Source organism: Argopecten irradians, chromosome 14, assembly GCF_041381155.1.
Source record: "Argopecten irradians isolate NY chromosome 14, Ai_NY, whole genome shotgun sequence".
NCBI classification, from domain to species: Eukaryota; Metazoa; Mollusca; class Bivalvia; order Pectinida; family Pectinidae; genus Argopecten; species Argopecten irradians.
The window spans coordinates 38,995,371-39,139,549 of NC_091147.1; the positions used below are offsets into that span (position 1 = coordinate 38,995,371).

A 144,179-nucleotide genomic window follows, 5' to 3' on the forward strand; every position below is an offset into this window, starting at 1 on the left:
GATCAGAGTGAGTGTAGTACATTTAGTCACAACAGACAGCTAGTGGGACAAGATCAGAGTGAGTGTAGTACATTTAGTCACAACAGACAGTGGGACAAGATCAGAGTGAGTGTAGTACATTTAGTCACAACAGACAGTGGGACAAGATCAGAGTGAGTGTAGTACATTTAGTCACAACAGACAGTGGGACAAGATCAGAGTGAGTGTAGTACATTTAGTCACAACAGACACTAGTGGGACAAGATCAGAGTGAGTGTAGTAAATTTAGTCACAACAGACAGCTAGTGGGACAAGATCAGAGTGAGTGTAGTAGTATCAGAGTAGTGTAGACATTTAGTCACAACAGACAACTAGTGGGACAAGATCAGAGTAAGTGTAGTACATTTAGTCACAGTAGACAGCTAGTGGGACAAGATCAGAGTGAGTGTAGTACATTTAGTCACAGTAGACAGCTAGTGGGACAAGATCAGAGTGAGTGTAGTACATTTAGTCACAGTAGACAGTAGGACAAGATCAGAGTAAGTGTAGTACATTTAGTCACAGTAGACAACTAGTGGGACAAGATCAGAGTGAGTGTAGTACATTTAGTCACAGTAGACAGCTAGTGGGACAAGATCAGAGTGAGTGTAGTACATTTAGTCACAGTAGACAGTAGGACAAGATCAGAGTAAGTGTAGTACATTTAGTCACAGTAGACAGCTAGTGGGACAAGATCAGAGTAAGTGTAGTACATTTAGTCACAGTAGACAGTGGGACAAGATCAGAGTAAGTGTAGTACATTTAGTCACAGTAGACAGTAGGACAAGATCAGAGTAAGTGTAGTACATTTAGTCACAGTAGACAGTGGGACAAGATCAGAGTAAGTGTAGTACATTTAGTCACAGTAGACAGTGGGACAAGATCAGAGTAAGTGTAGTACATTTAGTCACAGTAGACAGTAGTGGGACAAGATCAGAGTAAGTGTAGTACATTTAGTCACAGTAGACAACTAGTGGGACAAGATCAGAGTAAGTGTAGTACATTTAGTCACAGTAGACAGTAGTGGGACAAGATCAGAGTGAGTGTAGTACATTTAGTCACAGTAGACACTAGTGGGACAAGATCAGAGTAAGTGTAGTACATTTAGTCACAGTAGACAGTGGGACAAGATCAGAGTAAGTGTAGTACATTTAGTCACAGTAGACAGTGGGACAAGATCAGAGTAAGTGTAGTACATTTAGTCACAGTAGACAGTGGGACAAGATCAGAGTAAGTGTAGTACATTTAGTCACAGTAGACAGTGGGACAAGATCAGAGTAAGTGTAGTACATTTAGTCACAGTAGACAGTAGTGGGACAAGATCAGAGTAAGTGTAGTACATTTAGTCACAGTAGACAGTGGGACAAGATCAGAGTAAGTGTAGTACATTTAGTCACAGTAGACAGCTAGTGGGACAAGATCAGAGTAAGTGTAGTACATTTAGTCACAGTAGACACTAGTGGGACAAGATCAGAGTAAGTGTAGTACATTTAGTCACAGTAGACATGGACTCAAAGTGTAGACTTTAGTCACAAGAGTGGGACAAGATCAGAGTAAGTGTAGTACATTTAGTCACAGTAGACAGTGGGACAAGATCAGAGTAAGTGTAGTACATTTAGTCACAGTAGACAATTAGTGGGACAAGATCAGAGTAAGTGTAGTACATTTAGTCACAGTAGACAATTAGTGGGACAAGATCAGAGTAAGTGTAGTACATTTAGTCACAGTAGACAGCTAGTGGGACAAGATCAGAGTAAGTGTAGTACATTTAGTCACAGTAGACAGTGGGACAAGATCAGAGTAAGTGTAGTACATTTAGTCACAGTAGACAGCTAGTGGGACAAGATCAGAGTAAGTGTAGTACATTTAGTCACAGTAGACAGTAGGACAAGATCAGAGTAAGTGTAGTACATTTAGTCACAGTAGACAGTAGGACAAGATCAGAGTGAGTGTAATACATTTAGTCACAGTAGACAGTAGGACAAGATCAGAGTAAGTGTAGTACATTTAGTCACAGTAGACAGTAGGACAAGATCAGAGTAAGTGTAGTACATTTAGTCACAGTAGACAGTAGGACAAGATCAGAGTAAGTGTAGTACATTTAGTCACAGTAGACAGTAGGACAAGATCAGAGTAAGTGTAGTACATTTAGTCACAGTAGACAGCTAGTGGGACAAGATCAGAGTAAGTGTAGTACATTTAGTCACAGTAGACAGTAGTGGGACAAGATCAGAGTTAGTGTAGTACATTTAGTCACAGTAGACAGCTAGTGGGACAAGATCAGAGTAAGTGTAGTACATTTAGTCACAGTAGACAGCAGTGGGACAAGATCAGAGTAAGTGTAGTACATTTAGTCACAGTAGACAGCTAGTGGGACAAGATCAGAGTAAGTGTAGTACATTTAGTCACAGTAGACAGTGGGACAAGATCAGAGTGAGTGTAGTACATTTAGTCACAGTAGACAGCTAGTGGGACAAGATCAGAGTAAGTGTAGTACATTTAGTCACAGTAGACATAGTGGGACAAGATCAGAGTAAGTGTAGTACATTTAGTCACAGTAGACAGCTAGTGGGACAAGATCAGAGTGAGTGTAGTACATTTAGTCACAGTAGACAGTGGGACAAGATCAGAGTAAGTGTAGTACATTTAGTCACAGTAGACAGTAGGACAAGATCAGAGTAAGTGTAGTACATTTAGTCACAGTAGACAGTAGGACAAGATCTAGAGTAAGTGTAGTACATTTAGTCACAGTAGACAGTGGGACAAGATCAGAGTAAGTGTAGTACATTTAGTCACAGTAGACAGTAGGACAAGATCAGAGTAAGTGTAGTACATTTAGTCACAGTAGACAGTAGGACAAGATCAGAGTAAGTGTAGTACATTTAGTCACAGTAGACAATTAGTGGGACAAGATCAGAGTGAGTGTAGTACATTTAGTCACAGTAGACAGTGGGACAAGATCAGAGTAAGTGTAGTACATTTAGTCACAGTAGACAGCTAGTGGGACAAGATCAGAGTAAGTGTAGTACATTTAGTCACAGTAGACAGCTAGTGGGACAAGATCAGAGTAAGTGTAGTACATTTAGTCACAGTAGACAGTAGTGGGACAAGATCAGAGTAAGTGTAGTACATTTAGTCACAGTAGACAGTAGTGGGACAAGATCAGAGTAAGTGTAGTACATTTAGTCACAGTAGACAGTAGTGGGACAAGATCAGAGTGAGTGTAGTACATTTAGTCACAGTAGACAGTAGTGGGACAAGATCAGAGTAAGTGTAGTACATTTAGTCACAGTAGACAGCAGTGGGACAAGATCAGAGTAAGTGTAGTACATTTAGTCACAGTAGACAGTAGTGGACAAGATCAGAGTAAGTGTAGTACATTTAGTCACAGTAGACAGTAGTGGGACAAGATCAGAGTAAGTGTAGTACATTTAGTCACAGTTTGGACAAGATCAGAGTAAGTGTAGTACATTTAGTCACAGTAGACAGTGGGACAAGATCAGAGTAAGTGTAGTACATTTAGTCACAGTAGACAGTGGGACAAGATCAGAGTAAGTGTAGTACATTTAGTCACAGTAGACAGCAGTGGACAAGATCAGAGTAGTGTAGTACAAGTCACAGTAGAGTGGACAAGATCAGAGTAAGTGTAGTACATTTAGTCACAGTAGACAGCTAGTGGGACAAGATCAGAGTAAGTGTAGTACATTTAGTCACAGTAGACAGCTAGTGGGACAAGATCAGAGTGAGTGTAGTACATTTAGTCACAGTAGACAGTGGGACAAGATCAGAGTAAGTGTAGTACATTTAGTCACAGTAGACAGCTAGTGGGACAAGATCAGAGTGAGTGTAGTACATTTAGTCACAGTAGACAGTGGGACAAGATCAGAGTGAGTGTAGTACATTTAGTCACAGTAGACAGTGGGACAAGATCAGAGTAAGTGTAGTACATTTAGTCACAGTAGACAGCTAGTGGGACAAGATCAGAGTGAGTGTAGTACATTTAGTCACAGTAGACAGTGGGACAAGATCAGAGTAAGTGTAGTACATTTAGTCACAGTAGACAGCTAGTGGGACAAGATCAGAGTAAGTGTAGTACATTTAGTCACAGTAGACAGCTAGTGGGACAAGATCAGAGTAAGTGTAGTACATTTAGTCACAGTAGACAGTGGGACAAGATCAGAGTAAGTGTAGTACATTTAGTCACAGTAGACAGCTAGTGGGACAAGATCAGAGTAAGTGTAGTACATTTAGTCACAGTAGACAGCTAGTGGGACAAGATCAGAGTAAGTGTAGTACATTTAGTCACAGTAGACAGTAGTGGGACAAGATCAGAGTGAGTGTAGTACATTTAGTCACAGTAGACAGTAGGGACAAGATCAGAGTAAGATGTAGTACATTTAGTCACAGTAGACAGCTAGTGGGACAAGATCAGAGTAAGTGTAGTACATTTAGTCACAGTAGACAGTAGTGGGACAAGATCAGAGTAAGTGTAGTACATTTAGTCACAGTAGACAGTAGTGGGACAAGATCAGAGTAAGTGTAGTACATTTAGTCACAGTAGACAGTGGGACAAGATCAGAGTAAGTGTAGTACATTTAGTCACAGTAGACAGTAGGACAAGATCAGAGTAAGTGTAGTACATTTAGTCACAGTAGACAGTGGGACAAGATCAGAGTAAGTGTAGTACATTTAGTCACAGTAGACAGTGGGACAAGATCAGAGTAAGTGTAGTACATTTAGTCACAGTAGACAGCTAGTGGGACAAGATCAGAGTAAGTGTAGTACATTTAGTCACAGTAGACAGTGGGACAAGATCAGAGTAAGTGTAGTACATTTAGTCACAGTAGACAGCTAGTGGGACAAGATCAGAGTAAGTGTAGTACATTTAGTCACAGTAGACAGTGGGACAAGATCAGAGTAAGTGTAGTACATTTAGTCACAGTAGACAGCTAGTGGGACAAGATCAGAGTAAGTGTAGTACATTTAGTCACAGTAGACAGTGGGACAAGATCAGAGTGAGTGTAGTACATTTAGTCACAGTAGACAGTAGGACAAGATCAGAGTAAGTGTAGTACATTTAGTCACAGTAGACAGCTAGTGGGACAAGATCAGAGTAAGTGTAGTACATTTAGTCACAGTAGACAATTAGTGGGACAAGATCAGAGTGAGTGTAGTACATTTAGTCACAGTAGACAGCTAGTGGGACAAGATCAGAGTAAGTGTAGTACATTTAGTCACAGTAGACAATTAGTGGGACAAGATCAGAGTAAGTGTAGTACATTTAGTCACAGTAGACAGTGGGACAAGATCAGAGTAAGTGTAGTACATTTAGTCACAGTAGACAATTAGTGGGACAAGATCAGAGTAAGTGTAGTACATTTAGTCACAGTAGACAGCTAGTGGGACAAGATCAGAGTAAGTGTAGTACATTTAGTCACAGTAGACAGTGGGACAAGATCAGAGTAAGTGTAGTACATTTAGTCACAGTAGACAGTGGGACAAGATCAGAGTAAGTGTAGTACATTTAGTCACAGTAGACAGTGGGACAAGATCAGAGTGAGTGTAGTACATTTAGTCACAGTAGACAGTGGGACAAGATCAGAGTGAGTGTAGTACATTTAGTCACAGTAGACAGCTAGTGGGACAAGATCAGAGTAAGTGTAGTACATTTAGTCACAGTAGACAGCTAGTGGGACAAGATCAGAGTAAGTGTAGTACATTTAGTCACAGCAGACAGCTAGTGGGACAAGATCAGAGTGAGTGTAGTACATTTAGTCACAGTAGACAGCTAGTGGGACAAGATCAGAGTAAGTGTAGTACATTTAGTCACAGTAGACAGTAGGACAAGATCAGAGTAAGTGTAGTACATTTAGTCACAGTAGACAGTAGGACAAGATCAGAGTAAGTGTAGTACATTTAGTCACAGTAGACAGCTAGTGGGACAAGATCAGAGTAAGTGTAGTACATTTAGTCACAGTAGACAGCTAGTGGGACAAGATCAGAGTAGTGTAGTACATTTAGTCACAGTAGACAGCTAGTGGGACAAGATCAGAGTAAGTGTAGTACATTTAGTCACAGTAGACAGTAGTGGGACAAGATCAGAGTAAGTGTAGTACATTTAGTCACAGTAGAACAACTAGTGGGACAAGATCAGAGTAAGTGTAGTACATTTAGTCACAGTAGACAGACTAGTGGGACAAGATCAGAGTAAGTGTAGTACATTTAGTCACAGTAGACAGCTAGTGGGACAAGATCAGAGTAAGTGTAGTACATTTAGTCACAGTAGACAGTGGGACAAGATCAGAGTAAGTGTAGTACATTTAGTCACAGTAGACAGTAGTGGGACAAGATCAGAGTGAGTGTAGTACATTTAGTCACAGTAGACATTAGTGGGACAAGATCAGAGTAAGTGTAGTACATTTAGTCACAGTAGACAGTGGGACAAGATCAGAGTAAGTGTAGTACATTTAGTCACAGTAGACAGTAGGACAAGATCAGAGTAAGTGTAGTACATTTAGTCACAGTAGACAGTAGGACAAGATCAGAGTAAGTGTAGTACATTTAGTCACAGTAGACAGTAGGACAAGATCAGAGTAAGTGTAGTACATTTAGTCACAGTAGACAGTAGGACAAGATCAGAGTAAGTGTAGTACATTTAGTCACAGTAGACAGATGGACAAGATCAGAGTAAGTGTAGTACATTTAGTCACAGTAGCAGCAGTGGGACAAGATCAGAGTAAGTGTAGTACATTTAGTCACAGTAGACAGTGGGACAAGATCAGAGTAAGTGTAGTACATTTAGTCACAGTAGACAGTGGGACAAGATCAGAGTAAGTGTAGTACATTTAGTCACAGTAGACAGTAGTGGGACAAGATCAGAGTAAGTGTAGTACATTTAGTCACAGTAGACAGTAGTGGGACAAGATCAGAGTAAGTGTAGTACATTTAGTCACAGTAGACAATTAGTGGGACAAGATCAGAGTTAGTGTAGTACATTTAGTCACAGTAGACAGTGGGACAAGATCAGAGTAAGTGTAGTACATTTAGTCACAGTAGACAGCTAGTGGGACAAGATCAGAGTAAGTGTAGTACATTTAGTCACAGTAGACAATTAGTGGGACAAGATCAGAGTAAGTGTAGTACATTTAGTCACAGTAGACAGTGGGACAAGATCAGAGTGAGTGTAGTACATTTAGTCACAGTAGACAATTAGTGGGACAAGATCAGAGTGAGTGTAGTACATTTAGTCACAGTAGACAGCTAGTGGGACAAGATCAGAGTAAGTGTAGTACATTTAGTCACAGCAGACAGCTAGTGGGACAAGATCAGAGTAAGTGTAGTACATTTAGTCACAGTAGACACTAGTGGGACAAGATCAGAGTAAGTGTAGTACATTTAGTCACAGTAGACAGTAGTGGGACAAGATCAGAGTAAGTGTAGTACATTTAGTCACAGTAGACAGTAGGGACAAGATCAGAGTAAGTGTAGTACATTTAGTCACAGTAGACACTAGTGGGACAAGATCAGAGTAAGTGTAGTACATTTAGTCACAGTAGACAGTAGTAGGGGACAAGATCAGAGTGAGTGTGTAGTACATTTAGTCACAGTAGACAGCTAGTGGGACAAGATCAGAGTGAGTGTAGTACATTTAGTCACAGTAGACAATTAGTGGGACAAGATCAGAGTGAGTGTAGTACATTTAGTCACAGTAGACAGCTAGTGGGACAAGATCAGAGTAAGTGTAGTACATTTAGTCACAGTAGACAGCTAGTGGGACAAGATCAGAGTGAGTGTAGTACATTTAGTCACAGTAGACAGTAGGACAGTGTAGACAGTGGGACAAGATCAGAGTGAGTGTAGTACATTTAGTCACAGTAGACAGTAGTGGGACAAGATCAGAGTGAGTGTAGTACATTTAGTCACAGTAGACAGTAGGACAAGATCAGAGTGAGTGTAGTACATTTAGTCACAGTAGACAATTAGTGGGACAAGATCAGAGTAAGTGTAGTACATTTAGTCACAGTAGACAGCTAGTGGGACAAGATCAGAGTAAGTGTAGTACATTTAGTCACAGTAGACAGCTAGTGGGACAAGATCAGAGTAAGTGTAGTACATTTAGTCACAGTAGACAGTGGGACAAGATCAGAGTAAGTGTAGTACATTTAGTCACAGTAGACAGTGTGGGACAAGATCAGAGTAAGTGTAGTACATTTAGTCACAGTAGACAGTGGGACAAGATCAGAGTAAGTGTAGTACATTTAGTCACAGTAGACAGCTAGTGGGACAAGATCAGAGTGAGTGTAGTACATTTAGTCACAGTAGACAGTAGGACAAGATCAGAGTAAGTGTAGTACATTTAGTCACAGTAGACAGCTAGTGGGACAAGATCAGAGTGAGTGTAGTACATTTAGTCACAGTAGACAGCTAGTGGGACAAGATCAGAGTAAGTGTAGTACATTTAGTCACAGTAGACAGCTAGTGGGACAAGATCAGAGTTAGTGTAGTACATTTAGTCACAGTAGACAGCTAGTGGGACAAGATCAGAGTTAGTGTAGTACATTTAGTCACAGTAGACAGTAGTGGGACAAGATCAGAGTAAGTGTAGTACATTTAGTCACAGTAGACAGTAGTGGGACAAGATCAGAGTAAGTGTAGTACATTTAGTCACAGTAGACAGCTAGTTGGACAAGATCAGAGTAAGTGTAGTACATTTAGTCACAGTAGACAGCTAGTGGGACAAGATCAGAGTAAGTGTAGTACATTTAGTCACAGTAGACAGTAGGACAAGATCAGAGTAAGTGTAGTACATTTAGTCACAGTAGACAGCTAGTGGGACAAGATCAGAGTAAGTGTAGTACATTTAGTCACAGTAGACAGCTAGTGGGACAAGATCAGAGTAAGTGTAGTACATTTAGTCACAGTAGACAGTAGTGGGACAAGATCAGAGTAAGTGTAGTACATTTAGTCACAGTAGACAGCTAGTGGGACAAGATCAGAGTGAGTGTAGTACATTTAGTCACAGTAGACACAGTAGTGGGACAAGATCAGAGTGAGTGTAGTACATTTAGTCACAGTAGACAGCTAGTGGGACAAGATCAGAGTAAGTGTAGTACATTTAGTCACAGTAGACAGCTAGTGGGACAAGATCAGAGTAAGTGTAGTACATTTAGTCACAGTAGACAGTAGTGGGACAAGATCAGAGTAAGTGTAGTACATTTAGTCACAGTAAGTAGTGGGACAAGATCAGAGTAAGTGTAGTACATTTAGTCACAGTAGACAGTAGTGGACAAGATCAGAGTAAGTGTAGTACATTTAGTCACAGTAGACAGTGGGACAAGATCAGAGTAGTGTAGTACATTTAGTCACAGTAGACAGTGGGACAAGATCAGAGTAAGTGTAGTACATTTAGTCACAGTAGACAGTGGGACAAGATCAGAGTAAGTGTAGTACATTTAGTCACAGTAGACAGTGGGACAAGATCAGAGTAAGTGTAGTACATTTAGTCACAGTAGACAGTAGGGACAAGATCAGAGTAAGTGTAGTACATTTAGTCACAGTAGACAGTAGTGGGACAAGATCAGAGTAAGTGTAGTACATTTAGTCACAGTAGACACTAGTGGGACAAGATCAGAGTAAGTGTAGTACATTTAGTCACAGTAGACAGCTAGTGGGACAAGATCAGAGTGAGTGTAGTACATTTAGTCACAGTAGACAGCTAGTGGGACAAGATCAGAGTAAGTGTAGTACATTTAGTCACAGTAGACAATTAGTGGGACAAGATCAGAGTGAGTGTAGTACATTTAGTCACAGTAGACAATAGTGGGACAAGATCAGAGTAAGTGTAGTACATTTAGTCACAGTAGACATAGTGGGACAAGATCAGAGTAAGTGTAGTACATTTAGTCACAGTAGACATAGTGGGACAAGATCAGAGTAAGTGTAGTACATTTAGTCACAGTAGACAGCTAGTGGGACAAGATCAGAGTAAGTGTAGTACATTTAGTCACAGTAGACAGCTAGTGGGACAAGATCAGAGTGAGTGTAGTACATTTAGTCACAGTAGACAGCTAGTGGGACAAGATCAGAGTAAGTGTAGTACATTTAGTCACAGTAGACAGTGGGACAAGATCAGAGTAAGTGTAGTACATTTAGTCACAGTAGACAGCTAGTGGGACAAGATCAGAGTAAGTGTAGTACATTTAGTCACAGTAGACAGCTAGTGGGACAAGATCAGAGTGAGTGTAGTACATTTAGTCACAGTAGACAACTAGTGGGACAAGATCAGAGTAAGTGTAGTACATTTAGTCACAGTAGACAGCTAGTGGGACAAGATCAGAGTAAGTGTAGTACATTTAGTCACAGTAGACAGTGGGACAAGATCAGAGTAAGTGTAGTACATTTAGTCACAGTAGACAGTAGACAGATAGTGGACAAGATCAGAGTAAGTGTAGTACATTTAGTCACAGTAGACAGCTAGTGGGACAAGATCAGAGTAAGTGTAGTACATTTAGTCACAGCAGACAGCTAGTGGGACAAGATCAGAGTAAGTGTAGTACATTTAGTCACAGTAGACAGCTAGTGGGACAAGATCAGAGTGAGTGTAGTACATTTAGTCACAGTAGACAGTGGGACAAGATCAGAGTAAGTGTAGTACATTTAGTCACAGTAGACAGCTAGTGGGACAAGATCAGAGTAAGTGTAGTACATTTAGTCACAGTAGAGACAGTGGGACAAGATCAGAGTAAGTGTAGTACATTTAGTCACAGTAGACAGTGGGGACAAGATCAGAGTAAGTGTAGTACATTTAGTCACAGTAGACAGTAGTGGGACAAGATCAGAGTAAGTGTAGTACATTTAGTCACAGTAGACAGTAGTGGGACAAGATCAGAGTAAGTGTAGTACATTTAGTCACAGTAGACATAGTGGGACAAGATCAGAGTAAGTGTAGTACATTTAGTCACAGTAGACAGTAGTGGGACAAGATCAGAGTAAGTGTAGTACATTTAGTCACAGTAGACAGCTAGTGGGACAAGATCAGAGTAAGTGTAGTACATTTAGTCACAGTAGACAGTAGGACAAGATCAGAGTAAGTGTAGTACATTTAGTCACAGTAGACAGCTAGTGGGACAAGATCAGAGTAAGTGTAGTACATTTAGTCACAGTAGACAGTAGGACAAGATCAGAGTAAGTGTAGTACATTTAGTCACAGTAGACAGCTAGTGGGACAAGATCAGAGTAAGTGTAGTACATTTAGTCACAGTAGACAGCTAGTGGGACAAGATCAGAGTAAGTGTAGTACATTTAGTCACAGTAGACAGCTAGTGGGACAAGATCAGAGTAAGTGTAGTACATTTAGTCACAGTAGACAGTAGGACAAGATCAGAGTAAGTGTAGTACATTTAGTCACAGTAGACAGCTAGTGGGACAAGATCAGAGTAAGTGTAGTACATTTAGTCACAGTAGACAGTGGGACAAGATCAGAGTAAGTGTAGTACATTTAGTCACAGTAGACAGTAGGACAAGATCAGAGTAAGTGTAGTACATTTAGTCACAGTAGACAGTGGGACAAGATCAGAGTAAGTGTAGTACATTTAGTCACAGTAGACAGCTAGTGGGACAAGATCAGAGTAAGTGTAGTACATTTAGTCACAGTAGACAGCTAGTGGGACAAGATCAGAGTAAGTGTAGTACATTTAGTCACAGTAGACAGTAGTGGGACAAGATCAGAGTAAGTGTAGTACATTTAGTCACAGTAGACAGTGGGACAAGATCAGAGTAAGTGTAGTACATTTAGTCACAGTAGACAGTGGGACAAGATCAGAGTGAGTGTAGTACATTTAGTCACAGTAGACAAGTAGTGGGACAAAGATCAGAGTAAGTGTAGTACATTTAGTCACAGTAGACAGTAGTGGGACAAGATCAGAGTAAGTGTAGTACATTTAGTCACAGTAGACAGTGGACAAGATCAGAGTAAGTGTAGTACATTTAGTCACAGTAGACAGTAGGACAAGATCAGAGTGAGTGTAGTACATTTAGTCACAGTAGACACAGTGGGACAAGATCAGAGTAAGTGTAGTACATTTAGTCACAGTAGACAGTGGGACAAGATCAGAGTAAGTGTAGTACATTTAGTCACAGTAGACAGTGGGACAAGATCAGAGTAAGTGTAGTACATTTAGTCACAGTAGACACTAGTGGGACAAGATCAGAGTAAGTGTAGTACATTTAGTCACAGTAGACAGTGGGACAAGATCAGAGTAAGTGTAGTACATTTAGTCACAGTAGACAGTAGTGGGACAAGATCAGAGTAAGTGTAGTACATTTAGTCACAGTAGACAACTAGTGGGACAAGATCAGAGTGAGTGTAGTACATTTAGTCACAGTAGACAACTAGTGGGACAAGATCAGAGTAAGTGTAGTACATTTAGTCACAGTAGACAACTAGTGGGACAAGATCAGAGTGAGTGTAGTACATTTAGTCACAGTAGACAGTGGGACAAGATCAGAGTAAGTGTAGTACATTTAGTCACAGTAGACAGTGGGACAAGATCAGAGTAAGTGTAGTACATTTAGTCACAGTAGACAGCTAGTGGGACAAGATCAGAGTGAGTGTAGTACATTTAGTCACAGTAGACAGTAGGACAAGATCAGAGTAAGTGTAGTACATTTAGTCACAGTAGACAGCTAGTGGGACAAGATCAGAGTAAGTGTAGTACATTTAGTCACAGTAGACAGTAGTGGGACAAGATCAGAGTAAGTGTAGTACATTTAGTCACAGTAGACAGTAGTGGGACAAGATCAGAGTAAGTGTAGTACATTTAGTCACAGTAGACAGCTAGTGGGACAAGATCAGAGTAAGTGTAGTACATTTAGTCACAGTAGACAGCTAGTGGGACAAGATCAGAGTAAGTGTAGTACATTTAGTCACAGTAGACAGCTAGTGGGACAAGATCAGAGTAAGTGTAGTACATTTAGTCACAGTAGACAGCTAGTGGGACAAGATCAGAGTAAGTGTAGTACATTTAGTCACAGTAGACAGCTAGTGGGACAAGATCAGAGTGAGTGTAGTACATTTAGTCACAGTAGACAGTAGGGACAAGATCAGAGTAGTGTAGTACATTTAGTCACAGTAGACAGCTAGTGGGACAAGATCAGAGTAAGTGTAGTACATTTAGTCACAGTAGACAGCTAGTGGGACAAGATCAGAGTGAGTGTAGTACATTTAGTCACAGTAGACAGTAGGACAAGATCAGAGTAAGTGTAGTACATTTAGTCACAGTAGACAGCTAGTGGGACAAGATCAGAGTGAGTGTAGTACATTTAGTCACAGTAGACAGTGGGACAAGATCAGAGTAAGTGTAGTACATTTAGTCACAGTAGACAGCTAGTGGGACAAGATCAGAGTAAGTGTAGTACATTTAGTCACAGTAGACAGTAGGACAAGATCAGAGAAAGTGTAGTACATTTAGTCACAGTAGACAATTAGTGGGACAAGATCAGAGTAAGTGTAGTACATTTAGTCACAGTAGACAGCTAGTGGGACAAGATCAGAGTTAGTGTAGTACATTTAGTCACAGTAGACAATTAGTGGGACAAGATCAGAGTGAGTGTAGTACATTTAGTCACAGTAGACAGCTAGTGGGACAAGATCAGAGTAAGTGTAGTACATTTAGTCACAGTAGACAGTAGGACAAGATCAGAGTAAGTGTAGTACATTTAGTCACAGTAGACAGCTAGTGGGACAAGATCAGAGTAAGTGTAGTACATTTAGTCACAGTAGACAGTAGGACAAGATCAGAGTAAGTGTAGTACATTTAGTCACAGTAGACAGTAGTGGGACAAGATCAGAGTAAGTGTAGTACATTTAGTCACAGTAGACAGCTAGTGGGACAAGATCAGAGTAAGTGTAGTACATTTAGTCACAGTAGACAGTAGTGGGACAAGATCAGAGTAAGTGTAGTACATTTAGTCACAGTAGACAGTAGTGGGACAAGATCAGAGTAAGTGTAGTACATTTAGTCACAGTAGACAATTAGTGGGACAAGATCAGAGTAAGTGTAGTACATTTAGTCACAGTAGACAGCTAGTGGGACAAGATCAGAGTAAGTGTAGTACATTTAGTCACAGTAGACACTAGTGGGACAAGATCAGAGTGAGTGTAGTACATTTAGTCACAGTAGACAGTAGTGGGACAAGATCAGAGTAAGTGTAGTACATTTAGTCACAGTAGACAGACAGTGGGACAAGATCAGAGTAAGTGTAGTACATTTAGTCACAGTAGACAGTAGGGACAAGATCAGAGTGTAGTGTAGTACATTTAGTCACAGTAGACAGACTAGTGGGACAAGATCAGAGTAAGTGTAGTACATTTAGTCACAGTAGACAGTGGGACAAGATCAGAGTAAGTGTAGTACATTTAGTCACAGTAGACAGCTAGTGGGACAAGATCAGAGTAAGTGTAGTACATTTAGTCACAGTAGACAGTGGGACAAGATCAGAGTAAGTGTAGTACATTTAGTCACAGTAGACAGCTAGTGGGACAAGATCAGAGTAAGTGTAGTACATTTAGTCACAGTAGACAGTAGGACAAGATCAGAGTGAGTGTAGTACATTTAGTCACAGTAGACAGTGGGACAAGATCAGAGTAAGTGTAGTACATTTAGTCACAGTAGACAGTAGGACAAGATCAGAGTGAGTGTAGTACATTTAGTCACAGTAGACAGTAGGACAAGATCAGAGTGAGTGTAGTACATTTAGTCACAGTAGACAGCTAGTGGGACAAGATCAGAGTAAGTGTAGTACATTTAGTCACAGTAGACAGTAGGACAAGATCAGAGTAAGTGTAGTACATTTAGTCACAGTAGACAGCTAGTGGGACAAGATCAGAGTAAGTGTAGTACATTTAGTCACACGTAGGACAGTATCAGAGTAGTTAGTACATTTAGTCACAGTCAGTGGACAAGATCAGAGTAAGTGTAGTACATTTAGTCACAGTAGACAGTAGGACAAGATCAGAGTAAGTGTAGTACATTTAGTCACAGTAGACAGTAGTGGGACAAGATCAGAGTAAGTGTAGTACATTTAGTCACAGTAGACAGCTAGTGGGACAAGATCAGAGTGAGTGTAGTACATTTAGTCACAGTAGACAGCTAGTGGGACAAGATCAGAGTAAGTGTAGTACATTTAGTCACAGTAGACAGTAGTGGGACAAGATCAGAGTAAGTGTAGTACATTTAGTCACAGTAGACAATTAGTGGGACAAGATCAGAGTAAGTGTAGTACATTTAGTCACAGTAGACAGTAGTGGGACAAGATCAGAGTAAGTGTAGTACATTTAGTCACAGTAGACAACTAGTGGGACAAGATCAGAGTGAGTGTAGTACATTTAGTCACAGTAGACAGCTAGTGGGACAAGATCAGAGTAAGTGTAGTACATTTAGTCACAGTAGACAGTAGGACAAGATCAGAGTAAGTGTAGTACATTTAGTCACAGTAGACAGTGGGACAAGATCAGAGAATAGTGTAGTACATTTAGTCACAGTAGACAGTAGTGGGACAAGATCAGAGTGAGTGTAGTACATTTAGTCACAGTAGACAGTGGGACAAGATCAGAGTAAGTGTAGTACATTTAGTCACAGTAGACAACAGTGGGACAAGATCAGAGTAAGTGTAGTACATTTAGTCACAGTAGACAGTAGTGGGACAAGATCAGAGTGAGTGTAGTACATTTAGTCACAGTCAGAGACAATGCTTGAACAATGTTTTGTTTTGATGTCAAATACATATTTAATTGGATCAATATTCAGAGTAAACTCTTAATTAGTTATTTTAAATCCGTCAATATGAACAAAATATTCCTACAATCGAAGACAGTGAACATTAAAGTAGTAATTTAGTCATGAACCTGACAACTGCGTTTGTATTCATACGTCATTGCGTTCACGCTAATTTAACGCAACAAGATCAGAGTGGAGTATTTAGTTGAGCATCTGGTAAATATAGTATATACAATTTGTCACATTATACTGGACATAGTAAATTCTATTAAATTTCATGGTTATTACATTTACAAATTTTGCATTTTATTTCAATCCTTAGTACCCTATACATTTAGGTCAAAACCAAACAAGTGGACCACGTTGTGAAATGTTTTGTCTTGTATAACCTGTTACATATATATTTCAACAGGTATATTAGTAAATGACCATTATTATATTATAAAATATAGTTTGTAAAGAATATTTTTTTGCCTGATTATTTCTAGTTATATATTAAATAAAATATTCTTTCATAATGACATGTGGCCGTAAAGCACACAGGCTTCCAGCTATAGAGGTGGTATCTATTTCCAGTGTGCCTATTTTCCATGTAACGTGTGGACACGACTTTCATCCAAACTCAGGCGTGGGCGTAAAAGGTGTCACAAGACAGGGTTTGCAGGGTCAATTTGACACACACTCAAGATAATCCATTCACTCACCTCTCATATGTCATACATCATGACAACTGACAATTTTACACAGTTGGGGTCAATTTACATGTACAGGACATTACATGTGACACAGGGACATGTAAATTCAGACAGGAAACACAGCGCATGTTGTTTTAAGTAATAATATAATATATTTTATGTGCACAGTGAAGTTTCAAACACAACAATTGTTTGTAATAAGTTCACTGTCCTGAAAATTGAAAATGGTGGGGATGTTAACATGTAGAGGCTGTGGTACAGGGGACTTACTTTCATATGTGGATAGGAGGGATAAAGAAATTCTATCCAGGGGTCATAAATGATATCTATTTAATGTCATTCAATTGCCTACAGTATTACTCCAGGCTTGCCAAGTTTACAATTTTACAAACTTTGTGATTAACAAAGAAAATCTCTATTGAATATCTTACCTATACATATGGTTTTTAATAAATTTTTCATTTTATCTTATAATTTTACAGATAATATCCACTATCATGTTTATGGGTTTTAGTGGGTAATGTCCAGCAACAAATTTGAATAAAATTGTAGCAAAATATTCACTATCTATAAAAAAGTTGTCTGATATTTTTCAATGTAACCAATATTGCATTTTTACACAATATTTCAAATGGTTGCAGGTGAATTGTGATTGCTGCCATAAAAACCAGTTAGCGCATTTTCAAATTTTAACGATGAAACCTGGCATATTCAAATTTTAAAAGGAAAACCCAATTAGGTTCACAGACAGTGACGTCAAAGTTGCATTGCATTTGGGTAACATGATTTTTACAGTCTCAGACAACAAGATAACAAGTGTATTGTACAAGATACTAAACTAGTACTGAACCAATAGGTATGAGATAAATATATTGTGTGCAATCATATGCTGTCTCGTCTCATAATCCAGTTGTCTCGTCTCATCACCAGTTCATCACCTTCAGCATGTTCTCATGTATCATCCAGTTTTCGTCTGCTCACATTTATACATATAATATGTTGTTTATACATGAATTTCATATGCATCTAGAAGCGATACCTTTAAGAAATTTGGGCGGTTAGTTTATCGATTATATACATGTTATACATATACATATTATAAAGGTTTATTAATTATATTGCATAATGAAAGAATAAGTTAATTACTTTATTTCTAGTTATATATTAAATAAACATACCTTTCAGCACTGTGGCCGTAAAGCACACAGGCTTCCAGCTATAGGTGGTATCTGTCCGGTGCCTATTTTCCATGTAACGTGTGGACACGCTTCCACCAGGGTGGGCGTACACGTGCAAGGACAGGGTCATGCAGGGTCAATGTGACACACTCAACCAATCCATTCACTCACCTCTCATATGTCATCATAACAACTCACATACACAGATTTACATGTACAGGACATTACATGACACAGGGACATGTAAATTCAGACAATACACAGCGCATGTAGTTTTAAGACCTAATATAATATATTTTATGTGCACAGTGAATTCAAACACCGCAACAATTGTTTGTAGAGTTCACTGTCCTGCCTTGAAATGGTGGGGATGGGGGTAGAGGCTGTGGTACAGGGGACTTTCTTTCATATGTGGATAGGAGGGATAAAGAAATTCTATCCAGGGGTCACAAAATGTAGTAATACTCCAGGCTTGCCAAGTGTTTTACAACACTTTGTGATAACAAGGGTTAGAATATCTCTATCTTACCTATCTACATATGACATAGTATTTTTCTCTCATATCATTACAGATAATATCCAGTCAATTTGGGGTTTTCAGCAACAAATTTGAATAAAATTGCGACTGCAAATATATTCATCTAATAAAAAAGTTGTCTGATATTTTTGACATAAATCTACCAGTTTGCATCTTTTACAATAATTTCAATCTGGTTTCTGAAATTGGCATTCAAATTTTAACGAGAAAACTGGCATAAGGTTCACACAGTGACGTCAAAGTTGCATTGCATGTTGGGTAACCATTTACAGTCTCAGACGGCACAAGTGTATTGTACAAGATAAACTAGTACTGAACCAATAGGTATGAGAGAAATATATTGTTGCATATCATATGCTGTCTCGTCTCATCATCCAGTTGTCTCGTCTCATCATCCAGTTGTCTCGTCTCATCATCCAGTTTTCGTCTGCTCACATTTATACATATATATGTTGTTTGTAGCATGAATTTCATATGCATCTAGAAGCGATACCTTTAAGAAATTTGGGCGGTTTTCGATTATACAGTTTGACTGGTTGTACCAAGTCGTTTGTTTATGAATTAAAGATGGTAGTTATATATTGAAAAAGTCCTCACAGGCCTGTATCAAACCTTCAGTATTTATTCATGAAATAATGACTTTAACAAATAGTCGAACCAGTTGTTCCGATTAAACAAAAAAGGCCTTGGTTTCCTAAATAGTATTGTTGGGGTGTCAGTAGTAAGAGGTATCAATTCAATCACTTTAGCTGCATTTTATAAGTCCATAACTGACAAAACAAAGAACATATGAATCCGAAGTAAAATTAAAGAAATGCCCTTAATCAGTTTTTGGATATTACACAGTTATCTGCCCTTGTTGGAGCGTATCCATATTGTTATGTTGTGTTTGTAATTATAACATGATTATACTGAAGCAAACATAATTTTCTTTCCTATACTAAGGACAGTAGGGGTGACTATTGCCTACAATTTTAACTATTGCAATACTATTGCTATCGAGGGAAAGTTTAACTATTGCAATACTATTGCTACCGAGGGAAACACTATTGCAATAGTTTAACTATTGCAGGATGCAATTGCAATGGTATTGTGATAGTATTGCACTCTGAATTCGATTACAATCCGGTCGATGAATTGGCCGCCATGATGTACATCTAGTGAAGCATTGGTTTAGAGTAACTTCGCTTTACCTGCTAGTGTCACTGCCAACTCAAACGCAATGAAGATCGTGATTGAGAACATTGTCGGTTTTTGCGTTTTGGATAGAAAAGCATGGAAAAGTGACATTTTATCGTGACTGTTAGTCTGTTACTGTATGAAAACTCTGTGAGTACATGATTTTAGTCTAAGTTACAGAAAAATATCTGACTATTGAAACTATCGATAGTTTTACATACTATCAGCGATTGTTATCGACTTTTTGAAATTGCCATCGATTGATCGAGTTGAGAGGCATACAATCGCAATAAATCGATAGTCCGATGTATTTTTACATCCCTAAAGGACAGATAACTCTGTAGCCGTTTATTTATGCTACGCTGATGTTTTTGCAGTATTGCCATGGTCGCGAAAAAATGATCTGCAAAATATTAAGAAGTGGTTAAATTATATATACACCCTTAAAGCCATATCGAGAAAATTAAAAATCATTTAAGAAATTGTTTTCTGATTTTGAGTTATATACTGTGAATTTTCATAAAATGACCTACCGGGGTTATGTACTTTATTAAACAACTATGATTGTAGGCAGCTCTAAGGAGAACAATGGAAAAAGAAACCAAGACCACAAGATTTTGTCTGATTTGTAACTACGTCAGTCGCATCATCGAGCCTATTGCTTCAAGATGTGCAAAGTTCCGTTTTAAACCACTGTCTGAAGAAACACTTACTAAGAGACTGAAGGGGATCTGTGACAAAGAAAGCATCAGCTGTGATGACCAGGTTTGTAGGATTTGTAGAATCAAAGTATTACATGAGTTTGAACAGAAATAAAGGTTTCTCCCATACTCGACAGAGTTATCCCATGGTTGCTAGGGAAAAGATAACTCTGTCTTTTACCGGGGTAGGGAAAAAACAGCTTACACGTGCTAGACATATTTTGCATATATATGTGTATTTGAAAATTGATTTCTGATTGATACAATACAATTAAATGGTAATCATTAAATGTAATGAGAATAATTCATGTATCGCGTGATATCCTATAACGTTTGTGTGGGAATATTGTTACTATTGGTGATGGAATGATGTCAAATGATGATATCCCGCACAAACGTTATCAGGTATCACGTGGTACATTAATTATATCCATTGTTAATTATCCCCCGCCCAACAAAGTTGGTAGGGATATACAAATGGGTTCCGTCCGACCGTCCGTCTGTACGAATAGTTTCCGACGCATAACTCTAAAACCAGTAGAGATATTTCCACGAAACTTCATACACACATTGGTCTTATGGTCTAGTAGTACCTTTTGCTATTTTTAGGTTTTCATTTTGTGCATTTTTAGGTCATCTGACCCGAAGGGTCAGGATGACCTATAGTCATCATGTTTCGTCCGTCGTCGTGCGCCGTCCGCCGTGCGCCGTCCGCCATCCGCCGTGCGTTAACTTTTCACATTTTGAAACTTCTTCTCAAGTTTGACCAGTGGGATTGAGCTGAAACTTACCTGAAATGATCCTGAGATGGTCCCGACAAAGTGTTGTTATTTTCGGGTCGATCCGAAATCCAAGATGGCCGCCACAGCCGCCATCTTGAAAACACATTTTGAACTTCTTCTCAAGTTCTACCGGTGCGATTTGGCTGAAACTTACATGAAATGATCCTGACATGGTCCCGACAAAGTGTTGTTATTTTTCGGGTCGATCCGAAATCCAAGATGGCCGCCACAGCCGCCATCTTGAAAACACATTTTGAACTTCTTCTCAAGTTCTACCGGTGCGATTTGGCTGAAACTTGCATGAAATGATCCTGACATGGTCCCGACAAAGTGTTGTTATTTTTGGGGTCGATCCGAAATCCAAGATGGCCGCCACAGCCGCCATCTTAAAAACACATTTTAAACTTCTTCTCAAGTTCTACCGGTGCGATTTGGCTGAAACTTGCATGAAATGATCCTGACATGGTCCCGACAAAGTGTTGTTATTTTTCGGGTCGATCCGAAATCCAAGATGGCCGCCACAGCCGCCATCTTGAAAACACATTTTGAACTTCTTCTCAAGTTCTACCGGTGCGATTTGGCTGAAACTTGCATGAAATGATCCTGACATGGTCCCAACAAAGTGTTGTTATTTTTCGGGTCGATCCGAAATCCAAGATGGCCGCCACAGCCGCCATCTTGAAAACACATTTTAAACTTCTTCTCAAGTTCTACCGGTGCGATTTGGCTGAAACTTGCATGAAATGATCCTGACATGGTCCCGACAAAGTGTTGTTATTTTTCGGGTCGATCCGAAATCAAAGATTGGCGCCACAGGCGCCATCTTGAAAACATATTTTGAACTTCTTCTCAAGTTCTACCAGTGCGATTTGGCTGAAACTTGCATGAGATGATCCTGACATGGTCCCGACAAAGTGTTGTTATTTTTCGGGTCGAACAGAAATCCAAGATGGCCACCACAGCTGCCATCTTGAAAACACATTTTGAACTTCTTCTCAAGTTCTACCAGTCGGATTTGGCTGAAACTTGCATGAAATGATCCTGACATGGTCCCGACAAAGTGTTGTTATTTTTCGGGTCGATCCGAAATCAAAGATGGCCGCCACAGCCGCCATCTTGAAAACACATTTTGAACTTCTTCTCAAGTTCTTCCAGTGGGATTTGGCTGAAACTTGCATGAAATGATCCTGACATGGTCCCGACAAAGTGTTGTTATTTTTCGGGTCGATCTGAAATCCAAGATGGCAGCCACAGTCTCCATCTTGAAAACACATTTTGAACTTCTTCTCAAGTTCTACCGGTGCAATTTCGCTGAAACTTGCATGAAATGATCCTGACATGGTCCCGACAAAGTGTTGTTATTTTTCGGGTCAATCCAAAATCCAAGATGGCCGTCACAGCCGCCATCTTGAAAACACATTTTGAACTTATTCTCAAGTTCTCCCGAAGGGATTTGGCTGAAACTTGCATGAAATGATCCTGACATGGTCCAGACAAAGTATTGTTACATCTCTGGTTGATCCCAAATCGAAGATGACTACCATGACACTATGTCTAATTAATTTCCTATATTTAAAGGCCCTTGGGCCTCTTGTTTGAAATAAAATTTGTTGAAAGAAATTGAAAATGATCCTGACATGATCCTGACAAAGTGACACCATATATAATTAATTTTACTATTGTCAAGGTAGTCAGATGACCGTTAAGGCCCTTTGGGCCTCTTGTTTCAGTAACTATGGAAACATTGCTGAAAATATCATATTTTTGAACCAGGTTCGTTTCCGGAGCATAACTCTTAAACCAGCAGAGATATTTCCACGAAACTTCATAGACACATTCTTTTTATGGTCTAGTAGTACCTTTTGCTATTTTTAGGTTTTCAATTTTTGCACTTTTTCCGTTACAATGAAAACATTGCTGAAAATATCATGGTAAATGGTAAATGTTACTTTGCAAAACTCCACCCATCTTTGTGTATAAAGTCTAATATAAATGTCAAGGTTGTATACCTGATTCAACAATTGCAGCCCCGCATTACTTGAATTATACTCCATCTTTCTTTAGCTCAACTTCCTTTCTCCTGTTTTAGTCTTCACAATCAAACTTACTTCAGCTTTGATATCTCCATTGGCGGGGGATCTGAATGAATATGTCCTTGTTTGTATTACTTGATGCATACTGTAGAATTTATTTTCAGGAATTGTGCGATCTAAATTAATTTGCGAAAATTTATATCTGCAATTTAACACCTACATCATTGATTGTAAATTCCATTAAAATTTTAAATCCATGAATGTTAATTTTCGTGAACTTGTTTTGAAATGGAAATTGTGAAATTTAGCAGCCGCAAAGGAAGTTGGTTTACAGTGATCACTTACATGATAATGTGTGAATTTTTAGCTCAAATTTCATTTACAGATATAAATTGTTGCAAACGTACTTGTTTTAGCACACAAAATGTTAGCACAAAATTTATTTTCAACATGTGTTAGCCCAGTGATGAATTCAGTTGATTATTACAGTGAAGTATTTGTAATCCTAATGATGTACAGAATAGCAAAATGTGTTTAAGCGCTTTTGTCTGGCACAAAAAATTAAAAAAAAAAAAAAAAAAAAAAAAAGAACCACTAGAAATGTACGTTTACTGTATATTTTCATTATAATTTTTTAAAATCTGACAGGGTATCAAGGCTCTTTTACGAACATCAGAAGGAGACCTGAGAAAGGCAATCACTTATTTACAAAGTGCTTCTCGACTAAAAGCAGAGGAAACTATTACAGAAGAAGATATTGATGAAATAGCAGGGGTAAGTCAGAAATAGCAGGAGTGAATTAGAAATATCCAGATGATAATACCAAGAGTCAGAGTGAGACGGAAACAGAAATGACAATTCAGAAATAGAAAGAATGATTCAGAAATGGTGACAGATCAGAAAGAAAAGGAAGGTTTCAAAAATCACAGTAGTGAATCAGAAATAGCTGGAATGAATCTTATATAGCATATAAAATAGCAGGACTGAATCTAAAATAGCATATAAAATAGCAGGACTGAATCTAAAATAGCATCTAAAAATAGCAGGACTGAATCAGAAATTTCAAGAGGGACCTTTGTAGTAAGGCAGAAAAACAGGAGTGAGTTAAAATTAGAAAAAAAAACAATTTACTATTAGTAGGTAGCAGTAAAGGGTATTGAAATAGTAGGTTTACAATAGCAATCAAAAGTAGAAAATATCGCTAATGTCGGAAACAGGGAAAGAAAATCGGAAATGGTGAGTCCTGGAAATGACAAATGTTAGTAGAATAGGGAAGTAGCGGGTCATTATTGGTCCCCCAAGAGAGTCAGAAAAATTCTCTTTAAGGCTCAAACAAATGGCTTCCTGACGTGATAGTTTCATTATTAGGTATTTGTATTTTTCACAGGTTGTACCTGATCAAGTTTTAGATGACCTGATTGCTGTTTGCAGCACAGACTCCTATGAGAAGCTGGATGCAGGCGTTCAAGTGAGTAAATCGGTAAACTAAGGGAAACTATTGGATATGATCACTTTAGATTGGTGAAGTATTTTACTGACAAATTAATTCTCCCTTTCATCGTGGTTATCAATAATAATAACAGTATCACTCAAAGCTCCATCATCAACACTACTTTTAAAGTGAATAGTCAGACAAACAAAACAAGAGGCCCAGAGGGCCTGTATCGCTCACCTGGTTTGTAATGTCAAGTCATGTTCTGAATACAGGTTCATTGTTTCTTTTCTGCAGGAATTTGAATATTTACCTCTTATGTCCCTATCCCCCCCCCCCTCCTGCCCCCGGGGGGTCAGAGCCAAAATTTATACAAGTTCTGTTCCCCTTCCCCCAAGGATATTTGTGGCCAAATTTTGTTACAATCCATGCAGAACTCTAGGACAAGTAGCGATTTATAGAATTTACCTCTATTTCCCCTATATTGGGCCCCGCCACTCCTGCCCCTGAGGGGTCAGAGCCAAAATTTATACAAGTTATGTTCCCCTTCACCCAAGGATGTTTGTGGCAAAATTTGGTCACAATCCATGCGGAACTCTATGACTAGTAGCGATTTAAATTAAATGTCGACGGGCGACGGACGCCGCGCCATGACATAAGCTCACCGGCCCTTCGGGCCAGGTGAACTAAAAACCAGTTTTGACCATTGAAATTATGGTAAAGCCCCATGTAAATTTAGCACAGTTCTAAAATGAATTCGCCTTACTATTTGAAAGCGAGGCTGTGTGGAAATATCAACACACACATAGCCAGACGGGAAGACATTTTAGGATTCCTATAATTTAAATTAACTTTTTTGCATGCACAACGGGACAGGAAACTTCATTTTTCTATTTCATAAAAAAACATTACCACCTCTGGGTTATGAGTTAAGAATCCACATGGAATTGTTGTTAGGTATTGAGTGAAGATCAGTAGTTTTCTCCGGGTACTGAGTGAAGGTCAGTAGTTTTCTCCGGGTACTGAGTGAAGGTCAGTAGTTTTCTCCGGGTACTGAGTGAAGGTCAGTAGTTTTCTCCGGGTACTGAGTGAAGGTCAGTAGTTTTCTCCGGGTACTGAGTGAAGGTCAGTAGTTTTCTCCGGGTACTGAGTGAAGGTCAGTAGTTTTCTCCGGGTACTGAGTGAAGGTCAGTTTTTTTCTCCGGGTACTGAGTGAAGGTCAGTAGTTTTCTCCGGTACGAGTGGGTCAAGTTTCTCCGGGTACTGAGTGAAGGTCAGTAGTTTTCTCCGGGTACTGAGTGAAGGTCAGTAGTTTTCTCCGGGTACTGAGTGAAGATCAGTAGTTTTCTCCGGGTACTGAGTGAAGGTCAGTAGTTTTTCTCCGGGTACTGAGTGAAGGTCAGTAGTTTTCTCCGGGTACTGAGTGAAGGTCAGTAGTTTTCTCCGGGTACTGAGTGAAGGTCAGTAGAGTGAAGGTCAGTAGTTTTCTCCGGGTACTGAGTGAAGGTCAGTAGTTTTCTCCGGGTACTGAGTGAAGGTCAGTAGTTTTCTCCGGGTACTGAGTGAAGATCAGTAGTTTTCTCCGGGTACTCTAACTTTCTTCTACCTCCTAAACCTGGCTAACTGCACTATGGTAGCTCAAAGGACTTTTAGACAGAAAATGATGTCGTCTTTAGAGCTACAGTTGGCGCCTATTACTGCTAATGGAGCAAAGTAATGATTATGCAAACCATTATAAAACGTCGGTTTGCATTATATCGTACTTGGTTGATGTCGCTTACCTACTCGGCAATAAAACTGAACCACATAAAATATCAAATTCTCATCGAGGCATTATTTTTTTTTTACATAATACATATGAAGGTCTTTCTGAAGGAAATTTATACGGCAAGTCCACTAATTGTGAATTTGACGTCTTGTGAACGGTACGGTAGATATTAAGAATGGTAGTTGTGTTTGTTTTGGACAAAAATAATATGTAAATGCATGTATACGCATAAAATAATCGGAAACCTACAAAAAGGTATAGAAAACTGTGCCCGAGTGATTTTCGGAGGCAGTGCTCCACTACGACACATAGGGACCAATTCGTACCTGGCCGAAAGGTATAGTAGGCCGGGTACGTATATTCGTTCTAAAACCTGGCATGTCCTTAAATCACCGTGGTAACCTGGCTGTTGCCACTTAATATGACATACACCAAATAATTTAATACATGTACTATATTTGGTGTCAAATGAGTAAGTTTGTTGCTAAAACTGACTATCGAAGAATATTGCAGGTAATCAGTTCAGTAATCCAACCAACATATTTTCTGTATCAAAAGGTCACTGAGACTTAATTGATAATCATATAACAATTTAACCTAGGTAAGGCTATGTAGAATACCGAAATATAAATATATATATATATACTTTTACAAATCATTCACAATGACTTGGAAGTAAGTACAGAAGAGGTCTTAGTGTGGGAAGAAACCGGAGTACCCAGAGAAAACCAATGTAATCGGGCAGGTGACCCCTAATCTTTTCATTGGGGATCGAACCCCAGCCGGCTAGGTGAAAGGTGAGTGCCGAGCGGCTCAACCACTCCACCATCCAATCACCCTTAGTAGTTTCACTAAGACTCCCAATCTATTTACTGAATTATTGTTTATTTGTTTCACTGTATTGTTAATTTGTTTATTTGCTGTAATTCCAGGGCCTCATTAACGATGGTCACTCAGCGTCACAAGTCATCACACAAATGCATGAAAAACTGATAGAAAAGGAAGATCTCACAGACAAACAAAAAGCAGCCATCTTTGAAAAGCTTGCAGTAAGTGTACACATATCAGAAGGGACACAATATTTCACTAAATCTGAATGTTAGTTGGATGTAGGCTCTTCACATAAGGAAGAGTTACTTCCCTTCCCTGTCATTTCCTACTCGGAGTAAATACAATTTATTGTGAGAGGTTCAATCATTTATTGTACTTGTTTTTCAGCTCGTTAACATGTTTTTCACGTCGTCGTCAAATGCCTGATTGATGTTGAATTGTTTATTTTTCAAGTTGCTGACAAATGTGTAACCGATGTTGAATTGCTTAGGAGCTCACCTGCCCAAAGTCCTGATATTTGGTTTATAGTATGCAGGTATTTCATTCAAGGTCACAGGAGCCAAATAAGCTAAATTCTTTAAACAATTTCTTAATTACCATGTCTAGAGACCCGATATGAGGCCTGTAACGTGCTAGGATGCAGGGCTACCAGGTTTGTTCAAATAAATGACTTTGACCACAGGGGTCAAATAGGCTAAAATATCTTTCAAACAACTTATTCTTAATAAGCAATTATGCCTAGAGAACTGATATTGGGCATTTGACATGCTGGGATGAAGGCCTAGCAATTTGTTTAAATGAATGACTTTGACCTTCATTCAAGGTCACAGGGGTCAAATTAAAAGAGACTAAAATGTTACGCAACTTCTTATCAAGAACTAATAAGCCTAGACACCTGAAATTATAGGGGTCATACATAGAAATTCTTATTGACTCTTATATGTCTTGAGTATGCACCATGATTACCAGATATAGCAGGTGAGCGATTTGGGCCCCTTGTTTTTCAGGTTGACATGAGGTTGTTGACAAATGCCTGATGGATGTTGAATTATTTGTTTTTCAGATTGTTGACAAATGCTTGATGGATGTTGAATTATTTGTTTTTTCAGATTGTTGACAAATGCTTGATCAATGTTGAATTATTTGTTTTTCAGATTGTTGACAAATGCTTGATCAATGTTGAATTATTTGTTTTTCAGATTGTTGACAAATGCTTGATCAATGTTGAATTATTTGTTTTTCAGATTGTTGACAAATGCCTGATCAATGTTGAATTATTTATTTTTCAGATTGTTGACAAATGCCTGATGGATGGAGCTGACGAGTACTTACAATTGATGTCTCTCTTCACCATTATAATGCACCAAGTTTGTCACGGATGATATAGTGAAACAAAAGGTTCAATGGACTAAAAACTTTGTTTGTCTCTAACGTGTCATGGCATCTCTAATTGGCCCTAAAAAGTGCTTAAAGGGACAATTCGGTCTAAGAGTACATTAAAACTTGCACATATTTTGGAAACAAACCAGTTCTAATGGAAATTAGATCAGTTGGTTTTACTGTGATATGCCAGAAAAGCCTACTGTAGTTAATTGTATGTGAAATGTTCAATCGCCATTACACATAGCCTTGTATGCCGAACCCTGACCCTTGCCTGTGTAATAAAGAATTTTTTGTCTAAAACTACTCAAAACGCTCTTACAGTTGTGTTAACATTATCAGATGCATGTTCTTGTCTAAAAATAATTTCATCAACTCCTCAGTGGCTATGTATTGCATTTGTTTAACGTGTGTGACTTTGACTCGGGTAAGGGTACAGCGTACATGTTGTACCTGCTTAATCCTATTGATCAACGATTTGGAATTTCAATGGTATCAATCAAAATACTTAACAATGTTGTGAAATTTGTCACTATTTCTTGTCATATGTTTCATAAGGAATGTAGAACAATACATTTATGTCATATTTTGCTTCGTGGTTATGTAACGAATTAGCTTCACTGAATTGTCCCTTTACATCAAACTGAAGAAAGGACACACTGGGGATCCATTTGATGGATCTCTGTTCAAAACCATTTGATAAACTATATTAATTTGAGAAAAAGGATGAACTATATGTGAAGAAGAATATTGACAGATGTAAAAGAATCAAATGTACCAGTGGATCTGACCCTGTCTTTTGAGAAACAGAATGCTGATATTAACAAAAGAATATGGTTCATTTGAATGACTGTTAATAATTCACTTGTTTCAAATATGATTATATTTATAATAAAACAATCTTTTATTCAAGCAAAGGCTGTATTTATGTATTACAATTTCCAAATCACATCAAATCTTAAATGCTGGTGTTATGTACAATAGCAAGGTAATATTTTTAAGTGAATAGTCTGGCGAAGAAAATATGTAAATGCGTTCATTGGCCTTTCAAAAGTCCTTACATATCAAAACGACTGTCAAATTCTGCTTACATTGTCCAGGTTTGACCATTGGAATTATTGAAAGCCCTGTGTAAATTTAACACAGTTATGAAAATAACTCTATAAAATCGAGACTGCGTGGAATTGTCAACACGGACATAGCTAGTTAGGAGGACATTTCAGGGTTCCTATAATATCAATTAATTTCTTAGCATGCAAAGCCTTTTTGACAGGAAATTATATTTTTCTATTTCATCAGAAATTATACTGGATATATTAACACCATTTTTACGGACTTTAGCCTTCCTTTACCCGACTATTCACTTTAAAATTACGTTCTACTAATTGTGTACTGGTTCTGTAGACAATTAAGAGACACAGGGACACAGCATGTTACCCATAACTGGTTCTGCAGATACTAAAGGGACACAGGGACATGGTATGTTAATCATTACTGGTTCTGTAGACAATAAAGAGACACAGGGATTTGGCATATTACCCATTACTGGTTCTGTAGATATGGCCATTGAATCTTATCTTGACAATAAATTGTTTCATGAATCAAATTTTGTTTGCAAGAATCTTAAAATTTTTTAGTTAATTATATACCATATTCGACCCAACAAGCGCCCAGGGCGCTTAAAAAATTGAAGCAAATCTGGGGAGGGGGGTTAATAGAAACAAATTTGGATTAGCTTTTCATAAAATTGTTCTACAAAGTAAGCCATAAATCAATTTTCAAAAGAAAGCAGTAAGGAAATCAACACTTGTTTTCATTTTTAGCCCACCATCATCAGATGGTGGGCTATTCAAATCGTCCGTCTGTAAACAATGCTTGTTATCCTATTTCGTAAAAACTGCTGCAGGTCCATTTTGTTCAAACTTCACATGGAGGGTCCCCTTGGTCCATATTTGTGCCATACAGATTTTGAGGCTGATCGGAAAAACAAGATGGCCGCCAGGCAGCCATCTTTGATTTTGGCAGTTGAAGTTTGTTATCGATATTTCTTGAAAACTACTGAAGGGATTTTGTTCAAACTTCACATGGAGGTTACCCTTGGTCCCTATTTGTGCCATACAGATTTTGAGGCTGATCGGAAAAATAAGATGGCCGCTAGGCAGCCATCTTTGATTTTGGCAGTTGAAGTTTGTTATTCAATATTTCTTGAGAACTACTGAAGGGATTTTGTTCAAACTTCACATGGAGGTTACCCTTGGTCCCTAGTTGTGCCATACAGATTTTTGATGCTGATCGGAAAAACAAGATGGCCGCCAGGCAGCCATATTTGATTTTGGCAGTTGAAGTTTGTTATCGATATTTCTTGAGAACTACTGAAGGGATTTTGTTCAAACTTCACATGGAGGTTACCCTTGGTCCTATTTGTGCCATACAGATTTTGAGGCTGATAGGAAAAACAAGATGGCCGCCAGGCGGCCATCTTGGATTTTGATAGTTAAGGTTTGATATCCCCATTTCTCAAAAAGTGCTGAAGGGATCTTTGTCAAATTTAATATGTAGGTTCCCCTAGGGCCCTTGTTGTGCATATTGCATTTTTGGACCAATCGGTGAACAAGATGGCCGCCATGCCGCCATCTTGGATTTCGATAGTTAAAGTTTGTTATGGCTATTTCTCAGATAGTACAGAAGGGATCTGTATCAAATTTCATATGTAGGTTCCCCTAGGGACCTAGTTGTGCATATTGCATTTTGGGACTGATTGGTTAACAAAATGGCCGTCAGGCAGCCATCTTGGATTTTGTTATTCAAAGTTTGTTATCGCTATTTCTCAGAAAGTACTGAAGGGATCTGTCTCAAAATTCATATGTAGGTTCCCCTAGGGCCCTAGTTGTGCATATTGTGATTTGGGACTGATCGGTCAACAAAATTGCTGCCAGGCAGCCATCTTGGATTTTTATATTCAAAGTTTGTTATCGCTATTTCTCAGAAAGTATTGAATGGATCTTTCTCAAATTTCACATGTAGGTTACCCTAGGGCCCTAGTTGTGCATATTGTGACCGGGACCGATTGATCAACAAGATGGCCGCCAAGGAGTCATCTTGGAATTTGATAGTTGAAGTTTGTTACCGCTATTTCTCAAAAGGTACTGAGGCAATCTGTCTCAAATTTTATATGTAGTATGTTTGAAAAAGTTTAAAAAGTAGAGAAAAGATCCATCTTTCCTTTGTCAGATATAGATCATTCTTTGGTGGGCGCCAAGATCCCTCTGGGATCTCTTGTTTTCAGACTGCATTAATTTGAAGTACCGTATTCGACCCAATAAGCGCCCAGGGCGGCACTTAGAAAATTGATAAAAATGAGAAGGTGCTAATAAGTCAAAATTATTCCAAATCTCTACCGTTTTATGTAGTTTTGGTCCTTATTTATGCCTGGGCAATTGAAATTTAGGCCTCAAAAAGGGGGAGGGGCGCTTATAGGGACATAGGCGCTTATTGGGTCGATTACGGTAAGTGGAATTTAAGCCTAAAAAAGGGGAAGGGGTGATTATAGGGACGGGGGCGCTTATTAGGTCGAATATGGTATGTGCAATTTCACCATACCTGTACTACTAAAATGGAATTATTTGCAGTGTACAAATTTGACATATTTGACAATACCTTTGGTGGAAGGGAATGCAAGTTGTACCAAGCTTGCCAGATGCCCATTAATCTTTGAACTTTGAACCCTTAATATTAACAAATTAACATAATTGCCTTTTAACACAACTGATCAGTCCAGCGATTAATGAATAAAACCTTTGGTGGTTCTTTGTGACATCATTTTAAGTATTAATTATGATGTCATAATCAATATGTGACATCATGTGATTGTCTTAGTAGACAAAAGGGGACTGTGATGTTTGTATTGTTAAGATGTCCCGACAAATCACCTCTGGGTTCCAAGTTTGAATCCCAGGTACGCTGCGCTTTCCTCCACCAACAAACCTGGAACATCCTTAAATGACTTTGCTGTTAACAGTATTTTCATTTAACTATTAAAATCACACTATGGTGGCTAGAAACATTGCATATGAGGTATATTCCATTTGAATTAAAAGCAAACAATATTGACACTTTTGCCCATTGATTATTATTATCATTATTATTTTTATTGGCCTTCAAATTGAAGAATACACAATGATAAAACACAACACATTAAAGTAGCAAAATATAATGACAAATTACGTAACATTTCACTCATGGCTGTGAAATATGAAATGTTTATATATAAACCTTGTTAAATAAGTTGGTATGCAACATGTGTTAAAAATTGTACGTGGCATATCAAATTATACCACTTGTAAAATAAATTCCTCACTACATAACCACATGTGTAAGATCTATATCTTACGTGAAGTGGTGGATATTACCAAAGGCTTCTTACATATCAAATTATAGAACATCTGTATTTCATTGTACATAGCAACATCGTGAACATAGTGATTCTTCTGGATTCTGAGATGAAATTTTAGAAAGTGAAAGATAAACAGACAAGGGTTAGTTATGATCTTCTTATTTCAATCATCACACAAGTTGTTTGTTTCTATTGTAATTCATTGTATTGTATTATTCCTTGCTACATACTCACGAGTGTAAAATCTATATCTAACGTGAGGTGGTGAAAAATAACAAAGGCTTGTTATAACTCAAATTATAGAACATCTTTATTTCATTTTACATAGTGACACCATTTTAACATAGGTTGTTCTAGATTTTGAGACGTAGCTTTCTCATTTGAATAATCACAGTTATTTTGGGGATGTGATCTTTAATAGATTCTTATTTTTAGTAATACATCATTGTCATTTATTGTTATGTTTCACGGTTTCCATTAATTCAGCAGAGTTGAAAGATACGAATGTAGCTACGATCATTCACAGTATCATTCAGGTTGGAAACCACAAACTTTTCACCATTAACAGCTATTGTCCTTGGTTTCTGTATTCCATCTGTAGATGTCAGTAGTTCCCGGACACGTGTCCCATCCCCAGATATCTGTACGACGTTGTGTGAATTCCAACCACACACGTAGATGTTTCCCTCCCTGTCTACGTTTATTCCAGCAGAACCTCTAACGACACCAACCTTCATCACGTCCGTGCGGCGTTTGTCTGGCGACAGTCTGGACACAGCGACTTGTCCGTCTGTGTTGTTATTAGTACTGACGAGTATGTCACCTCTCTCTGTATCATGTCCAAGGTTCCAGCATATGTTGTCATATGTGTGTAACATGTCAGTGGCTCCGTCCTGTGTCAGACTGTACACTCCTCCACACTCAACACTCACTACAAACCTCCCGTCTCTATGTGTGATACCAATTATTTTTTTCTTTGTGTTGATGACAGATGACAGAGATAGTTTTTTGTCCCCCACTTTTACCACATGTACACCTTTACCTCGGACAGCGACTGCCACAGTAGTGTTGTTCACCAAACACATATCAATGGGATTTCCAGGAACCGTCAGCTGATCCAGGTACTGTCCTTCGTCTGTAAACAGTTTCAGTCTCTTGTTACCACAGTCACTAACTACTATGTTGTTATCTGGAAGGTACACAATACCACCTATACCAATAGTGGATTTATCAGCTGGGATATTTACGTTGAACTTCCTTATCTCCTTCGCTTGGCGCTCTGACAGTGGCAGTCGACGGAACACAGGATCAACAGGAAAACGTCGCCTCCGTTTCTCAATCACAATCTTCCCCAACATGTGATCACGTTGAGTGCCAGGTTTAGGAACCTGATGCTGAATACTGACGGATGTATAGGGTTCACTCATATCTTTTATCAGGTCCTGACATGACTCGATCTCGGCCTGTCCCCTCTGATAAATCATTATAGCCTCCATGGGGTTGTTTTCCTCTACAGCTTTGACGGAAGACTTCATGGTATTTAGCATACCCTTCATCAGACGATCACATTGCCGTAACGACACCTCGATGTTCTCTTTCTCATGTTTATACTTTGTGACCAATTCATCCGTGACGGCTTTCTGACATTCATCTAGTTCTTTCTCGATCCTCTGGCGTAGGTCTGTGATGCTCTTCAGAGCAACTTCTTGATTTTGAACCAAGGTTTGGATCTGTCCATCAAAGTCCTTAATCAACGACTTCATGGCTTCAGCACCTTTCTTCAGCATCTCTTCCATGTCTCTTAGTCGTGTCCCACATTTTAACCTCTCTAAATATTCCTTGGCTGTCATCACCACTTCCTGTTCACACTGCCTGTGGTATTTGATCATGCATACATGACACCCAAGACGTTGGTGTTTTTCACAATACCAACAGATTTTTTCTCCGTGTTGATCACATTTCGAAACAGATTCCTCCGGTTTTGACCTGCTGATATCATACTCACTGATATCTAAGATATCACAGTCACTGTGTATGATGTCATGATAGTGTTCCTTACAGTTCTCACAAAAATGTGTGTTCATCATTTTGCACCAGAACTTGGCTGGATTAGTCAGGGTACCTTTGGTCTGGCATGGTTTGCAGTATGGTAATTCAGATGAACGTTCCTTTAGCTGGACAAGGTCCTGGATCACGACATTAGTCGGGAACTGCTCCGCCCATTTCTCCTTTGGTTCAGCTTGATTGACAGGAGAGATCATCCTCCGACAGATTGGACAGGGAAATGATGTATCTGACACCCTCTTATCAGATATTTCCTTGTCGATGTAAGTCCCAAGACATTCCTGACAGAAGCTGTGTAGACAAGGTAGGGACTTGGGTTGTTGGAGTCTTTCAAGACAGATTGGACATTCAAGTAAGTGTAGGTCGAGTTCTGGAGGACGTCCGCCTTCAGCCATTGTAATTATTGGTAGTGATCAACGTGGATCTAAAAGTAATAATAATCATCAATTAAATTATTTAAATTTTATGCTTGATTAAATCGCTAAGTCTTAACAGTTTTAAGATTTGAATTACACAGACTTGTCATTTTAGCTTTGTTATATTTTGTTTGCTAGTGGGGAGTCGGGGGGTCCCTTACCACACACACAAGTTCTACACCTACAGTCCCAGGGAGTAAAATGCACTTTTCCTTCATTCTTATATACCCATTTAGTTCATGCTATTTTGATTTTTCCTTTCACTGTCCTGTTACCATTAGATACATTGACAGACCGTCATAACTAAAGTAGAACTCAAACATAACACACTCGGCCAAGACAAATTATCATATACCTATTGGACTGAATTGCTCAGTGCTATCTGTTGATTATGGTGTATGTATATGTACTATACAAGGCCTTATAATATAGATAGTCTTGTTAGTGAATTTAAAGATATTTCCATGTTTTACACAGGTTAATTAAAAATGATGATCAATCTCAATTAACACTGTATATGAACAAACCTGGTAACCTTCATTTAAGTATTCTGACATGATTTAAGGTTTTTGGACCCTTGTTACCTCAGTCAAAGTCATTTTATTTGAGGACTTTTGGTATCTAGTCTCTATGACTGTTAGATATTGACAAGAAATTGGTTTAAGATTTTACCTGTTTGATCCATGTGTCCATGATTGAAGTTCAAGGTCAGTCATTTGAAAGCATAAATATGGTAAAACCTAGCTTACCCCAGAATTCCCTAGATCCAATCTGAGGTATCTAAGATATTTAAGTTATTGAGAAGTTCTGTTAATATTTTGGCCTATACGACACCTGTGATCATGAATGAAGTTCAAGATCATTTGTTACAAACACACTTGCTAACCTTTTTTTTCTAATTCATCGTAGCATGCAATACCAGTACCAGGTCTGGCTATTAAAAAACATCCCTTTTGAATGAAGTCAATGTCATTAATTTGAATAAACTTAAATAGAAGCAAGCCTAGATGCAGTATTAGGTCTATGGGCAACCTTATTGATTTAAAATAGTTTGAATAGATATTTAGATACACCTACAGTGATAGTATATATCTAAATTTTAGCTCGGATTCACAGAGGGCCAGTTCAATGAAAATGCATGTTGTCATACATGTTTTTGTATTTTGGTGGATGGACTGATGAACAAACCTAATAGTCATGTGATTTTCTTCAGTAAATATTCCAATTTTTTAATAACTTATGAAATCTCGTATTTTCCTGAAAAAATCACTTGACTATTAGGTATATTCAACAGTCCATCCACCAATTACAAAAATGTAGGACAACATCCGTTTTCATTGAACTGGCCCCCTGTGCGTGGATATGACATATAGGCTCATGATGTGACTAGCAAAAAAAAAAAAAAAAATACTCAGCATTTAATTTTCTCACATGTCGGATCACAATACATCAGCGTTAATAACAAGAAGATAATAGGACTTGGAAATACTATAATTTCATAATGATTCTCTCTACTTTCGTTTTCTACTTCGTTCTGATGACCTTTGTACTTTATAGACATTCAATTGAAAACATGTCGTCCCAGTATACATATACGTTAAGCTTTGTTATGATGTTTGGGCGACATGACTACGTACACGAACAAATTATTACAGCTCTTTCTCGTCCCCAGAAATTCACTTCCAAGATTCTGGAAGCTAACGTACAATTCCATTGGTTCCTAATTATGGGATGTTGAAAGTTCCTAAAACTTTATCAAACTGAGTGATAATAGGGTCTGTATTTCAATTAGAGGATTTTTTGTCATTGCGTTTCTCTCTACTTTCGGTTTCTACTTCGTTACCGTTACTAACATAAAGATTACGTTGTCATTTTGTGATATTAATACAGTATATTTCATAATGTCATACACAGATAGCCTAGTTATTGAACTGCAATGTCTAGTTGTTTGAATGGAAACTGAAATATTGGAATGAACTGTACATGAACTTACTCACCGTGCCCAGTTACCACAGATCTGGGTGTAGATACGGAATGAAACGAAGGGAAGTAACTCTAAATCTAAAATGCGTCCAACCCATTCGGCAAACCTCGGTTGATTCCGGTAATAAGGCACTGGAATGATGAATATTACCTTGTCATATATATTCGTATGATTTCATAATGAGTCAATATTAGATAAATTCTACAGATATTGTACATTAAGTAGAGATGAAATCATATGGAAAAAACCCAAGCTTTCTTTTTTTAATATTTTAAAACGGTAAGAAAGTACAATGTATTGATATCATAGATGCTTTATGAGGTGCACCCCAGAAACCCATTGTATAAACTATCAGACCGTAGGTTGATTAACGTGGGTAACCGACGATGCATGGGGTGGGTGGGTTCTTTTTGTATAGATCTTTGATATAATAGATGAGTTATGAACGCATCTACAAGTATATGTGAACAAGTCAGTAAATTTTAAATGATTAATTAATGTGAAGAAGTCTTTTTTTCGTTTGAACTCATTCTGATTGATGCAAAGTAATTACGGCATTATGATTGAAATTGTGTAGATACTCTAGTGGATACGTGTCAGTACTGTGTAGCTTCTGTCAGGAGGTTATTAAGTGATGTTTACTCTATTTTCTTTTCAACAGTGATTGGTAAATATATTTTTTTCATTGCATGATTTCAATGCATTGTATATCTTCTGTTATTCCAAACTATTGTTCTATTATGGTTTTAATTGTAGAAAACATTTGAATTTTTATTTTCATTTAAATTTTCTTAAATCTCAATTTACAGAATCCTTAATTGTATCAACTTTGTTGTCTACAGCTTTGAATGTATGTATGTTGTAAATTGCATTCCACACACATTGCAAGAGGTGAAGAATCTTTCAATTACTGAAATTATTTGCTACTAGAATTGATACTTTTATAATTCAATTTTACTTGCAATGAGTATTTTCATTGGCTTAAAAATGTACTTTATCTACTCATAAAGGACAAAAATGACATCGCCGTTTGTAATGTAGCGGGATTGGACTGCGTCGATCATCGGTGACCAGGTAGCTTAGCGACAGAGCATTCTGCTAGTGTTCGGAGGTCCCGGGTTCGAATCCCGGTCTGGCCGCTACATTTTCTCCTCTCAGTAAGGATTAGCTTAGATAACGGCGTGATGATTTCATACACAAAAGAGTCCCAAAATGAATTCTGAATATTGAAGAGATTATCTTTAGTAAATTGAATTATAAGGATTAATTTGAATACATCTTTTTTATGTCATCGAGATATAACACAACATTACTCTCATAACAAACCGTGGTTTAGTTAGAGTACACTCCGGTTTTTGTGTTATATCTCCATATCATAAAAATATATTCGAGTTAGTCCTTAAATATTGTAAAGTATGGTTTGCATTGTGTTAGCAATAAAATACTTCTAACGGCACATTTCTATACCAAGGACCTGTCAGTACCCAAGCGTATAGTCTTTTATGTTTTATATCTTCTTCATTTTTATCGTGAAATCAATACAGGTAGATTTAGCTAGAACGAGCGAGAGAGCGAGCTTATGCTAGACTACAAAACACTATAAGTCTCTAAATCTCTGTATATCGGAAAAATAAAGCAAACAAACACACACACAAAAAGAAAACAAGAGATCCAAGAGGGATCTTGGCGCCCACCAAAGAATGATCTATGTCTGACAGTCGAAAGAGGGATCTTTTCCCTGCTTTTCAAACTTTTTCAAACACACTTCATATAAAATTTGAGACAGATCGCTATAGTACTTTCTAAGAAATAGTGGTAACAAATTTCAACAATGAAATCTAAGATGGCGGCCGGTTGACCATCTTGTTTACCAATCAGTCCCGAAAGGCATTATGCATCAGTCCTAAAAGGTACTATGCACAACTAGGGTACAAGGGGAACCTATGCATGGAAATTGAGAAAGATCCCTTCAGTACTTTCTGAGAAATAGAGATAACAAACTTTAACTATCAAAATCCAAGATAGCCGTCGGTCGGTCATCTTGTTTACCGATCGGTCCCAAAATACAATATGCACAAATAGGGTCCTAGGGGAACCTGTATATGAAATTTGAGAAAGATCCCTTCAGTACTTTCTGAGAAATAGTGGTAACAAGAATTGTTAACAGACGGAAGGACGGACGGACGGACGGACCACGGACCACGGACGGAAGGCGATTTGAATAGCCCACCATCTGATGATGGTAGGCTAAAAAGAAAACCGGCATTTCTCGCTCCAGTTTTAGGGTAGCACGATCCCGGAGATATCATATTTGGCGCCTACAAGATTTCGAGGGATCTTGGCGCCCATGAGTCACGTGAGAGATGGACCTTTTCCTTTGAAATATTGATACCAGCACTTTCACTATACGAATTAAATATAGCCTTATGTTGAGGTATTTCTAGCCAATCGCATATGTATTTTATTATCCTTATATTCCAGGGTTTACTATCACTGTCGTGTCGTGGATATAATGGCAGTGATAGTAACCCATGGAACATCGAGGATATAACGGCAATGATAGTAACCCATGGAGTATCGAGGATATAACGGCAGTGATAGTAACCCATGAAGTATCAAGAATGATGCACAGTAGTGAACCATTCTCAATTCAAAAAGCAGTATTTTCTTATTATAGATTATAGAACTTCATTAATCAAAGACAGTCTGATTATAGCCGTTTTGTTTTCCCGTCAGTTCAAAAATGAAACTGTGCACAACGTTATAGACTAGAGGAAATCAAGGTTTGAATTACACAAAATCATCCTTTTTATAACGTATTTCAACTGTCAAAATACATGATCAGCTCCTTGTTCACGTGTGTCGCCCACATTCTGCTCCTACTCAGCCAACATATCCTAGTTTAACAATGGGAACAATAGAGAATAATAGGGACTACATGTATTTACAATATGTTTGTCTGTTTGTAGTCCACCACACCATAGTATTACGTCACTGTGGTAAATACAAAGTAACAGTCAATGAAACATATTATCAAGATCCTAATAACGATGTCAATCTCAACCCGGCAAAAGCAATTGGGCAAGATTTAATCAGTCTTAAAAGAGATATTAGATGTCCTAGATAGTCCTCCTATGATTTTCTTTAAGAAAACAAATCCTGTCAACATGGAAAAAAGGCTAATATTGTACCGTATAAGTTCATTAAGAGGGAAATACGATGATGCATCACACACCGTCAGAGAAGTAGTGGTAATATGTTGAGACATTGTGAGAGAAGTAGTGGTAATATGTTGAGACATTGTGAGAGAAGTAGTGATAATATGTTGAGACATTGTGAGAGAAGTAGTGGTAATATGTTGAGACACTGTTAGGGAAGTAGTAGTAATATGTTGAGACATTGTGAGAGAAGTAGTGGTAATATGTTGAGACATTGTCAGAGAAGTAGTGGTAATATGTTGAGACATTATGAGAGAAGTAGTGGTAATATGTTGAGACATTGTGAGAGAAGTAGTGATAATATGTTGAGACACTGTTAGGGAAGTAGTGGTAATATGTTGAGACATTGTGAGAGAAGTAGTGGTAATATGTTGAGACATTGTGAGAGAAGTAGTGGTAATATTGTAAGACACTGTTAGAGAAGTAGTGGTAATATGTTGAGACACTGTTTGAGAAGTAGTGATAATATGTTGAGACACTGTTAGGGAAGTAGTGGTAATATGTTGAGACATTGTGAGAGAAGTAGTGGTAATATGTTGAGACATTGTGAGAGAAGTAGTGGTAATATGTTGAGACATTGTGAGTGAAGTAGTGGTAATATTGTGAAACACTGTTAGAGAAGTAGTGGTAATATGTTGAGACACTGTTAGATTAGTAGTGGTGATATGTTGAGACACTGTTTGAGAAGTAGTGATAATATGTTGAGACACTGTTAGGGAAGTAGTGGTAATATGTTGAGACATTGTGAGAGAAGTAGTGGTAATATGTTGAGACATTGTGAGAGAAGTAGTGGTAATATGTTGAGACATTGTGAGAGAAGTAGTGGTAATATGTTGAGACATTATGAGAGAAGTAGTGGTAATATGTTGAGACACTGTTAGAGAAGTAGTGGTAATATGTTGAGACACTGTTAGAGAAGTAGTGGTAATATGTTGAGACACTGTTAGAGAAGTAGTGGTAATATGTTGAGACATTGTGAGAGAAGTAGTGGTAATATGTTGAGACATTGTGAGAGAAGTAGCGATAATATGTTGAGACACTGTTAGGGAAGTAGTGGTAATATGTTGAGACATTGTGAGAGAAGTAGTGGTAATATGTTGAGACATTGTGAGAGAAGAAGTGGTAATATTGTAAGACACTGTTAGAGAAGTAGTGGTAATATGTTGAGACACTGTTTGAGAAGTAGTGATAATATGTTGAGACACTGTTAGTGAAGTAGTGGTAATATGTTGAGACATTGTGAGAGAAGTAGTGGTAATATGTTGAGACATTGTGAGAGAAGTAGTGATAATATGTTGAGACACTGTTAGGGAAGTAGTGGTAATATGTTGAGACATTGTGAGAGAAGTAGTGGTAATATGTTGAGACATTGTGAGAGAAGTAGTGGTAATATTGTAAGACACTGTTAGAGAAGTAGTGGTAATATGTTGAGACACTGTTTGAGAAGTAGTGATAATATGTTGAGACACTGTTAGAGAAGTAGTGGTAATATGTTGAGACATTGTGAGAGAAGTAGTGGTAATATGTTGAGACATTGTGAGAGAAGTAGTGATAATATGTTGAGACACTGTTAGGGAAGTAGTGGTAATATGTTGAGATATTGTGAGAGAAGTAGTGGTAATATGTTGAGACATTGTGAGAGAAGTAGTGGTAATATTGTAAGACCCTGTTAGAGAAGTAGTGGTAATATGTTGAGACACTGTTTGAGAAGTAGTGATAATATGTTGAGACACTGTTAGGGAAGTAGTGGTAATATGTTGAGACATTGTGAGAGAAGTAGTGGTAATATGTTGAGACACTGTTAGGGAAGTAGTGGTAATATGTTGAGACATTGTGAGAGAAGTAGTGATAATATGTTGAGACACTGTTAGGGAAGTAGTGGTAATATGTTGAGACATTGTGAGAGAAGTAGTGGTAATATGTTGAGACATTGTGAGTGAAGTAGTGGTAATATTGTGAAACAATGTTAGAGAAGTAGTGGTAATATGTTGAGACACTGTTAGATTAGTAGTGGTGATATGTTGAGACACTGTTTGAGAAGTAGTGATAATATGTTGAGACACTGTTAGGGAAGTAGTGGTAATATGTTGAGACATTGTGAGAGAAGTAGTGGTAATATGTTGAGACATTGTGAGAGAAGTAGTGGTAATATGTTGAGACATTGTGAGAGAAGTAGTGGTAATATGTTGAGACATTATGAGAGAAGTAGTGGTAATATGTTGAGACACTGTTAGAGAAGTAGTGGTAATATGTTGAGACACTGTTAGAGAAGTAGTGGTAATATGTTGAGACACTGTTTGAGAAGTAGTGGTATTATGTTGAGACACTGTTAGAGAAGTAGTGGTAATATGTTGAGACATTGTGAGAGAAGTAGTGGTAATATTGTAAGACACTGTTAGAGAAGTAGTGGTAATATGTTGAGACACTGTTTGAGAAGTAGTGATAATATGTTGAGACACTATTAGGGAAGTAGTGGTAATATGTTGAGACATTGTGAGAGAAGTAGTGGTAATATGTTGAGACATTGTGAGAGAAGTAGTGATAATATGTTTAGACACAGTTAGGGAAGTAGTGGTTATATGTTGAGACATTGTGAGAGAAGTAGTGGTAATATGTTGAGACATTGTGAGAGAAGTAGTGGTAATATTGTAAGACACTGTTAGAGAAGTAGTGGTATTATGTTGAGACACTGTTTGAGAAGTAGTGATAATATGTTGAGACACTGTTAGAGAAGTAGTGGTAATATGTTGAGACATTGTGAGAGAAGTAGTATGGTAATATGTTGAGACATTGTGAGAGAAGTAGTGATAATATGTTGAGACACTGTTAGGGAAGTAGTGATAATATGTTGAGACATTGTGAGAGAAGTAGTGGTAATATGTTGAGACATTGTGAGAGAAGTAGTGGTAATATTGTAAGACACTGTTAGAGAAGTAGTGGTAATATGTTGAGACACTGTTTGAGAAGTAGTGATAATATGTTGAGACACTGTTAGGGAAGTAGTGGTAATATGTTGAGACATTGTGAGAGAAGTAGTGGTAATATGTTGAGACATTGTGAGAGAGAGTAGTAGTGGTAATATGTTGAGACATTGTGAGTGAAGTAGTGGTAATATTGTGAAACACTGTTAGAGAAGTAGTGGTAATATGTTGAGACACTGTTAGATTAGTAGTGGTGATATGTTGAGACACTGTTTGAGAAGTAGTGATAATATGTTGAGACACTGTTAGGGAAGTAGTGGTAATATGTTGAGACATTGTGAGAGAAGTAGTGGTAATATGTTGAGACATTGTGAGAGAAGTAGTGGTAATATGTTGAGACATTGTGAGAGAAGTAGTGGTAATATGTTGAGACATTATGAGAGAAGTAGTGGTAATATGTTGAGACACTGTTAGAGAAGTAGTGGTAATATGTTGAGACACTGTTAGAGAAGTAGTGGTAATATGTTGAGACACTGTTAGAGAAGTAGTGGTAATATGTTGAGACACTGTTTGAGAAGTAGTGGTATTATGTTGAGACACTGTTAGAGAAGTAGTGGTAATATGTTGAGACACTGTAAGAGAAGTAGTGGTAATATGTTGAGACACTGTTTGAGAAGTAGTGATAATATGTTGAGACACTGTGAGAGAAGTAGTGGTGATATGTTGAGACACTGTCAGAGAAGTAGTGGTAATATGTGGAGACACTGTCAGAGAAGTAGTAGTGATATGTTGAGACACTGTCAGAGAAGTAGTGGTAATATGTGGAGACACTGTTAGAGAAGTAGTGGTAATATGTTGAGACACTGTTAGAGAAGTAGTGGTAATATGTTGAGACACTGTTAGAGAAGTAGTTGTAATATGTTGAGACATTGTGAGAGAAGTAGTGGTAATATGGTAAGACACTGTTAGAGAAGTAGTGGTAATATGTTGAGAAATCACCTTAACAGTTGACATTGCTTTCTACATTCATTAAAGATTAGAAATGTTGTTGGGTATGAATAATCATTTAAGGAAGAAAATGCTGGATTTTGAGAATTTCAAGAGGCTTAATGGACCGAAATGGCCAGGTTAAATTTTTGGTGCAGGTGTTGAAATAATGTTATCCGTAACCACTGACATTTCTATCAATTAGTTTTATTGCGATATCAAGTATCTATAAGGGACCCATTTCAAACTTATTCATTACAGATTTCGTCTCAATTATGCCTAGGCTGATCCTTGACTAACTGTATGTATTGCTTTCTCCGCTAACATTTCTTTCGAATCACTACTAGTCATAAAGTTCTACATGGATTGTAAGCAAATTTTGCCAGAAACGTTCTTTGGGGAAGGAGAACAGAGTGTGTATAAATCTTGGATCTAACACCCCTGGTGTAGGAGGAGCAGGGCCGAATAGTGTGAAATTGAGTTAATTCTATTAATTTGGTATTAGCTCTGTATGGATTGTCACCAAATGTGACAAGAAATATCCTTGGTGGAAGAAAATTCAAGTTGTACCAAACTTGCCAGATGTCCATTTACACCTTACTCCCAGATACTTTCGAACTTTATCCCTTATCATCATACAGTCCAGCCATGGCATACGGTCATTCATTAATAAGACATATGGAAACTCTTGGTGATATCACATGTAGTATTAATTATGATGTCATAATCAATATGTGACATCACATGTGACATCACATGAAGTATTAATTAGGATGTCTTAATCAATATGTGACATCACATGTGACATCACGTGTAGTATTAATTAGGATGTCATAATCAATATGTGACATCACATGTAGTATAAATTAGGATGTCATAATCAATATGTGACATCACATGTGACATCACATGAAGTATTAATTAGGATGTCATAATCAATATGTGACATCACGTGTAGTATTGATTAGGATGTCATAATGTGACATCACATGTAGTATTAATTAGGATGTCATAATCAATATGTGACATCACATGTAGTATTAATTAGGATGTCATAATGTGACATCACATCTAGTATTAATTAGGATGTCATAATCAATATGTGACATCACATGTAGTATTAATTAGGATGTCATAATCAATATGTGACATCACGTGTAGTATTAATTAGGATGTCATAATGTGACATCACATCTAGTATTAATTAGGATGTCATAATCAATATGTGACATCACATGTAGTATTAATTAGGATGTCATAATCAATATGTGACATCACATGTAGTATTAATTAGGATGTCATAATCAATATGTGACATCACATCTAGTATTAATTAGGATGTCATAATCAATATGTGACATCACGTGTAGTATTAATTAGGATGTCATAATGTGACATCACATGTAGTATTAATTAGGATGTCATAATCAATATGTGACATCACATGTAGTATTAATTAGGATGTCATAATCAATAGGTGACATCACATGTAGTATTAATTAGTATGTCATTATCAATATGTCTCATCACGTGTAGTATTAATTAGGATATCATAATGTGACATCACATGTAGTATTAATTAGGATGTCGTAATCAATATGTGACATCACATGTAGTATTAATTAGGATGTCATAATCAATATGTGACATCACATGTAGTATTAATTAGGATGTCATAATCAATATGTGACATCACATGTAGTATTAATTAGGATGTCATAATCAATATGTGACATCACATGTAGTATTAATTAGGATGTCATAATCAATATGTGACATCACATGTAGTATAAATTAGGATGCCATAATGTGACATCACATGTGGTATTAATTGTGATGTTATAATCAATATGTGACATCACATGTAGTATTAATTAGGATATCATAATCAATATGTGACATCACATGTAGTATTAATTAGGATGTCATAATGTGACATCACATGTAGTATTAATTAGGATGTCATAATCAATATGTGACATCACATGTAGTATAAATTAGGATGTCATAATCAATATGTGACATCACATGTAGTATTAATTAGGATGTTATAATCAATATGTGACATCACATGTAGTATTAATTAGGATGTCATAATCAATATGTGACATCACATGTAGTATTAATTAGGATGTCATAATCAATATGTGACATCACATGTAGTATTAATTAGGATGCCATAATGTGACATCACATGTGGTATTAATTGTGATGTTATAATCAATATGTGACATCACATGTAGTATTAATTAGGATGTCATAATCAATATGTGACATCACATGTAGTATAAATTAGGATGTCATAATCAATATGTGACATCACATGTAGTATAAATTAGGATGTCATAATCAATATGTGACATCAAATGTAGTATTAATTATGATGTCATAATGAATATGTGACATCATATGTAGTATTAATTAGGATGTCATAATCAATGTTTGACATCAAATGTAGTATTAATCAGAATGTCATAATCAATATGTGACATCACATGTAATATCAATTAGGATGTCATAATCAATATCTGACATCGCATGTAGTATTAATTAGGATGTCATAATCAATATTTGACATCACGTGATTGTCTTGGTATTCAGAAATGATATATACGAGTTACATTTCATTTATCAAATAGAAACAGTATTGACACGTTTGTCCAATAATGTTAGCTATGTGATAAATAGAATATTACACTCGTGGCTGTGTAATATAAAATATATAAAATATATGACATATCAAATTATCCCACTTTAGAAATAAATTCCTTACTACATAGGAGTGTATTATAGAACATCTTTATTTCATTTTACATAGTAACAACGTTACAATAGTGATTCTTTTGGATTTTAAGTTGAACAAGAAAGTGACATCAATTACTGTTTTATTCCAATCATCATACTTATTCTGTGGGGATATGATGTTTAATACTTTTCCTTGTTTGTTCTTGTTACATTATTGTAATGTTTCACACAGTTTCCATTTTTTCAGCAAAGTTGAAAGATACGAATGTAGTTACTATCATCCGCAGTATCACTGTCGTTGGAAACCACAAACTTTTCACCATTAACAGCTATTGTCCTTGGTTTTTGTATTCCATATGCAGATGTCAACAGTTCCCGGACACGTGTCCCATCCCCAGACATCTGTACGACGTTGTGTGATAAACAACCACACACGTAGATGTTTCCCTCCCTGTCTACATCTATTCCAGCAGAAACTCTCACGACAACAACCTTCATCACGTCCGTGAGGCGTTTGGTCGGCGACAGTCTGAACACTGCGACTTGTCCGTTTCTGTTGTTAGGAGTACTGACGAGTATATCACCTGTCTCTGTATCATGTGCCAGGTTCCAGCATGTCCTGTCATATTTGTGTAACATGTCAGTGACCCCGTCCTGTCTCAGACTGTACACTCCTCCATCAGAGCCACCCACTACAAACCTCCCGTCTGTATGTGTGATACCACGTAATGTTTTGTCTATGTTGATGACAGATGACAGAGATAGTTTTTTGTTCTCCACTTTTACCACATGTACACCTTTACCAGAGACAGCGACTGCCACCGTAGTGTTGTCCACCAAACACATATCACAAGGATCTCCAGGAACGGTCAACTGATCCAGGTACTGTCCTTCGTCTGTAAACAGTTTCAGTCTCTTGTTTTCATAGTCACTAACTACTATGTTGTTATCTGGAAGGTACACAATCCCACTTATAACAATAGTGGATTTATCAGCTGGGATACTTATGTTGAACTTCCTTATCTCCTTCGCTTGGCGCTCTGACAGTGGCAGTTGAAGGAAACCAGGATCAACAGGGAAACGTCGCCCATGTTTCTCGATCACAATCTTCCCCAACATGTGATCACGTTGAGTACCAGGTTGGGGAACCTGATGCTGAATACTGACGGATGTATAGGGCTCCCTCATGTCTTTGATCAGGTCCTAACATGACTCGATCTCGGCCTGTCCCCTCTGATACATCATTATAGCCTCCATGGGGTTATTTTCCTCTACAGCTTTGACGGAGGATTTCATGGTATTTAGCATACCCTTCATCAGACAATCACATTGCCGTAACGACACCTCGATGTTCTCTTTCTCCTTTTTATACTTTGTGACCAATTCATCCGTGACGGCTTTCTGACATTCATCTAATTCTTCCTCGATCTTCTGGCGTAGATCCGTGATGCTTTTCAGAGCATCTTCTTGATTTTGAACTAAGATTTGGATCTGTTCATCAAAGTCCTTCATTAACGACTTCATGGCCTCAGCCCCTTTCTTCAGCATCTCTTTCGTGTCTCTAAGTTGTGTCCCACTTTTTAACCTTTCTAAATATTCCTTGGCTGTCGTCACAGCTTCCTGTCCACACAGTCCATGGTATCTGATCATGCATACATGACACCCAAGACGTTGGTGCTTTTCACAATACCAAAGGGTTTTTTCTTCATGTTGATCACATTTGGGTACTGATTCCTCCGGTTTTGACCTGCTGATATCATACTCACTGATATCTAAGATATCACAGTCATTGTGTAGGATGTCATGATGTTGTTCTTTACAGTTCTCACAAAAATGGATGTTCATCATTTTGCACCAGAACTTGGCTGGGTTAGTCAGGGTACCTTTGGTCTGGCAGGGTTTACAGTATGGTAATTCAGATGAACGTTCCTTTAGCTGGATAAGATCCTGGATCACGACATTAGTTGGGAACTGCTCCGCCCATTTCTCCTTTGGTTCAGCTTGATTGACAGGGGAGGTCGTCCTCCGACAGATCGGACAGGGAAATATTGTATCTGACACCCTCTTCTCAGATATTTCCTTGGCGATGTAAGTCCTAAGACATTTCTGACAGAAACTGTGGAGGCAAGGTAGGGATTTGGGTTGTTGAAGTCTTTCAAGGCAGATTGGACATTCAAGTAAGTGTAGGTCGAGTTCTGGAGGACGTCCGCCTTCAGCCATTGTAGTTATTGGTGATGACCAAGATGGATCTAAAAATAAATAATCATAAAAGCAATTAAATTGTATGCTGGATTAAAATGCTTAGACTCAACAATTTTTAAATATGAATTACTTGTCATTTTAGCTTTGTTACATTTTGTTAGCTAGAAAAAGGAAAAGTGCATTTTACTTTATTCTTATATACCCATTTAATTCACGCTATTTGATTTTTCCTTTCATTTTCCTGTTACTATTAGATATATTGACAGACCGTCATAACTAAAGTAAAACTCAAACATAACAAACTCAGCTAAGACAAATTATCATATACCAATGGGACTGAATTGCTCAGTGCTATCTGTTGATTATGGTGTATATATGTACTATACTAGGCCTTATAATATAGATAGTCATTTTAGTCAATTTAAAGATATTTCCATGTATTAACCCAGGTTGATTAAAAATGATGATCAATCTCAATTAACGCGGTACTTGAATAGACCTGGTAACTTTCATTAAAGTATTCTGACATGATTTAAGGTGTTTGAACCCTTGTTACCTCAGTCAAAGTCATTTTATTTGAGGACTTTTGGTATCCGGTCATTAGGACTGTTAGATATTGACAAGAAATTGGTTTAAGATTTTACCTGTTTGATCCATGTGACCTTGAGTGAAGTTCAAGGTAATACATTTGAACACATAAATATGGTAAAACCTAGCTTACCCCAGAATTCCCTAGATCCAATCTGAGGTATCTAAGATATATAAGTTATTGAGAAGTTTTGTTAATATTTTGGCCTATACGACACCCGTGATCATGTATGAAGTTCAAGATCATTTGTTACAAACACACTTGCTAACCTTTTTTTCTAATTCATCGTAGCATGCCATACCAGTACCAGGTCTGGCAATTGAAAAACATCCCTTTTGAATGAAGTCAACGCCATTAATTTGAATATACTTAAATAGAAGCAAGCCTAGATGCAGTATTAGGTCTATGGGTTAGTTTCTTGATTTGAAATCGTTTGAACAGATATATAGATACACCTACAGTGATAGTATATATCTAAATTTTAGCTTGGATTCACAGGGGGCCAGTTCAATGAAAATGCATGTTGTCATACATGTTTTTTGTATTATGGTGGATGGACTGATGAACAAACCTAATAGTCATGTGATTTTCTTCAGTAAATATTCCAATTTTTTAATAATTTATGAAATCTCGTATTTTCCTGAAAAAAATCACATGACTATTAGGTATATTCAACAGTACATCCATCAAATACAAAAAAATGCACTACACCACCCTGTGCGTGAATTCGATGACGGACACCGCACTATGACATATAGGTTCATGTAACTAGCAAAAAACTCAGCATTTAATTTTCTCACATGTCGGATCACAATACATCAGCGTTAATAACAAGAAGATAATAGGACTTGGAAATACTATACTTTCATAATGATTCTCTCTACTTTCGTTTTCTACTTCGTTCTGATGACCTTTGCACTTTATAGACATTCAATTGAAAACGATATGTCGTCCCAATATACATACACGTTAAGCTTTGTGATGATGTTTGGGCGACATGACTACGTGCGCAAACAAATTATTACAGCTCTTTCTCGTCCCCAGAAATTCTCTTCCAAGATTCTGGAAGCTAACGTACAATTCCATTGGTTCCTAATTATGGGATGTTGAAAGTTCCTAAAACTTTATCAAACTGAGTGATAATAGGGTTTGTATTTCAATCAGAGGATTTTTTTGTCATTGCGTTTCTCTCTACTTTCGGTTTCTACTTCGTTACCGTTACTAACATAAAGATTACTTTGTTATTTTGTGATATTAATACAGTATATTTCATAATGTCATACACAGATAGCCTAGTTATTGAACTGCAATGTCTAGTTGTTTGAATGGAAACTGAAATATTGGAATGAACTGTACATGAACTTACTCACCGTGCCCAGTTACCACAGATCTGGGTGTAGATACGGAATGAAACGAAGGGAAGTAACTCTAAATCTAAAATGCGTCCAACCCATTCGGCAAACCTCGGTTGATTCCGGTAATAAGGCACTGGAATGATGAATATTACCTGGTCATATATATTCGTATGATTTCATAATGAGTCAATATTAGATAAATTCTACAGATATTGTACATTAAGTAGAGATGAAATCATATGGAAAAAACCCAAGCTTTCTTTTTTTAATATTTTAAAACGGTAAGAAAGTACAATGTATTGATATCATAGATGCTTTATGAGGTGCACCCCAGAAACCCATTGTATAAACTATCAGACCGTAGGTTGATTAACGTGGGTAACCGACGATGCATGGGGTGGGTGGGTTCTTTTTGTATAGATCTTTGATATAATAGATGAGTTATGAACGCATCTACAAGTATATGTGAACAAGTCAGTAACTTTTAAATGATTAATTAATGTGAAGAAGTCTTTTTTCGTTTGAACTCATTCTGATTGATGCAAAGTAATTACGGCATTATGATTGAAATTGTGTAGATACTCTAGTGGATACGTGTCAGTACTGTGTAGCTTCTGTCAGGAGGTTATTAAGTGATGTTTTCTCTATTTTCTTTTCAACAGTGATTGATAATCCTATTTTCTTTTCATTGTATGATTTCAATGCAGTGTATATCTTCTGTTATTGCAAATCATTGTTCTATTATGGTTTTTAATTGTAGAAAACATTCGAATATTTATTTTCATTTAAATTTTCTTAAATCTCAATTTACAGAATCCTTAATTGTATCAACTTTGTTGTCTACAGCTTTGAATGTATGTATGTTGTAAATTGCATTTCACACACATTGCAAGAGGTGAAGAAACTTTCAATTACTGAAAATATTTGCTACTAGAATTGATACTTTTATAATTCAATTTTACTTGCAATGAGTATGTTCATTGGCTTAAAAATGTACTTTATCTACTCATAAAGGACAAAAATGACGTCGCCGTTTGTAATGTAGCGTGATTGGACTGCGTCGATCATCAGTGACCAGGTAGCTTAGCGACAGAGCATTCTGCTAGTGTTCGGAGGTCCCGGGTTCGAATCCCGGTCTGGCCGCTACATTTTCTCCTCTCAGTAAGGATTAGCTTAGATAACGGCGTGATGATTTCATACACAAAAGAGTCCCAAAATGAATTCTGAATATTGAAGAGATTATCTTTAGTAAATTGAATTATAAGGATTAATTTGAATACATTTTTTTTATGTCATCGAGATATAACACAACATTACTCTCATAACAAACCGTGGTTTAGTTAGAGTACACTCCGGTTTTTTTGTTATATCTCCATATCATAAAAATATATTCGAGTTAGTCCTTAAATATTGTAAAGTATGGTTTACATTGTGTTAGCAATAATATACTTCTAACGACACACTTCTATACCAAGGACGTGTCAGTACCCAAGCGTATAAGATTTCATGTGTTATATCTTCTACAGTTTATCGTGAAATCAATAAATGTAGATTTAGCTAGAACGAGAGAGAGAGCGAGCTTATGCTAGACTACAAAACACTATAAGTCTCTAAATCTGTGCATATCGAAAAACCCACAAAAAAACCAAAAAAAACGGGGCCCAGTTCAATAAAAATGGATCTTGTCATAGATTTTTTGTATTTGGTGGATGGACTGATGAATATATGTAACAGTTATGTGGTTCTTTTTTTTAGAAAATACGAGATTTGAAAAATAATTAAAAATCAGTAATTTTATTCCGATTTTTAAAATAATTTTTCAAATCTCTTATTTTCTGGAAAAAAAATCACATGACTATTTAAATGAATATTCATCTGTCCATCCACCAAATACAAAAAATCTATGACAACATCCATTTTTATTGAACTGGCGGCCCCCTGTGCGTGGTTTGATGACGGACACCGAACTATGACATATAGGCTCATGATGTGACTAGCAAAAAAAACCTCAGCATTAAATTTTCTCACATGTCGGATCACAATAAATCAGCGTTAATGACAAGAAGATAATAGGACTTGGAAATAGTATTATTAGCTCACCTGGTCCAAAGGACCGAGGTGAGCTTATGGGATACCGCAGCGTCCGGCGTCCGTCGTCCGTCGTCCGTCGTCCGGCGTCCGTCAACAATCGACTTCTTCTCCATAACCACTGGTCGGATTTCAACAAAATTTGACTGGTAGCATCCTTATGGGCTACTAACTGAAAATTGTACAAATGATGGGGCTGACCCCCCGGGGGCCTGAGGGGCGGGGCCAAAAGGGGTCAATTTGGCTATTTTCATATAAACGACTTCTTCTCTGAAACCAAGCATGGGATAGCACCCATAATGCAATGGTAGCATCCTTATAGGGTGGGGATTCAAAATTGTACAAATGATGGGGCTGACCCCCCGGGGGCCTGAGGGGCGGGGTCAAATGGGGTCAATTTGGCTATTTCCATATAAACGACTTCTTCTCTGAAACTAAGCATGAGATAGCACTCATAATACAATTGTAGTATCGTTATAGGGTGGGGATTCAAAATTGTACAAATGATGGGGCTGACCCCCGGGGGGCCTGAGGGGCGGGATCAAATGGGGTCAATTTGGCTATTTCCATATAAACGACTTCTTCTCTGAAACCAAGCATGGGATAGCACCCATAATGCAATTGTAGCATCCTTATAGGGTGGGGACTCAAAATTGTACAAATAATAGGGCTGACCCCCCGGGGGCCTGAGGGGCGGGGTCAAAAGGGGCCAATTTGGCTATTTCCATATAAAGGACTTCTTCTCTGAAACTAAGCATGGTATAGCACCCATAATGCAATGGTAGCATCCTTTTAGGGTGGGAATTCAAAATTGCGCAAATGATAGGACTGACCCCCCGGGGGTCTGAGGGGCGGGGTCAAAAGGGGTCAAAAGGGGTCAATTTGGCTATTTCCATATAAATGACTTCTTCTCTGCAACTAAGCATGGCATAGCACCCATTATGCAATGGTAGCATCCTTATAGTGTTGGGATTCAAAATTGTGCAAATGATGGGGCTGACCCCCCGGGGGCCTGAAGGGTGGGGTCAAAAGGGTGGGGTCAAAAGGGGTCAATTTAGCTATTTCCATATAAACGACTTCTTCTCTGCAACTAAGAATGGAAGAGCACTTATAATGCAATGGTAGCATCCTTATAGGGTTGGGATTTGAAATTGTACAAATGATAGGGCTTACCCCCTGGCCTTAAACGGCAATATATGCAAGGTCAAAAAGGTCAATTAGGCTACTATTTTCATATAAATTACTTTGTCTCAGAACCTATGTAGTGGATAGCATAATTGTATGGTATCAATAGCATCATTGTTTGGTTGTGATTCAAAATTAAACTTTGTGAGTCAATTTTGCTTATTTTTCTAATTGTCAGAGTCTTGTGATAATTATTAACAAAAAACCAGGTGAGCGATACAGGCCTCTGGGCCTCTTGTTTCATAATGATTCTCTCTACTTTCGGTTTCTACTTCGTTCTGAGGACCTTTGCACTTTATAGATATTCACTTTAGCCCATTGATTATTATTATCATTATTATTTTTTTATTGGCCTCCAAATTGAAGAATACATAATGATAAAATACAACACATTAAAGTAGCAAAATATAATTACAAATTACGTAACATTCCACTCATGACTGTGCAATATGAAATGGTTATATAAACCTTGTTGAATAAGTTGGTATGCAACCTGTATTAATTGCACGTGGCATATCAAATTATACCACTTGTACAATATATTTTTACTACATACCCACGAGTGTAAGATCTATATCTAACGTGAACTGATGGATATTACCAAAGGCTTCTTACATATCAAATTATAGAACATCTGTAATTCATTGTACTTAGTAACATCGTGAACATAGTGATTCTTCTGGATTTTGAGATGAAATTTTAGAAAGTGAAAGATAAACAGACACGGGTCAGTAATTATTGTCTTATTTCAATCATCACACAAGTTGTTTGTTTCTATTGTAATTCATTGTATTGTATTATTCCTTGCTACATACTCACGAGTGTAAAATCTATATCTAACGTGAGGTGGTGAAAAATAACAAAGGCTTGTTATAACTCAAATTATAGAACATCTTTATTTCATTTTACATAGTGACAACATTTTAACATAGGTTGTTCTAGATTTTGAGACGTAGCTTTCTCATTTGAATAATCACAGTTATTTTGGGGATGTGATCTTTAATAGATTCTTATTTTTAGTAATACATCATTGTCATTTATTGTTATGTTTCACGGTTTCCTTTAATTCAGCAGAGTTGAAAGATACGAATGTAGTTACGATCATCAGCAGTAATATTCTTCTTGGAAACCACACATTTTTCACCATTAACAGCTATTGTCCTTGGATTCTGTATCCCATCTGTAGATGTCAACAGTTCCCGGACACGTATCCCATCCCCAGACATCTGCACGACGTTGTGTGATAAATAACCACACACGTAGATGTTTCCCTCCCTGTCTATGTCTATTCCTGTAGAACCTCTCACGACAACAACCTTCATCACGTCCGTGCGGCGTTTGTCTGGCGACAGTCTGGACACAGCGACTTGTCCGTCTGTGTTGTTATGAGTACTGACGAGTATGTCACCTCTCTCTGTATCATGTCCAAGGTTCCAGCATATGTCGTCATATTTGTATAACAAGTCTGTGGCTCCGTCCTGTGTTATACTGTACACTCCTCCACACTCATCACTCACTACAAACCTCCCGTCTCTATGTGTGATACCAATTATATTTTTCTTTGTGTTGATGACAGATGACAGAGATAGTTTCTTGTCCCCCACTTTTACCACATGTACACCTTTACCCCAGACAGCGACTGCCACAGTAGTGTTGTCCACCAAACACATATCATAGGGATTTTCAGGAACGGTCAACTGATCCAGGTACTGTCCTTCGTCTGTAAACAGTTTCAGTCTCTTGTTACCACAGTCACTAACTACTATGTTGTTATCTGGAAGGTACACAATTCCACATATATCATTAGTGGATTTATCAGCTGGAGTACTAACGTTGAACTCCCTTATCTCCTTCGCTTGGCGTTTTGACAGTGGCAGTGAATGGAAACCAGGATCTATAGGGAAACGTCGCCTCTGTTTCTCGATCACAATCTTCCCCAACATGTGATCACCTTGAGTGCCAGGTTTAGGAACCTGATGCTGAATACAGACGGATGTATAGGGCTCCCTCATGTCTTTGATCAGGTCCTGACATGACTCGATCTCGGCCTGTCCCCTCTGATACATCATTATAGCCTCCATGGGGTTGTTTTCCTCCACAGCTTTGACGGAGGATTTCATAGTATTTAGCATACCCTTCATCAGACGATTACATTGCCGTAACGACACCTCAATGTTCTCTTTCTCCTCTTTATACTTTGTGACCAAATCATCCGTGACGGCTTTCTGACATTCATCTAGTTCTTTCTCGATCCTCTGGCGTAGATCTGTGATGCTCTTCAGAACATCTTCTTGATTTTGAACCAAGGTTTGGATCTGTTCGTCAAAATCCTTAATCAACGACTTCATGGCCTCAGCCCCTTTCTTCAGCGTCTCTTTCGTGTCTCTTAGTTTTGTCCCAGTTTGTAACCTCTCTAAATAATCCTTGGCTGTCATCACCACTTCCTGTCCACACAGTCCATGGTATTTGATCATGCATACATGACACCCAAGACGTTGGTGTTTTTCACAATACCAAATGATTTTTTCTTCGTGTTGATCACATTTCGGAGCTGATTCCTCCGGTTTTGACTTGCTGATATCATACTCACTGATATCTAAGATATCACAGTCATTGTGTAGAATGTCATGATACTGTTCCTTACAGTGCGCACAAAAATGTACGTTCATCATTTTGCACCAGAACTTGGCTGGATTAGTCAGGGTACCTTTGGTCTGGCATGGTTTGCAGTATGGTAATTCAGATGAACGTTCCTTTAGCTGGATAAGGTCCTGGATCACGACATTAGTCGGGAACTGCTCCGCCCATTTCTCCTTTGGTTCAGATTGATTGACAGGAGAGGTCGTCCTCCGACAGATTGGACAGGGAAATGATGTACCTGACACCCTCTTCTCAGAAATTTCCTTGGCGATGTAAGTCCCAAGACATTCCTGACAGAAGCTGTGTAAACAAGGTAGGGACTTGGGTTGTTGAAGTCTTTCAAGGCAGATTGGACACTCAAGTAAGTGTAGGTCAAGTTCTGGAGGACGTCCGCCTTCAGCCATTGTAGTTATTGGTAGTGACCAAGATGTCTAAAAACAAATAATCATAAAAGCAATTAAATTGTATGCTTGATTAAAAAGTTTAGACTCAACAGTTTTAAGAAATGAATTACTTGTCATTTTAGCTGTGTTACATTTTGTTTGCTAGAAAAAGGAAAATGAATTTTACTTTATTCTTATATACTCATTTAATTCATGCTATTTTGATTTTTCCTTTCACTGACCTGTTACTATAAGATACTTTGACAGACCGTCATAACTAAAGTAAAACTCAAACGTAACACACTCGGCTAAGACGTCACAAATTATCATATACCAATGGGACTGAATTGCTCAGTGCTATCTGTTGATTATGGTGTATATATGTACTATACTAGGCCTTATAATATAGATAGTCATTTTAGTCAATTTAAAGATATTTCCATGTTTTACCTAGGTTAATTAAAAACGATGATAAATCTCAATTAACCCGGTACTTGAATAAACCTGGTAACCTTCATTAAAGTATTCTGACATGATTTAAGGTTTTTGGATCCTTGTTACCTCAGTCAAGGTCATTTTTTTGAGGACTTTTGGTATCTGGTCTCTAGGACTGTTAGATATTGACAAGAAATTGGTTTTAGATTTTACCTGTTTTATCCATGTGACCTAGAGTGAAGTTCAAGATCATTCATTTGAACGCATAAATATGGTAAAACCTAGCTTACCCCAGAATTCCCTAGATCCAATCTGAGGTATCTAAGATATATAAGTTATTGAGAAGTTCTGCTAATATTTTGGCCTATACGACACCCGTGATCATGTATGAAGTTCAAGATCATTTGTTACAAACACACTTGCTAACCTTTTTTTCTAATTCATCGTTGCATGCAATACCAGTACCAGGTCTGGCTATTGAAAAACATCCCTTTTGAATGAAGTCAATGTCATTTATTTGAATAAACTTAAATAGAAGCAAGCCAAAATGCAGTATTAAGTCTATGGGTTATTTTCTTGATTAGAAATCGTTTGAACAGATATATAGATACACCTACAGTGATGGTATATATATACACTGTATCTATTTAACTTCAGCGTGGATTCACAGGGAGCCAGTTCAATGAAAATGGATGTTGTCATCTATTTTTTTTTTTTGTATTTGGTGGATGGACTGATAAATATATCTAATAATCAGGTGATTTTTTTTCAGAAAATATGAGATATGAAAAATTAATAAAAAAAAATCAGTAAATATCCCAATAATTTTCAAAACCTCGTATTTTTTCGGAAAAAAATTCACATGACTATTAGGTATATTCATCGGTCCATCCACCAAATACAAGACATGTATGACAACATCAATTTTCCTTGAACTGAGCGCGGATTTGATGACAGACACCGAACTATGACATATAGGCTCATGATGTGACTAGCAAAAAAACAACAAAACTTGGCATTTAATTTTCTCACATTTAGGATCACAATGGATCGGCGTCAATAAACAGGAAGATAATAGAGTTTGTAAATACTTTATTTTCATTATGATTCTTTGTACTTTCGGTTTCTACTTCATTCTGGTGACCTTTGCACTTTATAGACATTCAATTGAAAACGACACGTCGTCCCAGTATACATATACATTAAGCTTTTTTATGATCTTTGGGCGAAACGACTAACAGTTACGTACACGAACTTTTACAGCTCCTTATCGTCCCCAGAAATTCACTTCCAAGATTCTGGAAGCAAAAATTCCATTGGTTCCTAATTATGGAATGTTGTCATTTATCAAACTGAGTGGTGATAGGGTCTGTATTTCAATCAGAGGATTTTTTTGTCATTGTGTTTCTCTCTACTTTCGGTTTCTACTTCGTTACCACTACTAACATAAAGATTACTTTGTCATTTTGTGATATAAATACAGTATATTTCATAATGTCATACACAAGATAGCCTAGTTATTGAACTGTAATGTCTAGTCGTTTGAATGGAAACACCGAATATACTGTATATAAACCGCGCAACTTTCACTCACCTTGCCCAGTTGCCACAGATCTGGGTGTATATCTATACGGAATGAAACGAAGGGAAGTAACTCTCGGTCTGAAACGCTGTCAACCCATTCGGCAAACTTCGGTTGTTTCCGGTAATAAGGCACTGGAATGGTGGATATCAATCTAATTAAAATTAGATTTGTAATTCCGCTCCCACTACCATACTCTATGTTACGCTTCAAAACTTGTATTGGTGCGTAACGTAATAACGCAGAGTATCGTAGTGGGAGCGGAATTACAAGTCTAATTTTAATTAGATTGCAGGTCATATGTACGTATTCGTATGATTTCATGATCGCTAAATACAGAAACATATATACATAGAGATTGGAAACTCCTTCTTTGTCTATGTTGACAGGCAGAGGGACCTCCAGTTTATAGACATTTCCCCTTGGCTTACTACATTTAAGTGTATTCTTTTAAACATGATACTTTTGCATCAACACAAAGTTTAAACATTATATTATGGTTTGATGTGATCAGTTTTCCCAATTGATGTTATTTAATATGATTTTTGAAAGTATCAAAATGAGCAATTTTCACCTGGTTTTTCGAAAATCAGGCATTCAAAACCGGAAGTGCATTTTGTTTTCTGCTAGTGTGTCCTAACCTGTATCTTTATATAAAAGGTCAATCCTGACTCATTGTGTTGCCCCAGTAACTATTCTTGCTGATTCCTTGTGTATTGATTCTAATTCATTGTTCAAAAAAGTTGGTAGAGAGTCCCATACGACGTCAGCATATTCAAGTATAGGCATAATATATGAGAAATGTATGCGTTCTAAAGTGTTTCTGAAGTTTTCGTAAAACTGCTAGTCTTTTAGATATAACTGGGTTTACATTAGTATTGGTCATACTTATTTGCGAGAGATTATTTTTGTAACTTTCTTACTGACTTATAACGATTGTTTTATTTGCATTAAATGTGACTAACCACTGAGTGGCGCATGGTTGGATTTTGAAGAGATCGTTGTTTATAACATTAGCTGCATTAATTGCATTCTCTATTACTAGATATAGAGTAGTGTCATCGGCGAATAAATTGATGTCATTAATAAATATTAAAAACAGTAAAGGTCCTAATATGGAGCCTTGAGGAACGCCAGATTTAATAGTGCTGTAATCTGAAAATTCTCCATTAATTACAACTCGTTGTTTTCTACTAGAGAGATAACTTTTAAACCACCCCAGAATGTTTCCCGTAATGCCTGCAGTGTTTAGTTTATATAGTAATCCCTTGTGCCATACGCGATATTAACGCTTTACTTATATCTAGAAAAATAATTTGTACTTCCTTTCCGTGATATAATGCTCTACCAATATGTCTTTAATGACATTTTAACAGTGATTTTCAGCAGATTCCCCACTTCTTAACCCTGACTGGTGCTCAGTGAAAAAGGAAGAATCACGCAGAAAGTTATTAACATGTTTAAAAATGCACCTTTCCATAACTTATAACATACAGAAATGTACTTATTAGTGAGATTGGACGATAATTGGAGACAATACTTGGGTCGTCCTTTTTAAATATGGGGATTACGTTTGCCCTTTTCCATACATCGGGATAACATTGATTACTTAATGATTCATTAAAAAAGATACAAAGAGGTCCTAATAATTGTCGTTTGCCTTCTTTGAATAATTTGCATCTAATCATATCGGGTCCGGTTGCTTTAGAAGCATCTATCATATCAATGGCGTCACACGTCTTGGGGTGTGATATTGATTTCATCAAGTTTGAAGGTATGATTATTATTAATATTTGGTATAGTTTGGTGTGAATCATCAAGTTCAGTTTGTTGGACGAAATAGTCATTAAGTATATTGGCCTTTTCTTTGTCAGTGGTGTATTCGATATTATTAAAATTCAAAGTTGGTATGTCAGTTGTTTTGCACGAGACCTTTGTTAGGGAGTTCAGGGTTTTCCACCATTTTCTGGACGAACTAGTAGATTGTAACTGGGAGGATATTCTATTATAGTAATTATTTTTTGCATTGCGGATAGCATCGACACAAGCATTTCTTACTTCCCTGTTTTTTCCCAGGGTAGAGGATTTTGTGTATGTTTAGCTTTAGCATGAATTCTTTTTCTAGCCCTGATTAATTTACGTATATAATTATGTATCCAGGGAGGATACATAATTTCGTAGTATCATCACTTTATTTGGTATAGTATCTAAGGCAACTCTTGATATCGTCATAGAAAGACAATCTGTAGTGTTATCAACTGACAATGCCTCTGTTTCGTTCCAGTTGACATTACTCAGTTTATCACGATAATAGGAAAAATCGCAATCTTTATATAGCCATATACGACGTTCAATATAACCACAATTTCAAATCTGCAATCACAAACCTGACAAAGTAATATTGTTGTATAACAAGTTATCTCCCTTTACAGTTGATACACGATGAAAAGGTGAAGAACGAAGGGAAGAGGTCGCGAGCAGACAAAGTCATGGACATGCTCTTCAATGCGTTTGAAAAACAGGTTTACAATGTAAAAGTCTGGTGACTCTGACTAAATAGCCAATTGTCTATTTTTTGGCTTACCAAGTTTTACCCCATTATTAAAAGATGCTCAAAGAATTTTCAAATATACTGTATAAGGAACCTGCAGAATAATACTGAATAATTCATAAATCAACAATATTTCGAAAGCACAATCTCCTTGATCATCTCTGCATTCTCGCTAAGATAATTTTTTAAAAGTTATGCCGAGAAATTGATAGCAGAGTGAGGATTGATCTGTAGGTACGAACACCTCCATTGGTTTATAATCACCGTCTAGAAAACGCTTGTATTTTTTATACGTTTGACTTTTGCCGCGTCATCAACTTTAAAACTGGCATAAGGAAAGCAACTCGTATTTAAAATGCATTTCATTTAATTTGAAGTCCCATTGCGGTCTTTCGATGAAGAGTAGGTGTGATAACGCCGGCCCAGAGGATAGGTATAGGTACAAGATATAGTTTAGATATTTTTTTCTTAGATAAATTAGAAGGGCTTCAAAATTATAGAATCTGGATAGGCTAGGTTCCTTCCTTTCCCCCTACTCTTGATGGGTAGCGCTAGTTACTGCTAGACGATGCCATGATAGGACCTTTTAGGATCTAGGAGTCGTCTTCCAAATTAATAGATATATAGGTATAGCAGACGACTCCTCACTCTATGCTTTCTCTATATACTTTGCTCTTCCTTCTCCATTTCCTATCTTGTCGCGTGCCCCGAAACGATAGCGTGACGGCACGTAAAACTCTTCACTTCACTTCGCTAATTTGAAGTATTAAAACGGTTTAAAGTGCACACGGAATGGTTTGGTATATAAGGTTTGATAAATGCGTCTTTGGATAAAATTTAGAATGGTGAAAGAACGAGTTTCAGAGCGATTACGGTATTAAGAGATAATGCGACTTTTCTCTAGAACACACCTGAAGCCCCAAGCCATTGACCCCGATTCGGGGACCCCTGACCTGTGACGTCACGAGGACAACGGGATCGAATCTACTCGCATAAGATAGAGAGGCAATTTTTGGTGTCTGCCATCTAATATAAACTATCTGTTTGTAAATATCGATTTTGAAGACACAAATACCAGTGTTCATGTCCGATACCTATTTAATATTATCCTTAATCACATATATGAGTTTGAAAAATGCTTGAAAACAGAGATTTATACAATGCATAAATGTATATTGATGTACCTGTCTTAGATAAATGAACATGTACATCTCTACTTAATTACTGCATAATTAATACACAATATACACAATAAAATGTTCATAATAATCCATGTACGTTGTATATCTGCGGTGGTTGGAATCACATATATGTGAATATTATATCAAGGATTCTTGATTATGTTATCCAAAGCCCGACTCGGGTCTTTGAATGTCTACTGGTCAAACCCGCTTAACAGATTTCTGATTTTTTTTATAAAACCTGCCCATACGATTAAGTTATGATTCCAAACAGACTTTTTTGCATATATGTAATTGCATCTACTAATTGCGTTATATCTGAAACCGATCTATTTGTTTTTTGACGAAATACATTTAGCTTACATATAATACAGTACACTCGACGACTTGTTGATATTTCGCTCAAGTTCATTCATTAATGTCTTTAATTGAAAAATAAATCATGCACGGGTCAGACGAAAACAATGAGACTGAAGATGTCTATGTGACAAGTCTAATCCAAGTAGCAGATATCAAGTAGAGAACGTGCTGCGCTAATCTCTATACCTGTATACTGCAGTAACTAAACCGCGTGGTCAACCGAGAATAATGAGGGGGCTTACCAGATTACGTAAGAAAGGTGTAATGGTATCGCTATAATATATAATGTATAATGTAATATTTGTTTACACTTAAAAATCCCTGGTTTGCAGTAAAATATACCGTTCCAACATAACATATAACAAGTGTATCAATTACTAGATGTACAGTATATATTTCAGAATGACTCATTATACATCTGTCTTTTATATATGTTCTGGTTACACGTAAATGTATTTTTATAACAAAAACTACAAAATTATTTACAAATGGCATGTCAAAAGAACAATGCAAATATAATGCTCAATGTCAGAATTTTGATATTTCTGATAGTTGCTAGATTTCGGATATCCATTTTTTTACTCTCCTCCTAATGTATGCCTATGATATCTACGTGTATTTAACTATGAAATACATTTAAAACATTTTCTTTTCGTTACATGTATGTTGGTTCTTGAAATCAGAAACATATATACATATATATTTCTGTTGAAATCCATAGGCCTAGAGAGAATTTTTAATTATACAGAAACATATTCAAATGAATAATTATATAATTTTAGATCACATTATGAAAATGGAATATTCCCGAGGTTTGATAATTTAGAAAGTTGTTAAAACAGAGATAAGATCTCTAGTTAAATGTACCAGAAACATAAATAACGTATACATGTTTCCGCTAACCTATATATGTATTTAGCCTAATTTCAGTTGTAATATTTCCTATTATATATATAATTAAATCGTCAACATAACTGTATACTGTATATATATTTGTAAAATTCTCGTAACCCCATTTCAGGAATACATATATGTCCCCCTTTGTGCTATAACCCCACTACCAAACACATCACTGCTGTTGTCCTCGTGACGTCACATCCGGTTATTCCCCAAATCAGCATTCGATATACAGGTAAAATCGGTACTGAAGCGGCCGATTTTGATGCGGTTTCAACATTCTTGTCAGGAGATCAAACAAAATAACATATGCAAATATTATTTTCCGTTCCGTGTACTATTTAAGTTCATTTTACACTAAAATTTAACAAGTAATATATAGTTTTATGGTAATGAAATGGTATATTTCGTTGAAGAGAATGTGTTTAAAGTTTGAAGCGAGGGCGAGAGCCACCATATTGAACAATAATAAAATTTACTAACCCCCTGTAAAGTGATAGGGGGTCACCACGTGACAGTTCTCTGCCAATTATTTAGGGACTAATGGAATCTAACATGGGTCTGTGAAGTGGATATGGATATCTCAACCCGAGTGAAAAATTTTGGCCGGTCAACCCGAGGCTTGCTGAGGGTTGACGGCCAAAATCTTTCACGAGAAATCTTTCTGCATTGATAAAAAATGATGGATAACTTAACATATTTGTCGAGGCTCTGTTGAGAGTGACCACTCTATTCGCCGATCACATGAAAAAAATCTAAGAATCACTGTCGTTGTTTTCTCAATTTTATGATTAAAAAAAGGCCGTGGTGCGACCATGGTGTGATATTGCTACAAGTAGACTGAAAAAAAATTCTGGAAAATAAAGCCAAAATTTTATTTGTTACAATTATACTCTTCAGAAAATAATACAGTTTGACGACATAAAACATGATTGTGATACCGTTTTCGATAAAAAAAAAGGGGGGACACTCTCTTACACCTTTACAGGGCAATTTTAATTTGGCTATAGCACAGGCCCCTGGGACCTTTTGGATTTTTGTAGCGTATTTCAAGGTTTTGCATCAATTTTACTACATATGACATTTATGTTTTGCGGGAAAATTTCCATTGTTCGTGAAAGAGGTCCTTTATCTCAACTTTGTACATATTATCAATCGTCAATATATACACACAGTTTGTTTAGGGGTTTTTTTTCTTCATATTTTAGGGTACCAATATTGATCATATTAAACCGATTGCAAATTTATATAAACCAGCGACATGGATATATAAACTCGCTGAATTTATTTTGACTAATTTGTTATCAGTGCCTGAAAACCTCCGTTTTTTAATCTCTCGCTTCGGCGATAACTATTTCTGACTGTGCAAAGTTCGTCAGGTAGCTGTGTACACGTGAACAATATTAAGGAGAAACAAATAATGTTAGATATGATCTGAAATATCATAAATGACCCTTTTAAACACTTAGTGGAGGGAGTTCGATCTCTTATAAGTCAAGATGTCAGTGGCGTAGGAAGATGAAACGTAATCGGGGGAGGGGCGGGCTTAATATTTCGTAACACCCCCACCCCACCCCCCTCTCCCTCGCGCGCCCCGTATCCACAGGAGAAACTTGATATACTTTTTTTTCATATACCATTACATATAATCCTTGTACACATATATAGACAGTGGCGTCGCCAACAGGAAATTAATGAATACGCAAACTAGCGTGCGAGTTTGGGAGTCCAGTATCTCCTGGAAAAATATTACGATATATAGATTGACTGAGATGAGTTTTACAATGTATTTTGATGATTCTTCGAGTGCCGAAGACGTGATATTTTGGTGTATGGATGATCCGGGGGGTCTCCCACGCCACGAGAAAAAATTGTATGATTTAGAATGACTGAGAGGAGTCTTACGATGCATTTTGTTGAAGTTGCGAGCGCCGAAGGCTCGAGATTTTGGCGTTGGGGGGTCCGGGAATTTTTTTTTTACGATTTAGAATGGCTGAGAAGAGTTTTACTTCGCTGATACTTCGCTGATGGCGGCCTCGTTGAAAGTGTACACACTTGTAGAGAGGCAGAGATGCATCTTAATTTTTGGAATTTGCGAGAGCCGAAGGCGCGAGAAGATTTTGGTGTTTGAGGGGTGCGGAGGTCTCCTCCTCCCCCTCCCCCGGAAAAAATTGTACTTATTAGTATGGTTTAGATGAGTTTTACGATGCAATTTGTTGAATTTGTTGAGCAACGAAGGCGCAAGATTTTGTTGTTGGGAGGGGGGGGGGGGTGTCATGGGTTCTCCCCCGGGAAAAAAAAGGATCATGGTCGGATCACATCTTCATTTGTGAAACAGTTTCATCAAGACAGAACTTATTACGAACAATGAAACATAAACTAGATAGAAATTCACCAAAAACATTATATCTCTTCTATATCAGATCAATTTTATTGCCCCCCCCCCCCCCCCCATTTGAGGGTATTAATCGCCTCCTATCCCCATTATCTATAACAAATGGCTACACCAGTTTGGAATTTAATAAATTTGTGTTTATTTTCTAAACCAGAACTGATTCAAAATTATCAACAAAATCGATAATGTTACTAGTGAGAACATGTGTACTCCAATGAGACACACAGGTACAAGAGGTCATAATAAAAAACTCTACAAGAAACCCTTTCGTCTCAACTCGGCAAGAAATGTTTTCAGTAACAGGATAGTGGAGTCCTGGAATTCTCTCTCTGTTGATGTGGTCAATGCTGAAAACCTGAAAATTTTCAAAAATAGGCTAAACAAGCACTGGAAAAACCACGTCACGAAATTTTCACCATCAACCTAGGAAAGACATTATATTATACTTAAACCTAGGACATGCTATTAAGGATTTAAGCAATCTTTGAATATTTTACCATTATTGTAAATATCACTATACATCTTTACAAGCCGTTTGTGGCTTTCCAATGATGTTGGACTGATGAGAAACTGATGAGAAACTGATTCACGCCAGTTTTATTTTTGGAAAATTATTTGTTTTGCGTCAATGGGCATTAAAGGACTCGTCGGTCGGCTTGGCAACGGTCATATTAATTAGCCTACATTGTATTTCTGGTGGATTCACATGTTTCCCAGATCTAGACCACATGCATGTCTACACGGAGTTCATCTGTTATGTCTACAGATATATCTTACAGTCAATAGCTTATCATATTAAAATAAAATCTATAGTGCTCTTTGAACTATTTCAATATTACAGAAAATGCAGTAGGCCTAAGTTGCATCGTTTTAACACGCGACACGTGACTGTCACACACGTGTTGTGTGTGTGGAAGGTCGGTCCCATATATTGCGCAGCCGACATGCGCAATGGTTTTTATTAAGATGGCGGAAAAACAAAACACAGCATAGGCTACTCCGCTGTTGGAAAATCTTTGTGATTTACAACTGAACGCCATACGTCTGATAGATTCAGATATTAAAGTAGGTAAGATAAATATTTTTTGTTTATTGTGGTACTATTAATCCTATCCAAATGCGAGGTTCAGTTCGAATTTACTATCTTAAGTTTTCACACTGTTACATATATATATATATATATATTTGCCAGGTAAGTCAATTATCATGTCGAGACGATTCGTCCCTAAGCAATACTTGCTTTAATATATATGTACGTTTGGAAAAAAACGTGACATAAAGTTTGTAATGATGATGCTAAATTACACTTAAAATCAGCAATCTTTTATGTTAAGTGCATGAATCGCTAATTAGACCTTTATTAGAAATATTTGGACAACTCGTCCCAAAAAGAAACCCAGTTTGTTGCACAACTAGATCTAGTTATACGATGAAATCGCCGATATGACAAGACTACCCTAACAAGTTTAACTTGACTTTTAAAGATTTTGTCCTTCACTGTAGATGCTGTTTGTTTTAACTTCTTCCTTACAAGATAAAAAATATTGACATTTTAACATCTGAAGCATCGTAGCTTCACTCACGTGTCCCACACGTGTGCGAGACACGTGAACATATGTAGGTTTGCGAGTACTGCATATTATGAAATGAAATTCGACAGCATCACGTTTTGGATTTAATGTTTGTATTCTTAAGGGAAAAACATATAGTTAAATTATTTTATTTATTCTGAATATCTATATAGCAAATGACCTACAATTAAGTACTGATGTGTAGTCTACTGATCGAGGATATATGTAGCAAGCCCTTAGAAGTTGCTACATATGTAGGAGCCTTATAGAGGAGTGTCAGCTAGGCCTATATATGGTTTCCATAGCAGCGGTTTATGGTAGTATCGTCTTGATTATGAGTATACATTAATTAGAAATCTAATTAGAGAGCATAAAATTTATTTAATATTAGAGGTATGAGATGTCAATTAATGTATATATATAAGATGTCAATGTATATGATATGTCATGTATATGATATGTCAATGTATATGAGATGTCAATGTATATGATATGTCATGTATATGATATGTCAATGTATATGATATGTCAATGTATATGATATGTCATGTATATGAGATGTCAATGTATATGATATGTCATGTATATGAGATGTCAATGTATATGATATGTCATGTATATGAGATGTCAATGTATATGAGATGTCAATGTATATGATATGTCATGTATATGAGATGTCAATGTATATGATATGTCATGTATATGAGATGTCAATGTATGAGATGTCAATGTATATGAGATGTCAATATTGACAATTTGTTGATTGTTATCACATTCTGCTTTACTAAATATATTTTTACTTTGTATGAAAAAGTTCAGTTCTTTGCAATTGTTATATCTTACATTTAAGGCCTAGAAGAAAAAAAATGTTGTGTTTCCGCTTTCCTGAACCAACCTTTTTTTAGCCAAAATCGCTTTTTGTCCGTGGTCCGTCATCCGTCCTTCCGTCTGTCCTTTCGTCAGTCCTTCCGTCCGTTAACAATTCTTGTTACCGCTATTTCTCAGAAAGTACAGAAGGGATCTTTTTTAAATTTCACATGTAGGTTCCCCTAGGGGTCTATAGCTAGTTGTGCATATTGTATTTTGGGACCAATCAGTCAACAAGATGGCCGACGGGCTGCCATCTTGAATTTTGATAGTTAAAGTTTGTTACCGCTATTTCTCAGAAATTACTGAAGGGATCTTTCTCAAATTACACATGTAGGTTCCCCTAGGGGTCTAGTTGTGCATATTGTATTTTGGGACCAATCGGTCAACAAGATGGTCGACAGGCCGCCATCTTGGATTTTGACAATTGAAGTTTGTTATCGCTATTTACCAAAAAGTACTAAAGTGATCATTGTCAAATTGCATGTGCAGGTTCCCCTAGGGGTCTAGTTGTGCATATTGCATTTTGGGACCAATCGGTCAACAAGATGGCCGACAGGCCGCCATCTTGGATTTTGATAGTGAAAGTTTGTTACCGCTATTTCTCAGAAAGTGCTGAAGGGATTCTTCTCAAATTTCACATGTAGGTTCCCCTAGGGCTCCAGTTATGCATATTGAATTTTGGTACCGATCGGTGAACAAGATGGCCGACAGGGTGCCATCTTGAATTCGGGAAGTTGAAGCTTGTTACCGCTATTTCTCAGAAAGTACTGAAGTGATATGTCTCAAATTTTATATGTAAGTTCCACTAGGACCTTAGTTGTGCATATTGCATTTTCGGACTGATCGTCAAAAAGATGGCCGACAGGTAGCCATATATATATGCATCATGGATTTATATAATTGTAGTTTGTTACTGTTATGTATCTCAGAAAGTACTCAAAGGATCTTTCTCCATATGTAGTAATATGTAGTAAAAGTTTGAAAAGCAGAGAAAAGATCCCTCTTTCGTTTGTCAGACATAGATCATTCTTTGGTGGGAGCCAAGATCCCTCTGGTTAACCTACAAACCCTAATTTTTTTTGGGGGTCATCCGGAAAATCACAGAAATTCCGTCTTCGTTATTATTGTTTCACACTCACTTCTTGTAAATGTTTGTATATATAGCCTAGAGCATAAATATTCAAAAATTGAAATCTCAAATCATTTACAACCATAATGTTCCAATATGAAATTCTTGTTTATGTTAACTGACGCGTGAATCTGTTTGAGAAAAAGCTAGGCAATGATCGCAACCTATTTGCAATAACTAAACATGATCATGATTGTGTCTTGAATTTTGATTCTAGATAACGAACAAATTTAGTTAAATTTCCCCTAACAATATGAGATTACGATCGTGATTAACTTCAAAGGGCAGATAGAAAGTGTTATGACAATGTGCTAGTGTAGGAATTCGAAAATGGCAAAGGGTGATGAAGCCATCCGTTCACCGGGCCTTGAATGTTTTGAGAATTATTTTGGTATTTTTAGTCCACCATCATTAGATGGTGGGCTATTCAAATCGCTTTTTGTCCGTGGTCCGTCGTCCATCCTTCCGTCCATCTGTCCGTCCGTCAGTCCGTCCGTTAACAATTCTTGTTATCGCTATTTCTCGGAAAGTACTGGAGGGATCATTCTTAAATTTCATATGTAGGTTCCCCTTGGGCCCTAGTTGTGCATATTGCTTTTGGGACTGATTGGTCAACAAGATGGCCGCCAGGCAGCCATCTTGGATTTTGATAGTTAATGTTTGTTATCGCTATTTCTCAGAAAGTACCAAAGGGGTCATTCTCAAATTTCATATGTAGGTTCCTCTGGGGCCTTTGTTGTGCAAATTGCGTTTTGGGACTGATTGGTCAACAAGATGGCCGCCAGGCAGCCATCTTGTATTTTGACAATTGAAGTTTGTTACCGCTATTTCCCAAAAAGTACTAAAGTGATCATTGTCAAATTGCATGTGCAGGTTCCCCTAGGGGTCTAGTTGTGCATATTGCATTTTGGGACTGATCGCTCAACAAGATGGCCGACAGGCCGCCATCTTGGATTTTGATAGTGAAAGTTTGTTACCGCTATTTCTTATAAAGTACTGAAGGGATCTGCCTCAAAAGTCAAGTGCAGATTCCCCTAGGACCCTAGTCTTACAAATTGCATTTTGGATGAACAAAATGGGCGTCATCTTGGATTCTGATAGTTGAATTTTGTTACCGCTATTTCTCAGAAAGTACCAAAGCGATCTGTCTCAAATTTCATAACAAGGTTCCCATATATAGGGCTTTAGTATTGCATATTGCATTTTGGGAACGATCTGTAAACAAGGCTGCAATCTTAGTTTTTGATAATTTTAAGTTTGTTACCGCTATTTCATAGAAAGTACTGAAGGGATCTGTTTCAAATTTTTTATGTCGGTTTCCCTAGAGCCCTATACTAGTTGTGCATATTGCATTTTTGGACTGATCGGTAAACAAGATGGCCAACAGGCTGCCATCTTAGATTTTGATAATTGAAGTTTGTTACCGCTATTTCTCAGGAAGTACTGAAGCAATCTGTTTCAAATTTTATATGTAATATGTTTGAAAAAGTTTGAAAAGCAGAGAAAAGATTCCTCTTTCCAATGTCAGACATAGATCATTCTTTGGTGGGCGCCAAGATCCCTCTGGGATCTCTTGTATAAATAAGGATTGTATTTTTGATACATTCCAACTTGGTTGGATTGTATATATAATGTATGAAAAATATGATTACGAATTCCTGGGGACCCTTCAAATATATATGTTCATGTTAATTGGGTTAACATTTAGTATTATATTATAAAGGGATAATTTAACAAGGCTAATTCTGTTACATAACCATGAAGCTAAATATGACGTAAATCTATCGATCTACTTTCCTTATGAAACATATAACAAGGAGTATTGACTAATGCCACGACATTGTTAAGTATTTTGATTGATACCTTTGAAATTCCAAATTGTTGATCAATACGATTATGCAGGTATAACTTGAATGCTGTTCATACCCGTACCCGAGCCAAAGTCACGTACATTAATCAAATGCAATACAAAACCATTGAGAAGTAGGTGAAATTATATTTAGTTAATGGCTTCGCCGGGGATATCTACCTAATTTACACGGGCTCCATTATCATTATATATACCCTCATAACCTCAACAAAATAAAAATCTATTCCTTATATTTACAGTTTTGCATATTTTTTATTAAAATACCCATATTTTTTCTCTCTCCCGTCATCGTCAACGAATTTGATTTAACAGCTGATTGGAATCGAGTCATTCATATGTTCCCACCAAAAGTGGGGTCATGACCCCACATTGCTATGCCATCAACTTTTCCCGTAACAATAGAACCGCTGCGCGTGTTGTGCTATCATTATACATTGATAATGATAATACTAGAAAGCATGATTATTGAGTCCATGTCAGTGCAAACTGTAAGTATACAAGAATATGCACCAAATAACCTAAACACGCTATATATATATATATATATATATATATATATATATATAGCCACTGTAAAAGCGATTTGAGTAGTTCTAGACGAAAATTTCTTTACTACACTGGCAAGGGCCTTGGTTAACGTTCGGCATGCAAGACATCCGACCAAAGCTGATAATTATGCACCATGGCATGGCCAGTTAAAAATGTTATACTTTTTAATCATAAAACAATATACCGTTACAGTTACAGAACAAGATGTTTTCATAATACCTTAAATACATGAACAAATTGGCAAAAAATATCAAAGAATATCATAATCTTCATAGACACATATCAAATGGTCAAAATGATTTTTTGGAAGCAAAATTTAAAGATAGTTGGTGTAGATGGGAACCTCTTATAGACTTTGATATATGAACTCTTAAATGATGCAAAAAATAAAAAACCTATGATAATTACTTGGGTAATTTAAATCCTGACAACTAATTATTTTTACAATAAATCTTTTACCATTAGATAAAAATGACATAAAATCCACATCTCGACTATATCCTCCTATACAACTATGTCCTGTACATGCATGTCCAACCTATCTTCTCCCCCTCATTCTAAATGTTATAATATGATTATAGATACATTATATGTCTGAGAATGTGGTGTATGGAAATCTCTGAATGTATATGTAATAATGAAAGTAAACTTTTAGGTATATATATATATGAGTATATGTGTACATATATATGTGTGTATGTGTGTGAAGGGTTGCATTGTAAAAGCTTAAGCTTAATTATGAATACGAATGTGATATAAAATTGGTACAAATGAAATACTTTTGTTTTTATAGCTATCATGGTAGAATGTTTGCAATCTTTTTTCTGTATTGTCTCTGTAAAATTGAAAATGATTTCAAAAATATGAAATATTTGTTGAGGTGATCTCTGATTTGATCACTGCCAGCAGACGTCGGGGGATGGAATTATTATACAGAGTTGTCACATACTGACGAGAAGCGAACTTTGTATATATTGCAGCAAAAAGTTCACCAGTTGTGTTGATGTTTCAGGGTTGGTTTTTTAACGTTTTTTTAAATCTTAAGCCATGCATACATGTTTTCAATACATAACTGTCTGGAGACTGTGCTTGTTATGTAATATAATTATAAGGAATGTTATATATATATTTGTTTGCTTGATATATTGGTTAGTTACATGTGCCCGATGAACAGGAGCATTATATATTATCATCCTGGAAACGATAACTCCATCTGAAAAATGGTGGGCAATAACACGTCAAAAATTGTTAGCAAGGACATGTGAATACATGTATTTCTGTGCATTAATATTATATACCATATTTGACCCAATAAGCGCCCAGGGCGCTTAAAAATTGATAAAAATGAAAAGGTGCTAATAAGTCAAAATTACCCGGTATTGCAAATCTATAATGTTTATGTAATTTTGGTCCTTATTTATGACTGGGCAATTGAAACTGAGGCCTCAAAAAGGGGGAGGGGCGCTTATAGGGACATGGGCGCTTATTGGGTCGATTATGGTATGTTACCATCAATTTTGCATAGAGTCCTCGTGCAGTTTTAACAAATACATCCCCAAATCATAACTGATACCCGGCGTTGTTGGAGAGGACAAATGCACTGAGATAGATACGACTCTCTGACTGTTCTCCAAACATATACATGTATATGAAAATATAATTGTCACCAACAACTACTTGAGATTATAATTATTTACTTGAGATTAATTTGTACTCTGAAAATATCACAGTATTTCAGCAAGACCAGAATTGATAAATTATGTGTTTGCCTAAACTCTACCCAAGATTTTATGAGTGGGTATAAGTACAGGTAGGTAGGCAAGATATTTCATTTTATTTACAAATTTTACTCTGATTGCTTTCTTTAGTTCTTTTAAAATAAAATTTATATAAATCACTTATTTTGATGCAGTACATTCTCTGTGAGTGTCAAGGATAAAAATCAAAGTGCATAATGATCAAACATGGCCATGGTCTTGACTAAAATCTTTGGTATCGTTATATAATTAGAGGTAGTTTAGCTTGTTGATAAGGGGATAAGCTGTTTTTCTTTTTGTTTTATTGGGGGTTCCATGCATGCCGATCGAGGGTATAATTATATATTATGATTTTTAGGTCATCTGAAACGAAGTTGTGGAAATGGCAGAATCAAATACTCTTCATATAGATAGAAAGGACTTTATATGAAGTCTTTTACAAAAATTGTGAATTATATGACTTTTAGGGTCTCCGGTTTCCCTTTGGGGAGGGGGCCAAGTTTACTATTCGGTATTTGCATATTACAGAGTGATCTGCCCTTGCAGGTAGGTATTTATTGTTATGTCATATGTTTATGGGTGTAAAGTCATACTTTTCGGAGAAAACGACGTAAGTTGCGCTCACAAAATAATGACGTAACAATCAATATCTACCCGCAAGGGAGCTTATAATTATATAATTACTCTGTAACAAGACGGAATAGTTTATATAGGGAAAACACATATATGATTATTTTTTGCTCAATTTTCATAGGAAATGAGTCAAACATGTTTAGAATTATAAGTCAGATCAAGATAGTATTTTAACATCATATCCATAATGGTCCCGGCCGACCCCCTGGGGGCATAGGTGTGGGGCCAAAAGGGTCAAATAGGCTAAAACTTCAAAAATCTTCTTCTAAAATTCTGGAAATGGTAGAATCAAATACTCTGTATGGATGGAAAGGTCTTAAGGGGCTTTATAAAAATTGTGAATCAAATATATGACCCTGGAGTCTGTCGCACGCTTCCCCTGGGGAGGGGGGAGTTTACTTTAGTTTATATAGAAAAACACAATTATGAACATTATTTCTTACCAAAAAATGGGTCAAACTTGATTAGAATTATTAGTCTGAGATATAGCATTTTAACATCCATATCAGTCCTCGCTGACCCCTGGGTGACCAGAGGGGCGAGGCCAAACACAGGGCTCGCGCTGTCAGTCGCCATAGGCGCCAATGGCGAATTTGAAATGCATTTGGCGATTTAAAAACAGCATTGGCGAAAGAAGAATTTTTCATGAACCCAAAGTTTTCCTCCCACTACAGATGAAATTCGCCAATTCTAGCCATACACCAGACAATGGGCCACTGTCTTGATAATTAGGTAAACAAAAGAGGTGTGAACACTCCCTGACCACCACCCAGATCCTAATTAATAGCTGCCTATAGCTAGGGCTCTTTCCACCTGGGCTTGGTAGTGTCACACCGTGTGTATTACAGCTGAAGTTGATCGGCCTATTGGCCATTATTAGAAAACAATTACCTGGCATGGCCTTTCAATACATTTTGTGATTACAGCTAGTGAGCATTACATCAAAAACAAACACAGCTTACAACTGTAAATGCCTAACTGTACCCAAGTCACAAAGTTTTGCAATCGTAATGGCCGCCAGGAAACAGGGTCAAAATGACTAAAATTTCAAAAAAAAATTATCCGAGTTCACAGTTCACTTCAAGGGCATATACATATATATCCGAACTCAGGTGGCTGTTAAGGCCCATGGACCTCTTGTTATTTTTATTTTTTATATCAATGTGTTTCAATTAAAATAATTAAAATGGAGACTGAAATACCATATATATAAATTCCACTGTAATAAAAATTTCATTTCTGAAGTATGTTTCAGTGCTACAGAAAATGCTGTACTTTGACTATATTTAAAGCAATATGAAAGCTTCAATTCATTCTATTAGATTTGACAAAATTTCCTTAGAGACTTTCTTTGATAATATGGCGTAGATTATATATATGTATATTGTATCAAGTAAATTACAGTATCGGACCACAACAACTAAGTGTATAACTAGATAGGACTGATTACGTGGGTAATATCAGCCCACAACAACTAAGTGTAACTAGATAAGACTGATTACGTTGGTAATATCAGCCCACAACAACTAAGTGTAACTAGATAGGACTGATTACATGGGTAATATCAGACCACTACAACTTAGTGTAACTAGATAGGACTGATTACATGGGTAATATCAGACCACTACAACTAAGTGTAAAGATAGGACTGATTACGTGGGTAATATCAGACCACAACAACTAAGTGTAACTAGATAGGACTGATTACGTGGGTAATATCAGCCCACAACATTAAAGTGTAAAGATAGGACTGATTACGTGGGTAATATCAGCCCACAACAACGTAGTATAACTAGATAGGACTGATTACGTGGGTAATATCAGACCACTACAACTAAGTGTAACTAGATAGGACTGATTAAGTGGGTAATATCAGCCCATAACAACTTAGTGTAACTAGATAGGACTGATTACATGGGTAATATCAGACCTCTACAACTAAGTGTAAAGATAGGACTGATTACGTGGGTAATATCAGCCCACAACAACTAAGTGTAACTAGATAGGACTGATTACGTGGGTATTATCAGACCTCTACATCTAAGTGTAACTAGATAGGACTGATTACGTGGGTAATATCAGCCCACAACAACTAAGTGTAACTAGATAGGACTGATTAAGTGGGTAATATCAGCCCATAACAACTTAGTGTAACTAGATAGGACTGATTACATGGGTAATATCAGACCTCTACAACTAAGTGTAAAGATAGGACTGATTACGTGGGTAATATCAGCCCACAACAACTAAGTGTAACTAGATAGGACTAATTACATGGGTAACCAACAATAGTGCTTGTATATAATTAAAACGCCACATGCATCATCAGTAACTTTGAACATTTTCATCATCATTGTGAAAACTATATGACTTAACTTGGACTCAATTTCAAAGCTAAATTTGTAATCATAATTACCGTATTCGACCCAATAAGCGCCCAGGGCGCTTGAAAAATTGAAAAAATGAAAAGGTGCTAATAAGACTAAATTATTGCAAATCTATACAGTTGAGTGTAGTTTTTGTCTGTATTTATGCCTGGACAATTGAAATTGAGGCCTCAAAAAGGGGGATGGGCGTTTATAGGGACATGGGCGCTTATTGGGTCGAATACGGTAATGATCTCTTTTTTTTCAAAAGCTGATTGTATGAATTCATTACAGGTTGCACTTAAGTACAGATTAAATACCGTTTCCAAGAGGAGCAATCCCACAAATTACAATATGGAGTGGCATATTATGAATGTGGATGGCTTGAACAGCCTTTCTAGTAACCTGGGGATGGTGGAGAATGGCACATATATCCCCTCAGCTAACAGTCAAGGTAAGCAATATACATATATAATAATATGTACAGCTTATCTATTTTTTCGCATACACAATCCGCCTGTTTTCCTGGCATGTGTAACTTTTTTTTAAAAATATTTCACTAGCTAGTGTACATGTAATATGGCCTGGTGTGATTTTCTTTTGCTGGAAATTCATAATGACATCAGGAGAAAAGCAATAAAATGACTTCAGCAAAAAAGATGTGATGTCGTGATGTCAGGATTTCGAGAACGAAGGTACAAAATGATGGCCTCTGCTGAATTTTCTTGTTGTATTTTGACGTGAGATTCTTCGAATTGTGGGTTGTTGTAGGTTTTGTGATGAAAACTTTGTGTTTATTATTTCACATGAGAAATAATGTTTGCTCGCCAAGGCTTGTAAAAGTAGAGATTTCTTATCTTAAACTTGTTTCATAAAATCTCATATATGAATTTAAAACTTATATATTTAAGACTGATCTATAGCTATTCTGTATTTGCACATAACACAGTTATCTGCCCTTGCGGGTAGGTATTGATTCACTTGTTATGTCATGTGTTTGTGATCGTACGTAACACCGATCTTTTCAGAGAAAATGACTTAATTTTCGCTCACAATGACATAACATATGCATGCATGCAATGCATACCTTATTACCTACCTATATGGGAGATAACTCTGTAATATATAGATATTAAAAAAACAGAATAGAGAATCCTAGGGACCTCAGAGGCCATATTGTTTTTGTGCCTAGCTACCTTATTCTACACAACAATCTCCAATAATAAGGGCCAGAATAATTAGAAATATGAAAATTGATCAATGTCAAGTCTAGTTTATTATAGACAATACTTTCCAATAGCCTAAATATTTAATGGTTTTTTTTTTGGTACTCCTACCAGCAATTACACATGCGCAATCAGTACTTGTATTCCATATAGGAAATAGTGCCACAGAATTTTTTCGGGATGCAATTATTTATTTTTCATATTTTTAACTTAAAGTGAAATTAGAAGCTTAAACTTTTCAATGGTGGTAATATAATAATGGTGTAAACTAAGTAACTTTTGTAACTGAAGAAAAATACTAAATTGTCTGCTTCTGTTTTTGATAGTGAAAAAATACCATTTGTCAAAAAATACCATTTGTCAGCGGTGGAGCATCTTTAAGTTTCGATCTCCCAGAATCAGAAAAATAGCCCCGAAAACAAGTCGCTGCGAAAGTAAATCTCTTTACAGTATTATGGTTATTGTCAATATATATATAGGATCTTAAATGAGTATCCATATTATTTGAGATTTTTTGAAACCTGTCTAAGAAGTTTTTATTTTTTCGAGCCTTGGCGAGAAAAAATTAAAACTCGGAGACGAGTTTCATAACTTCTTTGCCTGGATTTTTCCAGCGCCCTGGGTGTTTATTGGGTCAGATACGGTATGTATATTTAATGTAGATGTATAATCTAGAGTGTTTTTTGTTTACAGCCATACTTGAGGAGATTGTAGAATATTTGATGAGAGACAGCAGCGAGAAGACGTACAGACGACTGTTATTCAACAATAAATTCCCAGAGAAGGTAATTGGGGGGCCCCATTGAGATGCAAGTGACCTGTACATTGTAAACAGATTCTTCTTCTGTCCGCATTGTCTGTCCATATGTCCGTTCATCAGTGCCAGAAAAGTTCAAAGGATTAGCTTAATCACATGATTGGTCAAATTTTCATTTCTCATTTTCTCTGAAATTTGTGATTATATCTTCACTAAAAATCAGCAAGTAAGTAAAGAATGCAGTTCTTAAGAATCCTAAAAAAAGTGTAAAATTTGTAGTACCAGAAATTACTTTTTATCTTTGTTTGAAAATTGTTGTTAGCTCATGATCATGATCAGATCAGTTGGTAGTAGTGGACCAGTAAGTCTGGGGTCGCTGGTTCAAATCCAGCTGGCGGCATACTTCTCTTGCCCTATTACATTTATAAATTATGGTGCCGTTAGGCTACAGTGTTACACTCCTGTATTAAATCATTCACCCCAGAAGTCACATTAGACTCTTCTTAATCAAAGACTAGATCAGTCCATTATGAAATTTCAGGGTTGAAATAGTTAACACTTTTGCTCTTGATTTATGAAAATGGTAATTATATAATTACCTGTTTGAATTTAACTATAAATTATGCCAATACTGATACAGGCAAACTTTGTAACATTATACATCAGATTTATTTCAATTTATTTCCAGGAGTTACTGCCCCTGATTATGCACATCAAAGACGACCACACCAACCTGCAGGAGGCACTGAGGTCAGTTTCTGTCAGTTAGAGGGATTTTTAGACAAACAAATTCCCAAAAGTCTGTTTGGAATTCGTCTATAATATACAGTAAACCAATTAATTTTCAAAAAAGTGATAAGAATTTGCAAAATTAATTGCTGCGAAATTGTTCTGGTTAAATTAAAGTAGAAACAGATGGCAAAATAAAATCCCTGTGAAAAAAAGTTGGGCATGAAAAGCGAAATTATGTCTCCGTGAAAAATTGTTGGTCATGAAATGTGAAATTAAGTCGCTGTGAAAAATTGTTGGGCATGAAATGTGAAATTAAGTCACTGTGAAAAATGGTTGGGCATGAAAACACGGAATTAAGTCACTGTGAAAAATTGTTGGGCATGAAAACACGAAATTATGTTGCTGTAAAAAATTGTTGGGCATGAAAACGCGAAATTATGTCGCTGTGAAAAATTGTTGAGCATGAAAACGTGAAATTAATTCGCTGTGAAAAATTGTTGAGCATGAAAACGCGAAATTATGTCGCTGTGAAAAATTGTTGAGCATGAAAACGCGAAATTAAGTTGCTGTGAAAAATTGTTGATCATGAAAACGGGAAATTAAGTCGCTGTGAATATAAGTTGGTTTACAGTATTTGATAGTTCAGAAAAGTGTTAGAATATTTAAATAATAACCGGGTATACGCTAGTCACTTGTTGATCAACTTAGTAAATTTTCTTTTTTCTACATGATTCTGTATGATTGGTTCCATCAGATTTTTCAGTCAATGTTTTAAATAGTCAAAGAGATTGACGATTGTATGTACACTCTGTGAGAGTCGCATATAAACAGTGTTAATATCGAATACTGCTGTAAGCTCTATTAAGATACATAGATTGGATGCTATTTCAGTTCTGGTTTTTTCTAACATCTCAAACACATTCACATTTTATTATATAAGTACATGTTTCTGACTCGATAGACATGTATAATGTATGTTACTGAAGCAAGAGACCTAAGGGTCATAAAACAATTTAAGACTTAAGGTTTTGCTTAGCCAATCAAAAATGATTTAACTTTTTGTAACGTCATCTGTGATTGGCTAAGTCTAAACTTAAGACTGTTGAAGACTTAAGACTGTTTCATGATCTTGAGGCCAGGTCTCCATGGACACAGGTGATTTCACTGATCACTATCCTCCTCCACACATGAAGAGTTCTTAGTTTGAAAGGGTTTGGGGATTGGTTTCTATTTATAGACTGTTGGATTCTATTTATAGAAAGACTTCATTGAAAACAAAACTTTTTGGCTTATCTGGCCCCCCCGGTTGAAGCGTGTAGCATAGTGTAAAAAAGTGTGGGTCTCTTACATTAAGACAGAACTATAACTTTGTGTTGCCTAAACATTTTATTGAATTGACCCCTGGAAATTCATAATGAAATCTTATAGTCTTTGAATTAGCAGAGTTAATATACGTTTTCAGGGGTGAATAAGGGGACCCCTAGATATTCATTAAGAATTCTTCTAGCCTTTGAATTAGAAGGGGTCAGTGAGTTAATGAATTAAATAAAAGACCAATATCTGACTGTTTTTATTATAAGATAATTGAAAGTAACAGAAAAGTAAACAATGCCATTTGTAGGCTGATGATCTTACTAACGAACCCAGTCGAGTACGATGTTGACATCAACGAGAGACCGAAACCTCCGTGGGTTTACGAACTGGAGAATTACGTAAAGCAGACGATGGAAAAGTCTTTCTGTAAAGGGTTTATCATCCCTGTCCTGGAAGAAGTCAAACTCCTGCTGGAAGAGGTGAGTATCGAATTATCACTCACAAAATCAGATCAGGCTCCAATTTCTCGAAACAAAAGTGCAGACTTAAGTCAAAACTTCAGTTTTTAGCTCACCTGGCCCGAAGGGCCGGTGAGCTTATGTCATGGCGCGGCGTCCGTCGTCCGTCGTCCGTCCGTCCGTCCGTCCGTCCGTCTGTCCGTCAACATTTCCTTTAAATCGCTACTAGTCATAGAGTTCTGCATGGATTGTAACCAAATTTGGCCACAAACATCCTTGGGGGAAGGGGAACAGAACTTGTATAAATTTTGGCTCTGACCCCCCGGGGGCAGGAGGGGCGGGGCCCAATAGGGGAAATAGAGGTAAATCCTTTAAATCGCTACTTGTCATAGAGTTCTGAATGGAATGTAACAAAATTTGGCCACAAACATCCTTGGGGGAAGGGGAACAGAACTTGTATAAATTTTGGCTCTGACCCCCCGGGGGCAGGAGGGGCGGGGCCCAATAGGGGAAATAGAGGTAAATCCTATAAATTGCTACTAGTCGTAGAGTTCTGCATGGATTGTAACCAAATTTGGCCAGAAACATCCTTGGGGGAAGGGGAACAGAACTTGTATAAATTTTGGCTCTGGCCCCCCGGGGGCTGGAGGGGTGGGGCCCAATAGGGGAAATAGAGGTAAATCCTTTAATTCGCTACTAGTCATAGAGTTCTGCATGGAATGTAACCAAATTTGGCCAGAAATATCCTTGGGAGAATAAGAACTGAGTTTGTATAAATTTTGGCTCTGGTCCCCGGGGCAGGAGGGGCGGGGCCCAATAGGGGAATTATAGGTAAATTCTATAAATTGCTACTTAATTCTCCAAGAGTTTTGTATGGATTGTAACTAAATTTTGCCACAAAAATCCTTGGGGGTAGGAGAACAGAACTTGTATAAATTTTGGCTCTGATCCCCCGAGGGTAGGAGAGGTGGGGCCCAATAGGGGAAATAGAGGTAAATTCTTTAAATCGCTACTAGTCATAGAGTTCTGCATGGAATGTAACCAAATTTGGCCAGAAACATCCTTTGTGGAAGGGGAACAGAACTTGTATAAATTTTGGCTCTGACCCCCAGGGGGCAGGAGGGGTGGGGCCCAATAGGGGATTTAGAGGTTAATATTAAAATTCCTTCAGAAAAGAAACAATGAACCTGTATTCAGAAAATTATTTGGCATTACAAACCAGGTGAGCGATACAGGCCCTCTGGGCCTCTTGTTCTACTTATATAACTTATATGAACAATTGTGACTTAAGTAAAATTTTGTCTTAAGTTTGTTTCGAGAAATCGGGGCCAGAACCTAGAGAGATATCTGCGAATTTTAGATCTCTCAAGTAGCAAGTAAGCTGACTGCCATGTTTGTTTACGCAAGAGAAATCCCTCTGTATATAGTAAGTCCTTGTATATTACAGAGTTATCTGCCCATGCGTGTAGGTTATGATTGTGATGATGTCACATGTTTGCGTGTGTAAAATCATGACATGCTTTTCGAAGAAATGTCCTGAGTCTCGCTCACAAAACATTGACGTCTTATATGTAAGGGAGATTACTCTGTAAAAACCGAATATATAGCTGGACATGATTGAGGCGAAAAGAATATGTCAGCATTGTATTATGTAAACTGTATTAATGTAGCCAAGGCTTTTGAGTACATTCTTGTGATGTATGTTCCATTCTCTCTGTACAGTGTGCTCAGCAGGCATAGTTGAAGGCTACCAAATCCATAATCTCTTTAAAATCACCACATATCTTAGGGTTTTAATGGATATTAACTCAATCATCCCTGAAATTTCATAATGGACTCTTCTGGTCCTTGATTAAGGAGAGTTTAAATGTGTCTTCAGGGGTGACTGAGTTAATCAAATATGGTTAAAATTATTCTGTACGGAAATTGATAGAAAAGATCATATAATACTCCCTTCCAGAAGATTTGGACAACTTGTGGCCCAAATGGGTGAATTTCGACACTGCAGTAGCTTGTCACAGACTAGTTTACACTGTTACCATTTAAATTTTTCAAACATGTCTATGTTAAGTTTTGGTTTCACTCAGAAGTAAGAGTTGTACCCTTCAAGCTACCTGTTCAAAACTGCTAGTACAATTACCCACTCTTCCAAAATTTATCTGGAGCACAGTGAATTATGACAAATCTTTCTATTAAAATCACTTTTCATAGATGACCGGAAGAATAATATCCTTCCTTTTGAGTGGGGGATTGGAAGAGATCTATATATGGGTTTCTCTGGACCCCATTTCTCTCTCTACTTTGACTCCATTTTCAAATAATTTGTTGGTGCTTGTTTTTTACAGAGTGGACCATACAGCCTAACAGAAGATTCCTTACTGGCTGTAAACAACTGTATCTTCATGATACGTAATCTCCTGTACATGGTGGACTTCAACCAGGACAACTCTACTGTACTCCAGCACATTGAACGTGTCAAGTAAGTCAGATCCACTGTACTCTAGCACATTGAACGTGTCAAGTAAGTCAGATCCACTGTTCTCCAGCACATTGAACGTGTCGAGTAAGTCAGATCCACTGTACTCCAGCACATTGAACGTGTCAAGTAAGTCAGATCCACTGTACTCCAGCACATTGAACGTGTCAAGTAAGTCAGATCCACTGTACTCCAGCACATTGAACGTGTCGAGTAAGTCAGATCCACTGTAATCCAGCACATTGAACGTGTCGAGTAAGTCAGATCCACTGTAATCCAGCACATTGAACGTGTCAAGTAAGTCAGATCCACTGTACTCCAGCACATTGAACGTGTCAAGTAAGTCAGATCCACTGTACTCCAGCACATTGAACGTGTCAAGTAAGTCAGATCCACTGTACTCCAGCACATTGAACGTGTCAAGTAAGTCAGATCCACTGTACTCCAGCACATTGAACGTGTCAAGTAAGTCAGATCCACTGTACTCCAGCACATTGAACGTGTCGAGTAAGTCAGATCCACTGTAATCCAGCACATTGAACGTGTCGAGTAAGTCAGATCCACTGTACTCCAGCACATTGAACGTGTCAAGTAAGTCAGATCCACTGTACTCCAGCACATTGAACGTGTCAAGTAAGTCAGATCCACTGTACTCCAGCACATTGAACGTGTCAAGTAAGTCAGATCCACTGTACTCCAGCACATTGAACGTGTCGAGTAAGTCAGATCCACTGTAATCCAGCACATTGAACGTGTCGAGTAAGTCAGATCCACTGTAATCCAGCACATTGAACGTGTCAAGTAAGTCAGATCCACTGTACTCCAGCACATTGAACGTGTCAAGTAAGTCAGATCCACTGTACTCCAGCACATTGAACGTGTCAAGTAAGTCAGATCCACTGTACTCCAGCACATTGAACGTGTCAAGTAAGTCAGATCCACTGTACTCCAGCACATTGAACGTGTCAAGTAAGTCAGATCCACTGTACTCCAGCACATTGAACGTGTCAAGTAAGTCAGATCCACTGTAATCCAGCACATTGAACGTGTCAAGTAAGTCAGATCCACTGTACTCCAGCACATTGAACGTGTCAAGTAAGTCAGATCCACTGTACTCCAGCACATTGAACGTGTCAAGTAAGTCAGATCCACTTCATCCAGCACATTGAACGTGTCAAGTAAGTCAGATCCACTGTACTCCAGCACATTGAACGTGTCAAGTAAGTCAGATCCACTGTACTCCAGCACATTGAACGTGTCGAGTAAGTCAGATCCACTGTACTCCAGCACATTGAACGTGTCAAGTAAGTCAGATCCACTGTACTCCAGCACATTAACTGCGAGATTGGAACTCGTGTTGCCCTGAAGTGTAACTGCATAACTCAGGCAGTGGTACACTTTACCTTAAAGAAAGTGTGAAATCATGATGAAAGTTCTGTCAATCAACATGTCTGAGTATTACATTAACTTATTTACTTAGGTGATTATATTTCATGTATTTCGGGAACAAATAAAATTCATAAGAATAAAACACGGCAAAAATGTATGAACTACTAGTACGCTTTTAACTGTAAATAGGGAAAATAAATTGGCTGTGAAAGAGTTGTCATGGATGTAATGGCGAAATTAAGTCGCTACGAAAATAAGATGGTGTACAGAGAATTAATGTTACATATACTTGAATGTATTATGAAAGATTTGGTCGGTACCGACAAAGCGCTTTTCACATTAAACAGGATAATAAAAATATACAAGCCTGAATTCATGAGGTTCAACATTATAAAGTATTCTTTAATCAAATATATTTGCAGACTTCTGTTGGATTGTGGATTTGAAGAAGTTCTCATTTCTCTCCTGGGAAGAAAAGAGTTGGTGAGTACAGTTTTCATTTCAAATACTATCTTGTAAAGAACCATATTTCATTTTGATCATGGTTGTTTCCGAAAAGTCTAAAATTCTCCTTGGAAAGGATCTGTCTTAGAATAATTGTAGATGCAAAGGTTTGAATAAATTTTGTCGGAAGATTTATTTAAATAGATAAAACATACAACATTTTCATCTACAGAGCAAGTGGAGTGATGGTATAATGCAGATCTGCTGGCTGATATATAAAGGAAAGGTAAGTCAGCATTTACTGAAGTAGTAGTAATAGTCTAGAGTCGTTTTCGTTTGTTCGGAACAACCGGTTGGACCGTTTGTAAAAATTATTATTTAAAGTATAAATCCTGACGGACCTGCAGTTTTTGATACAGGCCTGTGAGGGCTTTGTCATAGCTCGTCTGAAAACAGTATAAAATCACCAAGTCCTTCTTTAATTCATAAACGAACAACTAGGTCCAACAAGTCAAACTGCATAATCTAAAAAGTCAGTTGTTGAGTTTTGTAAGAAAAGGAAGGTAAGTCAATGTGTCATCAAGAAGGGAGATAAGTCGTCATTGAGTTTTGTTACAGAAGGGAGGTTAGTCAATGTGTAATCAATAAGGGAGATAAGTCAATGTGTGATCAGTAAGGGAGATAAGTGTAGTCAAAAATGGAGACAAGTCAATGTGTATGTTGTTATATATATCTGTATGTTATTGCAACTCTGGTGAAATTATTTGAAGTTTCAAATGCTTACAGCTCTTTGAATTGTAAAACTTCAATGCTGAACTTGACATTTCCGATACTTACAGCTCTTTGAAGTTGAAAACTTCAGTGCTGAAGATGTCATTTCAGATACTTACAGCTCTTTGAATTATAAAACTTCTTTGTCATTTCAGACGCTTACAGCTCTTTGAATTGTACAACTCTAATGCTGAATTTGTTGTTTCAGACAAATATATTGTTTTCCAACTTAATTGACACGATGCATGGGCGGCCGATGATAGAATGTTCACCTGTTGAATATGGCCGATTATCGGACCTCGATACAAGTGGATTCAATGACATTTTCAATAACACATGTAACATCAATCTGGACGGATGTGACCAGAGATGTCGGCCAATGGACAGCATGGATCTGTTTCTACAACCATACCAAGAGTCCAACAATCTGTTAAATATGACTGCAGCCATGTCACTGCTAACCTCTAGTGGGGTCCCAGAGTTCAGGTACACATCTGTTAAATATGACTGCAGCCTTGTCACTTCTAACCTCTAGTGGGGTCCCAGAGTTCAGGTACACATCTGTTAAATATGACTGTAGCCATTTCACTGCTAACCTTCAGTGGGGTCCCAGAGTTCAGGTACACATCTGTTAAATATGACTGTAGCCATGTCACTGCTTACCTTCAGTGGGGTCCCAGAGTCCAGGTACACATCTGTTAAATATGACTGCAGCCATGTCACTGCTTACCTTCAGTGGGGTCCCAGAGTTCAGGTACACATCTGTTAAATATGACTGCAGCCATGTCACTGCTAACCTCTAGTGGGGTCCCAGAGTTCAGGTACACATCTGTTAAATATGACTGCAGCCTTGTCACTGCTAACCTCTAGTGGGGTCCCAGAATTCAGGTACATGACTGCAGCCATGTCACTGCTTACCTTCAGTAGGGTCCCAGAGTTCAGGTTACACATCTGTTAAATATGACTGCAGCCATGTCACTGCTTACCTTCAGTGGGGTCCCAGAGTTCAGGTACACATCTGTTAAATATGACTGCAGCCATGTCACTGCTTACCTTCAGTGGGGTCCCAGAGTTCAGGTACACATCTGTTAAATATGACTGCAGCCATGTCACTGCTTACCTTCAGTGGGGTCCCAGAATTCAGGTACACATCTGTTAAATATGACTGTAGCCATGTCACTGCTTACCTTCAGTGGGGTCCCATAGTTCAGGTACACATCTGTTAAATATGACTGCAGCCATGTCACTGCTTACCTTCAGTGGGGTCCCAGAGTCCAGGTACACATCTGTTAAATATGACTACAGCCATGTCACTGCTAACCTTCAGTGGGGTCACAGAGTTCAGGTACACATCTGTTAAATATGACTGCAGCCATGTCACTGCTTACCTTCAGTGGGGTCCCAGAGTCCAGGTACACATCTGTTAAATATGACTACAGCCATGTCACTGCTAACCTTCAGTGGGGTCCCAGAGTTCAGGTACACATCTGTTAAATATGACTGCAGCCATGTCACTGCTTACCTTCAGTGGGGTCCCAGAGTCCAGGTACACATCTGTTAAATATGACTACAGCCATGTCACTGCTAACCTTCAGTGGGGTCCCAGAGTTCAGGTACACATCTGTTAAATATGACTGCAGCCATGTCACTGCTTACCTTCAGTGGGGTCCCAGAGTTCAGGTACACATCTGTTAAATATGACTGCAGCCATGTCACTGCTTACCTTCAGTGGGGTCCCAGAATTCAGGTACACATCTGTTAAATATGACTGTAGCCATGTCACTGCTTACCTTCAGTGGGGTCCCATAGTTCAGGTACACATCTGTTAAATATGACTGCAGCCATGTCACTGCTTACCTTCAGTGGGGTCCCAGAGTCCAGGTACACATCTGTTAAATATGACTACAGCCATGTCACTGCTAACCTTCAGTGGGGTCACAGAGTTCAGGTACACATCTGTTAAATATGACTGCAGCCATGTCACTGCTTACCTTCAGTGGGGTCCCAGAGTTCAGGTACACATCTGTTAAATATGACTGCAGCCATGTCACTGCTAACCTTCAGTGGGGTCCCAGAATTCAGGTACACATCTGTTAAATATGACTGCAGCCATGTCACTGCTAACCTTCAGTGGGGTCCCAGAATTCAGGTACACATCTGTTAAATATGACTGTAGCCATGTCACTGCTTACCTTCAGTGGGGTCCCAGAGTCCAGGTACACATCTGTTAAATATGACTGCAGCCATGTCACTGTTAACCTCTAGTGGGGTCCCAGAGTTCAGGTACACATCTGTTAAATATGACTGCAGCCATGTCACTGCTTACCTTCAGTGGGGTCCCAGAGTTCAGGTTACACATTTGTTAAATATGACTGCAGCCATGTCACTGCTAACCTTCAGTGGGGTCCCAGAGTTCAGGTACACATCTGTTAAATATGACTGCAGCCATGTCACTGCTTACCTTCAGTGGGGTCCCAGAGTCCAGGTACACATCTGTTAAATATGACTACAGCCATGTCACTGCTAACCTTCAGTGGGGTCCCAGAGTTCAGGTACACATCTGTTAAATATGACTGCAGCCATGTCACTGCTTACCTTCAGTGGGGTCCCAGAGTTCAGGTACACATCTGTTAAATATGACTGCAGCCATGTCACTGCTAACCTTCAGTGGGGTCCCAGAGTTCAGGTACACAGCTGTTAAATATGACTGCAGCCATGTCACTGCTAACCTTCAGTGGGGTCCCAGAATTCAGGTACACATCTGTTAAATATGACTGTAGCCATGTCACTGCTTACCTTCAGTGGGGTCCCAGAGTCCAGGTACACATCTGTTAAATATGACTGCAGCCATGTCACTGTTAACCTCTAGTGGGGTCCCAGAGTTCAGGTACACATCTGTTAAATATGACTGCAGCCATGTCACTGCTTACCTTCAGTGGGGTTCCAGAGTTCAGGTACACATCTGTTAAATATGACTGCAGCCACGTCACTGCTTACCTTCAGTGGGGTCCCAGAATTCAGGTACACATCTGTTAAATATGACTGCAGCCATGTCACTGTTAACCTCTAGTGGGGTCCCAGAGTCCAGGTACACATCTGTTAAATATGACTGCAGCCATGTCACTGCTTACCTTCAGTGGGGTCCCAGAGTTCAGGTACACACATCTGTTAAATATGACTGCAGCCATGTCACTGTTAACCTCTAGTGGGGTCCCAGAGTTCATGTACACATCTGTTAAATATGACTGCAGCCATGTCACTGCTAACCTCTAGTGGGGTCCCAGAGTTCAGGTACACATCTGTTAAATATGACTGCAGCCATGTCACTGCTTACCTTCAGTGGGGTCCCAGAGTTCAGGTACACATATGTTAAATATGACTGCAGCCATGTCACTGCTAACCTTCAGTGGGGTCCCAGAGTTCAGGTACACATCTGTTAAATATGACTGCAGTCATGTCACTGCTTACCTTCAGTGGGGTCCCAGAGTTCATGTACACATCTGTTAAATATGACTGCAGCCATGTCACTGCTAACCTCTAGTGGGGTCCCAGAGTTCAGGTACACATCTGTTAGATATGACTGCAGCCATGTCACTGTTAACCTCTAGTGGGGTCCCAGAGTTCAGGTACACATCTGTTAAATATGACTGCAGCCATGTCACTGCTAACCTCTAGTGGGGTCCCAGAGTTCAGGTACACATCTGTTAAATATGACTGCAGCCATGTCACTGCTAACCTCTAGTGGGGTCCCAGAGTTCAGGTACACATCTGTTAAATATGACTGCAGCCATGTCACTGCTAACCTTCAGTGGGGTCCCAGAGTTCAGGTACACATCTGTTAAATATGACTGCAGCCATGTCACTGCTAACCTCTAGTGGGGTCTCAGAGTTCAGGTACACATCTGTTAAATATGACTGCAGCCATGTCACTGCTTACCTTCAGTGGGGTCCCAGAATTCAGGTACACATCTGTTAAATATGACTGTAGCCATGTCACTGCTTACCTTCAGTGGGGTCCCAGAGTTCAGGTACACATCTGTGAAATATGACTGCAGCCATGTCACTACTAACCTCTAGTGGGGTCCCAGAGTTCAGGTACACATCTGTGAAATATGACTGCAGCCATGTCACTGCTAACCTTCAGTGGGGTCCCAGAGTTCAGGTACACATCTGTTAAATATGACTGCAGCCATGTCACTTGAAACCTCTAGCGGGGTCCCAGAATTCAGGTACACTTCTGTTAGATATGACTTCAGCCATGTCACTGCTAACCTTCAGTGGGGTCCCAGAGTTCAGGTACACTTCTGTGAATATATAGTTAATATTCCTGCTATTAAATATATCTATTAGTCTGTTGGAATCAATTATTAATATTTCGAGCCCAATTGGTCCACATCTACTTGTAGAATATAACTTCTGATCAGTTCTAGAGAGTAATCCAAGAAAATGGGCAAGAATTTCATTATTTAAATGAATATACTGCAGCGTCCCAAAACACATATAGACCTACGTAAACAGCACATTGCATACAGGGCAGGCTGCCTTTGAAAAACTTAAGCTGTTAATAGGATGTTGATTATTTATTATAAACTAATCAACACTTACAGTATAGAGTTACAAAACGCAAAAACTAATTGATTTCTATTTTCTGCACACAGACATCAACTGACTATGTTTACTACCAGGGTGTTGGAGAATGGTTTGATGACAGTTATTGTTAACATTTTGGTAAGCTCTTAGTTCATTTTTACTGTGATGACTACAATCTGTTATTACCAAGTAACTCTGTTGCTAGAGTTATTTCCTTTTCTTTTAATATCTGTGGAAGTGCATATTTATAACCTCCCCCCCCCTTCCCCCCCAAAAAAAAACAAAGTTGAGAGGGGTATATTGGTCTGTCGGTCTGTCTGTAGTCACAACTTTGCCTGGCGAAATCTTCCTAAATTGCTTGACAGAATTTTATAAAATTTGGTACACAGAAATGTTAATGAAGGGAGGTAAGTATATATTATAAGACTCTTTCATATGTGGATATGAAGGATAGGGATATTCTACCCGAGGGTCACAAAATGTAGTAAAACCCGAGGCTTGCTGAGGGTTTTGCAACATTTTGTGATCCCGAGGGTAGAATATCCCTATCCTTCATATCCATTTATGAAAGAGTATTTTTCTTTCATACCTCGACGTTTTATTGCAATTTTACAATTATAATATCCTGCCGTTTTGAAATAAATTCGAAGAAATTCACGGCTGAAAGTCAATTTTTCATACATAAAAAATTATGTGATATTTTCAACAAAATTTCCGCTGTTTGCATCTTTTATAGTAAAACCAGTCAAGTTTGTGAAAAAAATGTTAAAATTTTACCAAGGAAATAGAAATTTTGTTGAAGCCGTGACGTCACGAGGCTTTATTGCATAGGTAGCCATGCAATACAGCCTCAGGCGGCATGAGTGTATTGCCCTAGACCAGCCAGTATTACACCCGTAGATATGAAAGAAAAAGAGTTCTTCAATGTCCCCTATTAATGAAGTTATTACTAAATTGGTGCAGGGTGGGGGGGGGAATTGTCGTCCACTCTGGCGACGGTTCTAGTTGTTGATTGGAAAAGAGGTGAGGGATGAGTGTGAAGTTGTAATGACATTCCCGAATTTACTTTGATAGTAAAATTTGTGAAAAAAAGTCACACACAAAAGAAAAGAAAACTAGTTTACAGCATGAGTAGCCAAGGGAATTAGGTAGTTAGCCATTATTTGGTCTTCATTCACCCCTGAAGACACATTTAGACTCTTCTAAATCAAAGACTAGACCAGCCCATTAGGAATTTTCAGGGAGAATGAGTGAATCCCCACATAACATGAATGTTGTGCTGTCAGCTTTAACTTTATTTTTCTAACATATATTCTATTAAGAAAAACATGTTTTTTTGTTTTTAGGAAAAATTGAAGTCTAAAGAAGGAGGGTCGGATGAAGCCTATCTTTTTCTGGAGATAGCATTGTTCATGAAATTTGCAAAAATCAAGAAATTACCCTTGAAAACAGTAAAGTAAGTACATGTATTCAATTGAACCTGGTTATCATTTCATATTACTTCACATCTGATTAATATGCTAAAGTGAATAGTCGGGCAAAGGAAGGCTCAAGTTGGTAAAAATGGTGTTAAAATATCCAGTATGATTTCCTTTGAAATAGAAAAATATAATTTCCTGTCAAAATCCCTTTGCATGTGAAGAAATTAATTTATGTTATAGAAATCCAAACATGTCCTCCAGGTGTTTATGTCTGTATTGATATTCTACACACTCCCTTTCAAAGAGTTATTTTAAGAAATGGGCTAAATCTACACATGGCTTTTCAATTTTTCAATGGTCAAAACTGGACAACAAAAGCAAAACTAGACAGTCGTTTTGATAAGTAAGGATTATTGGAAGGCCAATGAACGCATAAACTGGTTTCCCTTGCATTGTCTGTCTATTCACTTAAATATTTTTTTCTTTTATAGAGAAGTTGAATACTATTTGATATGAATTGTCTTGTTTACAAAATGTCGAGTGTTGACAAGTTTACACAGTGCTATTTTCCTATTGTTCAAACTTGATCATCGTTTTTTTATTAAGTCCAGTTTAGCTTTTGATAAGATTGACCAAATACATAAATCAAGTCTATCATATTTTGGCGTTTGTCCTTTTCTTCTATAATATTGCTAAAATACCTGGTCCTCCAATGATAAAAAGACTTCTTTCCATAAATTCTTAATGCCCTTTTAAAATTCTGCAGGTATAGGATTCTAGATGCCAGTGTAGATTTGTAAATTTTGATTGTCTATAGGTGTGACCTGATTATCATATCCATTGTTTGTAAGGTTGTGTTTTATCATTGTATGTTGATAGGTGTGACCTGATTATCATATCCATTGTTTGTAAGGTTGTGTTTTATCATTGTAGACAAGTTTTAACTGAAGATATGATTGGGTATCTAACTTACCAATGCTTCGTTCGAGCAGAGGACATTTGTGTGAAGAAAAGGACACAGACAAAAGAACAACAAAAGTAAGCATGCTCAAAATACTTTAAATCTGTGGTTTGATTGCAAGAAATATTAATGAAACCTAAGAAGTCTCCCTTTACTATTTGACTTTGTTTAAAAATGCTCCACCGCCGACAGAGCATAAATGATATTCATCATTTGAACAATAATTGGTGATTAATCGTGTATATTCATGCTTAATTAACACAAAAAATAATATGAAATAATTTATTTCGCCTTTGGTGCATGCGCAATCAGTACTTCATTCCATATAGGATATAGTGCCACAGATTTTTTTCGGGATGCAATTAATTCTTTTTTATATTTCTAACTTGAAGTAAAATAAGAAGCTCAAACTTTCAAATGGTGGTAATGGTGTAAAGTAAGTAACTTTTGTAACTGAAGAAAAATACTTAATCGTCTGCTTCTGTTTTTGATAGTGAAAAAATACCATTTGTCAGCGGTGGAGCATCTTCAAGCATTAATTTCAAAAAATTGTGATGTAAGCTTACATATAATGTTGTGCTATTTGACAGGTTACATTTGGCCTTGTGTGCTCTAAAGGAGATGCTGGATTTCCTGTATGAAGTCCAGGGGGAAGACTCAGTTCCACTGGATGAGGTGGAGACGCAGTTTCTCAGTCACCTGAACAGTCAGTATTACATCAAGTCGTTGATCTGAGTATTACATCAAGTCGTTGATCTGAGTATTACATCAGTCAGTGATCTGAGTATTACATCAAGTCGTTGATCTGAGTATTACATCAGTCAGTGATCTGAGTATTACATCAAGTCAGTGATCTGAGTATTACATCAAGTCAGTGATCTGAGTATTACATCAAGTCAGTGATCTGAGTATTACATCAAGTCAGTGACCTGAGTATTACATCAAGTCAGTGACCTGAGTATTACATTGTGATCTGAGTATTACATCAAGTCAGTGATCTGAGTATTACATCAAGTCAGTGATCTGAGTATTACATCAAGTCAGTGATCTGAGTATTACATCAAGTCAGTGATCTGAGTATTACATCAAGTCAGTTATCTGAGTATTACATCAAGTCAGTGACCTGAGTATTACATCAAGTCAGTGACCTGAGTATTACATTGTGATCTGAGTATTACATCAAGTCAGTGATCTGAGTATTTCATCAGTCAGTGATCTGAGTATTACATCAAGTCAGTTATCTGAGTATTACATCAAGTCAGTGATCTGAGTATTACATCAAGTCAGTGATCTGAGTATTTCATCAGTCAGTGATCTGAGTATTACATCAAGTCAGTGATCTGAGTATTACATCAAGTCAGTGATCTGAGTATTACATCAAATCAGTGATCTGAGTATTACATCAAGTCAGTGATCTGAGTATTACTTCAAGTCAGTGATCTGAGTATTACATCAAGTCAGTGATCTGAGAATTACATCAAGTCAGTGATCTGAGTATTTCATCAAGTCAGTGATCTGAGTATTACATCAAGTCAGTGATCTGAGTATTACATCAAGTCAATGATCTGAGTATTACATCAAATCGATGATCTGTGTATTACATCAAGTCAGTGATCTGAGTATTACATCAAGTCAGTGATCTGAGTATTACATCAAGTCAGTGACCTGAGTATTACATCAAGTCAGTGATCTGAGTATTTCATCAGTCAGTGATCTGAGTATTACATCAAGTCAGTGATCTGAGTATTACATCAAGTCAGTGATCTGAGTATTACATCAAGTCAGTGATCTGAGTATTACATCAAATCAGTGATCTGAGTATTACATCAAGTCAGTGATCTGAGTATTACATCAAGTCAGTGATCTGAGTATTACATCAAGTCAGTGATCTGAGTATTACATCAAGTCAGTGATCTGAGTATTACATCAAGTCAGTGATCTGAGTATTACATCAAGTCAGTGATCTGAGTATTACATCAAGTCAGTGATCTGAGATTACATCAAGTCAGTGATCTGAGTATTACATCAAGTCAGTGATCTGAGTATTACATCAAGTCAGTGATCTGAGAATTACATCAAGTCAGTGATCTGAGTATTTCATCAGTCAGTGATCTGAATATTACATCAAGTCAGTGACCTGAGTATTACATCAAGTCAGTGACCTGAGTATTACATCAAGTCAGTGATCTGAGTATTACATCAAGTCAGTGACCTGAGTATTACATCAAATCAGTGACCTGAGTATTACATCAAGTCAGTGACCTGAGTATTACATCAAGTCAGTGACCTGAGTATTACATCAAGTCAGTGATTGGAGTATTTCATCAACTCTGTGATCGGAGTATTACATCAAGTCAGTGATCTGAGTATTACATAAAGTCACCTGGTTCTTGATGAGTAATATCCAGAATTATAAGAAAGATAAAAGTATCTTTACGGCACACTTCTATCTGTTTTCAGGGCGACTTGCAGCCATCACAGACCTTCCACAACTGATGGTTTACATGATTCGTCACTGCTCCGTCGAATTGTTTGGCAGAGAGCTACTCCAAGATCTTGTCTTTACGAATCACATCCTCATACTTCATCTCGATTCCTGGATACAAAATGGACAATGCAAGAAGACTTTCAGTATGCTTTCTCACGTTAAACAGTATGTATGGATTATCATCTTAAAGACATCATTAATCTTTTCGTGGTCACCGCCTGTAATAAGCATACCTAGTTTAGCGGTGATCATATTTGAGCACTTTTCGCATTAAAAGTTTTGCGCTGAAATTCAAATTCACAATTTTCATTGTTGCCATTTGTCAGTATGAGGTTTATATAGCAAATTTTGTTACCTTTCTTCTAACCATTTCAAAACAAATTTTACGTTAAACATTTGATCTGAAATGAGTGGTGATTTCAACCAGAATTAGTGAAACAAATCCGAAAAATGTTGTAGCTTCACTGATGGAAATACGTCAGAAATGTCACAACCTAAACAAAATATGGTTTTAAGTATTCCTTGATTGCGAGGATTAAAATATAGTCATATAATATATGGAATATAAAATTTCAGAAATTAGATATTTATCAATTATGGCCTGGTTGAGAGGGCACTATTTCTTCATAGTATTGTCAAGGAAACAAATAGTGCCCAAGCCGAACTATGCCATCACGAGACATAATGGGTTTAGTACATCAACCTCACATGAGACCCGTTTTCATGTCATCGTAACAGAAGCATGTCAAGGGTCACCTTGAAATGCTATTTTCATTTCCACAACATGTTGTTACATTAAAAGGACAGCTTATAAATTGACGCCGAAATCTTGTTTTCTTTTTAACAAGATTCAGTTTCATTAAGTTTTAAAGTAGATCTATATAGCATAAGAGTGAGCTGTCTCCCCTGGGCACTATTGCAAATACAGTGGAACTTCCCTAAACCGATCATGGTCGGTGCATGGAATTTCGACCAGTTTAGAGAGGGTTCGGTTTGGAGAAGTGAACCGAATATCGATCATTACGATCCGGATTTTATAGATCGGAAGTCGTTTTCTACACTACACTGTACTGCCTAGTGTTCGTTACAACCAAACGACATTAATTGTTAATGTAAATGTTATCACAAAAGAGAAAATCATACGATTAAAGAAAGGAAATGAACAATCTTGACTTCGTTACCGCTTATAAACGTAGTTAGTTGTGTGAATGTTCTTGGGGATGTTCTCGTCTGAACTAACCTACATACGGCCGATTGCTTCTGGTTATGTCAAGAATCAAATTAAATATGATCTAATTACATGATGGTCAGTCGATGTCAGGCATTATATGTTAAAACAATACATGGCTTCGGCTTCTTCATACAGATAATTTATGTTATCGGACAACTGCATAAGTAAATAAATAACCTATGTGAGACTCTCAAAATTTAATACGAAACTTTCTATTTATTACTAGCTCTGCTTGTTTTCCTACAGTTAACAAACAGCCAGTGCACGTGGCAGACCTTCGTTAAATATCTTAAAAATAGACATGATTAAATAATTACACCATCTCTGGTATAATTACCGTGTACATATACCTATAGCCTTCACACCTGTATACATGTCCCAGGACATGGCATGCGACAATCATGGATACAGGTACGTGTGTATTTCACGGTCGGTTGATCAAAACTCAATGCAAACTATCGGTATCGCTCAGGTACGGCCGGTTTTCAGAAATGCATTTTAGTTACATTTGACTATTCCTATCTCAAAATCGGTCTGGTATTCGGAATTGAGACGGATCGGTTTTGGGAAGTTTTATTTACTATTAATAAAGAGGAATTCATTCGGTACATGACATCCATGTTCGGTTTCTAGAGGTGATCAATCGGTTTTGAGAAGGTTCGGTTTTGGGAAGTTACACTGTAGTATGCTGGTGTGAAGCCAATCAGAATCCAGTATTTTGTCACATGATGTACTAGTAAATTAATGCGTACATTTATTTCCTTCCTTTTCCAGCTATGCTACATATGCCATTATGGAGAAGTATGGAACTCTGCTGGAACAATTCCTTATCAACTCACCGCAGCTCAACAACTGCGTGCTGACTATGATGCATCACGTAGCCGGGGGTTGTGGATGTCCCAACGTTCTCTTACAGAAAACAATCATTGACGCATTCCTAGAAATTAATGATAAGGAGTTATATGTATCTGATGTAAGTGATGTTATCATAGTAACCGTGACCATTTTTCTTACCATATTTACTATAAACATTGTGTTGTTACCATAGTAACTTTAATCATTCTAATGTTGTCATGGTGACTGTAAACATTGTGTTGTAACCATAGTTACCATAAACAATGCAATGTTACCATGGTTAATGTAAACAATGTGATTTTACCTTGTTAACTGTAAACTTTTTGATATTACCATAGTTACTGAAAACATTGTGATGTTACCATAACTCCCGTAAGAATGTAACCATGGTTATTGTAAACATTGTGATGTTACCATGGTTACCATAAACATTGTGTTGTTATCATGGTTATTGAAACATTAAGATGTTGATGTTACCATAGTTACGTTTAATAATGTGATGTTACCATAGTTACTGTAAACAATGATGAGTTCTATGTATGTAATGTAACCTGCTATCATAGTTGCAGTATTCTAAGAAAGGATTCAGATTACTACTGTGACAGCATTAACCAAATAGTAGTAAATTATGATAAGTTTCATTTGTTGTAAATATATTTTATGCAGAATTAATCCATTCACCCCTGAAATTTAATAATGTGTTCTTCCAGCCATAGAATTGGTAGAGTTCAAATACATCTCCAGGGGTGACCAAGTTAAATTAGGAAATTGATGATTGTGATTCTGAATATTCTAGTAATTGTGATTCTATATATTCTGGTAATTGTGATTCTAAATATTCTGGTAATTGTGATTCTAAATATTCTTGTTATTGTGATTCTGAATATTCTGGTAATTGTGATTCTGAATATTCTAGTAATTGTGATTCTGAATATTCTGGTAATTGAAATTCTAAATATTCTGGTAATTGTGATTCTGAATATTCTTGTAATTGTGATTCTGAATATTCTGGTAATTGTGATTCTAAATATTCTGGTAATTGTGACTCTGAATATTCTGGTAATTGTGATTCTGAATATTCTAGTAATTGTGATTCTGAATATTCTGGTAATTGTGATTCTAAATATTCTGGTAATTGTGATTCTGAATATTCTGGTAATTGTGATTCTGAATATTCTGGTAATTGTGATTCTGAATATTCTAGTAATTGTGATTCTGAATATTCTAGTAATTGTGATTCTGAATATTCTGGTTATTGTGATTCTAAATATTCTGGTAATTGTGATTCTAAATATTCTGGTAATTGTGATTCTAAATTTTCTGGTAATTGTGATTCTAAATATTCTAGTAATTGTGATTCTGAATATTCTGGTAATTGTGATTCTGAATATTCTTACAATTGTGATTCTGAATATTCTGGTAATTGTGATTCTGACTGGTAATTGTGATTCTGAATATTCTGGTAATTGTGATTCTGACTGGTAATTGTGATTCTGAATATTCTGGTAATTGTGATTTTTGTATATTCTGGTAATTGTGATTCTAAATATTCTAGTAATTGTGATTCTAAATATTCTGGTAATTGTGATTCTGAATATTCTAGTAATTGTGATTCTGAATATTCTGGTTATTTTGATTCTGAATATTCTGGTAATTGTGATTCTGAATATACTAGTAATTGTGATTCTGAATATTCTGGTAATTGTGATTCTGAATATTCTTACAATTGTGATTCTGAATATTCTGGTAATTGTGATTCTGAATATTCTGGTAATTGTGATACTGAATATTCTGGTAATTGTGATTCTGAATATTCTTACAATTGTGATTTTTATATATTCTAGTAATTGTGATTCTGAATATTCTAGTAATTGTGATTCTGAATATTCTGGTAATTGTGATTCTGAATATTCTGGTAATTGTGATTCTGAATATTCCGGTAATTGTGATTCTGAATATTCTGGTAATTGTGATTCTGAATATTCTGGTTATTGTGATTCTGAATATTCCGGTAATTGTGATTCTGAATATTCTGGTAATTGTGATTCTGAATATTCTGGTAATTGTGATTCTGAATATTCTGGTAATTGTTCTGGTTGTAGGAAGTGGATGATCTGATAGAATTCATCATCAGTAAGTTTATCGCGTCGGCCGAGGAGGACCCGATGCAATGTGCTGTCCACATGTTCACCCGACCCGCGGGCGGTGACACTGGATCTCATGAATCGTGAGTAGTGTCTTGTTACATTGTATTTAGTATCAGATCATATATATGTTATTATACCTCATGTTTATAACAGTGTCTGTGATTGGTTGAAACACATCACATGGCCGGGAAATAAACTGTGATTGGTTGAAACACATCACATGGCTGGGAAATAAAACATTGTACCTCAGGGAAATGAATATCCCTGGGATGCTTGCCACCCTTATGTCTTAAGGAGCTACTATCCATCCAATTGAACAACAATGACGGATGAAGCATGAAACAGCAATTTTTACTCACCACAAATTTGAGTAATATTTACCAAAAAATAGCGAATCAGTCATTATTTCCTGTATGATGAACAACTTTCGTCCCTGATGGCAGTGTGATATGAAGGTTTAATTTTTATTCTCAGATGTAATATTTTCCGCGGGCAAGCCATCGAGAAATATTACACTTTCGAGTATGTAAACCTTTTTATCACACTCACAGTACTTCACCATTCATTTCCCTTTTGTCCACAGAATGTTTTTATAGATCAATAGGCTCAAGACTTTGAAAGACCTCAAGACTCAACTTACAGTTACAAAAGTGAATCGCATGCAAAAGTAATTCTATGTATAGTGTGTTTGGCCAGACTTATGTAAAACGGTGATTTCAGTATCTTTCACTCATGTCTATTGTCATGGTAACAGAGAGAAGAAGCCTCCAAAAGACAGTGAAGCCTCAGTGGAGTTAGAGTGGACGTCAGAGGATAGTGACATACTGATCATGGTGTATATGGAGTGTCAAGACAAATCTAGGATTGTCGAGGATATTCTTCGTCACTTTGAGGAGCTAGACTTGAAGAAATCCAGAGAGCAGGTGAGTTTTGGTTCAAGGTCAAAGTGAAAAGAAAGGCTCAAAGATATATCCAAAGAACAAATAGGTTCTTGTTCAAGGACAAGATAATATGCTAAAAGACATTCAGCGGGCAGGTGGGTTTTGGGTCAAGGTCAAGGTAATAGGCTTGAAGAAATCCAGAAAGTTGGTGAGTTCTCGTTGAAGGTCTAGTTAATAGGCACATAGAAATTCAGAGAGCAGGTGAGTTCTTGTTCAAGATCAAAGTGATAGGCTTAAATAAATCCAGAGAGCAGGAAAGTCAGTGGGCAAACATTTTTCTACACACATGTGAACAGAGATATCTGCTTATATACTTAATTATGGTCTGATCACTCTATTCATAATGATTCACTCTTTCTCCAGATAATAAGCCAGCTAGTTGACAGTGAGTGGATGGATGAGGAGGAGAAGGCCCAGATCCTGTCTACCTATTCCGACTACAAACCTATCCGGTCAAGGACGCCTGTTGCCACGGTGAGTTTACGTAAAATTATGTTTCAATTCAATGATGTTTTAAACTGCCCCAAAAATGAAATAAGAGAATGGAGTGGAAGAGGGGGAAGATGGCCTTTGTCAGTTCTCTTCTGTCATGTAGGGTTAAGATGGCTAAATGTTTCTTCATTCCATTCCTATATCTCATCTATATCAAATCTGACACATCCTTACTGTGAAAAGTGTTACTTTTGTCAGTTCTCTTTCGGTTTTGTAGAGTTAAGATGGCTAAATGTTTCTTCATTCCATTCCTATATCTCATCTACATTTGTATATCAAACCTGACACATCCTTACTGTGAAAAGTGTTACTTTTTCAGTTCTCTTCTGTCTTGTAGGGTTAAGATGGCTAAATGTCTCTTCATTCCATTCCTATATCTCATCTATATCAAACCTGGCACATCCTTACTGTTAGTAGGATATTACACTAATAAAAACCAAACGAATCAGGGGTACTTATATGTCTAAAAAACATTAAACTAATAAAAAAAAATTGTATTTTATTTCCATGAATGATATTTTATTAAAACAATTAAAAGACTTGAAAAAAAATAAAAATAAAAGAAATTGTTTAAATATTTGTAATTCTAACACCACTTTTGTCATTCTTTAGAACCAGCCTGACTTTGTCAATTGTGGGAAGAAAAGAAAGTTTGAAGCAGAAAATGATCTTATTCAGACATGTGTTCACAGTCTTCAAGTGTCGGGGCTTAGTGATGCTGTCTCATGGCTTAAACAGATTCTATGTGAAGCGGCTTATGTTAAAATGGGTAAGTCGGGTCAGCGTGTATGTTACAATGAAAATGAATTTGCAGTTTTGATGAATCCCAAATTTTCATCGCATTTTGTGAATTGTCATGTCATTTTTCCGGTCATGAAGATAATAGTGTTAGAAAGATGGTGAATATCTATATCATTCAAAATACTAAATTTCGTCAATTATTTCCTTGATAAGATATGCTACATGTTGTAGACGTCTAGCCATGTCATATAGCCATGTCATAAATATCGTAAGACACATGTGCAATAACACTATTGTGACCTCACTGGTAGTTTTGACATTATAATCTATATATGACATCGCATGATTGTCTCAGTAGACAGAAACGTCACATCCGAGCCAAATATCTACTGTTTTATTTAGAGACGAAAACATTGTTTTACTGATATTTCTATCATTGAAAGTTATGTGATTTTTAAAAATAGAATCTTACACTCATGACTATGTGATATAAAATTTATCAAACTCGTTAAATAATCCGATATGCAACTCGCCTAAAGGCTCATGGCATATCAAATTATTGAACTTGTTTAATAAATTTCATATCACATAGCCACTCATGTAAGTTACTCTATGTATGACTTGTTGTACTAATATTTTCTCATATTTTTTCAGATCCTGACTGTTATATGAAAGAAGCAGTAGAGGAGCCCATCACTAGATTCCATGTCTGTACGTAAATAAGCATATACTTACCTGTACGTAATATAAGACTCTTTCATATAGGTATGTGGATATGAAGGATAGGGATATTCTCCCAGAGGGTCACAAAATGCTGTAAAACCCGAAGCTTGCCTAGGATTTTTACTAAATTTTGTGATTTTTAGGGTAGAATATCCCCATCCTTCATATCCACATATGAAAGAGTATTTTTCTCTCATACCTTGACGTTTTATTGAAATATTACTACAATATCATTTTCGCCATTTTGAAATAAATTTGGAAAAAAAATATGACTGCAAGTCCATTTTCTACATAAGAAAAATGTGTGATATTTTCAATGCAAATCCCATTGTTTGTATCTTGCGAAGTGAATCCAGCCTAGTTTCTGGGGGAAAAAATGTTAAAATTGTACCTAGAAAATAGTAATTTTGTTGACGCTGTGACGTCATGAGTCTTTAATGCATGGGTAGCCATGCAATACAGCCTCAGACAACATGAATGTATTGCCCGAGACCAGCCAGTATTACATGTGTAGGTATGAGAGAAATAAACATATACTTACCTGTACGTAAATAAGCATATACTTACCTACTCTGCCACATAATTATTGTCTTAACACAGTTATGTAACAAACACAATTTTCTTATACAAATGTATCAGTATTAAACTCAATTTCGTAATTCTTTTGTTACTTTTGCATGGCAAGCTGATGCTTTACTTTAAAATTTAGAAAGATTTGTTCCTAAATGTCACCACTCAGAATCTACTCCTGCAAATGTGTACTGGTAACTAGAATGATTGATCATCTTAAAGTACTCAAAATTATCCATTATATTCCGTTCTAATGGCAGCAATACCGTCACTTTTGCTGTATTTTCAGGTAATTAAGTCATACACCCCTTAGAATTTCATAATGGACTGGTCTTTTCTTTGATATAGAAGAGCCTAAATGCGTCTTTAGGGGTGAAGGAGTTAAAAAGAAAAATGAATGTAATCAAAGCCTTTTTTTTTCAGTAAGTAAAAAATCCATTCCAATTGTGTCTTTCACTGAGAAACACGACAGTTTCATGGGTGACAAAGTATTCCATACCCTGCTGGAGAACCTTGGTATCCATATGCCTGGAGACGTCGGTCTTCAGCATCCCAGAATCCCACACTTCTGGACTGCTAAACATATACTCAATGTGGCAGAGAAGCTTGGACCGTTGGAAGAAGGTCAGTATTCTTTTCCGAAAGCCTCCGTGTTTTTGGGGTTGAAGATAGCATTTCTGCTCCTGCGCACTCATCTTTCCTCTTTTTAAGGAAAATGCAGAATGACTTGGACCCTAGTTTTATATGAAGGTATTGTTCTGATAGGATCTGATGGATGTAACTGGTGTATCCAATGGTATTCCCTGCTACTTAATTTCTCGATTTTAATTTCTAAATATTTCGCAGAGATTAAGTTTCACGGATTCAAAGATGAAGATATCATTGAATTAATTGTAAGAAATCAATAAGCATAGATAAATTTTCGCAAATTGAACTTGATTGCGTAATTCGCGAAAATAAACCGCACGCGAAAGAAATTTTGTTTATGTGATACTGTATTATTCTTCACATTGCAGAAAGGTAACCAATATGTCTGTATGTTATTCAATTGATCGCAAAGAAATAAAATAGATATGATGAAATGAAATAAGAAAAAAATGAAATATTTTAAAAATTGTATGGCCTACAACACACATCAATTATATACAATATGTGTATATATTTTCAGATTGTCTCAAGTTTGACATGGATTTCATGAGGAAACTACGTGATGATGATGATTTCAACTTGCCAGAAGCTGATGATTTTATCCTAAGAAAAAGTCCCAAAAGGAGTGAAAATGAAAGGTATGAATCATTAACTTTTATATTAAAATCTGTATCTTTTGTCCAAGACTGATACGAAAACAACAGCATTTTGACTTTGGAAGTTTGCATGCAGTTTGATAAACTGATTCTATAATCCACCTATCTCATTTCGGTATCTGTTCTTGTCTTGCTTATAATAGGAACAGATTTGTGCTTGTTCTATGGTATACCAATGTCGGCATTTACATTCAAGGTCAATTTTAATAGGCATTTTCTGTTCTGAGCATAGACATATTGAAACCAAGAATTTATCTATATAGTGAAACTTGCCCTGAAACCACCTTTGTGTAAAGACCACTTACTTATAAAGACCACCTGTGTATTAAGACCACTTTCTTATAAAGACTACCTGTGTATTAAGACCACTTTCTTATAAAGACTACCTGTGTATTAAGACCACTTTCTTATGAAGACCACCTGTGTATTAAGACCACTTTCTTATGAAGACCACCTGTGTATTAAGACCACTTTCTTATGAAGACCACCTGTGTATTAAGACCACTTTTTTTTTTATAAAGACCACCTGTGTATTAAGACCACTTGCTTATAAAGACCACCTGTGTATTAAGACCACTTTCTTATAAAGACTACCTGTGTATTAAGACCACTTTCTTATGAAGACCACCTGTGTATTAAGGCCACTTTCTTTTAAAGACCACCTGTGTATGAAGACCACTTTCCTAGGGTCCCAAATTTAACATGTGAAGAAAGACCACTTCCCCCGTCCCTTGTGTGGTCTTTATAGACAGATTTGGCTGTTAATGATGATGCTCAGTACTGTCTTTTGTTTCAGTTGCAGTTTTAAGTTTATGCCAAAATTTGATGGACTGATATGGACGGATCTGATTCAGAACTTCAACAAAGCATGATGATTTCATCCAGCATGTTGTTTTGTGAGTTTGAACGCTTGAATCAAAACAAAAAAACAAAAGTGGGAAAACACCCTGAATCTGCAGTGTCTTGATTCTGTGATTTCCTAAATATTGTGAAGCCAGCCTCTGTCGATGTTTTGATTATTTGTTCCTTTCATTGTGTTGATACGTCACCTGTGATTTGGCAGCTTTTTCCGAGATACCTATATTTCATCTGGCATTGAGTCATCTTATCTACAGATCGTGGCAATGATCTATCATACAGCCGTTATAATCTTTTTAGGTCAAACAAATTTGTGTTTGTGGCTTATTCAGTTTCTTGAATGAGTCTGACAAGTTTGTTTTTCTAGCTTATTCAGTTACTTGAATAAGTCTGACAAAGTTGTGTTTGTGGCTTATTCAGTTACTGAAATAAGTGACGAATTTGTGTATGTGGCTTATTCAGTTACTCAAACAAGTTACAAATTTGCGTTTGTGGCTTATTCATTTACTTGAATAAGTCTTGACAAATTTGTGTATGTGGCTTATTCAGTTACTCATCAAGTTTGACAAAATTGTGCTGTGGCTTGAAGTTTGAAACTTGTGGGCAAGTTGTTGTAATGATATTTTAGATCAGACATTGTACAAATTTCTCCCGTTATGTAAACGTATATGTTGAGTATAAGTAAGAATATATTCTGTATTGTGAGTTTACGTTGACTTTGGATGTCTAAACATTGTACCCTAACTTCACATTATATATTTTGTCACGTTAAACCAACTTATTTTCCTAGGGATTTTAAAGTCATGTTTTCAAGCCAAAAGACCTTTTCACAACAATTTTGTTTCATGATTTTCTGTTTAAATGTTCTTTTATACTTAAGTTGGTAGTTGAAGTGTTTTTGCTGCGATTTATTTTTTCGCAAATTCTAATCACCCTCAAAACATGCAAAATCTAATGGCTTGTGAATATAAGTTGGTTAATGAATTGTTTATTATATTGTATTTGAGTGTATGGATATACTGAAATAGCTAGCTATTTTTGTGTATCAATCGCAATCTGTCATAAAATGAGAAAATATTACACAAATTATCTCAATATGGCTTCAAGGGTTTATTTATATCATATATAATTCACCCAGTTCTCAATATTTCGTGGTTCAAATTGTTGAGACAGGAGCAACATCCTTCAAAATTGCAAAGATTTCATTGACGTAAAAAAAATCAGGTAAATGTTTATTACTGTTCCTTTGATATAATGACAAGGAATTAGTGAAAGATGGCATTTATTGTCTAGATCTTATATATGCTCATGTACTCATCCAACGATTCATGCCATGAAAAAAAAATGTTTATCATAGAAAAAAAATCATACATTGATATTTTGCTCTACTAAATCAAACGTGCAATATAAAAGTTTTTTTATTATATAAAAGAACAAACATTAAGTTATTGTTTGATACATATTCCTGGTAGAATAGCTTATTTGTCTTCATGATTAAAGTTTGATATACCATATTCGATCCTATAAGCCCCACCTATCCCTATTTGCGCCCCTCCCTCTTTTGATTTCTCAATTTCAAATGTCCGGGTGTAAATAAAGACTAAGACATCCAAAACTGTATAGGTTTGCACTTTGTTTTTGCAATAATTTCATCTTACTAAGCATCTTTTTATTTTTTCAATTTTTTAAACACTGTGAGCACTTATTGGGTCGGATATGGTATGTCAATCTGATTAAAATACTAATCTTTTTTATCGATTGTCATTCATTTCATAGAGGATCTGACAACATCTCATTAGAGGTCACACCCTGATGACCTTTTTACTATAGGGGATCTAACAACATCCCATTAGAGGTCACATTCTGGTGACCTTTATACTATAGAGGATCTAACAACATCCCATTAGAGGTCACATTCTGGTGACCTTTATACTATAGAGGATCTAACAACATCCCATTAGAGGTCACACTCTGATGACCTTTATACTATAGAGGATCTAACAACATCCAATTAGAGGTCACATTCTGATGACCTGTATACTATAGAGGATCTAACAACATCCCATTAGAGGTCACATTCTGGTGACCTTTATACTATAGAGGATCTAACAACATCCCATTAGAGGTCACACTCTGATGACCTTTATACTATAGAGGATCTAACAACATCCAATTAGAGGTCACATTCTGATGACCTGTATACTATAGAGGATCTAACAACATCCCATTAGAGGTCACACTCTGATGACCTTTATACTATAGAGGATCTAACAACATCCAATTAGAGGTCACATTCTGGTGACCTTTATACTATAGAGGATCTAACAACATCCCATTAGAGGTCACATTCTGATGACCTTTATACTATAGAGGATCTAACAACATCCCATTAGAGGTCACATCCTGGTGACCTTTATACTATAGGGGATCTGACAACATCCCATTAGAGGTCACATTCTGATGACCTTTATACTATAGAGGATCTAACAACATCCCATTAGAGGTCACATTCTGGTGACCTTTATACTATAGAGGATCTCACAACATCCCATTAGAGGTCACACCCTGATGACCTTTATACTATAGGGGATCTGACAACATCCCATTAGAGGTCACATTCTGGTGACCTTTATACTATAGAGGATCTAACAACATCCCATTAGAGGTCACATTCTGTTGTACAACACCTTTTATCTGGACCTTTATACTATAGGGGATCTAACAACATCCCATTAGAGGTCACATTCTGGTGACCTTTATACTATAGAGGATCTAACAACATCCCATTAGAGGTCACATTCTGGTGACCTTTATACTATAGGGGATCTAACAACATCCCATTAGAGGTCACATTCTGGTGACCTTTATACTATAGAGGATCTGACAACATCCCATTAGAGGTCACATTCTGGTGACCTTTATACTATAGAGGATCTGACAACATCCCATTAGAGGTCACATTCTGGTGACCTTTATACTATAGGGAACCTGACAACATCCCATTAGAGGTCACATTCTGGTGACCTTTATACTATAGAGGATCTGACAACATCCCATTAGAGGTCACATTCTGGTGACCTTTATACTATAGAGGATCTGAAACACAACATCCCATTAGAGGTCACACACCCTGATGACCTTTATATCTATAGGGGATCTAACAACATCCCATTAGAGGTCACATTCTGATGACCTTTATACTACAGGGGATCTGACAACATCCCATTAGAGGTCACATCCTGGTGACCTTTATACTATAGGGGATCTAACAACATCCCATTAGAGGTCACACTCTGATGACCTTTATACTATAGAGGATATGACAACATCCCATTAGAGGTCACATTCTGATGACCTTTATACTATAGGGGATCTAACAACATCCCATTAGAGGTCACACTCTGATGACCTTTATACTATAGGGGATCTGACAACATCCCATTAGAGGTCACATCCTGATGACCTTTATACTATAGAGGATCTAACAACATCCCATTAGAGGTCACACTCTGATGACCTTTATACTATAGAGGATCTGACAACATCCCATTAGAGGTCACATTCTGGTGACCTTTATACTATAGGGGATCTAACAACATCCCATTAGAGGTCACATTCTGGTGACCTTTATACTATAGAGGATCTACAACATCCCATTAGAGGTCACATTCTGTGACTTTATACTATAGAGGATCTGACAACATCCCATTAGAGGTCACATTCTGGTGACCTTTATACTATAGGGGATCTGACAACATCCCATTAGAGGTCACATTCTGGTGACCTTTATACTATAGAGGATCTGACAACATCCCATTAGAGGTCACATTCTGGTGACCTTTATACTATAGAGGATCTGACAACATCCCATTAGAGGTCACATTCTGGTGACCTTTATACTATAGGGGATCTGACAACATCCCATTAGAGGTCACACCCTGATGACCTTTATACTATAGGGGATCTAACATGACCTTTATACTATAGGGGATCTAACAACATCCCATTAGAGGTCACATTCTGATGACCTTTATACTACAGGGGATCTGACAACATCCCATTAGAGGTCACATCCTGGTGACCTTTATACTATAGGGGATCTAACAACATCCCATTAGAGGTCACACTCTGATGACCTTTATACTATAGAGGATATGACAACATCCCATTAGAGGTCACATTCTGGTGACCTTTATACTATAGGGGATCTGACAACATCCCATTAGAGGTCACATTCTGATGACCTTTATACTATAGGGAATCTGACAACATCCCATTAGAGGTCACATTCTGGTGACTTTTTCATTGCTTGTACTAATAATTACGTTCAGATGCATTTTGTTCACCTGGCTGCATCAACTGACATTTTGTTTCAGTATGCATATGCAATGTTGGACTCTTATGGTGGAAATTACTATTCCGTATTTGCGCATTACAGAGTTATCTGCCCTTGCGGGTAGGTGTTGATTGTGATGTCATGTGTTTGCGAGCGTAACGTCATACGTTTTAGAGAGATGTAAATAGCGCTCACAAAATTATGACTTAACAATTGATATCTACCTACAGGGGAGCTTATAACTCTGTTATCTGTGAAGAAGGAAATACGTACAAGGAATGTACATGAAAATTGATTCCGGCAGCACTTACTAAAAAAATTTAGTATTTGTTTAGAAATTTGGGGCTAGTATTTGTTCTGGTGACCCCTACTTGGAGTTTGTCATATCCTTTATGAAAAGAAGGGAGAATAAGGACGTAATGTATATTTAATCAAGATTAGAATGTTTCTTTTATATACACATAATAAAGAATATTTAATGAATACAGTGAACTCCACAAATAACAAGATCATGACTCCACAGATAACGAGATCGTTTATATAGAGGATCTTACATAAGTGGCTATATAGTATGAAATTTATTACACTCATTATTACGTATTCACGAGTGTAAGAAACTTTTTATCACATATATGTATGAAAATATAGTAAAAATTTTGTTTCCAGATATAACGGTGGTGAAATTATAGGCTCAGACGTTTCTGTCTATTACCTGTGACATCATGGTAGTGTAATTACATGTGTGTCTTAGGATATTTATGATATGGCTGAACAGGACATTTATATGAAAATAATAAATCCTTTCTTTAACGAGATAAAAACAAGATAATAGTTCTATCTTTGTCTTTGAGATATTGGATCGCTGATTAGATATACCACTATATTTTGTCAGTTGCCTGAAATATGTTACAGTAAATAAATAGGATCTCTAATGGAGTTTTACAAAACCTGAGGAAGGATCATTCGAATAAAAGCAAAGAAAATAAACATTCGAAGAGAAAGATTGTTCAATGGAAAGCAAAGAAGATCAAATGACTGTTGTGTCTTAAAATAACATACACAAACCAATATCCACTCACTTATAACACACAATCCATCTCATTCTCCGCAGATGTGGTGAGGGCACTTGCCATATAGGTTGATGGTTTTACTCCGAGTACTCTGGCTGTTAATACGATGTTATATAAAGTCAAACAATCTACTTAGATGTGGAGTTCACTGTATTTAATATTTAGATATTTGTCTCTAAGTTAGGGAAGGCAAATTTTTAACTATATTTATTGTAATGTATGTGTTGATGAAATATTGATGATATATTCGTGAATATTACAGCATTAAAAAGATTATATTAATCATATTATCATACTACATCCTCTAGGAGGTTTGTTGGTTGATGGCGGCTTTTCATTCTCGGCTTTTTGATTCTCGAAAGTCGAGGAGTGGTGCTGATTGGTCGCTATGTTTTATAAGGCTCTGAATATAGCATGTAATGGCCTTTTGTATTTGGTTTTTATTTTGTGGTTGGTAAATCCCGCCGAACAACTGTATATCTTATCACTGAGATACCAATCTGAAAATGGTTAAATTCCTGTATGGCTGGTTATTTTTGCTGGTGAAAAAAATCATGAATTTGAAATGTGAAAATTAGGAATTTCAACAAAATTGCTATGTGGTTACGAGAGTGTAAATGAATGACCTACAATGCAGATGTAAATATTTTGCTTTGTATTCACAGGTCAATTTTCACATGTTCATGACCCGGCCTATAACCTGGGAAATCTCTAAAATTCCTGGCCATACAGTATAAATTGTATTTGACTCTGTAAGCGCCCCTACCCCTTTTTGATGCCTCATGTTTTTTTACCTTGAATTTACATATAAATCTTTATCATATTTTGTGTATGCGAATCAAGAATATGAAAAACTTATTATAGTGACAGTTGTAAATTTGGTCCCCTTCAATCTCTTCAATTTGTTAAACACCTTGGCACTTATTGAGTCAAGTAAGATATGTATAAATATACAGTTAAATTAAGTACTAAATAATGTAACGGGATCTGGTTCGCTTGTCAGTAATGAAAGCTAAATCTTGTGTGTTTTTATAATTACCGTAATCGACCCAATAAGCGCACAGGGCATTTTTTATAAAAAAATGAAAAAATTGCTAAACACACGAAATTATTGCAGATCTTTACAGTTTTGGTTTTTGTTTATGCCTGAGCAATTGAAATGGGGGCCACAAAAAGGGGAAGGGGCGCTGATAGGAAAATGGGCGCTTATTGGGTCAAGTATGGTATTAGCTTTGTATTGATGATGTACTTGACGTTATGTATTACATGGACTTCTATTTTTGTGAGTTTATCATTGTGCTATGCTGTGAACCTACTCTCTTTCACGTACAATGTGTTTTCGTGAATTTTTCGATCAAGGTAAATTCGCGAAAGTTTATCTCCATGAATCATTATCATGCACAGTTTATGTGGAATTATATTTAAGGATATTTCCATTCAACTTCAAATCTACGAAACTTTAATCTCCGCATAAAATCTTTGCAATAGAAATCGCAGAATTTAGTAATCGCAGTAGAATATTGGTTAACAGTATCATCGAGCGATCTGTGTAGAATTTCCATCAAAAGTATTCAAACGTGCACTTCTCATAATCTCTATCTCGCCATTATGAGATGATCGACCATTTTTAAAAATAACCACATTCATGATCATGCAGTTTTCTACCATTTTCATTAATCCCTTTATCCATCCATTGACCTAAAATCCTTATGTATATATTTCTTTATCAAAATGGCCATAATGATCTTTTTAGATAGTATTACAGTTTTATCAAGTCCCAAGGTGTTAAAGTTAGAATTTAGGACTGATCAGAAAGTATAAAGAGGCCCATGTTTCTCCTCAATTTTCTTCCACTTACAGAAATATCTTTACTTGAAACAGTTGGTAGGAAACATGGCAGAAGTACAAGAAAAATATTTTCAGTTATGGAATCTCAAGTGCTTTCCTATAGAAGAATTTTATTATTTTTCTATAAGAAAAATTCTGATGAAACTGGGATGGATTGGCAGACGTTGGTTATGAACGTGACCTGATGAGATTTGGCAGACGGTCTTTATGAACGTGGGCTTAAGTAGCGTGATCATGAATAAATAGGATAAGATTTGAAGTCTCGCCCAAACAGACTCTTGTTATAGTTAGCTTTATAGGTGTAAGTGAGGAATGTGTGTTTGGAATTGGGGTGGAAAGTGAGTGATAGGTATGTTGAGATTTTTCTATAAAATACAACGAAACAAGCGGGTAGACTTAAACAATAAGGTGTAGTATACTGTAATTTACTGTATGCCATTTCTTGTTGGTAACATCCCAGCATTCCTTACTTATCTCTCGGTTCAAAAGTTATATAAACACTTAATACCTTAATGCTCTGCCAATTGTTTATTTCTGGCAGAGAATCGATGGAATTGAACTTAAAAAAGGTTTTTTTTTAGAAAGACTAAAGGATTTGTTTTGTAGTAGAAATATCTCTAAGTAGTTCATATTCATCATATTGTAGGATTGCATGCAGCTGAAATTATCTGCTAAAATGTGGTTGTGCTAGTTTCAGTTTTTAGTTAAAATTACAATTTTTCTATTTAAAAAAAATTGTCATTGCATTTTCTTGTTCAAAATCAACTTGTTCTAAAATATGATTCTGCCAAAAATCATAAATGTACCTACCATTTATAGCTTGCAAATGTTCAAACCTTTGTTGAGTTTTCATAACGTTACTCCCATCCCATTAAGTCGGTTCGCATGATATTATATATACTTTATATATAAATGATGAAATAAATCACCAAAGTTTTAAGTATTGGATATTTTTACTTATAAATTCATTTGATATTTTAATAGTTATTAGTATGATTTTTATTTTCCAATGATTGAGTAGTTATTATTGCAATAATGTGCAACTGTATCATGTGTAATTAATGAAAGGAGAAAAAGTCATATTAAAGATGCTCCACCGCCGATAATCGGTATTTTTTCACTATCAAAAATAGGAGCAGATGATTTGGTATTTTTCTTCAGTCACAAAAGTTACCGAATTTTCCGGACAATAAATCGCACCTGTGTATAAGCCGCAGAGGCCTTTTTTACTTACTTAACACCATTACCACCATTGAAAAGTTTGAGCTTCTTATTTTACTTAAAGTTTAAAATATGAAAAATAATTAATTGCATCCTGAAAAAATTCCATGACACTATATCCTATATGGAATGAAGTACTGATTGCACATGCACCAAAATCAAAACAAATTATTTCATATTATTTTTTGTGTTAATTAGACATATATATACACGATTAAACACCAATTATTGTTCAAATGAGTAATATCATTTATGCTCTGTCGGCGGTGGAGCATCTTTAAGGAATTTCATTAATCGAAAAATTTGAAATTGGGACAAACTCCATCAAAATGAAAGTCGAAATGATATTGTGAAAGTTTTGTTCTAGTGGACGTTTTGTTCTAGTACTTGTATATCTGTCCTGAATCGATATTTTTTAAATTGTAAATGAATACAGTCAAAATTGCCTTAGCGACCCTCTGAATTAAGCGACCGCCTGTTTTAAACGACCATAATTTTTCCTCCCGACGTAATTACCTATATGAATCACTCCAATTAAGCGACTGTCTGTCTTACGCGACAAGCGACCGTGATCAAGGTACTCCCGACCATCGATTTCGCTATGTATTAAGCGACCTTACCTAAACCGGAAGTTATAGTCGATACACTCTTGACCTCTCGCGAATTCACGTCTGTACGAGATGAAATGAACACAGCTCACTAGGGACGCTTTCTGCGCCATTATTGTTGTTTTAAGCGTACAGTTCAGACGTACGTACGTAGTATGGCTTCGCCTAAACGAAAAGTTTTAACTTTAAACGACAAGATCGAAGCAATCAAATTACTAGATGCGGGGAAACCGGCCTACAAGGTAGCACAGGATTTTGGAGTTGGAAAAACTCAGATTCAGAATCTACGTAAACGAAAATTAGAATTGATAAATGACTTTGAAAACAATGTTCCGGGAGAATCGAAGAGACGGCGTTATCTAACTGGAAATGAAGAAATTAACAGCCTAACATACGAGTGGTTCAAAGACGCTTCGGCAAGAAGGATCAATATCTCAGGTCCGCTACTGAAAACAAAGGCTCTTAACTTTGCGGAGGATTTGGGGAAAACGGATTTCAAGGCATCACAAGGATGGCTACAAAGTTTTACTAAGAGATTCAACATCGTTTTTGGATCCATGAGCGGAGAAAGGGGTGATGTAAACAAACAAACTGTAGCTGAATGGACTAATAAACTGTCAGAAATCTGTGAATCGTACAATCCAAGTGACATTTTTAACATGGATGAAACCGGCCTTTTTTTTAAAGACACCACAAAGAAAACTTTCTACACAAAAGGTGAGGATTGTGCGGGAGGTAAACGTTCAAAGGAACGTATCACCGTGGCGTTGTGTGCATCAATGACTGGTGAAAAGATAAGACCTTTAGTAATCGGGAAATCCAGGAAGCCTAGGTGTTTTAACAAAATTAAAACGGAGTCATTACCTGTGGACTATTACTTCAACTCAAAGGCTTGGATGACCAGTGCCATTTTTGAGGACTTTCTTAAAAAATTGAACAGAAAGATGAAAGCACAGAAAAGGAAGATTCTGTTATTTATAGACAATGCACCATCCCACCCATCTATAGATTTGAGCAATGTTGAAGTAAAATTTCTGCCTCCGAATACAACTTCCTTAACTCAGCCAATGGACCAAGGAATCATTCAGGCGACCAAATTGAAATTCAGGAAACGCCAGGTAATCCATTGATATTTTTTTATTATTGAATTCTACGGAATATATTGTCACACATTTAGCCTTTATAAATCATGTAAATTATAATAGCCTAATCATCTTTATAATTTTTTTTGGATATTTTACAGATGGTCCATATGGTGAAGGAAGTTGATAAGTGTTCGACAATCTGTGGGTCAGACATTCTGAAAAAAATCACCATCCTTGACGCCATCCTCTGGTTCAGCAATTCATGGAATGAAGTAGAAAGTCAGACAATTGTTAAGTGTTTTGCAAAGGCCGGGTTCAAAATTAGACCTTCTATGGAATCGTGTGAAAATGAAAACATCGAAAACCACAGTGATGATGATGATGATGCCGACGACGATGTGCCATTGGCAGCCATGAAACTTTCGCGAGAGTTATTTGACTGCGAGTTTCGTGAACTTGTTCATATCGATAATGAACTTTGTACATGTGACACCGAAACAACTGATTGGTCAAAGCCTGCTTCAGAATTGCTGAAAGATTTCAGCCATGATGACCATCGATCTGACACTAGTGACAGTGAAAGTGACATTGAGGAACAAGGCCTTTGTGAAAATGCATCCATATCGCTGGAAGATGCACTCAGCATGGTTGAAAAATTGAAACTGTTTAGTGCTAACAAAGGACATGCAGCCATGCTTCTAGATTTGGTTAAAATGGAAGAGTTTTTAACTTTAGAAACAGTGACAAAATGTAAGCAAGTGAAGATCGATGACTATTTCGGAAGTGTAACTAGGGATCAAGCTTAACTTTTACAACTTCCAGTTACACAATGTCTGAACATTGATTCTGTATATTTGACTGTGTCTATCATAGGGTACATGTAAATAATAATTAATATTGTTCTAGTCAGTAAATTGATTTTACTAACATACATTGTATTTTAATTATTATTATTATTTTTTATAATTTGAAGGGTTGTACATTTGTATCATTTGAACTTATCCAAATTTTAAATCACATGTATCCAAATTTTGATAAATATTTTTTTTTAATTATTTTAAATAAATTATTTAAATTTATCAATAGAGATAATTTCATGTACTTGTGTTTTATTATTTTGAAAAATAAATGTTTCTTATATCTTGTACTATTTTAATAACAATATATAGTGCAATAAAAAAGTCCAAATGTACATGATGTGTCTTATTTGCCTTTTTTCGCCGATGAGTAATGATTCAATTAAGAGACCCACTGTCATATGTGACCTTTTTTGCTATCTCCCTTGGAAGGTCTCTTAAAACAATTTTGACGTTTATATACTTGTTGAATGAACTTTGCTGTCTTGGGTCGGAGTGGTATATATCGTGGAAACAAAGCACTTGGATCAGCTTACAAAATGGCCTTTGCAGTCTATACTCAGGTAGAACTTATAATCCAGAAAAAATATGGTTTTGTTTTTTAACTGCAAAAGCGTCTCATTCCAGATGTGAAGAAATAATGATTTCTCATAGTATTATAAAGAGGTTCATTTTTCTCAAATATTGTTTTTCTTGCATGCTCCATGATCTTTAAACAACATTCTGTGATTTTTCTTTCTTACTCAGTGTAAATATCCTGTTCAACTGGTGTATTTATATTTTATTTTTTTTTTTTTTTCAATAGTTCATGCTCAATTTTGCCCGTAACAAGTACTTTTTCGCCCATAAAAGAAAAAAAATAGTCTCACCATTTGTAACCTCGCTTCTGATTGGCTGAGACAACAGCATAATGATTTCATAGAGAGATAGAAATATAGAGAAAAAAAGTCCCATAATGAACTTGGAATTATGAAAGGATTATCTTTAATAAATTATAAGATCAAACTTGAATAGATGTTTTTAATGTTTCGCAGTTTAATTAAACGTACACACATATTTGTGTGTTATATCTCCATAACATATAAAATATATTCAAGTAAATCTTTAAATATTACAGAGTTATCTGTTCTTGGTATTAAGTATTTTTGGATTGTTGTTTAACAAAATTGTGAACCTGAAGTTTTCTCTGAAAGAAGTGAAGTTCAATTTGCAACGATGTGATAAAACATCCAATATCTAACACAAGATCAGACAACTCTGTAATATACAAATACAGAATATTGTGTAAACTTCCGTTGGTTCCATATTATTGGGAATGTTGACATATATTATATTGTTGATAATGTGTTAATTTATTGACATATGTTCATGTTGATCTTGATATTGTTATATATTGTAAATTTTGAAAAAAATAAATGGTAAAATGTTGATGTTTGTAATTGAATTTGTTTGTTTGTTAACCCACCACACCCCCATGGAAACTAGGGATATCTATTTGTTTAATTTGTTTGCCTTCCGGCTGTATGTTCATATCTGTCGCAATCCTAAAGACATGTAAACCAATTTCCTGAAAGTTGAGGGGGGGGGGGGGGGGTGTAGTATGAATGGAATTACAGAGTCGATGACATTTGTGGAGTGATGGCCCCATGATTTTATAAAAACATTTCAGCTGTTGCCATGTAACTCCTGTTACAAAATCAAACCAATATTCTTTAAATTGCCCTGATCAACCAAATAGGATGTTTCTGTCAACAAAGGGGCCATAACTCACTATATTCTGTTTTCCGAAATTGTTAATGAATCCTTGCCAAACTTTCGAGACATTTAGTTCAGTGATACCAAGTTAAGATATCTAGTTTGCTTTTGTTAGTCATTGCACGGAAAAGAGCAGAAAATGTGTTGAAGTAAATCAAGGGGCCATAACTCTACCAAATATATCCCATAGAAACACCTGATAGAACGTTATCATGCAACACAATTATACATTTATCTGCCTCCCCATTTCAGAGCGGAGACATGTACCATACCAATTTCTAAAAATGCAATGACAACTAAAGCCTTCATCCTTGAGTGGGGCGGCTGGTCCGACTATTGTTAGTGTATATAGTGTGAATGGTTATACAAGCTGTATATCTTTGTTGGTTTGTTTCATTGAGATAACGCTATAGGGTAAATAGGTTACTGCTATCACAATGAGACACCATACCACAGTGTCCCTAACTAAAGAATACATACGTTCACAGTAGGTGGGTGTTGAATTCAGAGCATGCTCGGTATTCCATTGGTTAATATAACTGGTCATCTGTCATTATATGTTTATTACGATTGACTTTATAGTAGCCTCTGGAATATGGAGGATGTAATGAATGCAACACGCGCCTACACATGCACTATGAAAGCATGTTATTTTGGTTAGGGAGAATGCGGTATGTTGTCCCATTGTGATAGCAGGAACTATGACAAATAGTTGCAGTGCTATTAAAAAGGTTCTGTTGTGAATCTTCGTCTTCATTAACTTCCGACAGACACCATTTTTTTGCACTGTAAACAGATCACTGTGACGGGGTGAGTGCACAAATTATTTATTGTAAGTTATAGGCCTATTGTATACTGGTATCGCAAATGACATTACTATTACACTATCATACCACATACGTTTGGCTCTATAGACATTTCTCTCTCTCTCTATATATATATATATGTTATACTGTGTCGACACAGTAAAACAGATATTTATAGAGAGAAAAATGTCTATAGAGCCAAACGCCTGTGATCATACTAACATTCATACTGTATAGTCGCTAATATTCGCGGATTCAATAACTCGCGATATTTATAAAAAAATATGATTTTACGTAAGCCTGTCGTAAGAATGACGCTTTCAAAAAGCTGAACAATAATTCGCGAATATAAACTCCCGCGAAAAAGACTTCCAAACAATAAACCGCGAAATTTTACACCCGCAAAATTTTGCATCTATACAGTACCGTCCACTTCTTATGATGTCTAATATTAGGTTAGTAGCAAACATATCTCCATAGCAATGGACTCATTTTGATACCAAGTAATATTTAAGGATATGTGCAACATGTAGTTACATTCAGTGACCATACAATACAGTAAGGAAGTGATTTTTATTTGACACTTTTAAAATAATTTCTTTTCGGATATCAGTTGATATCGTTAAAACTTCAAAGTTAACAACACAAAAAACTATTTGTATCATCCAGCGCTTATTTTGAAATATTAAATGTAAATGTCCTTTAATTACATGCCTACAAAAAATCGATTTTTCAATAAATATTGCACGAAAATATAAACTTTCATATAAATGTTTTATATCATTTACGTCGTATGAACGTGTTTTAAAAGTACATACAATTTTGTTACGAATGAATGCAACATCACATTCATCCTCGATACTCCAGGGGTTACGATCACATACGATCTCTACACCCCTGGACTATCTCATAGTAAAACTGGAGGCAACAGAATAGAACAGATAATTCAGCCTTTTGATATACATCAAAAGAGCTGTATAACGGTACACTGTGGTTGACTGTGTGGCTTTGAAGTTGGGCGTCGCTCTCTCTGTAGTCTTCAAAGGAAATCCTTGCAGGCCTGTGATTGGTCAGATATTTTCTACTGAACTGCCTTCAGATTTACTATGAGATAGTCCAGGGGTGGATATAACGTCAGTTATTGTAACCCCTGGAGTATCGAGGATGCAATTTCACATTAGGCATAACAGTAATTTGTAACTATAAATAACTTTTTCGCCTGCGTACTGTATTGCATGTTTTACCTCCAATTTTGTTATAAAATACAGGGCATTTATCTCATTAATTACGGTTTCAGTACTACAGGAAGTGACGTAATGTCACAACATGTGTATTCGGCACGCGTGTCTCTTTAATGACCCTGGTCGATCTGATATGGTTGTGCATTTGAAACAACATAATGCAGAAATCACAATCATACAATCACGTTAAATCCTACAGGCCCTTACCGACCTTTGTAAAATGATATAGCCCACTGTTCACGACACGAACACATGGTAAACTTAGCGACTGTTCACAAAAAAGAAAACATATTCTATTCTTCAGCAAGAATTTGAGAGAGAAATTTAGAAAATAAGAAGAAGATTAATCTACCGAACGAAATCTTGTCACCCGTCGATCCGGGTAAATGGATTTGATTTAAAGTCTACAATACGTCTACATTGACAAGTAAGTTAAAGTTAACATATTTTTTTTATTAGCACTGTAACGTCTACATGTATATAGGTTTAATAATTAACAGATAACCAGATTCTACATAAAAATTCGTAGAATCGCGTGCAAAACCATACATTCTGGTTTTAATAAAGTTTCTACAACGTGTTTATAAGCATAATTAACCGTTCGCAGATATCACTATTTTTAACTTCATTGGGTTATGAAAAAAAAGTAATGCAAATGTGAGAATTCGTTATACCCCTATGGAATTTTAAAAATAAGGTCAATGCTTAATTCGAAAAGCATATTTCCGCAAACACATCTACAGACTGATTTGCATAATTGTTTATTGAAATGTTTTTTCGTGAAATGCATTAGCCGAGAAAGAAATCTGGTTAACAGTAATTATAAGGGTTGTTTGTTTAGAAACATCAACACTTTATGTGCAGGTATCTTTTACAAAAAGCGAGGATTGTGGCAAATATATTATCACTCATTTTTCCATTATTTAGATACTGGCTTTAGAATAAAGCGATTGTAACACTCTTATCTTTTTATAATATTTGGCATTTAAACCTACCATCACCTTTTTCAAGGCTGTTTGGTATATTAGTTACGTCCAGATTTTAAACAATGGTTAATTCATAGATAGGATTTTGTGGATAAATTCAGATCTGTTTTGACGTACCGTATTTTACCTTGTAAGCGCCCCTGTCACTAGAACCGTAGATTCCCCTTTTCTATACCTCATGGCTTTTTTAATTGCAGAGTGAAAAGTTGCCAATTTCTTTGTTGGTTTCTTTGTGCAATGATTTTCTGAAAGATCTAATTTTTTGGCCCATGAAACGCACCCCTCGTGCTATTGTCACAAGTTTAAACGTCAAAGGTGTTAATTGTGTCATAATTGTGACATTAGCTTTATTCTCTTTGTTTCCTTCAAAATGGCTGCTGAAAAATTGGAATGAAATACAAATGTATCGTTATGTTTAAATATGAGCAGCTCCTTATCATTATCAAAGACAGTTGTACAGGCTGGAAAAAGAAAACACACAGCTACTACTCTAGTATGTACATTTGTATAAAGAAATCTTGCCAATGAAATGTATGGATTTCTAAATTCTTACAAAAAATAACTCATTTATCACGAAATATTATTAATATTTATATTTATAAAATCGCGAACAAATCTTTGAAAACTTGCATAAAAAAACTTTGAGTGGACAAAAATGTTTACATGTAACTTCAGTAGTTACTACCACCGCCGTTATATCCACTTCAGTAGTTACTACCACTGCCGTTATATCCTACAGTAGTTACTACCACTGCCGTTATATCCTACAGTAGTTACTACCACTGCCGTTATATCCTACAGTAGTTACTACCACCGCCGTTATATCCTACAGTAGTTACTACCACTGCCGTTATATCCTACAGTAGTTACTACCACTGCCGTTATATCCTACAGTAGTTACTACCACTGCCGTTATATCCTACAGTAGTTACTACCACTGCCGTTATATCCTACAGTAGTAACTACCACTGCCGTTATATCCTACAGTAGTTTACTACCACCGCCGTTATATCCTACAGTAGTAACTACCACTGCCGTTATATCCTACAGTAGTTACTACCACCGCCGTTATATCCTACAGTAGTTACTACCACCGCCGTTATATCCTACAGTAGTTACTACCACTGCCGTTATATCCTACAGTAGTTACTACCACTGCCGTTATACCCTACAGTAGTTACTACCACTGCCGTTATACCCTACAGTAGTTACTACCACTGCCGTTATATCCTACAGTAGTTACTACCACCCCCGTTATATCCTACAGTAGTTACTACCACTGCCGTTACATCCTACAGTAGTTACTACCACCGCCGTTATATCCTACAGTAGTTACTACCACTGCCGTTATATCCTACAGTAGTTACTACCACTGCCGTTATATCCTACAGTAGTTACTACCACTGCCGTTATATCCTACAATAGTTACTACCACAGCCGTTATATCCTACAGTAGTTACTACCACCGCCGTTACATCCTACAGTAGTTACTACCACCGCCGTTATATCCTACAGTAGTTACTACCACTGCCGTTACATCCTACAGTAGTTACTACCACCGCCGTTATATCCTACAGTAGTTACTACCACTGCCGTTATATCCTACAGTAGTTACTACCACTGCCGTTCATCCTACAGTAGTTACTACCACCGCCGTTATATCCTACAGTAGTTACTACCACTGCCGTTACATCCTACAGTAGTTACTACCACTGCCGTTATACCCTACAGTAGTTACTACCACTGCCGTTATATCCTACAGTAGTTACTACCACCGCCGTTATATCCTACAGTAGTTACTACCACTGCCGTTACATCCTACAGTAGTTACTACCACTGCCGTTATATCCTACAGTAGTTACTACCACCGCCGTTATATCCTACAGTAGTTACTACCAATGCCGTTATATCCTACAGTAGTTACTACCACTGCCGTTATATCCTACAGTAGTTACTACCACTGCCGTTATATCCTACAGTAGTAACTACCACTGCCGTTATATCCTACAGTAGTTACTACCACCGCCGTTATATCCTACAGTAGTAACTACCACTGCCGTTATATCCTACAGTAGTTACTACCACCGCCGTTATATCCTACAGTAGTTACTACCACCGCCGTTATATCCTACAGTAGTTACTACCACTGCCGTTATATCTTACAGTAGTTACTACCACTGCCGTTATACCCTACAGTAGTTACTACCACTGCCGTTATACCCTACAGTAGTTACTACCACTGCCGTTATATCCTACAGTAGTTACTACCACCCCCGTTATATCCTACAGTAGTTACTACCACTGCCGTTACATCCTACAGTAGTTACTACCACCGCCGTTATATCCTACAGTAGTTACTACCACTGCCGTTATATCCTACAGTAGTTACTACCACTGCCGTTATATCCTACAATAGTTACTACCACAGCCGTTATATCCTACAGTAGTTACTACCACCGCCGTTACATCCTACAGTAGTTACTACCACCGCCGTTATATCCTACAGTAGTTACTACCACTGCCGTTACATCCTACAGTAGTTACTACCACCGCCGTTATATCCTACAGTAGTTACTACCACTGCCGTTATATCCTACAGTAGTTACTACCACTGCCGTTCATCCTACAGTAGTTACTACCACCGCCGTTATATCCTACAGTAGTTACTACCACTGCCGTTATATCCTACAGTAGTTACTACCACTGCCGTTATATCCTACAGTAGTTACTACCACTGCCGTTATATCCTACAGTAGTTACTACCACTGCCGTTATATCCTACAGTAGTTACTACCACTGCCGTTATATCCTACAGTAGTTACTACCACTGCCGTTATATCCTACAGTAGTTACTACCACTGCCGTTATATCCTACAGTAGTTACTACCACCGCCGTTATATCCTACAGTAGTTACTACCACTGCCGTTATATCCTACAGTAGTTACTACCACTGCCGTTATATCCTACAGTAGTTACTACCACTGCCGTTATATCCTACAGTAGTTACTACCACTGCCGTTATATCCTACAGTAGTTACTACCACTGCCGTTATATCCTACAGTAGTTACTACCACTGCCGTTACATCCTACAGTAGTTACTACCACTGCCGTTATATCCTACAGTAGTTACTACCACTGCCGTTATATCCTACAGTAGTTACTACCACTGCCGTTATATCCTACAGTAGTTACTACCACTGCCGTTATATCCTACAGTAGTTACTACCACTGCCGTTATATCCAACAGTAGTTACTACCACAGCCGTTATATCCTACAGTAGTTACTACCACTGCCGTTATATCCTACAGTAGTTACTACCACTGCCGTTATATCCTACTGTAGTTACTGCCACCCCCGTTATATCCTACAGTAGTTACTACCACTGCCGTTACATCCTACAGTAGTTACTACCACCGCCGTTATATCCTACAGTAGTTACTACCACCGCCGTTATACCCTACAGTAGTTACTACCACTGCCGTTATATCCTACAGTAGTTACTACCACTGCCGTTATATCCTACAGTAGTTACTACCACCGCCGTTATATCCTACAGTAGTTACTACCACTGCCGTTACATCCTACAGTAGTTACTACCACTGCCGTTACATCCTACAGTAGTTACTACCACTGCCGTTATATCCTACAGTAGTTACTACCACCGCCGTTATATCCTACAGTAGTTACTACCACTGCCGTTATATCCTACAGTAGTTACTACCACTGCCGTTATATCCTACAGTAGTTACTACCACAGCCGTTATATCCTACAGTAGTTACTACCACTGCCGTTATATCCTACAGTAGTTACTACCACTGCCGTTATATCCTACTGTAGTTACTGCCACCCCCGTTATATCCTACAGTAGTTACTACCACTGCCGTTACATCCTACAGTAGTTACTACCACTGCCGTTATATCCTACAGTAGTTATCCTACAGTAGTTTCTACCACTGCCGTTATATCCTACAGTAGTTACTACCACTGCCGTTATATCCTACAGTAGTTACTACCACTGCCGTTATATCCTACAGTAGTTACTACCACTGAGGTTATATCCTACAGTAGTTACTACCAATGCCGTTATATCCTACAGTAGTTACTACCACTGCCGTTATATCCTACAGTAGTTACTACCACTGCCGTTACATCCTACAGTAGTTACTACCACTGCCGTTATATCCTACAGTAGTTATCCTACAGTAGTTACTACCACTGCCGTTATATCCTACAGTAGTTACTACCACTGCCGTTATATCCTACAGTAGTTATTACCACTGCCGTTATATCCTACAGTAGTTACTACCACTGCCGTTATATCCTACAGTAGTTACTACCACTGCCGTTATATCCTACAGTAGTTACTACCACTGCCGTTATATCCTACAGTAGTTACTACCACTGCCGTTATATCCTACAGTAGTTACTACCACCGCCGTTATATCCTACAGTAGTTACTACCACCGCCGTTATATCCTACAGTAGTTACTACCACTGCCGTTATATCCTACAGTAGTTACTACCACTGCCGTTATATCCTACAGTAGTTACTACCACCGCCGTTATATCCTACAGTAGTTACTACCACCGCCGTTATATCCTACAGTAGTTACTACCACTGCCGTTACATCCTACAGTAGTTACTACCACTGCCGTTATATCCTACAGTAGTTACTACCACTGCCGTTATATCCTACAGTAGTTACTACCACTGCCGTTATATCCTACAGTAGTTACTACCACCGCCGTTATATCCTACAGTAGTTACTACCACTGCCGTTATATCCTACAGTAGTTACTACCACCGCCGTTATATCCTACAGTAGTTACTACCACTGCCGTTATATCCTACAGTAGTTACTACCACTGCCGTTATATCCTACAGTAGTTACTACCACCGCCGTTATACCCTACAGTAGGTACTACCACCGCCGTTATATCCTACAGTAGTTACTACCACTGCCGTTATATCCTAAACTGAAATATGTCAGAGTAAAAACTGAAGGTTTTGTGTGCGACAACAGATGATACATGTTGTTTGGTCCTTTGATGTATACCAAAAGAATAAAATAACAACACAGTGTGGTCAACTCTATGGTTTTGAAGTTGTGCGTCAATCTCTCCGTCTCTGTCTCTCTCTATCTCTCTCTCTCTCTCTCTCTCTCTCTCTCTCTCTCTCTCTGTAATCTTCAATGGAAATCTCTGCAGACCTGTAATTGGACAGATTTTCGTTCCAGAACTGCCCCCAGTTTTACTATGAAATATTTCAGAGGGTGGATATAACGACATTGATATTAGCCCTAGGGGTATTCGGGATGCCTATCCCTATGAAACAATTGAAGGACTTCTCAGATTCGATACCACAGGCTATATTGAAATTAGGAAAGCCTATGCAAGAACAAGTGCACTTTCTATCCCAAACCTTCATAAGAAACTTTAAAAATGACTACATACTACATGTTTCCCAAACTTTGCTCTTAATTAACATTTTTACCACTGAAAACTCGTTTCGTTATATATAGCCAATAGTGACAGTTAATGCCAAAGCACTGGATTTAAGTTTGATATCTTGCATTGCCTTAAAATGAGTTTGAGATGCGGTTGAGGCAGAAAAGGAATAGTGGGTAATTTTAGGAAATTTAGATGAAGCCATTAACAACTGAGAAAGCATCGACACTATATATTTAAACTTTGTTAAAGATTTTGATAAGGTACCTAACAAACATATCTTGATAAAACTGGAAGGTCGTGGCATCAGTGAAAAAGATCTAGGAGTACTATTTAATAACAAAATTAAATTAAATTCATAGAACATGTGAGTCAATCCGTTAACAATTTCAGGTAGCACCATCTTGAGATTGGTATTTAGTTCATTTATTTACATAGACACTCCAATGTTTCTCACATTGTGCAAAAGTCTCATTAGACCAAATTACATAGAATACGACACTCAGAATTGAAATTGTCCTACATAGGGCAACAAAACGTTTTCTCTCTATTGAAAACCTCCCTTATTGCATCACACACAAAAAAAAGCTAGAACTTCCCACTCACAAAAGGAAAGGCTTGCTTGAAGTATACTCCTCCATGATTTAATTAACTTTATAAGGACAAGGTTTTTGCCAGGTCATTCCGATCTGTGGAGGCAATAGTGTGAAACTCTTTTAGAAACAGAGCAGGACGACTGTTACTAAATGTTTGTTTAACCGGCGACTATGGAACACCTTGCCTGGTTCTGTAGTAAAATCCTACGTCCTTAATACTTTCAAAAGTCGCCTAAATATTCACTGCCAAAAGGTACCCTCCAGTGGCGCAGCTAGGTCTGGATAGGTCTGCATGCCTGGGGGTGCAGGGGGCGACAGCCCCCTGCTCAGGGTCCAGGGGCGAAGCCCCGGTAGGGGGTATGGGGGGCGAAGCCCCCCAGATGCTGACGGGAAATTGTTACAACGTAGTAACCATTTTACTTCTTTGGTAACTATTAACGTATATACCAATGGTTAAATGGAGGTAACGATATTTAGTTGATAACCATTCAAAACTATACACAAAATCAGAACTGTGGTGATTTTTTTATATACATATAATAGTACTATACTAGACTCCCCTGACAAGTGCTCGAACAAAAAAACAACGGATTTTTGTCTGTAAAAAATAAAATAATAAGCAATGGGAGAATTTTGTGTTATTTCAACTGATGAAAAACTTATGGCGAATATTTTAAACAAAATTGATATTAAGTTTACGTAATTGCGTAAGAAGGGACCAGTCCTCGACCACCTCAATAAAAAAATTAAACATAGTATTTATGACCTATTTTTCTACATATTCTGTGCTATTTCTAACAATTACAATAACATTTTTTTTCTTAATCAACAATCTGTTCATGTTCTACAAAAATAAAAGTCAACTATTTCGTGAGTAGACACCGAAAATCATGGATTAACACGCGTTTTAACGGGGCGGGAAGTGAACTAAAGTTGAAAATTCACTTTGGCCAAGAACATATTGCAATTGCTATTTCAGTTGATTTGCTATCATTTAAATATAGTTATATGTTTTTAGAATATTTCTCACTTTTCATGCGATGTTGTTTATTTTGGTATTCGTAAGTGTTTCCCGATTCAAAATCCACATTTGCTTGAGGGAATTTGGTGAAGAAGTCTAATATTAACAACTAAATGCACGTGGTAACCGGAAATATATAGACTATTCTAATAAATTTCCAGAATGACCAATCTTCAAGACTGTCAAATGTGCACAAAGTTATGTTAGGCATACAGTTGGACATATCATATGTATTTATACGTAATTTATATTCAGCAGCGTTACGTGCATTCAAATGTGTTCTGACTGTACAAAAATGTAAGTCAGATTATTTATTGCATGCTTGAGCATGCAAGCATGCACGGGCGCTACGCCACTGCCCTCTAAGTTTTATCCCAGTTTTATATGGCCCAGCCGGATAACAACTAGGACGTGAAAACGGTATTGATAGATACACATTTGCATTTAATATATCATCAATTCAATTTAGCGTCTATACAGAGCAACTACCTATCATAAACTCAAAAGAAAATGTGATATTATCAACATGAGACCAAAGCCAAAAGCCACGTGCAACCGATCGAAATCCAAAGAGGCTGGAGATGATCAATGGGGTCGCTTTAAAGGTGCTCCACCGCCGACAGAGCATAAATGATACGCATCGTAACTGGTGTTTAATCTTGTATATATTTGTGTTATTAACACGAAAACTAATCTAAAATAATTTATTTTGCTTTTGGTGCATGTGCAATCAGTACTGCATTCTACATAAGACATAGTGCAACAGATTTTTTTCGGGATGCAATTAATTATTTCTGATATTTTTATCTTGAAGTAAAATTAGAAGCTCAAACTTTTCAGTGGTGATTATGGTGTAAAGTAAGTAACTTTTGTAACTGAAGAAAAATACTAAATCGTCTGCTCCTTTTTTTTGATAGTGAAAAAATACTGTTTGTTAGCGGTGGAGCATCTTTTATGATAACTGCTGTAGAGTTTATCACATTTTTACCCAATTGTGAAACATACATTTATATATATGTGGGGTAAAGTGTTGTATACAATTTATATTTCTAGCAGATCCAAGTGATTGAAAGCACTAGGAATCCCTCGGTGACTTTATAATATGTTATACGAACAGCCATACAGAATATATTCAAACCCCCTGATGTTTATCTCAGAACAATAAAATATAAACTAAAGACCAAGAATACGAGTAAGACATCTGATTAAATCTACAGGCTTTATAATGTACGTATTTGTGGACAGGTATTTTATCAATCTAGACTATAACAATGCGAACTTTACTTGAGTGTAACACTTGTAATGTTGGTTCAATGCCAATATCCAATCAATACATTGTTCCTGATTTGTTATACCTTTGTTACATACGAATCATGAATATACCGATACATACCATTGACTTTGACGGTCGGATGAATAGTTTATTATTGGGAATCAGGATGGGTTTTCGAGTGATAATGGCTAGGCATTCTGATGGTGATCATCCATGTACCCAATGAAGTGTGTAAATACAACGGGGGAATTAGTTACTTCATTAGTTCACTCTGTCAACCGTACCAGTGGACCTTTATTGTAGTTCAACGATGTCCAACTCGACACAGTGTGTCAAAACCTCGCATGGAGTCATCTAATATTTCTTCGTTATAACGGTGACCGAGATACCATACCATGTAAAGAGAGAATTAGGACAACAAGTAAACTGGTCAACTGTTTGGTGACGTTTTCAACTATAACAGAAGGATTTTGGATGAAATGCCAAATAATTTACATTCGGTGAACAGTGAATGACGTGAGTAAGCCTGGGATCCGAGAGTGACTTGATGACTAGCGAATTCTCCAATGTTTTGAAGCATCTACATGCAACATAAGTAAATTGGTCAACTGTAAGATTTCAACTCTAACACGAATACCTCGGATGGAATGCCATTGAAATAACATTCAATCAACAACGTGAATGTGGTGAATAAACTTCGGAAATACCAAATGATTGTGATAACATTATCCTAGAGTGACTTGTGTGGCTTGCGCATTCAACATTGTTTTGAAATATTTGCAGACGACACCAGAGGAATATTTATAGCAAATAATGGGTGTATCAATGAAAAATACATTTATCGTTGTATAATATGAAAAGATTAAATATAATTTGCGGGCAAATAGTGACATGGTGACATATTTGTAGCAAACGCGCCAAGTACACTTAGGGTAAAAGCTGGTAAAGCTAAAAGAAATTTGGAACACAAGTAGAGTATCCATTTATCAAAATGAACACTAAACAGTCATTATCAAGGGCACTCATTGCTTTACTCATTGTATTCGGCGTCTACAGGGTACAGAAGGACGCCATCATCTTCTCGCGAGATTTTGACAAACCACGTGCGTTAAGACTTGAACATACTGTTTGTAATCCTCGAGTTCTGATGGAGGTCCTGAAAATATCTAAAGTTAAAGGGGTGTCCGTGAAATATTCAACAGATGATCACCCCGCAGGTGAAGCTGCTTTGAATCTCCAAGATGAAAGAGTTTCCAACGCAACGACATCCCCTGACGAAGGTACAGCATCAAAGTTCGAGAACTCTTCTAAATCTGAAGGTGGAAAAATAATCAGCCATCCGAAAGTAATAGATACCACCAGAAAATCGCAACGGAACCAGACCCGGCTCAATGTTTATACCGCTTCTTCCGGAAAAGTTAGGCCAGTTATGTATGTTCGAAGTATACATCCTATGCACATTGACCTAAAAACGCACGTGCGGAGAAAGATTGAAGAAGGCATTGATATTGATGTAATTCCAATCAATGCACATCCTTTCAAATATATACATAGTCCCTCTGAGTGCGACTTCGAGCCAACAACAGATAGTTTCAATTTAGTTTTTCTTGTAAAATCAAGTGTTAGGAATTTCCCTATTCGTGACAGTATCAGGAAAACTTGGGGAAATGTAACGGACATCAAGAATGTTAAAGTTATGTTTCTGATCGCTTATCAGGAGACGGCACAGGCAGACATCGATAAAGAAGCCAGTTTGTCATCTGATATCATACAAGAGAATTTCATTGATGCGTATAAAAATAACACGTTAAAGACGATCATGGGATTTAATTGGGCAGTTGAAAAATGTTCTCAAAGTGATGTTCTATTTTTTGTTGACGATGATCATCTTGTCCACATCAGAAACGTTATGGCATATCTTAGAACATTCAACAGAATTCAAATGAAGAAACTATACGCAGGATTCCGTATTGAAAAACCAGAAGTAGACCGAAGGGACGGTTCCCCTTGGGGAATGTCCAATTATGACTTTTCGCACATTTTGTGGCCAGCTTATTTGAGAGGTGGGGCGTTTGTAATTTCTTCTGAAATCGCCCATCGCTTTGTTATAGGTTTTCCCTTTGTCAAATTGTTGTCTGTCGATGATTCTTACCTTGGCATTGTGGCGGACAAACTTGGGATACTACCTCAGCATGAACACAGGTTTAAAATGGACAAGTTGAACCTGACATCATGTCCGGACTATTTTGTGTATAATGACTACAAAAATCCACAGGAAATCAAATCTGCTTGGAGAACGATTTCCACACAGGATTCATAAGAAGGCTTCATCCATTGTCATGTCGTGTTAATTATAAAATTTCTACAGATTCTGTCGAAGACAAAGACAAAATACAACAAAAGACAAATCTTTGTTACATAAGGAATATCTTATACCCAAGTAATATCTCGCCTACTTTACGTTTTAACGTTTAGAGGGTCATTAAGACTAGTAATAGGCGGAGTTATGTAGGCGTTGATAAACCCGTAACTACCTATAATTGATTAATGTAGATAATTTGTTGTGCAATAACATAAATTATAACTCAGGATACCTTTCTCATCAAAATCAATATATCTACTGATGTTTGGATTATTGTTTGCATTAATCCGTGCGTATTTTCACGATGGTATAAAATGTGTTAAGTATTCTTCTTTTTTAGTTTTATAATCGACAACTTAAATAAATGAGGAGAATATCGAAAATGCCATCATCTTGTGAGAGCAAAGATATCATAAAGATATAAAAGCCTGTTTTGTTCGCTCTCTTCCGTCGTAATTTGGTCAAATAAGGTCAAATTAGGTCCTTAGGGTATTATACCATGCTCAAACTGTCATATTGATGAATGTTAACGAGTAGTCCTCGAGATGACAAATTGTTTTCTTTCTGAAGAAATTTAAGACGTATTACCCAAAAAAATCGACATCATTTCGATAACATGTCAAGATGGTCTGGTGACCTGGCTCGTCAATATGACAAATTACGTGTCATTTCCCCATGGCAATATAAATGTTGGTCCGAAATACTATCATATACTTTTCACATATTGAATATTTAGTGTGGTGTAGTAGCGTGAGCAAGTGTATTTGACTTGGTGATTGGGCGTCAAGTTCAAGTCCCGCATAGGGTACTGTAGACATAGAATTGTCTTCCGTCGTCATTTTTTGTTTCAGAGATATTTATGAATTATAAAAGATATTTTGAAATTTCAAAAGATATTTCATGTAAATGTTATATAAGATCTTTGCATCTTTTTTAGATATCTAATTAGTAATAGTTTCCTTATATAACAAAGCTATGATGTTCGTCCCTTTGTTTCAAGGTACGTTCGATAGAGAATGTTTTCCGTGGTCTACCCTTTTCTGAAGTATACACCCGATGCATTGTAACTTTAGTGTAAGTAAGGAATAGTTTCCTGTTTAATGATATTTTATATAAATTGAGCAGACATCGAGTCTATCGTTACATTTTCTTCTCCGGATTCTATGATTCAATGTCTGTGACATCAAAATATTTCTATTACACATCATCCTCGATACTCCAGGGGTTACTATTACTGACGTTATATCCACCCCTGGACACATAGTAAACCTGGAAGCAGTTCCGAAGAAAAATCTGGCCAATCACAGGCCTGCAATGACTTCCTTTGAAGGCTACAGAAAGACCAACGCCAAATTTCAAAGCCACATAGTTAACCATTATACGGCTCTTTTAGAGTATATCAAAGGACGAAATTAACTGCGATTACTGATATAGCCCAGGGGTGGATATAACGACAGTTATAGTAACCCCTGGAATATTGAGGATGATTACACATATATGATTACACATATAAGTCAAACCCGTCGATAAAAGACTGCAAAATGACATATTGAAATCCAAAATTTTCCTTTATAGACAGGTGTCCTTTATAGCAGATTTAATGGTATCTTTCGATACCGGACATAGTTGTTAACAGACAATATTATAGGCCAAGTATAAGGAATTTCACTCTCCATTCTGTATTAATTATACTATCGTTATATCCACTTCCGGAATATTTCATAACAAATTTGAAGGCAGTTCAGGAGAAAATAGCTGACCAATCACAGACCTGGAGAGACTTCCTTTGAAGATTATGGAGAGAGCGACGCCCAACATCAAAGCTACACAGTCAACCACAGTTTACTGTTATCAGATCCTTTTGATGCACATTAAAGGACCAAACTATCTGTCTCATCTAGTGTCGCCCACAGAGCCTTGAGTTTTGTTATGAAATATCCAGAGGTGGATATAACGACAGTAACACACTGTAGCAACTATATGAATATCGAAGATAACTTCTATCCAATGTTAATTTTGTTCGTATCGTGCAATACGTAATGTGTTGATAGGGTAAATCGGTTATATTAATAAAAAGAACTTTGTCTCGAATGAGTTGATGTGCTTATTTTGTATACTAAAATTTAATCGGAGTATCACTTTAACATAGAAAACGCTAAATGTATATGCTCTAGTATATGTAGTGTGAAAAACGCTTTTAGAAATCATGTTTCTAACGTTGGCATATACATATGACTAGTCTTTACTCCCATTGTGCGTCACGGCGATGACTTTGAATGGCGATCTATTTAGTTTTATTTAAAACACTGATCATGTCTGTGCTGAAATAAGGCATACCTACAACCAACCTAAAACAAAAGAAAGATTTAAAGCCTGATATATTTAATCTCTTTGTTGTATATAACTATAGGTATACATTGTAGTCAAATACTATTGTTCTTTTTGTCCATTCACAAATGTGTGTGTTCTAATGTCAACCAAGTAGTGAGATACCTTTAACAGATAGCATTCACAAAGCATGACTGAACACACGAATCGTTTAACGACAACTTGGTCCATTTACATGAACATTGCTTACCGTAATGACAGTTTATAACATAGGAAATCCTTTACCTTATTACTCACCATAGTAAAGCATTAAAGTATTTAAAGAAGGATCCATAACTTATTTTGAAACTTCTGCAGTGGCGTAGGAAGATGAAACGTCATGGGGGGGGCAAAGGTCCTCAATATTTTGTAAAAAAAAAAAAAAAAAAAAAAAACGGCACACCTACAGGAGGAGATTCATTCAACTCCCAACCATATAATATATGCTTTATGTACATTTTTCATATATCACTAAATTTAATCCTTGTACACATTTATAGACAGTGGGGTCGCTAAAAGGAAATTAACGAATACGCAAATTGGCCGAATTAGCGTGTGGAGCGTCGAAGGCGCGAGATTTTGGTGTTTTATTAGGGATCTGAGGGTGACCCCCTGGATGAGTTTTATGTATTTTGATGATTTTGCGATCGCCCGACAGCCCAAGATTTGGTGTTTGGGGGTCCGGGGGTCTCCCCCGGGAAAAAAAAATACGATTTAGAATGGCTGAGATGAGTTTTACGATGCATTTTGATGAATTTGCGAGCGCCCAAAGGCGTGAGAATTTGGTGTTAGGGGGGTCCGGGGGTCTCCCCCGGGAAAAAAATTACGATTTAGAATGGCTTAGATTTTGCGAGCGCCCAAAGGCGTGAGAATTTGGTGTTAGGGGGGTCCGGGGGTCTCCCCCGGGAAAAAAATTACGATTTAGAATGGCTGAGATGAGTTTTACGATAAAGTTTAATGAGTATAAAGCGTTCTTAACATGGTAATTTTTCGATTTAAAGCTACCTGCATTTAGAAATGATAATTGTGTCGTCATAACATTATGCAACTCTACTCGATCTGAATATACCGGCTTCACACCAACGGCACATTGTTGTGTAACATAAAAAAAAATGATTAATTGTCTCGCTAAGACATATAAACATATTGATCTTTTAAGAAACATTTTTTTTTAAATAGCACATAGAATCCATTGATGGACATTTTTAGTCAAGTTTGTGTGTATTGAATTTTCACTATTTAAGGTTTGACATTATGTGCTTGAACGTTTTAGGAAATGCGCCGCGCAGCGGAAAATTTTCTAGAATGAAGTACGAAAAATGTGTATGAAGACCCTTTTTTCTTTCAAATAAGCATTTTTAGAAAATTTCAGTCAGCGAAAAGGGGGGGGGGGGGGGGGGGGGCAAAAAGACATGTTTGCCCCCCCGTCCTGGGGAACGGGGGGGGCAGTTGCCCCCCTGCCCCCCCTGCCCCCCCGCTTCCTACGCCCCTGTTCTGTAATGCTTTCCTATAGTGGAATTAAAGATGTTCCACCGCCGACGGACCATAAACGATACTCATCATTTGGACTATAATTGGTGTTTAATCGTGTAAATGTATGTCTAATTAACACAAAAAATAATACGAAATGATTTATTTTGCTTTTGGTACATGCGCAATCAGTACTTCATTCAATATAGGATATAGTGCCACTGATTTTTTTCGGGATGCAAAAAAATATTTTTGGTATTTTCATCTTGAAGTGAAATAAGAAGCTCAAACTTGGTAATGGTGTAAATTAAGTAACTTTTGTAACCGAAGACAAATACTAAATCGCCTGCTCCTGTATTTGATAGAGAAAAAGTACCGTTTGTCAGCGGTGGAGCATCTTTAAGATAATGACTGTTAATTAAAGTGGAACCTAGATTATTTAAATCCATATATAGTATGTGTTGACTTGGTTTTGTTCTACGTCACAATAGCAGTCAAGGTCACTGAAAATGTCTAAGATGTTTTGTGGTTTCAACACCATCGCCCGGCACTATAAAACTTTCTCATCAGACTTTTTTTTACTTAAGTCTATGTAAAATCATATATTTGAGTAAAAATGTCTGTCTGGGAATAGTCTCGCAAATAAGGGATTGGTATATTAAACTACATATGTAGGTAAGTGCAGTTCATTTTCAATTGAAATATATTGCAATGCCTAATATAATAATGTGTGTGTGAAAACTCAGTTGAATCTCGTTATCTAAAAGATATTTGTCAGGCAGGTCTTACTTGAGTATAAATGACAATTCGTAAATCTGTATGGAACTACTTTCAGCAACGCACTATCGTGATTACTTCAGCTCTAAATAACAAATAACTAATAAAGTCTTTTATTAACACACATACATGTACTGAATTTATAGAATACAGTCAAGCAATCGTTTGTAAAAAGCTGTAAAGAGTCGATGAAGGTATCCATTGCTGAATATAGTGATGAGACAACAGTTGTCGCGGAAGGTCGTTGTGGGAGCACTGCAAAACTAGTAGCTTCACTTTGACCATATTGAAGCCTATTGTCCATATTTAGCTCTGGATATCTTAACGTCATTATTGTGTATCCGAGTCTGCTGGAGAAGCTGTTTGTCCAATGATATAACATTATCACAAAGGCTCCATCTGAGATTTCGTTTTCATTTCACATCAATCTAGTGTCTTTTTTAGCACTGTCTCAATTTTCCTCCTGAATGCAAGACTACTTCCATCTCCTTGTTGTGACCCGCTTGTGTTAAAGTAGTAAAAATCGAGTTGGTGCTGTTTAGAATTCATCTTTCTAACGGATGGGCTGAACGGTGTGGAGTGGATCCTGTTCAGTATAGACTTTGTGATGATGTATTCGACTTGCAAGGAAACATCATAGCATTCCATACAACCTTTCTCTTCAAGCACGTTGGAAAATATAAACCACTGCTAGTCGAACAATGGATAAATTGTTATGTAAAACAATTACAAAACACTATTTAGGCAATTGCATGGTTTTTTTTTTTTCATTCAAAGTTTTGATTGATTTTCATGAACATGTTATTACAGAGAACGATGAATACAATTCATCACAATACCAATAATATGTCTTACATTACAATTTTGTATATATGCAACAAGTAACAATTGGACATACATATTTACACAAACCCTACAAGACCAACATTTCATCTATCTACAATATGTGAATTGTCAAAGAGACAACTAAATTCAATGGTTTTCTTTTTCAAATAAGGCATGTCATCCTCCCCATCTTATAAGGTATACATTACCTTTTCCAAGGCAATTGCATGTTTAATGATCTGCAGATTTCATTTGGATTTAGATTGTTATATGACAAAATGGTTAATATTAATTTAAATTCTTGAAAAACATTTAATGTAAAATGCTTTTCGTAGCATAGATAGCATGTTTACACAGGATTTTGTATACCACATCTATTGTTTATTTTGAGAATTTGACATAATTGTTCGTCTATTTATCTATTTATAGATGATGAGACGAAGACCAGGACGAGAAATGTACTCAAATCGAGGCTCAGAACCCGGATGCTATATGGCGTACCCGATAAAGTTGCTTCTTTCTCTTAAGGTACAATATGATTGGCGATTGTCCAGAACATCGCTAGAATTGCTGTTGAGCATAATTTAACGACAACAATACATGGTTGAAATTGATTACAGAAGGCATGATATTCATAGAACGTTGCATCTTCAGGTAACAATTCAGTTTTTGCACTTTTTGGTCATATTCGACCTGGTCCATTGCTTTTCTTTGCTGATACAATACAATACATTAAATTATAATTTCATACAAATAACATTAACTCTTGTGAGAAAATAGAAAAATAATTCGTTTCTAGTTCAGGTTAAGTCATATCATGTAATGCAATAATGTTCAAGAGTCAAGTAACACAGACTACTAGTAAGCTTGATCTCCAATCCTATTGACATATTGATATCACTTTGTCAATACAATATTTCGAATTTGGAAATTGAAATGCTATAATGTTTTCTGTTTAATTACAGAGAAGCAGAATAAGTTTTCTTCAGCATCCAATACTTCATGCCAGCATACGTTATACGTTAGGTCGCCATCGAAGCACAAGTTATCAACAACGAGTTTTTATAAGGATCAACAATTTCATGACAGCACAGGTTATAACATCAAGCTGTTATCGCAATTAACAACTTGACGACAACAGAAGTTATATACAAGGAAATGGTGCTGGCTGAACAGCAAACCCAAACTTCGGAACATATGGAAGGATCTGATGTCATCATACTATTCAATAATCGAAAAAATAAATAGCATGAGTTTAAAAACAACTTTAATGACAGTTTTGACTTTGGCATGGATTGTTTACATATTGCGTTGTATATACAGAGATATATCGTTATTATCAGGAACTAGTTTCCATGGTGACCAGCCGGTGGACTTCCGGTATGGAATGTCGATATGTAACCCATACATTCTTCACGAATTCATGGAGAAAATGGAAAAAGAGAAGTGTCACAGAAAATAGTACATGGACTGAAAGACACAAGACAAAAGAGGCGGATGCTTCAGTAAATTTGACATTTGAACCACCATTTACATATTATATGCCCAGTATTCATCCGCTTCATATTGATTTGAGAACATTAGTTCAGCGTCACATTAAGAATGGCGTACCTTTTCCCGTGTCTCCCATCAACCCTCATCCTTACAAATACATCCATCGTCCACCGCAGTGCGAGTTCAACACATCAAAGGACAATTTAACAATCATGGTATTAATCAAATCGTATACCAAACATTCTGTTCAGCGTTACGCCATCCGCGAGACCTGGGGAAAGGCAAATCTCTATCCAAATGTAAAAGTTGCATTCCTTTTGGCTGAAGCCAATAATTTCCAACGTTACGTAGAGTCTGAAGTTTCGTTGTATAATGACGTTATACAAGAGGATTTCACTGATAACTACTGGAATAACACTATTAAGACAATAATGGGGTTTAATTGGGTGACGTCATACTGTCCCACAGCTAAAATCGTCATATTTGCTGATGATGACCATTTGCTCCATATGGGAAATATCATGGCGTTTCTCCGTAGAATCTCTTCGGATAAAATGAAAACATTGTATGCCGGATACCTGATAGAAGACGGGTTGGTAAACAGAGGTAAAAATAGCTCAACAATACCCGTCACCGAGTACCCGTATCCAACATGGCCGCCGTATCTAAGAGGAGGTTCATTTTTAATGTCACTGGAAGTGGCGAAATCGTTCGCGACGGCTTTTCCCTATGTGAAGTCACTTCCGGTTGACGATGCTTACTTAGGCATTGTAGCCTATAAACTAAACATAGCCGCTTTACATGATAATAGATTTATGCAGAAAAGAGAACGACTCAAAAGGTACAGGAAGACCCATTTTTCTTTTAATGACTATAAGACTCGTGAAAGACTCGTCGCAGCATGGAACACCATTTCACTTCCGGATACTGCCCAGTTTATCAAACAAAAACAGTACATCGATAAATCCTCTGGGAAGTCAAGAATACGTATTTCAAATAAGTACTCGTGACACTTCCACCCATATTGCATCATCGAAATTCCAGGGGTTCCAATCACTTATCCAATCACTTACGATCTCTACACCCCCATCTTCGATACTCCAGGGGTTATGATCACTTACGATCTCTACACCCCTGGATTTTCTCATGGTATAACTGCAGGCAACAGAACAGAACAGGTAATTAAGTCCTTTGGTGTACATCAAAAGAGCCGTATAACGGTACATTGTGGTTGACTGTGTGGCTTTGAAGATTTGCGATACTTTCTCTGTAGTCTTCAAGGATTATTTTTGCAGGCCTGTGATTGGTTCAGATTTGTTCCCCTGGACTGCCTTCAGTTTTACTATGAGATTGTCCAGGGGTGTAGAGATCGTAAGTGATCGAAACCCCTGGAGTATCGAGGATGCCTATCATGATGTAGTCCATCCTCGGCACTCCAGGTGTTACTATTATTGTCGTTATATCCATCTTTGGTTTGAACTTTCTCATAGAAAAACTGAAAGCAGCACAAGAGAACATATCTTACCAATCACAGGCCTGCAAAGACTTGCTTTGAAAATGAGAGAGAGAGAGAGAGAGAGAGAGAGAGAATGAGAGAGAGAGAGAGAGAGAGAGACGCCCAACTTCAAAGTCACACAGTCAACCACATCGCACCGTTATACGATTATTTTGATGTACATCAAAGGACTAAATTACCTGTTCTGTTCTGTTGCCTCCAATTTTACTATGAGATAGTCCAGTGGTGTATAGATCGTAAGTGATCGGAACCCCTGGGGTATCGAGGATGGTCCAGGGATGGATATAAAGTAAGTAATAGTAATCACAGGAGTATCAAGGATTGATCTAGTCCAAGCCATACAAGTACCATAGTAGTATCATATGTAAAACGTTTAAATGTATCTCTTATTCTTCATCTTTTTTTTTGTTTTATTTGTATCGAGTTGATTGCCGTGCATCTTCGATACTCAAGGGGTTACTATCTCTGTCAATACAGCCACCCCTGGAATGTGGCATGGCAAATTTGAAGACAACAGACGATATATGTACTGTAATTGACTGGTTGACTATGATGCTTTGAAGTTGGGCGTCGCTATCTATAATCTCCCAGGAAAGTTTCTGCAGTCATGTGACTAGTCATTTTATTTCTCACGAACCGCCTTGAGTTGAACTTTGAGATAGTCCAGGGTGGATATAACGACAGTGATAGTAACCTCTGGAGAAACGAGGGTGACCTGTTGTTAACCAGCAAAGGATTTTGATTACTAATTATCTGGGTGCTGCAACATGGAAATATTTTCACTCGATGGCACTAAGCAGGCTTCCATAGACTCATCCATCTTCGATACTCCAGGGGTTCCGATCATATACGGTCTCTTCACCCCTGGACTATCTCCAAGTAAAACTGAAGGACAACAGAACAGAAAACAGTTTAAGTCCTTTGATGTGCATTAAAAGAGCCGTATAACGGTACACTGTAGTTGACTGTGTAGCTTTGATGTTAGGCGTCGCTCTCTCTGTAGTCTTCAAAGAATTTTTAGCAGGCCTATGAATGGTTCAGATTTGTTCCCCTGAGCTGTCTCCAGTTTAACTATGAGATAGTCCAGGGATGTAGAGATCGTAAGTGATCGGAACCCCTAGAGTTTCGAGGATGACCTTCCTCAAGCTATTTTCTAAAGATCATTCACCCCTGAACATTCATAATGAACTATCCCAGATAAGGTGACATACACAGATATTTTAAGAGCTCGACTATACAACACATGTATAACAGCAAAATTAAAGCTTCCGGCCATCTTCAAAAATGTAAAATCTGTTTAAGTAAAACTTTTCTATAAAGATCAAATGCAATGACGTCATTCATTTGTGGAGAATAATGTACATATGAGTACATGTGTACCAAAACGAACGCTATAAAACATGTAATGAGGAACATTTCCTTTTGCGAGAGATCTAGTGTTTATGTAAGCGTCGTCCTCAATATTTCAGGGGTTACTATCACTGTCGTAATATCCACCCCTGTACTTTGTCATTAAAAACAACTGAAGGTTCTGTGTGACTATAGATGGTACTGGTAGTTTGGTCCTTTTATTTAAATCAAAAGAATCAATGCACTGTAAATTAAAACTTTGCTTCAAAGTTGGTTGACGCTCTCTGTAAAACTTCAAAGGAAGTCTCTATAGGCCCGTAGATGGTCAGGTTTTTTTTTCTCCTGAACGTTCTTAATTTTTACTCTGACATAGCTAGGATGATAATATATTGACAGCGATAGTAACACTTGGAATATCGAGAATGCAGTTTTTTAGGCTCTAGAAATGTACAGTGTATAAATACGAAATACGGAATTATTTAATAATAAATAGTGCCTTCTTTGTAACTTTAATTAAAATGTAAGAACACAGGCGTTTGGCTCTAAAGACATGCTTCTCTCCATATATTATATATATTGTAATACTATGACTATGTCGACACAGTATTACATATTCTCGCACCTCGGACAGGGAAATCTCACTTGATACCCGGTGCTAGATTTTTCTATCTCGTCCGATCTGTCTGGTACCTTTACGCGAATTTTGGCGGAATTTTACGCCATTCATGTAACAGTTCGCGCATGTGACGTCAAACTTTCAAACCGGTGACGTCACAAGCGTCAGATAATCAATATTATTAGAAATATATGCATTCAGTCATTTACCATGCATTGTTTGGTTGTTGCTTTTAATCATGAAAACAGTATGTACCGATTGATCATCGTTTTCTCTTTTATATAACCGAACTATAGTTTTATGCGGAATGACTGAAATCGAAGCGCAGATGAAATGGTTAATCGGCTTTGAACCAGGAGGCCCAAGACGGGATAGTTTTACACTCTGAACGCGTATATAGATGGGTTTTGTTATATCTTAGAGGCGCGAGAAAAAAAATCTATTACCTTTAAGTGATCGAGATCGCGTTATCTCAGTCTCGGGCTAAGATTTTGTAACATCCCAACCTCGGCTAACGCCTCGGTTGGGATTATGTTACAAAATCTTAGCCCTCGACTGAGATAACCCGATCTCGATCACTTACAGGTAACAGATTTTATTAGTCTAGAGACTAGAGCCAAACGCCTGTGGTTAAACAGCTGTATCTTGCCCTATATTAGAAATTAAAGTTGTATTGCTGCTAATTTCACTGTAACGATATGTAACTTAAACATTTGATATTTAAACATTGA

At 37.0% G+C, this 144,179-nt stretch overlaps 7 protein-coding genes and 1 pseudogene across 10 annotated transcripts; 5 read left to right on the forward strand and 3 right to left on the reverse strand.

Moving 5' to 3' along the window:
- Positions 1-18,655: 18,655 nt before the first annotated feature.
- LOC138308245 (replication factor C subunit 4-like) lies at positions 18,656-29,228 on the forward strand. The gene is made up of 5 exons (XM_069249233.1): positions 18,656-20,149; positions 23,549-23,674; positions 24,288-24,368; positions 27,033-27,149; positions 28,221-29,228. Exons 1-5 carry the CDS (start codon positions 19,973-19,975, stop codon positions 28,311-28,313), a joined length of 594 nt encoding a protein of 197 aa, XP_069105334.1. The 5' UTR covers positions 18,656-19,972; the 3' UTR covers positions 28,314-29,228.
- Positions 29,229-32,996: 3,768 nt separating this feature from the next.
- On the reverse strand, positions 32,997-37,339 carry LOC138308265 (E3 ubiquitin-protein ligase TRIM56-like). 2 transcript variants are annotated; one of them, XM_069249259.1, is made up of 2 exons: positions 37,182-37,339; positions 32,997-35,192 (listed from the first exon to the last, which is right to left on the reverse strand). In XM_069249259.1, exon 2 carries the CDS (start codon positions 35,161-35,163, stop codon positions 33,187-33,189), a length of 1,977 nt encoding a protein of 658 aa, XP_069105360.1. In that variant the 5' UTR covers positions 35,164-35,192; positions 37,182-37,339; the 3' UTR covers positions 32,997-33,186. The 2 variants fall into 2 exon arrangements, with proteins under 2 accessions (XP_069105360.1, XP_069105361.1); XM_069249260.1 differs by having other exon boundaries at positions 37,178-37,302.
- A 9,735-nt stretch (positions 37,340-47,074) lies between these two features.
- On the reverse strand, positions 47,075-51,256 carry LOC138307194 (E3 ubiquitin-protein ligase TRIM56-like; annotated as a pseudogene).
- A 4,079-nt stretch (positions 51,257-55,335) lies between these two features.
- LOC138308266 (transcription intermediary factor 1-beta-like) lies at positions 55,336-59,590 on the reverse strand. The gene is made up of 2 exons (XM_069249261.1): positions 59,511-59,590; positions 55,336-57,529 (listed from the first exon to the last, which is right to left on the reverse strand). Exon 2 carries the CDS (start codon positions 57,500-57,502, stop codon positions 55,526-55,528), a length of 1,977 nt encoding a protein of 658 aa, XP_069105362.1. The 5' UTR covers positions 57,503-57,529; positions 59,511-59,590; the 3' UTR covers positions 55,336-55,525.
- An 8,242-nt stretch (positions 59,591-67,832) lies between these two features.
- On the forward strand, positions 67,833-107,611 carry LOC138307279 (protein timeless-like). 2 transcript variants are annotated; one of them, XM_069247932.1, is made up of 23 exons: positions 67,833-67,951; positions 77,922-78,081; positions 79,547-79,638; positions 80,299-80,360; positions 81,964-82,135; positions 84,460-84,593; positions 86,402-86,462; positions 86,656-86,709; positions 87,403-87,680; positions 91,853-91,922; positions 93,131-93,240; positions 94,139-94,243; positions 94,757-94,872; positions 96,627-96,819; positions 98,660-98,858; positions 100,843-100,967; positions 101,642-101,810; positions 102,192-102,302; positions 102,933-103,089; positions 103,716-103,772; positions 104,778-104,978; positions 105,523-105,640; positions 106,455-107,611. In XM_069247932.1, the coding sequence occupies exons 2-23, from the start codon at positions 77,982-77,984 to the stop codon at positions 106,528-106,530; spliced, it is 2,760 nt and encodes a 919-aa protein (XP_069104033.1). In that variant the 5' UTR covers positions 67,833-67,951; positions 77,922-77,981; the 3' UTR covers positions 106,531-107,611. The 2 variants fall into 2 exon arrangements, with proteins under 2 accessions (XP_069104033.1, XP_069104034.1); XM_069247933.1 differs by having other exon boundaries at positions 67,838-67,947.
- Positions 107,612-110,491: 2,880 nt separating this feature from the next.
- On the forward strand, positions 110,492-118,969 carry LOC138308299 (tigger transposable element-derived protein 4-like). The gene is made up of 2 exons (XM_069249290.1): positions 110,492-116,717; positions 116,843-118,969. Exons 1-2 carry the CDS (start codon positions 115,755-115,757, stop codon positions 117,488-117,490), a joined length of 1,611 nt encoding a protein of 536 aa, XP_069105391.1. The 5' UTR covers positions 110,492-115,754; the 3' UTR covers positions 117,491-118,969.
- A 2,488-nt stretch (positions 118,970-121,457) lies between these two features.
- LOC138307646 (beta-1,3-galactosyltransferase 1-like) lies at positions 121,458-141,094 on the forward strand. 2 transcript variants are annotated; one of them, XM_069248460.1, is made up of 3 exons: positions 121,458-121,770; positions 138,902-139,000; positions 139,438-141,094. In XM_069248460.1, the coding sequence occupies exon 3, from the start codon at positions 139,828-139,830 to the stop codon at positions 140,974-140,976; it is 1,149 nt and encodes a 382-aa protein (XP_069104561.1). In that variant the 5' UTR covers positions 121,458-121,770; positions 138,902-139,000; positions 139,438-139,827; the 3' UTR covers positions 140,977-141,094. The 2 variants fall into 2 exon arrangements, with proteins under 2 accessions (XP_069104561.1, XP_069104563.1); XM_069248462.1 differs by lacking the exons at positions 121,458-121,770; positions 138,902-139,000 and adding an exon at positions 139,016-139,126.
- LOC138307854 (beta-1,3-galactosyltransferase brn-like) lies at positions 130,799-133,648 on the forward strand. Its single transcript, XM_069248764.1, has one exon. It carries the CDS (start codon positions 131,663-131,665, stop codon positions 132,989-132,991), a length of 1,329 nt encoding a protein of 442 aa, XP_069104865.1. The 5' UTR covers positions 130,799-131,662; the 3' UTR covers positions 132,992-133,648.
- Positions 141,095-144,179: the final 3,085 nt, after the last annotated feature.

What these genes read in the sequence shown, in the direction of transcription:
- LOC138308245 (XM_069249233.1), top strand. Translation starts at nt 19,973, where the DNA reads ATGGAAAAAGAAACCAAGACCACAAGATTTTGTCTGATTTGTAACTAC. An exon ending in ATATTGATGAAATAGCAGGG is followed by an intron (nt 23,675 to 24,287) that starts GTAAGTCAGAAA and finishes TATTTTTCACAG; the next exon opens with GTTGTACCTGATCAAGTTTT. An exon ending in CCATCTTTGAAAAGCTTGCA is followed by an intron (nt 27,150 to 28,220) that starts GTAAGTGTACAC and finishes TTTATTTTTCAG; the next exon opens with ATTGTTGACAAATGCCTGAT.
- LOC138308265 (XM_069249259.1), bottom strand. Translation starts at nt 35,163, where the DNA reads ATGGCTGAAGGCGGACGTCCTCCAGAACTCGACCTACACTTACTTGAA.
- LOC138308266 (XM_069249261.1), bottom strand. Translation starts at nt 57,502, where the DNA reads ATGGCTGAAGGCGGACGTCCTCCAGAACTTGACCTACACTTACTTGAG.
- LOC138307279 (XM_069247932.1), top strand. Translation starts at nt 77,982, where the DNA reads ATGGAGTGGCATATTATGAATGTGGATGGCTTGAACAGCCTTTCTAGT. An exon ending in ACAATAAATTCCCAGAGAAG is followed by an intron (nt 79,639 to 80,298) that starts GTAATTGGGGGG and finishes ATTTATTTCCAG; the next exon opens with GAGTTACTGCCCCTGATTAT. An exon ending in CAGTTATTGTTAACATTTTG is followed by an intron (nt 91,923 to 93,130) that starts GTAAGCTCTTAG and finishes TTTTGTTTTTAG; the next exon opens with GAAAAATTGAAGTCTAAAGA.
- LOC138308299 (XM_069249290.1), top strand. Translation starts at nt 115,755, where the DNA reads ATGGCTTCGCCTAAACGAAAAGTTTTAACTTTAAACGACAAGATCGAA. An exon ending in TGAAATTCAGGAAACGCCAG is followed by an intron (nt 116,718 to 116,842) that starts GTAATCCATTGA and finishes GATATTTTACAG; the next exon opens with ATGGTCCATATGGTGAAGGA.
- LOC138307854 (XM_069248764.1), top strand. Translation starts at nt 131,663, where the DNA reads ATGAACACTAAACAGTCATTATCAAGGGCACTCATTGCTTTACTCATT.
- LOC138307646 (XM_069248460.1), top strand. Translation starts at nt 139,828, where the DNA reads ATGGTGACCAGCCGGTGGACTTCCGGTATGGAATGTCGATATGTAACC.